Here is a 144,179-nt window from a genome sequence, read left to right on the forward strand (position 1 = left end):
CTGAAAGTTGATAAGAACATAGGACTTTCCATACCAGCGCAGGCTTCAGAGGAAAGTGCAAGAAACCGGGAAATGAAATAACTTGCCCATAAGGTACACTGCTTAACACCCCTCAAAGACTGGCTGATTGGATACTTAGGATCTGTCTGTCCTGCAATTAAAAACCCATGGCTGGCCCATGCCAGCTGACTCGGGTTCAGGGGGCTAAGGCCAAGGGGCTGTTTAAATGCGGTGTAGACATTTGGGCTTGGTCTGGAGCCCAGACTCTAGGACCCTGGGAGGTTATGGTCCCAAAACTCAGGCTGCAGCTCAAGCCTGACCATCTATACCACAATTAAACAGACTCTTAGCCCTAGCCCTGCGATCCCAAATCAGCTGGCACGGGCCAAGTGTAGGTTTTTAATTGTCCTTAGTGCCAGTCTATATAAGCAGTCTGTCCAGTAACATCTTCATGTATCTAATATTTCCTGTGACAGCTTTCAGGTACTGGTTGAGTTCAGTTCTCTGATCACTTGTGGCTTTTTGGTGGTATGTGTGGATGAGGTATTTCATTTCTGCCAGCAAGGCTGCTATGGAACCTTGGAAGGAATTTCAAGATGCCCTTCCATGCACAAGTCAGAGGTGATGCTGTGACCTGTCCCCTGGTGTGAATGTCTACTTGGGTGCAGCTACTTTCCTTGTATGAATTAAGCCAGATATCTTTATACGTATCCAACAATTAATTTGCCCAAGCAATTCTTTCTCTGCTGATAAAATCCTCTAAGCCTGTGAAACTAAACTGTCTAGGAGACAGTGTGAGAGAGAGAGTGAGAGGGGGTATGTGCGCGCGCACGCGCGCATTTGGCTTTTTTATTTCTCAGATTGGCATCTTCTCTCCAGTAAGTATGATGGGCTGGTGGCTCTGCTGACTGAAACAGGAGCTACAATTAACAATGGCCAGGAATCTCGGTCTCAGGTTCGCCTCCCTCTCCGTTCTATCACTGGGGGTTTGTGTTCCCAGATATGACTCAGACAGGATAAAGGTACAACCAGATTTATTAATGGGTTGGCAAGAACTCCTCGGGTAACAAGGTGAGATGGATAATAAAACAAGGCAGTCTGTATCAATAGGGATCTATATATGAGGATCAAAATGACAATGACAGTACCATCTCTGGCAGCTTGATTTGATGGTGTCTTCTCCTCTTCAGGATGGACGCAGTGTGACAGGACGGCCAGATTCCTCAGATGGAGACAGGACCTCCAGATGAACATCTTCTCGGGTAAGATGGAAGTATTCAGATAATTAAATCCGTCCCCCCTCCCTTTACTTGCATTGTCGTGCATGGGGCAAGTGATCACTATAGGAGATGGATTAGGTGCGTGAAGGTAAGTATATTCCCTACTTAAGATGACCCTTGTGGGGTGAATGGCCTACCCTATTAGCCCTCAGCCACTTGCTCTGTTTCAAACAGACAGCAACAAGAGTCTGTCACTCAGGCGGGCTGCCCCGACCTACCCTGAGCACCGCCCTTACGTAGACATAGGGTTGGTAGGCAGATTAGCCAATGACAGTAACCATCTCTTCCCACCTAAGCACATAAAGGCGCCAAATTCAGAGTGAGGAGGGGACAAGAAGGGCTTACAAAATGGATGCCTAGTTGTCCTTTGGCGAATCCAATGGTACGTCTATACTACCCGCAATAAATCGATCCCCGAATCGACGCCTGTACTCCACCTTGGCAGGAGGAGTAAGCGGAGTCGATGGGGGAGCCATGGCAGTCGACTCGCCGCCTTGAGGACGGCCAATAGGATAGCTGAAGTTGCGTATCTTAGTTTGAAATCTCCCCTTCCCCCAGTGTAGCCCAGGCCCAAGATGGCTTTAGGATTTTTACCTCTACAGCTCCTCTGTCTTTTATTTGTTTTCCTGTGAATTCAGTACTCATGAAATGTACTCAGTAGTCAGCCCTGGGGGAATACAAATATCCATGGTGATGTGTCAACACACCTCAACCCTAACTGGGAAGGACCACATAGAGAGCTGAGAAAATCCAATCAAAGTAAAAGATATTCTACCAAGTTCCACTCAAACTTCCCAAAAGTTTCACCCATTGTATTATTTTTTCTGCCCTTCCCCACTAACTTGTTTGCAGCTGCTATTACTATTAGAAGCACAATGTATTACCTTATGCTGCTCCATAGAAATTAGACCCAAAGAGTAAATGCTTTCAATAAGAGCTTAAAAATCTTAGTGTTTGAAAAAATACTAAAAATCGAATGTATAGGTCAACAAATTGGTTCCCCCACCATCATTATAGCAGAGTGCATGGAATTCTCATTATGAAACTTCTGTTACAAAGCTGCCATTGATTAAAAGTCTAGTTACTATATTTTTGTTCCCAGACAACTATCGGTTATGAAAACAGACTTAATACTATGCACTTTTTCATAACGCACACAGCCTTTAGTTTTTCAAAAACAGCTGTTTAATGAAGGGGTGATGAATGCTGGCTAACTTTTCCTTGTAAATTATTATTGGTTCTGCTATAAAGTGGCATTATGTATCATTAAATACGTATTATCCCCTAAAACAAGTCCCAGGAAAATACCATTTAACGCAGGCATTACTGGCCCAAGAGAAACACCAGCCACAAACGTGCTTTTCCTTCTTTGAGCTTGTTGGCCCAGTGCATCCAGACCCTGAGAAAAGTTGTACTGTTAAGAGTGCTAAGTTAGCTGCTCATTTTCTGCAGAACTCCAACATGGGGGTGCTAGGGGAAAATGTTGAGGCCAGTCCGAGCTGCTTCCTCAGGCATGACTTGCAATGAAGTCAATGGGAATCATGCTTGAGTTAGGAATTCAGAATGCGGCCTTCCTTCTTACCCTTATGGGGCAGGGAGCAAGTCCCAGGGAGCATATTACTTACACTGGTTTTGTATTAGCATAACTTCATTGACCTCACTGGAATGACTCCTGATTTATACCTGCTGTAAGTGAAATTGGAATCAGACCCTTTGGCCAACTAGCTCAAAAGTGTAACCTTTGATTTTGGGTGCATCTGTTTCTGAAGGCTTAAGCAGGAGATACCTGAGGATTGGTTTTTCCTCAGTTGAGCTGAGCACCCACATTCATTTGTAAATATTTGTCAGTGCCACTGGTCTCAAAGCCAAACCCACAAAGTGAGAGCCTCTCCTACTGCGTTCCCATGCTGCAAGACCAAACAGGGAAACTACAGCTGATAGCCAGCAAACAGGGCTACACCCTGTTTGACTTAGCAGGGTCAGCTGACTAGCAGGAGACTGCTGATTGGTCACCTCTTAGCATAAAGCTTCCTGTTCCCCCTGTGCCCCTTGCTTAGAAATTCATTAGTTGTTTAGACTCACTACTGACCAGATCTTGGAGATCAGGTGCCTACTGCCTTGCTCTAGTTCTGGTTATTGACTCCAGCTTGACCCTTGGTGTGACTGAGTCTGATTTGACTCTTGGGTTGGCTTCTGGCTATGCTGATCCCAGTGCTACTTTGGGCTCTAACTGTAAGGTCAGACTGCCTACATATGGGCTCTAACAATATTCATATATATTAGAAAGAATTAACACCCTTAGGCTTTTGATGGGAGGAATGAGTTGAAGAATAGGGGAGAGAGGCAGGCTACTATGCGTCAAGCCCAGGCTAAATAATATGGTACATAAATCTATGATGGCCATTTTGGTCTCTTAATGTTTGCATTTTGAGGTAAAAGATGCTTTCTTTGTGTTCCTCCTGACTTCCCCACTATTTCTACCCTCTTCTCCAATCTGTCCTTCCTTTCTTCACGTATATTGTTCTATAGTGGCAGAGATCCCACTAAAGTCAAGGGGAGTGGAGCATGATGATTGAGGATGCTTCATGCCCTTTAAATCTGGCAGTGATATTTAGCTGAATTGTTATTAAATCAGAAAATACAGAAATGTATGCCACATATGAGGACAAATCTGGTTACAGAATGTGAATTCTTGGAAATGTGTAAATAATTTATGGGGATAAATGACTAACAGTCTAAAATCTGTAATTAACAGAGTTTTATTACTTCATAACCCAGCTAAAATCACAGGAGTATTTGAGTTGGAAGGGACCCCTATTTAGTAATCTAATCCACCCTTGTATCAGAGAAAAAGCACTTTCATTATCCCTAAGTGATCCCAGATAAGTGTGTCAAGTCTAGCCTTGAGTATCACCCGTGAAAGTGACTATAAAACCACCCTTAGCAGTTTGTTCTATTACCTAACCGCTCCTCTTAAATGTTTCCTAATATTTAGCCTAAATTTTCCCTTCTGTAGTTTACACCCATTAGTACTTGCTCTGCCCATGTTAACTAAGGGGAATGTTTTGTCCCTGTCTTCTCTAGATCATCCTTTTTTGTATTTATAGACAGTTGTTCATAGAGACATACAAGTAGGATGACTGAATGTCCCAATTTTATAGGGACAGTCCCAATATTTGTGGCTTTGTCTGATATAGGTGCCTATATTACCCCCTCTCTCCCTACTTGTTATCTAGTCACCCTAAATACAAGTCTCCTTTGGAGTTTGAACTGCATCATAACCAAGTATGTGGGTCAATATCTGAATCTCTTCAATCTGAAAAATGGAGTCAGAAATCTTGGTTTTCTCAAAATGCTTCTGCTGCTTTCCTGGTCAGACCATAAATACTCCAAGAACAGCTTTTTTTCATGGTATCCAGGCACTTCTGGTCACAGCTTGAACCAGGGAGTATAAGGACCTGAAGCAATGAAATAAGCAAACTTTCTTGACCCTCAGAGTTCTAGTTCAAATTTGGTTTCAGTTTGATGGTTGGCAACAGTTATTCTGTCCAAACCTATTCACTATTGTGTCTACTTTAGACCTGGTGGCATTGAACTCATTTAACTCTGGTCTGAATTTGGCCCTGGGTCTCTTCTCAGTTGTCTTTTCTTTTCCTTTTAGAGTAAAAATGCCTCATAAGCCTAAACTGACACAAGAGCCTCCTTAGGTTTTCCTTCCAGATGGTGGGAGACCCTGGCCAAGCCAAGTTGTTTGCTCTGGGTGGTTCATGGACAGGCCTCAGTTTTACTTCTTGCAAAGGGGCCTTGTCCTTTGCAGGTCTTCTTAAGTCCCTTCTGCTGGGGGATCAAAAGGAAAGATAAATGCCCCAGCACACCCAAGAATAACTTCTTGCTGGGGTCCCTCAAAGGGGATAAAGGCCAACAGTACAGCATCTGTGCAGTGGTTTTTGAGATGTCTCTCTGGCTGGGCTGCTGAATCACACTCACTCTGTTAGGTTTACCCTGGGCGTTCACTGCACTCCCCGAATGGTCTGGGTGGAGATCTGATGGGCCTTTCTCCCTGTGGCGTCAGCAATTGCTTTAGCAGTTTCCTGCTTGGGGTGCTCTCTCCCCTGACTGCAGTTTCCTACTTTTCAAAGGCATCCTCCCTACCATACATGATTAACAGGGCCAGCAGGGTTGGGTCTAGCCCCACACACAGTGCTTCTCTGGCACCTTCCTTGTCAGCGTGGGGGCTCTACACAACCCCCTTAGCACTTTTGTTCTGTACAGTACTCTGAAATGCTCCAAACTTTTCTTTTTTTAAAAGGTGATAGCCAGAACAGCACCCTGAATTGCTATACCTGGCTTGTTGAGTTCAAGGTACATTAAACTAGTTGTCATCTAGCTCAGGTTTGGACCATTCATAGATTTTAAGACCAGAAGGGACCATTATAATCATCTAGTCTGACCTCCTTAAAATCTGTATAGCCAAGCCAAGCAGGCCCAACTGTAGGTACAACTAGTGCATTCTCTATACAGTCTTCCAAGTTAGTAATGAAATTTCCAAATGGTATTAGACACAGGGCAGACTGACAGCATCTCACTCAACACCTCTTCCCAACATAATGCTTAACCATTAATTACTCTACCTCCATTTTTTTAAAGCCCCAGTGCATCTAGTTTATAACAGTTCCAGCTCATTTTCATTTCTCTAATTTCCTCTTGGGAATGTCATATGGCATCATATTGACTACCATGCTAAAGTGAAATACTTTGTTCAGCCCACTTTTCTTATCCTCTAAGCTTGTCACCTATTGAAATCAGTTAGTTTGGCACAACCAGACTTTTTTGACAAACTTACGTTGTCTGTTCATGGTACTCAGAGATGGAAAAGATCTACCATCAACATTATCACTATTTATATTATAATATGGCCTAACGACTCCAACTGCGATCAGGGCCCCCTTGGGCAGTGTGGGAGGGGAAGATAGGCACAGAGAGGTGAAGTTGCCCAGGTCATGAAGTAGCTCAGTGACAGTTAGGATTTAAACCCAGGTTGCCTGATTGACTATTCAATGGACCATTCTGCCTCAGGAAAAGAACATCTCTTTATTTTCCCCAAGTGTCACCTATTTACTTATTGCATTTCTCTGAGCATGGACAATGAAGATAGACTGTTTTACTTCCTGATTCTCATGGATCAGCTATATGCTCCATAAACTGTTTTTCTTTTTATTTCATGACTTTAAAATAGTTTTCAAAGCCTAAATTTTGTCCTCAAACTGTCAGTGTCCCCCTTTAGTGAGACTTTGCAAAGCTGCTTTGAGTGTGTTTGACATTTTTAAACTCTGGAAATAACAATTTCCAACTTTAAAAAAAAAAAAATCAACATCACCATCCGCACTGGAGTTGAAATTGAGAGCCTTTGAGGCACTTATTCCTAGTACCTAAACTTAAAATTTAAAAAGTGCAATCATGCTTTACAAAAATAAACACTGGAAAATTAATACTTAACGCTGAACTAGAGTATAATAAAAGAGATGCCTAATCCTTACCAAAAATTCCTAAAATATTCCTGATCCTAAATTTTAGGTCCGGTAAGTAGTTGTGTTTTGGACTTTTACTATAGAAAATGTTGGGGGAGGGGGTTAATAAAAAAAGCTCACTTGCGTTCCTGTTTGTATTCTGCTAGACAGCAGAAATATATGTTGACTGACAGTGTGATCTTCTTACTCTGTATTAAGAATTTTGCTCACTTGAATATCCTTATGAGAGATTTTTGTGATGTCCAAGGGACACAGCAATCGTATAATCATTCTCAAAATACCTCAGTACAATTATATAAAGCAGGGCACTCGCTGCAAAACTGAGCAGTCACCGTTCTGTTCTCCTCCTATTGACAAGGCTTCTTAAGATAAGAGATCAAAAGTTTCGTAAATGCCAGTTAATGCTGGTGTGCCTATCCCAATGCCAGTCAAGCTACTCCAGATTTGTACTATGAATGACATACTGGCTAAGGACATGATCTGCCACAAAAACAACCACCGTCATTTTAGTGCAGTAGCTCTCAGAGGCAGGTCTCTGGACCTTTCTTTTTCTGCAAAAAGAACAGGAGTACTTGTGGCACCTTAGAGACTAACAAATTTATTTGAGCATAAGCTTTCGTGGGCTTCAGCCCACTTCTTCGGATGCTGTAGCCCACAAAAGCTTAGGCTCAAATAAATTTGTTAGTCTCTAAGATGCCACAAGTACTCCTGTTCTTTTTGCAGATACAGACGAACACGGCTGTCTTTTTCTGGTGGTTCACAAATCCCCCCAAAGAGAGTACAATACAGTACTGGTTAAGATAAGGAAAATAACTGAGAGTTTGAGCCGTGGTTCAGAATTTCTTTCCTGCGAAGTGATCTGCAGGGGACCACTCATTGAATGAATTATTAAAATAACTATTTTGCTGCCCTTGGGAAGCTCTCTTCTAGCTGGCTGTTCTGGAAAGAGCCACGTGCCCTTACTACAATGTACCCAGTTTAAACTCACTCACTCACTCACACACACACTCTCTCTCTCTCTGGGGGTGTGGGTCTGTCTGTGCACGTAGGTCTCATGCAACGTGCCCATCTCTCGAAGCGGGGAGTGCCCCCTCGCAGTGCAAGCTCCGCCGTGCCCCTGACACTGACCCCCCCCCCCAGCCCGCGGGGGAGGGGTGCGGGCCGCGCTGGCCCCGGGACCGGCCCCCCGCCCTGCCCCCAGCCAATGAGCGGGGCGGGAGCCGCCCGGCGGCGCTATAAGAGCCGGGGCCGCGGCTCCAGCCGGACTCGCCTCCCCGGGATCAGGGTTACGCTGCGCTGCGACCATGTGCGGTGAGTGACGGGCTCGCCTGCGCCCATCCCGCCCCTGGCCTGGCGTGGGGACCCCCCGAAGCGGAGTCTAGGGGGGCCGAGCCCCGAGGGAGCCCCCCCGCCTTTCTTCAGAAGCCGGAAAACAGGGGGGGGGGGGCGTCTCCTTCCATCCTGCCCGGGGTCCTGGCGTTTGCAGGCGCCCCCTCTCCTGGCCTCACGGCCCCCCAGAAGGTGGAAGCCCTTGAAACGGGGGAGGGGGCGGCTCCGTTCCAGCCCGCACCCCAGCAAGGAGACGAGCGGATGCTTTTCTCTGCCCCTGGCACCCGCCCCTTCGCCCCCCAGCTGAGCTGGGGCCAGAGGTGGCACCACTCCCAGGGGTTCGCCCCACGACCCCCAGAGCTTGCCGCTCTCCTGGAGGATGCGGGGGGAGGGAGGCTAGGTGGCTGTTCTTGCCCCCCTGCCGGGGGGAGAGGCCGGGGGGGCTACAAGGTCCTTGGTGGTCACCGCGAATGGGAGTGAGGACAAAGTTTATCTGTAATCCTGTTACAAACTCTCTGTGTGTGTGTATTGGGGGGGGGGGGGGTAATTACATCTTCTCCGCCTGGGAGACAGCCGGGGAGCAACTGCTGGGACAGGAGTGACTCTGTTGTTAATGTGCAGGGTTGTCGTGTTGGCCCCAGAGACCAGGTGGGTGAGGGAATATCTGTTATTGGACCAGCTCCTGGTGGTGGAAGAGACCAGCTTTGGAGCTCCGCAGACCCGAAGAAGAGCCCTGTGGAGCTCAACTGCTTGTCTCTTTCACCAACAGAAGCTGGTCCGATAACAGATATTTCCTCACCCACCTGGTCTCTCTTATTTTTAATAGCATTAAAATTAGCTAGAACCCCTGCTGCAGTGTGAACAGGAATTCTAGCTATTTAAAAATACAGAAAATCCAGGCTTGATCCACAACTGTTCTTTCTGGGCTTCTTTATTTTGCAGAATTCTGGTCTTGATGCATCTGTTTTGTGGGGATGGTAAACCATAGATCTGGGAGGGTTTTAAACCAGGGGCAGGCAAACTTTTTGGCCTGAGGGCCACATCGGGTTTTGGAAATTGTATGGCGGGCGGGTTGGGGGAGCCCAGACTCCTGCCCCATCCAACCCCCCTATTCCCTGATGGGGGGGGGGGGGCTGTGGACCCCTACCCCATCCACACACCCCCCCTCCCTGTCCCTGGACCCCCGCCATCCCATCCAACCCCTCCTCTCATTCCTGACTGCCCCCCCAGCACCCCTGCCCCATCCAACCACCCCTTCTCCTTGTCCCCTGACTGCCTCCCCGCCACCCCATCCAACCCCCCCCCTTCTTCCTGACTGCCCCTCCGGGACTCCTGCCCCCATTCAACCCCCTATTCTGCCCCAACCCCTATCCACACCCCATCCCCTGCTCATCACCCCGAACTCTCCTGCCCTCTATCCAACCCCCCCCCCCCGCTCCGTGCCCCCTTACGGTGCTGCCTGGAGCACTGGTGGCTGGCAGTGCTAAAGCTGCGCTGCTCGGCTGGAGCTGGGCCATGCCGCCACCACGCAGCACAGAGACCGGGTCAGGCCGGGCTCTGCAGCTGCGCCGCCCCAGGAGTTCACAGCCCTGCGGCCCAGAGCATTGTGCTGGTGGCGGAGCGAGCTGAGGCTGTGGAGGAGGGGGGGACAGCGGGGGAGGGGCCAGGGGTGCGCCCCCCGGGCCAGGAGCTTAGGGGCCAGGCAGAACGGTCCCGCGGGCCGGATGTGGCTCACGGGCTGTAATTTGCCCACCCCTGCTTTAAACCATTTGTGCTTGTCATAGGTAATGCCTCCCTCACCAGCTTCCCATCCTTAACTCCTTTTCTGACCCAATCAGATCTTTCTGTTTGTTTGTCCTCCCCCAGATTCCATCTTGTTGGCTTGCCTCCAAACATCTTTCATCACAACAGGCTTCAGGTGGTACACTTCCGTGGTTCTGTTTTTGGGTTACTGGGTGGCTCCACTATTAATCTTTGCTCTAGATCAGTGGTTTTCAGCCTTTGGCCCGCAAACTCTGGGGGTCTGCAGGCTATGTCTAAGATTTCTAAAGGGGTCTTAACCTCCATTTGAAATTTTTTAGGGGTCCACAAATGAACATTTGAAAACCACTGCTCTAGGGCCAAATGTCCACATTTTCAAATATATTGATTTCAATTACAACACAGACTACTAAGTGTACAGTGCTCACTTTATTTTTGATTACAAATATTTGCACTGTAAAAAAACGAAAGAAATAAAATTTTTCAATTCACCTAATACAAGTACTGCAATCTCTTTATCATGAAAGTTGAATTTAGAAATGTAGAATTATGTAAAAAAACAAACAAAAAAAACTCTGCATTCAAAAATAAAACAATGTAAAACTTTAGAGCTTACAAGACCACTCAGTTCTACTTAAGCCAATCGCTCAGACAAACAAGTTTGGTTACAATTTGCAGGAGATAATGCTGCCCACTTCTTGTTTACAATATCGCCTGAAAGTGAGAACAAGCATTCACGTGGCACTGTTGTAGCAGGCGTCGCAAGATATTTATGTGCCAGATGTGGTAAAGATCCACGTGTCCCTTCATGCTTCAACCATCATTCCAGAGGACATGTGTCCATACTGATGACTTCTGCTCGATAACATCCCAAAGCAATGTGGACCAACGCATGTTGATTTTCGTTATCGGAGTTGGATGCCACCAGCAGAAGCTTGTTTTTCTTTTTTGGTGGCTTGGGTTCTATAATTTGCACATTGTGGTGTTGCGCTTTTAAGACTTCTGAAAGCATGTTCCACACCTTGTCCCTCTTGGATTTGGATGGCACTTCAGATTCTTAAACCTTGGGTCGAGTGCTGTAGCTATTATTAAAAATCTCACATTGGTACCTTCTTTGCGTTTTGTCAAATCTATATGAAAGTGTTCTTAAAACGAACATGTGCTGGGTCATCATCCAAGACTGCTATAACGTGAAATGCAGGTAAAACAGAACATGAGACATACAATTCTCCCACAAGGAGTTCAGTCACAAATTTAATTAACACTTTTTTTTTTAACTGGCATCATCAGCATGGAAGCATGGCCTCTGAAATGGCGGCCAAAGCATGAAGGGGCATATGAATGTTTAGCATATCTGGCAAGTAAATACCTTGCAATGCTGCCTACAAAAGTGCCATGTGAACGCCTGTTCTCATTTTCAGGTGACATTGTAAATAAGAAGCAGGCAGCAGTATCTCCCATAAATGTAAACAAATTGTTTGTCTTAGTGATTGAACAAGAAGTAGGACTGAGTGGACTTGTAGGCTCGGCAGTATTACATTGTTTTCTTTTTGAGTGCAGTTATGTAACACAAAGGGAGGGTTTTTTTTTTAAGGTTACACTTTCACAATAAAGAGATTTCACTACAGTACGTGTAAGAGATGAATTAAAAATACTATTTATCATTTTTGCAGTGCAAATATTTGTAATAAAAAACAATATAAAGTGAGCAGTGTAAACTTTGTATTCTGTGTTGTAATAGAAATCAATATATTTGACAATGTAGAAAAAAATCCAAAAATATTTAATAAATTTAAATTGGTATTTTATATACAGTGTGATTAATCGCAATTAATTTTTTTAGTTAATCACGTGAATTAACTGTGATTAATCGACAGCCCTAGTTAAAATTCTAGTGATAAGGCAGTTTGTAGTAGTTTTCACGACTCAGTAGAGTTCTTCCATCAGCCTAGGTGCCACTTCTCAGAAAGGTGGATAACTACATCAACAGAAAAACCTCTTCCATCAATGTAAGAAGTGTCAACTCCACAGAGCTACTGGGCTGTTGTAGCCATTGAATTAGCCACGGCTATGTCTACATTACAAGTTAACACACCTTTGCTTTCCTACTGAAGGCAAGGCCTTTGTTGGGTTGGCTATCATCTTAGAGACCATTGATTAGACCGGCTTTGAATGTGACTAGATTCTATGATGCTTCAAACAGTGACAGCAGCCTGTCTACACTAGGGCTCTTAATGCTGCTAATGCAGTGCAGTTTAGCAACAGAGGGAATTTTGTTTTAACTTTTTTTATTTAGATTAGTGAGGCCCCTCAAAACTTGAGAGGAATTTGGTAAAGGTAAGGAGCCCCTTTGGGGGACAAGGAAGTGTGCGCTACTTACCTGTACTTGTTTGAAACTTTAAAAAGGTTCTTGGTGTGAGATTTGGGCTGAAGTTGAATTTTACTGAGTGTCCCTTACTTTTATGCTATGAATCAGAAATCAGTGCTTTGTATTTTTGAAATGTCCAAAGAGATGTTCAAGCATCTAATTTACTTTTTTAAGTTGCTTTCATCAAAACAAACTTAAAAGCTACCTTAACAAAAACAAAAAAATTAAGCAACCTAGGTGAGAGACAACCCTAGGTAAACAAACATGTCAGTTAGAAACATTCAGCTGAGAGACTGGAAATGACTTAATCCCAAGGTATGCAGGCTTTATTGACTGAGGAAATAAGGGAGTTAATCCTGGTAAAGCAGTTTAGTAAAACTTCTAATTTAGGGGTGGGGTAACTGACTCCGTATGAAATGGCAAGGGGAGTAACCAGTCATGTATAGTGAGAGTGATGTGATTTTAATTGCACTGAGCCTTCTGCTATCACCAGCATTTGGGGACCAGATGTCTTCAGTGACGTAAAAATTAAAAAATGTTATAATGGAACTTCAGTCCCAAAATGCCATTGGGGGTGGGGAAAGGACCGGGAATCCTTGTTCTGGATGTGAGACATCTGTAAAATGCCCAGGATAACATGTATGACCCCATTAACTATCACGTGTCCCTTAACACACACATGGCATGTTGAAGCTATTCTGTGAAACCTGGACACTTTCAACATTCTCTCTACAGTCAGCAGATATCTTAAAAGTATGAATAGTCCCTTTTTAAGGTTTATTCTCTCCTCCAGTGATTTAAATCTGGAAATGTTCACTGTGGTACCTTCTTGTCTAATCTCTGGGGTGGGTGGGTGTCAGACACATACAGGCCAAAGGTTTGCAATGGGGGTTCCTAAAATTTAAGTACCTAAATTGATCTACATAGAAACCTAAGCACCCTTTTCAGGTGACTAATTTGGAAAATTTTGGCCAGCGTTGGTGTTTGTGTAAATGGAAATGTTGTTGCATGAAAATAGTGTAGTAATAGTAGTAGTAGGCATCTGTCAGTCTCAAGAGACCATGGGTAGGTGCCCCTGAGAGGTAAAGAACTTACTCAGTTGGTTTTTATGGCAGCTGCGAACGTGGCTGAAGAGACCCACTTGAGAGAGAGAATCTCTGCCACATCGGTCACATTTAAAAGTGATGTTTCGACCCTATGAGGATGCAGTGTAAAAAGTGTTGACTCTATTTTAAGCAGATGATTTGGCTATTTAAATGTAAAATAATAAGCTCTCGTCTATTTAAAAGTGAACTTCACTTTCTTTTCTCAGAGCTAAGATTTTGGCACCAACAACACACTCGCTCCAACTATTGAATAGACTTTAGTCGCGGGAAGGGGAGAAGTGCCTTTACTTTTGGTCAAATTCAAAGCATAGGCTGCCCCCATCTTGGTGAAGTCTTGCAATTACATAGAAAACCCTCAGAATCCTTTTTCTAACACATGACATGCAGTCTGTCAGGGAAAGTCAGAATTGCAGACTCTTGATGGTGGTTTAAGGAGAGCAAGATTAACTCTGCTCTTACTTAAACTTCTGAGTGGTATTTTGGTGTTTTGTTTGTCTATTCCAGTGCAAAATGGCTTCTTTACAATCAGCTACAAGTAACTTGATCAAATCAGATAATTACAGTCATTACTACAGTTTATAACTGGCTTCATCTTCTTTGTGATGCAGTTACAACATGGTATTGAGGTTAAAGGAACAATACTCTAGCAAAAGACAAAAGAATGACTTTGAACATTAACAGTTGGCTATAATATATCCGACTCTATCTTGTACCTCATATTTATATTCAAGGACAACATTTCATTTTTTAAGTTGTGCTAGTGAGGTGAGACCATCACTTTCAATGGCTTTACTTGATTTTTTTTTTTTTTTTTTTTTTTTTGGGTATAATACTTAAACTAAAATGTTTTAGCTTTTTCATTACAAGTTCTGTTGGAAACTGCATCTATCTAACACTTTTTAATGGTATTCAGAGCTATCCGTTTCACAGGTCTCCTTCATATCGAGTAAAAATATTTGTCAAACCTGTAATTTGGTTCAGCTTCCAGTGGCTGCTAGCTATTCAGAAAACACTATACTAAAATGCTGGTTATTTCTAATTGCATGTTGCTCAATTCCTCTTTAAATCCAGCCAAAAGGATGATCTGTTCAGGGAAGAAAGTACACAAGGATTGAATAAATTGTGAAACACAAGGAAATACTGTAGAGGTTTGGTTTTGAGAATGAATTATTTCCCTGTACCCAAAGAATTTGTAATATATTCCTTGGCAATCCAGGTGCAGCTATCCCTTTCAGTGTAATGGCCTCTAGTGGCTTCTGAACCTCTTAGTTGACATATGTAGAAATATAGCTATGAGTTCCCTAGAAACAAGGAGCCTTTAACAATTACAGCACACTGGTAGCATTGTAAAGGCAGTCCCAAAGGAAGCTTTTCCTGGAGCTCTGCATAGTCACAAAGACGCCACACTGAACATACAAGCCTGAGGTGTCTTTAAATACGTTGCGAAATCTGGCATAGAAAGCAGGGTTGGATCTGAAAAGGGAAGCATGTAGCAATGTTTTGGAATGATATTAAGAAATTTGTATTTAAGAATTCTGCTCTTGAGGCTGATGGCATGCACCAAACAACTGGAAATGGGTGTCTGAAAAAGCTGTCCAAAAATCCTCCGTTTAAGGAGGCTTTGTATGTAATAAACTGTAGACATTACTTCCAAGAAATCCATTTAAGAATAACACTTGCGATGTGTTTAGATGCCTTTTTAAAATTTTTTAACTGTGTCAATGTTCTCTGCACATACTGCCACCTGGATATTAATAGGATGGGCATATTGGAAATGCCCAGGCTAAATAGATGTATGCAGTGCTGTTGTTGCTGTGTTGGTCCCAGGATATTAGAGAGAAGATGGGTGAGGTAATATCTTTTATTGGACCAACTTATGTTGGTGAGAGAGACTAAATAGGGATTTCTCTTCTGTAGCACAGAACTGTTCTTCTGAGGATATGCTATTCTGGATCAGTCTAATGAGCGCAATAGTTTATATGAGACTAAAAAGCTATCAGGCTAATTATAATATCTGTGGTAGAAACTCTTTGAAGTTACTGGATTTACACTAACAATGAATTTGTCCCTAGACGTTCAACTATAATATCTTCACTACAACTTCCTTGCTTTTGGAGGACCACTGGGATATGTAAATTATGTTGTTGAGTTCTTAATACCTTTAATTGATGGAGTGAAGGTATTGAATCTTTAACAAATGCTTCTTGTATTCAAAATGTTAATTAATCATTGCAGCTCTGTATTTGTTAATAAAAAACAATACTTTCAAGTTTAACGGTCTCTTAATAGCTCAACTTTCACTCCTTTAGCTCTGTGGTGTCAGTTTCACTAGTTCTGTAGCCTGGATATGGTTTTCTGGAGTAGTCCGGAGCTAATTTATGATGTTAGTTAAGGCATTTTTTTAACATCAAAACCTTCCAGGCTACCATTATAACAAAAATAGTCACGAGAATACTTGTGTCTTGCAGGTCACCTTAAAAATAACAAAACCAAAAAAAAACCAACCCCAAAACCACCACACACCAAAACCTGAATATAGTTGCATCCCCTAAAGTGATCAGCAGTTACCTTTCAGTCTCATTAGGAACATTATGCTATTGCTCTGCTGCACTTACTCTTCTACACCCCAGCCTTCAGAAAATGACCCGACGCATCAAGAATTCCTTACTGTCTTAGTGGTGTCCCATTCCCCTGATCTTCTTTCCCTTCCATTCAAGAAAAGAGATTCCCGCTTGTGCACTCTCTTCTCATTCGGTCTTTCTGTTTATGGAGCAGAGAGTTCAGTTCTTTTCTACAGCAGATTGCTCTCTGCACAAGATGACCTCATAGACTTTAAGGTCAGAAAGGACCATCATGATCATCTAGTCTGACTTCCTGCACATCGCAGGCCACAGCACCTCACCCATCCACTCCTGTAATAGACCCCTAACCTCTGGCTGAGTTACTGATGTCCTCCAATCGTGATTTAAAGACTTCAAGTTACAGAAAATCCACCATTGACTCTAGTTTAAAGCAGCAAGTGACCCATGCTGTAGAGGAAGGTGAAAATTCCCCAGGGTCTCTGCCAATCTGACCTGGGGGGAAATTTCTTCCTGACACCAAATATGGTGATCAGTTAGACCCTGAGCATATCCTCAAGACCTACCAGCCAGACACCTAGGAAAGAATTCACTGTAGTAACTCAACACCCTGAAGCATGTGGGATGACAAATGGGTCTATTGACTCTTTGTAGAGTCGGGGTTGGCAAGCAGGTTATGTTGAGGTAGCACAGAAGGAGAACTTCGGGGGTGTCTCCTTTGTCCCCTCACTTTTTTTGTCCTTCCTTTTTAATGTCTTTTCTTTCCTTTTGTATTTGCTTCCCTAGTTTTCTCTCTCCCTGCTAAAATGACTGTTGCATACCATATAAAGTAGGAACTTTTCCAAAATAGATGACTGCTCAAAATACCTATCCTATTTAATAAGCATTTTGGGCCCTGACTTTGATTATCAATGTCACCTTTCGTTGTACCCTAGTATTCAGATGTCTTAGTTTTAGATATGAAGTTGATCACAATACTCTCATTTTCAGCTGTAATCATCAAAAAGTGTTGGGAAGACACTCTTTTCAGCTCGATGTTCACTGCTGCTCCTAATTGGATATGCCTGTGAGGAGAATGAAAGGCTAAACATTGCTTAGAACTGGTGCACTTGCTTAATGAATGTGAACACTGTATTTGGTTTGCAGCATTTAAAATGGTTGGATAAATTTCTCTTCCCATTTTAAAGCCCATTGGGAATGACTGTACCAAATATAGGAGACTTTATTGGGAAATGTGGGGTTTTTTTTGGTAATATTAATATTTTTGAATTCCATAAAGGATTTTAAATCAGTTTGTGAAGGGATCCAAACTAAATATTTGATCTTTCTGTTCTGTCTCCCTTCCTCTCTCCTTGCTTTACAGGAATCTTTGCTTATCTGAACTACAGAGTACCTCGGACCCGGAAGGAGATATTTGAGACTCTGATAAAAGGGCTACAGAGATTAGAATACAGAGGCTATGACTCTGCAGGTATCTAAACTTGCTGCTTGTACAAATGAGCAGTTGTAAACAGGATTATGCTAACTGCTTATCTTTAAATTTAAGATAATATGGCTAATGCTTCTAATCAAAATTTAGCATCTTGATTTGCACAGTATTCTCTCAACCTGGTTTTATACCATTGCCAGGAGAGGATCAAAATTTATCTTGACTATTAATCTGATCTTCGACTTTCCTTCAAGGGCTGAAAACTTGATTTAATCAGGTGTTCATCTATAATTGAGGTGTAGATCATGTAATCAAAGCAAACAGGATAAGGGAGCATTGTCTACACACTATATATAGGGTTGGGTTTTGGAGTTTTTTGGGTGGGGATGGTATGTATCTTGTTGAAGTGGCAGAGGGGGGAAATCAAGGAGGCTTATTTATGTCATTTTAATTTTAACTTGTTAATGTCACTAGGCAAAATCTAGCTGCGGGTCCTTACTTAGGCAAAACTCCTGTTGACGTCAGTGGGAATTTTGTCTGAATTGGGGATACAGGATTTGCCCTAATCTACAGGAGTCCAGTACTAGACTTCATGAGTTTCTCTTCGGAGGCTAATTTTGAAGTAGAGCCATGCCTTTGCATGTGCTTGTCAGTCTCATCTCAGGTTGGACATTTCTTCTAGACTCTTAGACTTTAAGGCTAGAAGGGAACATCATGATCATCTAGTTAAATGCATTCTTAAGTAGCTGACACGTATGTCTTCTGAATTCTAGGTGTTGCCATTGATGGAAATAATAATGAAGATAAAGAAAGGTACATCAGACTAATCAAGAAAAGAGGAAAAGTGAAGGCACTAGATGAGGAGTTACACAGTAAGTTTAAGAATCCTTATGTTGGCTTTGTATGTATTGCTGGTATGATATCACCTTAGACATCACAGAACACTATTGCTGATTGCTGCGTTGTATAACAGGCATTAGATTGGAGTGAGTGGTCTGTGAGCAACGACACTTGCTGTCACAAAGTAAATCAATCTTCATGCTCCAAGGGTAAAGCCGCAGTCTTCTTGTTAAAGTAAAGCTGCTGGAGACCTCAATCCACTCTCCATTTTCGGGTGGCTAACATGCTTCTTGAAATATGAGCTTCCTCTTGCAAGCAGTCATACACTTAATGTACATTCTGCAGCAGGCATGGCAGAGCTCTTATTGTTGTACAATGGAAGCTCTTATTAGCACTAAAGCAACTGGTTGTCTTCACAGCATCAGTTTATATAACACTTCTGTAACCCACACGCCTCCTGGGTGTGGTGTTCTGTCCCATCCAGAGGCATTGAGACCACTTAGAGAGAAGAGATCAAATGAGTCTGCCTGGCTTTTAGCTCCTGTGGTAGAGGGTCATGCACTAAGCTCCAGGGGTCCCGACTCAATCCTGCCCGGTGACGACCAGGTTCTGTCAGTGTTCCACTTCCATCTATGAAAAGCAGAAGTTGCATTTCAATATGTCTGAATTGTATCTTCTAGTAATGTGAACTTTTTGGCTTAGTTCATAACTGGTAGGATTAGTTGAAAATGGTTCAACATTAGCAAATGAAGGTTTTAATCACAATAACTTGAACCATCCAAAGTTGAGTGTCATGAAAGTAAATATTTATGTTTTTTTTTTTTTTGCCATCTTCCAACTGCTTTTTAATCTACTGAAATCTAATAGAATTTGGTCCCTCAACATTTTTAATCTTGCATTTGTGTGATTAAGATTCAATTTAAAGCTGATCACTTTAATTTGATTAATTTAATTTAAACTGATTTCCCTCTCTATAGAACAAGATGGTATGGACTTAAAGGCAGATTTTGAAACACATTTTGGAATTGCTCACACTCGCTGGGCAACCCATGGCGTGCCCAATGCAGTGAATAGTCACCCTCAGAGGTCGGATAAAAGGAATGGTAGGTATTCTCTGTACCAGTGTGGAATCCTATTTGAATTTGAAATGTCACCAAAGGCTTCAGAATACAGTAACTCCTCACTTCACGTTGTCCTGGTTAAGGTTGTTTCGTTGTTACCTTGCAGACCTATTAGGGAACAAGCTCCTTTAAAGTTGCGCACTGCTCCCTTATAACGTCATTTGGCAGCTGCCTGCTTTGTCCACTGTTTGCAGGATTCTCTGGAAGAGCAGCCCCTCCTTGTGGGGATTAGAACCGTGGGGGCCAGCAGCCCTCCCGCCCCCCCTCCCCCCATCAGCTCACCTTACAGGGAATTTAGGGATGTGACTCAGCAGCTGCCCAGCAGCAGTTCAGGTGTCCCTCCCCCCACTGCTGTGCTGTTCCTGACCTGCCCTCTGCCTTGGAGCTGCTCCCCGGTGCTTTCTGGGGGAGGGAGGGTGCAGATATCAGGATGTCTCCCTGCTCCTGCATGGCCCCCCCTTTTCCCCCCGCACCTCCGCTCCACAAAGCGGAGGAGGGGACAGGGCTGAGGCAGGGCTGAGGCAGGGCTGTCCCTAGCTATTCTGGGGCCCTACGCAGCCCCTGCCCATGGGGGATGTGTGTGGGGCCCCAGGCCTCGGTGGGAGGGGGGAGAAGGCTGGCTTGGGGGGTGGGGAAGAGCCGTAGCAGGGTCTGGAGCAGCATGCAAGGGCTGGAGCAGCACGCAGCTGCACAGGACACCAGGGAATTTGGTGCCCCAAATGGATAAGGCTGGCCCTGGGCTCAGGGACAGAAAGGAGGGAGCTTGCAGGAAACAGTTGCTTCCTGTCAGAACTGGCTGATCTGCTTAAAAGGGCAATGTACTTGAAGTGGGATCAGCGTACTTAAAGGGGCAATGCATGTCTCTCACTCATCCACGCACCCCGCAGCACTTTGGAAAGTCAGCAGCTGTACGTGTCCTGTCAGGAGGAGGGAGTGGTGCACTCCAGCTGGATAGTGTGGGCTCATCATCATGTTCAGTTTTTGCAGGGAAGTGTTTGCAGCTACTGCCCTGCATCTATTGTTTCCTCCCTCCTGCCTCCGTCCATGCTGTCTGTAGAGTGTGAGGCTATATTAACCCTTGAGGGCTCAGCTGAGTGCTAGTTCACCATTTAGCAGCAAGGCATTCCCTGGGAAATATCCACCTCTTACTCCACCACCTCAACCAAGCTTCACAGTCATTCATTGCTGTGTACAGTATTAAACTGTTTGTTTACAATTTATACTGTATATGTATACAATTCTTTTTGTCTGGCAAAAAATTTTCCCTGGAACCTAACCCCCCTCCCCCCCCATTTCCATTAATTCTTATGGGGAAATTGGATTCACTTAACATCGTTTCGCATAAAGTCGCATTTTTCAGGAACATAACTACAATGTTAAGTGAGGAGTTACTGTACAGTGGATTACTATAAAACTGACTTGTGTGTAAATTTCAAATAGTCTGAACTCCATTACCTTCTCAAACAGAAATTTCAACCAACAATTTTGTGGATTTTTCTGAACTTGGCAAAGCAGTAATTGCTTAAATAAAACATCCCTGCATCTAAGAGTCTCAGTCATGACACAAATTTCACTTAAACACAAGTGCAATAGAATCACTAATGATAAATATTTGCGTGTATCAAAATTTCAATACTACTAGGCATCTACTCAGACCTAATAATATAGAAATACATCTTATTGGGTCAGTCATCCTCGGTGTAACTACATTTCAAAGGGATTAGATTGAGGATGAATTTAGCCTGTTGGGGACTGTAAAATGCTTAAACTTTCGTAAAGAAGTTTGAGCAATCTATTAGTTTGTCTGAATTCTGATTGGCTAGAAAAATTCTAAGGGCAGATCTACACTTAAAACACTCCACCAGCACAGCTGCACTTCAGTGGAGATGCTACTACACCAGCAGGAGAGCATCTTCCCTTCGCATAGTTAGTCCACCTTTGCAAGGTGGTAGCTGTGTTGATGGGAGAAGTCCTCCCATCCACATAGTGCTGTCTACACCATCAGTATAACTGTCGTTCAGTGAAAAATCCACACCCCTGAGCAATGCAGTGATGCCAATCTAAGTTTGTAGTAAAAATAAATGTGTTAGTCTCTAAGGTGCCACAAGTACTCCTGTTCTTTTTACAGATACAGACTAACACGGCTGCTACTCTGAAACCTGTCACTAAGTTTATAGTGTAGACCCGGCCTAAGTAACTTACATTAGAAGCAGCTAGTACTCCAGGAAAAAAATCATCTCTTTGCTGATATGAGAATACTAGAATAGTTTAGCTGCTACTAAACAGATTCTTGTGTGGTGCCAAAAATTTTGATCAGCTCAAACTGAATATTCTCCTGACTATTGTTGTACATGAGTCTGCAGAGAGAGAGGTGGAAATTGTCCCTGTCTTGGCCTACTGGATTTAAAAATAGCCTACTGGATTTTTCTGGACTTGGGGTCAGATTTTCAAAAGAGCTCAGCACCCATTTAGGCACCTAAAAATGGGAGGAGAATTGTTTGAAGTGGGTGCGGTAGACATCTTAAGTACACCTCATAGGTGTAGCAATTTAAATTATACCAGGAGCACCTACATGGTGTGGCCTGACATCCTAACAATTCTAAACAAATAAGGACCAAATAATCAAAAGTACACAGCCCCCAGCATACTAACCTCTGTTTAAAAATCTTGCTACTTATTATGGTGCCTAAATGGGAACTGAATTCTTTTGAAAATCTGGTGCGTAACGGTTTTTATTTTTAAAGAAGTTACTTTATTTTTAAATCTTCCCTTACTGTAAATGGAGTTATCCTATTTGAAAGCTTCTGTCCAAACAATAAAACACCCAAGTTTCAAGTGCCCAGCTGCATTAACACATTCTTTGGTTGAGACTACAGTATACGAATGGCCTATTGTCTCTTACAAATGTAATGATTTTTGGATGGTGAATTTTTAATTGGTGTCCAAGGGGTTTAATCATTGCTCAGTCTGGCTAAATTGCATATATTCTATTTAATATAATTAACAAATATCTAACAAAACACTGTCCTTAATGAACTAGTTAATAAAGATTACTGTTAATATTAATATCTAGTTGCAATATTTAAGTGTGAACTCTTTAGAAAGGGCAACAGACTTTTTTTTTTTTTTTTTGGAAAGAGACCACTCTCTTCTCTCCCACCCCCCATAAGCCAATCAAGGTATTTCTCCCACTGGCTGGCTGGAAAGAGGAGAAAAGAGATTTAATAATATATGGTGATATACCTCTCTCATAGAGCTGAAAGGTCATTGAGTGTAGCCCCCTGCCTTCACTAGCAGGCCCAAGTACTGATTTTGCCCCAGATCCCTAAGTGGCCCCCTCAAGGATTGAACTTACAACCCTGGGTTTAGCAGGCTAATGCTCAAACCACTGACCTATCCCTCCTCCCCAATTTACAGTTTCTATTTTGGGAAGTGCTCCAATACTACTCTGGTGACGGCTGTATAACTATCTCAATACTTTAAGTCCTATAAGGTTGTATTTTAAAAAACAAAACTCCTAGGATTTTGTAGTTCACTCTGGGGGTGCCGTGATAAATCTTGATCTTAAAGCTCTGGAAGTAACTAATGTATTTTGTGGCTTTAAGCTTCTCACTTTTTAATTTTGTGTGTGTGGGTTTTTAATTATTTTAATCTTCCCTTTAGAGTTTGTAGTTATCCATAATGGAATCATCACAAACTATAAGGACCTGAGGAAATTTCTGGTAAGTTTATGGCAGCTTGAATAATTCCAAAACTAGGAAATACAAGCAAACATGTACAGATTTCTCTTGGCATTTGCATAGTGTGAATTAAAATGTGCAGCATTTCATTTAAAAACTGTATTGTAATGGAAGCTGCCTAATAAGGATAATACCCAGGAACTGATACAACGCACTGCATTTCTAGCCCTTTACATGGGATGACTGGTGTTCTCTGCAAACCTCTTTGCACATTGTTGCTCATGTTCTATCTTGCTTTGTTATAGTTAAAGTCTCTTATCTAAATATTCCTTTGAAAATAATGCTATTATGTTTTGTTACATCTTTACACTTTGTTCAGTGATTAAAAAATATATACCAGCCAAATATGATCCTCTGTTTGAGATATGTATCTTTCTGATGAGACACCAGTTAAAGGCACTTGTTGAGTTCCTGCCTGAGGAAGAAAACACTTATCTTGCCTTCAATCTATAACATTGCAGGAAACCAAAGGCTATGAATTTGAATCTGAAACTGACACTGAAACCATCCCAAAGCTGGTCAAATACATGTATGATAACAGAGAGACTGAAGATATCAGCTTTTCAGCCTTGGTAGAGAGAGTTATTCAACAACTGGTAAGTGTGGGAATTCCATCTTTCTGTGCGAAGGGGGACTGTTCATGGTGCTATTCGAATATCTTCATGAATTTATTGAATCCACCACAGAATTAACTAAAAGATGCTGCAAATAACTTGTTTTAGTGGGTTTTTATAGAGCAAGAAATTGGATTAAAACATTGGAAGCTTGAAAAACTCGGTAAATCTCAAACTTCGTTAGTATTTTAAAGCAGCAAGGGGGATGTTGCTGCTTTTTGCTAGACTGCTTTATTTTTAAAACGCTTTTGCTTAATGTAACATTCTGCAGGTGTCAGATAGTAACCATCCTTTTTAACGGGCCTCTTTTGCAGAGAGCAGTGATCTCAAGTGCTACTGTGATTAATTTAAATACAGGTAGACTTGAATCACAGCAATGCTGAGTAACTTAGTCTAGTAAAAAACCTTGGTTCCTTATTTGGAGTTCAGTCTTATGTATGTATGTATGTATGTATGCTTTAACTGTTGGTTTAGAAATGGGAGCCTATTACTGTGTTTTGGTGAGCTAAATATTCTACTATAGACCTAGGAATTGCGAACTTGCACCATAAATACTGAAATTGACTGTGCCCCACCCCCCTCACCATTGAGTCCCCCTTTCTCCTCCTTGCAGCAACTCCCTAAGATTTTCTGCAACACTAGGGCAGCAATAAACAGGAGAGAAGGATAGGATCCACAGAGAGCTAGTTAGGGGACTGGTGAATCCATCTGCATAGACTGCCTACCCCCTTCTGTAGCTCTGTGGATTTTGCTTTTGAGCAGTTCCACACCCTGCCTATTTCATATTGTTCCTGAATGTGAGAGTCAGGAGATGGTCTTAATCTTGGTATCATGGGGCAGGAGTTTGCTCTTGCACAGTATGGTACTTTTCAACTTCAAAGCTAACAAATATTTTTATACAAGGCTGCTTCTGAGTGTGGTGTCTTAAAAAACAAAAATAAAAAAATGGAGCCCCATACTTGCACTTGATAGTAAGCAAACTAAGAAGTAGTAGGACCAGAACTTTGGCCTACAAATCTGGAAGTCATTCCATGTATATCCTGTAATGCATAACAAATTTGTATTACATTTCTAAATGTTACTGAAAATCTGTAGCTGTCAGTTTTTATTGACTCTTAAAGTTGTTCATGATGAGAATTGACAGCCTTTTGTGTGTATGGGGCGGAGGGAGAGGGGGAGTTCTCGTCCTCTAATCTTTCTGGCTGTTTGTAGAGTGCATGTTTGTCTGCCTTGCATTTATTCCACTACTTCCTGGCTGACCCCTTAAAGTGGGCAATTTGACTTCAGGAAAAGACTCCAGATAACCTTAAGAGCTAGACCCAAGAGGCTCCTCAGGAAGAGGAGGGCCCAGATTAATGCAGGATGTGACTCATTCATGTAACTTATTTGGGATTTTCCCTTCTTAATCATTTGTATGGTTTCCAGGAAGGTGCTTTCGCATTGGTTTTCAAGAGCATCCATTACCCAGGTGAAGCTGTTGCCACCAGGTTAGTGAAAATCCATTTAAAAAAAACACATTTTCTTCATTCGTGGTGGTCTATAATATAAAGTCTCTGATCAGTAAAATATGGGAAAAATCACTTCAGTATTTGACCATTTTATTTTCTAAGTAACTATCAAGATTCAATCAAATACAATTTGAAAACTGTTAGAAAAAAATGAAATATAAGGAGATTTGACTAATATGATGATGAAAATACTGCACCTGTGCATAACATCCTGTATGGTTCTTGAGCTGAGGTAGATAATGGTTGCAAACTGCAACTCCATTCCCTCTGAACGCTTCTTTAATTGAAGAACAGGAGTACTTGTGGCACCTTAGAGACTAACAAATTTATTAGAGCATAAGCTTTCGTGGACTCCAGCCCACTTCTTCGGATGCACATATGTTATGCATCCGAAGAAGTGGGCTGTAGTCCACGAAAGCTTATGCTCTAATAAATTTGTTAGTCTCTAAGGTGCCACAAGTACTCCTGTTCTTCTTTTTGCGGATACAGACTAACACGGCTGCTACTCTGAAACCTTCTTTAATTGAGATCATTAACTAATCTTACTTTCTAAAACTACAGAATTCTAAAGGATTAAATTGTTTCACGAGTTTCGTTTTGAAAGTCTGTTATAAATGCAGCCTCGGTTGTTGAGGTAATAATTTTGTAAAACATGAATTAGCATTTTATAAACACAACTGAAAAGCCGTCAGAACTTGACAAACAAGACTTATTCTTGATGCATGTAACTCAGTTATTTTAGAAGGAATTGCTATATATTGTATCAAGAGTCAGACACACCACATAGGACGGGCTATAGGTGTGGAATTTCCTAGATATGCTGTAGAACATGTATGTTGACTCTTTTTAATTGAGGTTACAAAAAATGGACTGGTTTAAAGTGTAATCTAGTGACTTAATGTGGGGTATGATCCATCTGGGTCAGAAAAGTGATAGAATTCTGCCTTGCCTCCTAATCTCACACAAGTCCATAGGCACAGTAATTAGGGTCCTGAGTTTGAGAGGAAGAAAGGCAAAACAAATCCCTAATTATACAATGATTATTGGGCTTACTGCTGTCTCATTTCAGAGGCAGAGAAAAATATGTATCTGTAGAAAAGAGCAGCTTCTTGAGTATGCAGTATAAAGGGATCCAACTACTGCTTTACAGATTTGCTCATATATATTTCCATATGTGCTATGGAGGAGAGCAGCCTAGATGATACAGTGAGGGCGATCTCCCTGCGGCACTTGGACCTCAGCAGCTGCAGGAAGGAGGCGGGGATGGGACCTCTAGGGCAGGAGAAGCCCTAGGCACCAGATACTGAACCAGCAGCAGCCATAGCTGCTGCACTGGCAGCCTGGGGATGTAACCATCTAAGATCATGGCATGCCTTCCCATAAGAGGGGTGGTTGTAGGTGGGGAAACTGAGTTACAGTTGCATCATTCCCAATATATCATGCCACAAGGGTGTGGTTGGAGCATCTGCCTCCCTATGGAATAGGAAGGGGTGTGGCCTTTCAACTCTGCAGATGTCTAGTTAATCAGAGAACCTACCCTGTATAAAGGACTTTCTAGCTAACTTGCTCATCATTGCATTCACAGACGAGGGAGTCCTCTACTGATTGGAGTTCGCAGCAAATACAAGCTTTCCACTGAACAGATTCCTATCTTGTATAGGACATGTAAGTTATAACTAGCTTATCTGTTGGTTTTTCAAGATACATAACAAATACAGAGCAGGATTTTCTTTTAAACATCAATTAATTTCAAGTCACATTAAGTCCTTTAGAAGAGAAGAGGTTAACTTCTGTACCTTAAAACCATCAACAGATGCTCAAAGTGAGTTATTATCTGAAAATATCCAATTTTGTATTTGTTATTTAATGCCCATTTGAGAGGGGTTACTTAAATGCAGTGTCTCTCCTTGCTACCAGATAGACTGGACAAAATACACGGTCCTACATTACACAGAGTATTCAACTCAAAATTCTAAGAAATGCAGGTTTCCTCTTAGAAATGGTGATCATCACTTTTTTTGTGATATCTTGAGCTGTGTAGTTCACAACCTATTTCAAACCACTTGGGTTCTGCATTTCAGATTGGTCTATATATTGGACTTGTCTCATTTTATTTAATCACTAGGCAACATTGAGAATGTGAAGAACATATGCAAGACCCGAATGAAAAGACTGGATAGTTCTACCTGCCTTCATGCTATTGGAGATAAAGCAGTAGAATTTTTCTTTGCTTCTGATGCAAGGTAACAAGCACTTGTATTTTTTGGTTTGCCCTGTAGCAGTGATAAAGTCAGTTTTTGACACCTTATCTGTTGGTTCTCTTCTGTTCTTTTGTGAATTGGAGGTAGGCTGTTTTATCATGGAGATTTAGGAAGCCCAACTGGTAATTAGTCTACTTATTTGATAAGGATGGGAAAACTTATACCAGAGGTGGGAAAGAGCTTTTAATAGAACACCACCAGTTTTTGAGCTGTATTCTAGTGATACTTGCCAATCTCTAGCCTTTCTGCCTCTGATGTAAAATATATCTAATGCAAGTAGTCAAAGCAAGTTAAAGTAGCAACTACCAGCAAAGTATGTGTTGCTGGAATGGAGGGTAGCTTTGTTTTTTTTAATTCTACTTCTGCTTCCCACTGAAACATTGTTCCAAATATAAATGTCTCCTCCTCTATTTCTGTCTTTCTGTAGTGCTATCATTGAACACACCAACAGAGTAATTTTCCTAGAAGATGATGACATTGCAGCAGTGGCTGATGGGAAACTTTCTATCCATCGGCTAAAACGTTCAGCTAGTGATGACCCCTCTCGAGCCATCCAGACCTTGCAGATGGAATTGCAGCAAATCATGAAAGGTAAGTTGGAACATCTACAAATATAGTCTATTCAAAGGTGGACAATCTTCCTGATATTGGAGTGTGGGGGATTTATACCCCAAGAAAACTACCATCTGATCATGTCATGATTTGCACCTGTTTCTAGCACTTGAAAGTCCTTCCTGGAAGCTGGCAATCCCAGGACATCTGACCAAAGGGAGGATAGGGAGTGCATTGTACTACCTGCCCCTGTAGATGACAACATCAGATTTGTGCCCTAGGTAGTTTTTAGTTTTTAATGTGTTCAGTACTCGTAAGCCTGGACTGATCTGACAAAGCTATAACACAACACCTCAGAACTTTGATTACAAAGAAACTACTTATTTCTGTTCAACTTCCTCCAAAACACATTTATTAGATTGTCCTTTTTAGTGAAAACTAATCCTGTTAAGTGGAGCAAATGGCCTACTCTTCTTCCTTCCCCTATCCCTAAACATCCATCCAGGCACAACTGAGATGAGATGTTACATTAACGCTTTGTCTAAACCAGCATGCTTCTACAGGTCATTCTGAAAGTTGACTCTGTAATTGAAATAACAAAAACAACTGAAACCTTCGTGTTTGTCTAAACAGGTAACTTCAGTGCATTCATGCAGAAGGAAATCTTTGAACAACCAGAATCTGTTGTCAATACCATGAGAGGCAGGATGAATTTTGAGACCAAAACAGGTAGCTTGGAATATTTAATTATTGAAGTTTTGTTGGTTTATAACAAACATTTTACACATTGGCTTAATAATAAAATCCCTGGCTGAAGTATACTTTTTTTTTTACTACAGTTCTGTTGGGTGGTCTGAAGGACCACTTGAAAGAAATCAGAAGATGCCGACGACTGATCATTATTGGCTGTGGGACCAGCTATCATGCTGCAATAGCTGTACGTTCAACCTGCACTAAAATATATGGATTACTTAGCTTTGTGATTTAGAGAACAGCTTTCTTAAGCCCTTGGTAGGAGTCTGAAAGTAGATGTATCTTTCTTTCCCCTTTCCTCTGCATCTGACACATAGTGTTAAACACTTTTTTTGTTTTAATGCAGATTTACTATGATCTACCATGCCAGAAATTAAACTTCTGCTCCTTGATGTTACTTACTAAAACTGATCAGTAATTACAGTTGCCCAATCTTCTATAACAGGAATAAATAAAATCTTTCTTACTAAGTTTTGTAAATATACTCATCCTTGTTTTTTCTCTCTCTCCTGCCCCACCCCCCCAAAACACAAAACTATAAAGTATTGATATGGATGGCAGTATTAACAAGTGTCTTGTGCTTATTGAATATAGACCCGACAGATGTTGGAAGAGTTGACAGAGTTGCCTGTGATGGTGGAACTTGCTAGTGACTTTCTGGATAGAAACACTCCTGTATTCAGGGATGATGTGTGCTTTTTTATAAGTCAGTCAGGTGAGTTGCCTTGACTGCTCATCCCTGTCTGAATAGAGGCATGTAGCAAAGTGGTTTTTTTTTTTTTTTTTTTTAATCCAATAAATAAAACTTATTTCTGTCTGAATGTCTTAATTTGAAGTAAAACAAGGGAGGATAATGATTAAAAGTACCAGCGCTCTATATTGGATGCAAATCTTGCTTTTCAAATCAGTGGCATGAATCAAAAGTAGAAACAGCTTGTGAATAATGCTTAAATGAGGCTTCAGTGTAAATGTTTTCACTCATGATTACAAACTTTTGTTGTTGTTGTGCATAACTGGATTCAATTGGTTAGAGCCTGAAGTAAGCTTGAATATGACAGATTTAAAGTTTCCCAGTGCTCTTGCTGTTCTGTGTTTAAATTTAAATGTCAAACTGCTTGTTCTGTAGGAGAAACTGCAGATACGCTTATGGCCTTGCGGTATTGTAAGGATCGTGGGGCTCTGACGGTTGGCATTACAAACACCGTGGGAAGCTCAATATCCAGGGAGACTGACTGTGGTGTGCATATCAATGCAGGCCCTGAAATAGGAGTGGCAAGCACAAAGGTAACTCTGTTCACTGTGGCTTTTTATACCTTTCCTCTGTGAAAGCCAATCAAAATGTTAATATATTGGTAGTTAAGATTTAGGTTGCATTAAGCAGTCAAGTCCGTAAGAGTTAACGTTCTGTTTTTGTCGGCAGGCTTACACCAGCCAGTTCATCTCTCTTGTAATGTTTGGCCTCATGATGTCTGAAGACAGAATTTCTTTGCAGACTAGGAGACAGGAGATCATCAGTGGGCTGCAAACGTTACCTGGTATATTTGAAGTTCATACTTTTTTACTATTCCACGTATTGGTGCATTAGAGCTCATTAGTGCACTGAGATTTTTCCCTCATTCTGGAATATAATCCTTCGAAGTAAAGTGATGATATTAACTTGATTTCAAGTAGTACATCTGTCTCTGTATAATCCTTTCTCCTGCTACCTGACCTTTAAAATCCCATTCCAACTTAGTTTCTCTTTTCCTATGGCTTCACGAAAGGTATGGATAATAAAGAAAACTGATGGTTGTGAAGTTGACGTATACTCAGAGCTGCCATATAAATGGACCCCAAGTAAAGAAATTGGAAAACCAAGAAATGTCTTACTCTAAAATTAAATTGTAGTGAATAACTTTTTTCGGATACAGGTTCCTTTTAAAGTAACTTTTAGAGTATTTACTATTTTGTTTAAATCAAGCCTATACAAAACAGGTTCCAGAAAGAATTATAAAAGTATATTTAAAAATACTAAATGGATCCTGTGGAAACTAGATCAAATAAGACATTTTAGAATCCAGTCGTCTGTCTAGCCTTCATAACTTCGCAGTTTTGTAAATAAGTTTAAATTCATACAATTGAGTCCATCTGTTACTGCTTCATTGAAACAGATTGAAATACTGTCAAGCTAGTAAACATGGAATAATGGCATTTATGCTACATTCTTTTTTATTATATGATCTGATAGAGATGATTAAAGAAGTCTTGTCCTTGGATGAGAAGATACATGACTTGGCCCTTGAACTGTACAAACAGAGGTCGCTCTTGGTTATGGGGCGTGGCTATAACTATGCCACTTGCCTGGAAGGAGCATTGGTGGGTATGCTTTTGAAAACTTAAGGATTCCTATTTACCTGTTTTGGTGACTTATATTTAAAAAAAAAAAAAAAGCAGCTTGCTTCTTTTTCCTGTAATTACATTTTTGAATTAGACAAAATAACTGGTGCAGTTAATTCTATCAACTTTTAATTCTTTCACTCCCCTTCCCATTGCTTTTTGTTCCATCTGCAAATGTAACTGTATACAGGCAAACATCATTTATAGCTATTTAAACTCCCAAAACATGTAGATGACTAAGGAAAAAATGTGTGAACCTTTTATGCTGCACCATCTTTGCAGTAAACCTCTCGCACTAGGACTATCAGATGATGCAGTATGTCTGGTCAGAAACTATCACCATTCGCCAAAGATTTGATTCTAAAATATAAACCTGAGAACTGTCTCTGACTCTGGCCACTTTTAACACATCTTAATCTGTGTTGCAAATTTCTTTGACTAACCCTAGTCACTCCTACCCCATCTGGCTATTTTTTTTTTGCCCCAGTCAAAGATTCCCATTGACTTCTGTCAGACATAACTCATGAAACGACTACACCACTTTTATAGAAGTGGAAATTAAGGTAACTTTGCCAAAAATAAGTTTGGGAATTGGTTTGTCTTAAGAGGAAATAAATCAATTTCTGAAAAGAGCACATTAAAATTAACCTGTTACCTTATTTCCATGTTTAAACAGCTGACATTCAGGTTTGTATCTGTTTTTGCCCTCTGAGGTTCTTACCTGTTTTGCCCTTAATGCTCTGGCATTTGCTTTCTAGAAAATCAAGGAGATCACGTACATGCACTCCGAAGGTATCCTGGCTGGTGAATTAAAGCATGGACCACTGGCCCTTGTAGATAAACATATGCCTGTTATCATGGTAATTATGAAGGATCCCTGCTTCACCAAGTGCCAGAATGCACTGCAACAGGTCATTGCTCGACAGGTAAGCCGTCTAGTGAGCACTGTATCATATGGAGAGATGTTCTGCATGTTGAAATATGACACTACTGATCACACTTCAGAAACAGAATGTGATGGTGATTTTGTCTAATCATCAAATCAGATGCATTTGCCATCTGATTATAATATAACATTAAAAGTTGACACCAGTGGTGAAGAGTGACTTGTAAAAATGTAGTTGGAATAATAATAAAGCTGTATATGGTGCTAAAGTCAAAATCTCGATTTAAATTACAAATACCATCATGTAAACAAGCACCTAGTTTCCTATAAAATAAACCTGCATTGACATTTTTCTTTCTATATGTTTGAGTAATGCTTTCAAAATATACTATAGGTATTTCAGAAACCAGCAACATACACCCCCCAAAAAGTTGTATGTCACCACTCTTCATTATTACATTTTTATTTATAGGGTCGCCCAATTATTCTGTCTTCTAGAGAAGATACTGAAAGTTCAAAATTTGCATACAAAACTATTGAGCTGCCACACACAGTTGACTGTCTCCAAGGCGTCTTGAGTGTTATTCCCCTACAGCTGCTTTCATTCCACCTGGCTGTTCTTAGAGGATATGATGTAAGTGTCTTCCGTATTTTGGTACTGCAGTTAGAGAAACATGCTTGTGAACTTCCTCCTACCAGCCTAAAGAGAGGGGAATAGTTAATGTATGTTAACAAGGGAATAGCTGTGCTCTAGTTAGTCAAGATAGAATTTCAGTACAAATCCCCTAACTTAAAAGCAGCTTAACTGGAGTATAAAAATTCCATTTTCAAGAGTGAAATTGAGCAAATGATCAGTCATTAGAGTGCAGACTTCTCTGTCTATTTTCAGGAAATATTTCCAGGGTAAGTGAAATTTATTCAAGGAGCATGTGCTATACCTTTTTCATAAAAATTACTAAGAACATTGACCTTGGAATGGTGCCATTCTTGGAGAGTCTGTTCCAATGCCTGTCTTAAATTTTATCATATGATAGGGTGTTTTATCATAGTAATGTATATATTCAAGGAGGGATGGATTGTAAGGCAGCTTTTGACTTCTTTGTGGATTTAAAATCTCAAACTTTTTTGAATCCATATTCTTGGGCATTCACTGGTGTTGGGACAGATGGGCAGCAGAATTCATTGATACATGCATGTGTGCACGCAAATTGAATTGAATTCAACAAATGTAGAAGATTGCTTTAACTACCATATTCTGAAAATCTGTTCATTCCAGGTGGACTTTCCAAGAAATCTGGCCAAATCTGTGACTGTGGAATAAACAACCCACAATGTGATATATGTATTTTTCCCCCCACCAAAGTTCTAAGTTTTACTCCTGTTTTTAATTGATGGTTACATGACGTTAAGTGGAATGATACCATTAACTGGAAAGTTTTGGGGACCGTTTTTAACTTGTTTTAAAAGCTTTTGATGTGCCTTGTACCCAAGTGCTTTTGCTTATGGCAAATGTTGTTCCGCTAAATCCTAAAAATTGCCAAAGAAGAGAAATCATTGTTTACACAGGTATAATGAATGAACTTTTTTTACTACTGTGCAATATATATAATATATACAGCTCTGGTCAGAGTAACTGTGAACGTTTTTGGCCAACACTACTTAACTAGTTTTAAAGACAAAGTATTTATAAGTACAATTGTATAGCTTTTTAAATTATTTGTTTTTAGTATGTTGCTTATCTGTAGCATTGGTAATGCCCAGAATATAAATTCTGAGCATGTAACATTTATTTGTGTACAGAGTCACTTTTTAAAATTTTTATCTTTGAACTGGAAATCTGTGGCCTTTGAGGGTTTCCCTTCCTCACCCTTTTTTCTCCTAGCTTTTCTGGATGCTTTCCACTGCACCTAATATTTTTGTTAATCATCTTTTTCCCCACCCCTCTTCTGTGGCTGAAAATTCCCAAAGACTCCTTCAGATTTATTTAACTAAAAGTTTACCTAAATCAGATCAACGGTTTGATTCATGTGCAGTTCCACCTTCATATGCATGGAATGTACTGTGCAACAAAATAAGGGAACTGGATATTTTCAAGTGGGTTACAGTGCTTCTGTTAAAAGATTGTACAATCAAATTCCTATGCAATTAAAGAAAATAGAGAATGTAAACTCTTCTTGTGTGTGTGTGAAGTCTTTTTACCTGATTCTTTCCCCTTCCAAACTGGTGATGAAAGAAACAAATGAATATACAGTAACTACTCTTCAGTACAATATCTGCTTTTCCAGCTTTAAGAAAATTTTATCTGCAATCTTTGAACAATCAGAATATTAAAACAATCACTACTTTTTTTGCAAGAATGAAAAATGAATAAAGTGTTGTCCAAGGCTTCATTTTTAGAGAATAGTCTTGTGCTTAAGACCATGGACAGGATTTCAAAATCTAGGTTAAACTACACTCCAGGCTTTGTGTGGCATGGGACAAGTCACCTAATCTCTCTCTGCTTCAGTGCCTTGTTAGGAAAAATTATGCCTATTTTACCCTTTGTGTGTCTTGCCTAGTTAGACTGCAGACTCTTACTGTATGTATGTACAATACTTAGCACAATAGAGGCTTCAGTCCAAGTTGAATTATTTCCTTGGATGTACATACGCTTACTTTAGCTGTGTAACTATTTGCAGTAATTAACTTGTACAAAAATACGGTCCAGCTCAGTGTCCTCTGATAAGTAAAGTAGGAGTAAAGAGGTTATTTTTACCTCTATTTGGCACTGGCTCAAATGATCCAATGGCTCAAAGTTGAAGCTACACAAATTCAGACTGGAAATACTGGCATATGTTTTTGACAGTGAAGGTAATTAATCATTGGAACAATTTACCATGGGTCATGGTGGATTCTCCGTTGCTGACAATGTTAGAAAAACATCCAATCTTGATCTTAAAGAGAAGCTCCAGGAATTATGTGAGGGACATTCTATGGCCCATGTTATACAGGCCAGACTAGATCATCACAATGGTCTCTTCTGGTCTTGGAATCTATGAGCTTTTCTAAAGTGCTTATCAATCTTTGGGTGCAGATATGTTGTAGCCCTCAAAGGAGACTAAATATTATATTCTCATTTGAACTACCAGCTGTTTGTATTGTCCTTCTTTGATATGGCTGAGTTAGACATTTCCCACAATTTTAAACAGGAAGCCATTTTTACTATTTATGGTCATAAAATTTATGCCTTTCATGTGAAGAAAAAGATCTCACTTGCATTTGTAGCTTAAAACCTTTCAAAAATTTCCAGTGCCAGCAAACGGTTATGTACATCTTTAAGCTAGGATCAACCAAACCTTGGTGTAAGAGTTGGTTTCCAGCTTTCCCTATTGGCAAGAATCTTGGAATACTTTTTTGAGCAGGCATCACAGATCCTAAAAACTACACAGGGTGCAAGAAAATCCTCCTTGATGTTTGGGTATCATATCACACAGGAACACTGTTCTGTTTTGGTACAGAAATTCTCAGTGTCCCCTCAAATGTCCTGTTATCAAATACTCCCCTTTGTTCTGTACAGTTGGATAACTGCAATACTGTATCATGGGAACTCAAGCCCAGCTGCTGATCAGCTTCTACACTGAAGCATGTTAATATCTACGACAAATCCTATCCCATGTAGTCTCATTGATAGAATCCAGAAGTCCAGCTTTGAAGGATGACCTGATCTTCTGATATTGTGAAATATCTCTTTAAAATAGGCAGTGTACAGTAGAATCCATTTATAGTGCACTACATCTGTAGTTAAACTTTCTTATAGCAAATATGACAAATTGAGATTTTTTATTGGTAATATAGAAAGTTGTACCTAATATTTTAATCATTTCTAATCTTAAAGCAGAGTGGATAAAAATCTATGAATTAAAAAAAAAAAATTTTTTTTTCTCAAAGCATTTTATTTAAAAAAAAAAAAAAAAAAAAAAGCTAAGATACATTATAGCTCAAAGATATCTCATCATGGAATAGGGATTATTAATTCTACAGTATGAGACAATATAGTCATGTAATGTTTAAGAAAAGCTTTGTAAATGATTTCCAATAGATCATGGATTAGGGACCCAATTTTATGGGGTTCCACAGGCTTCTGTATAGATTATTTAGGTTAATCTTTCTATCTACCCAATGGGACTCAGTGCTCAGTATAGAAGATACCATCAGAGATGCTTAATTTTGCAGTTCTCAAACTGGTTTTGTGTCTCCAGAGGTAACAGGTTTTAAAAAAAAAAAATTATAGAGATGAGAAATAACAGCCCTCAACTCTATTGTCCCTCTGCAAATTTGTGTACAGAAAGTCAATCCCTTAACTCTCTAAAACTGCAAAGTTTCAAAAAGTTCAATGAATAGAAGATTGTTGGGGGCGGAATAGATTTGGATAAGGAGAAGTCTGGAGATAAATGAGAAGCGAGGGACATATGCTTGTTTTATTAAACTAGTATATGTTTGCTGTTGGGGGGGAAAGGGGGGGGGGAATCCAGAATACTTAACATTATTGTTTTAGTTAAACAATTTAAATGTCTGTTGATGTTTGCCTCCTAATACAGCAAGAAACTCCTCCAACTATTGATGATTAACCTTTTGAATTAGAGAGAGTTCACCTCCCAATGACTTCATAAATATCTACTTCAATTACCTTTTGGTAATTGAAATAACCAAACAATCATTCATTTTCTGATATAGCTGTAAAACTAATCTGAAAAGTTTTCAAAATAAATCAGTTTAAAATGTATAGTGTGTACCTTCTAAAAATGAGACCTACATCTGAGTTGCGAAAAATATGTATTAAGGTTATAACAACCAACAAGAATGCACTTTTATGTAGAAAACCATGATTAAATCAAGTCTTCCTGACTAGTGATTTAAATCGAATCCACCCTGTCTTAAACTATACATATTTGCAAAAAATTTTGCATTTCACCTTTAACATTATGTAAACATAGTTGTGGAGTAGCGCTATTGAGCTATTATAAATCTCAAGGGAATGTGGTAATTGTAAGAGTGAAGTACTCTATCAAATGGGTTGTCATATCAGAACATTCAAGAATTACCTAAATTCAAATTTTTGATTGGGATTTTAATGGCTCATGTACATTCTTGTCAAAAAAATATTTTTGTATATCATACAAGACATCTCCCTGTAGGGTTGCTTTTAAATAGAGATGTTTTAATACTTACACATTTTAATGGCTTGATAGTGGTACAATAGCTTGTTGTAGTCTGACATCTGATGAAGTGGGTATTTACCCATGAAAGCTTATGCTCCAATAGGTCTGTTAGTCTATAAGGTGCCACAGGACTGTTTGTCACTTTTTACAGACCCAGACTTAAAAGCGACAAACACGGCTACCCCTCTACTTCTTGTAGTAGTTTCTGATAAATTGTTCTTAAGCAGGGTTTGTTTTACTTTTCAAAACTCTTTGACTTTCACTGTACTTTTTTTTTTTATTTTTTTAAAGGCATGGATGCCAATGGCATCTGTTGAGAACAGAATTTTTTTGGCAGGTGGTGGAAAGGACCTCTTATGTTTATTGAGCAGCTAGCTTTCTTATATTGCAAAAAGGTGCAGTATTAAGGCAAGTTGACAACTAGTCACATTAATTCAGGTGTTTAAAATGGTTTTTCAGATTACAGTGAGGGGAGACTAGGCAGAGGTGGAAATGATCACTAAGGAGACACCACCCATTAAGCGTAGATTGTGTCAAGAATTTTTTTCCTTTTGGTCAGTAGCTGTTCTAAAAAGCAAGCAATCTTAAAGGTGAGGTGGGGAGGGAAGAAATGCAGAAGAGCAGGCTTGTAATGTAGATTTTTGTTGGGGGGGAGGGAAGAGAGGCCTAAATATTCCCCTCACTTACTTTGCTTTCAATGCTCAGTCATTGCTTACAATAAATACATAATGTGGCATTCTACACCAATGATACAACTTACAACATCTATTCATAATTCTTTTAATAGGGGCAGGGCTGACCCGGGGCTGACCTCCTCCCCTTTTTCTGTGGTAACTAAATATGGCTGCCATGTGTTACAAACAGGGCCAGCTCCAGTTTTTTTGCTGCCCCAAGTGATGAAGCAATAAAAAAAATAAAGCCGATTGGCAGCACTTCGGCGGTAACTTAATCATGCCGCTTCATTCTTCTTCTCTTCGGCGTGTCCTTCGCCCCCCTCTCTTCCTTTTCGTTGGCACTTTGGTGGCAGCTCAAAGAGGAAGAGAGGTACTGAGGGACCCGTTGCCGAATACCTGGACGTGCTGCCCCTTTCCATTGGCTGCCCCAAGCACCTGCCTCCTTCGCTGGTGCCTGGAGCCGGCCCTGGTTACCGAATTAACGGGAGAGGTTCTACAGTGGCAGAGTGATCACATCCCACCACTATCTCCTAAAAACATGGATGGAAAGTGACCACGGCATGTTGTGATGCAATGAGCACCAAGTGACATCCTGACAGGGGGGGATGGCATCATCGTGTGGGAATAGAAGGGTCTGCCATGACTTCATGTCATGGCACCGTGGCAGTTTGTGGCAAAGGGTTGACATCACTGCCCTGACAATGGTGCTTTACCCTGAAGTGAGGGGGTCCAGCCTCTCATGATGGCAGTGTGGGGTGAGGTGGTATCACACTGATTACATCACAATGAGGATGACAGTATAACGTGGATTGATGACATCAGCACGGGGCGGCAGCGAGGTAACTGAGACTAACCAACCCCACAACCTCCCCGCCTCTACTGCAGCAGCCCCCTGCGCCTCTTCTTCCTTATGTAGTGGCTAGCGGGTCCCGCCTCCACAGGCTGATTGGCGGTGGCCGGCAGGCACTGAGCGCGGATTGGGCAGTGTGGCTGCTCGTCAGCGGGTCCGGACCTGGCGCGGCCCGTGAGGGGGCCGCGACGAGAGGCCATTGTGGCGAGGGAGGCCTTGGGAGGTGGAGGAGTGAAGCCGCTACCGCGGGACCCAAGCGCCGAGCCGCAGGAGCAGACGGTGAGGGAGGGAAGGGAGGAGGAGAGGGCAGCGGGAGGCGGGAAAAGGGGAAACTGCGGCCGGGCGGTTTCTGTAGCCGGGCGGAAGGGGGGGAGGGGCGAGTCTCCAGGCCCGGGGGCCAGTGGTGGGGGGACTTGAGCCCGCCCCCCCGTGCGGGTCCGGCTGGCCGAGCCCGCTCCCCGGAGCGCGAAGCTGTCGCCGGAAACTTTCCCGGGTGTCCCTCCTGCCCCGCTTTGCCCGGCGGGCTGTCGCTGGGGCTCGGCCCGAGGCGGTGCCCCTGGAGCTGCCCCGCACAGGGCCGGGGCTGTGTTTTCGCCAATCCCCCCCCGGTGCCGCAGTCTGTCAGAGCCCAGCCCCGCCGGCCGCGAGCTCCTGCCCTCGGTTCGCATCCTCCGTCCTGCTGCAGCAGAAACCGTCTCAGGTGAATGCCCGCCCGCCCGCCTCGGGGGCGCTCAGCCTCGTGCCGCCGGGGGGGCGTTAGTAGCTGGACTGCAGCGGGCGGGGAAGGAATTGCCACCCCCCCACCCCCACGGGTGTGATAAACTCTGTGGGAAACTCATTGTCAATAGGCTTCCCCGGAGAACCCGAGCAGCGCTTATTGCTCAGTGACAGGTCGGGCACTTAAGGACTGTTCCCGGCACTGAGATGTTGGTCTCGTTGTCTTGCTTATGTGCATGGGCCCCCCCTGTTTTAAAAAGAGCCCGTCTTCTCGGGGCAACTGGTATGCTAGTGTCCGGGCGCCAGTCTGCGTTTCTGGGACATTAAATCGGTATAAAAGCCCCTTGATGAGCAGCATATATTGAGTATGACTGATCTGGAAAAAGGTGCCATCCCACATCAATGGGCAGTGTTGCTCAAAGTGTAAAAATGTGATTAAAAATTGACCTAGCAACATGACTTTAGCTTTCTGTTTGCTGAACCAGAATAATTTCGCAACCTAAAAAGATGGGTTTTTTGGTTTTTTTTTTGAAGATACTCTCTTTAAATCTGTTAAATCACTATGTGGCAGCATAATCTGTGGTATGGAAAAACAGCCCTGGGAAGCTTGTCACTGGTTGTACTGCTAAAATGTGCTTTAGAGGTAGCTGTTGCCTTTTGCTTGGAGAATGAGTACAATCACGGCAGCAGTCTAGAACAGAGGTGGGCAAACTATGGCCCACGGTCCACATCTGGCCCGCGGGACCTTTCTTTCTGGCCCCTGAGCTCCTGCCCCAGGAGGCTAGCCCCCAGCCCCTCTCCCACTCTTCCGCCTCCCCCACAGCCTCAGCTCACTCCACTGCCGGCGCAATGCTCTGTACGGCGGGGCTGCGAGCTCCTGGGACAGCACAGCTGCAGCCTGACCTGGTGCTATGAGCTGCACAGTGGTGTGGCTGGCTCCTGCCGGGCAGTGCAGCTGCCTATCCTGGCGCTCTGGGTGGCGCAGCTGTAGCACCGCCAGCCACCGGTGCTCCAGGCAGCGCAGTAATGGGGCAGGGAGCAGGGGGGGTTGGATAGAGGGCAGAGGAGTTCAGGGTGGTGCTCGGGGCGGGGGTGTGGATAGGGGTTGGGGTGGTCAGAGGGTGGGGAACGGGGGTTGAATGGGGCAGGAGTCCCCTGGGGGCAGTCAGGAATGAGAGAAGGGGTTAGATGGGGTTTCTGGGGCTGTCAAGGGACAGGGAACAGGGGGGAGGTGGATGGGGCAGGAGTCCCGGGCGGGCCGTCAGGGGGCGAGAAGCAGGAAGGAGCGGATATGGGGCGGAGGCAGGCCATTCCTGACTGTTTGGGGAGGCACAGCCTCTGCTAACTGGCCCTCCATGCAGTTTTGGAAACCCAATGTGGCCCTCAGGCCAAAAAGTTTGCCGACCCCGGTCTAGAAGCTTTAGTTGCCAAACGTCTAATCTGAAGATACTTTGAATCTCTAGGAGTGTATACCATTTCATTCTAACTGCTTGACAATTATTGGTTTCTTGTATTTTATGTACATTACGTCTGTTTTGTTAGTAACTGTCTTAACTACTACATTTCAATAGTAGTTCAGCTGAATAGATTTCAACACTAGAAGGGATCATTATAATCATCTAGTCTGGTCTGATCTATTGCTATACAATATATACCAGCTGTGACAGAACTTTACCTTCAGAACTAAGATGCTGTCTCAACTTACTGCTTTTCAAGATCTAAATTCACTATCAAGGTTATTAGGTTAAAAACTGATTATCCTAAAAAGTCTAACATTCCAGAGTGTTCAGAGTCATGATTGGGGCCAGGAGCAGGTCTGCAGCCAGTCTGGGAGCGGGCCTGCGGCTGGTGTGCCACAAGCGGAACTGCGGCTATGAGTGGGGCTGGAACTGCGGCCAGGAGCAGGGTGGGAGAGGGGCTGCGGGGGAGCGGGGGCTGAAGCTGGGGCAGCAGCCGGGAGCAGAGCCACGGGCAGGGCTGGAACTGGGGGGGCTGCGGTTGGGAATGGAGCCGGAGCCATGGCCGGGAGCTGGTATCTGGGCCTGGGCTGGAGTAGAGCTAGGGGCAGAGCAGGTTGGGGACCACTGACCTACCAGTAAGGTACACGCTAGGTTTAAGTGCATTTATGGTACAAAAAATGATAGTTAAAAACAAAAAAGTGACACTGAAACTTTCCATATCTTGTTTCTGTGACTTCATCTTTTCATTTTATAAACTTACAAATTTTATCCTAACTACCAGTATTAGAATCTCAACCTGGGATTTAAAAATCAAGTTATGCTCCTTGAGATTCTTTGCCCTTCATTGCCAGCAATAAAGATTCTTCTAAAAAATTGATGTTTATATTTTTGTTGAAGTGCCTTTCTCCAGACCTGTATTTAGAGTGAAATACTAACAGTAGTAACTTGGTATGTCTCTGAAATAAGCAGATGTGACTTGAAGATATACAGAGAATGGGTCTGTTTAGTAAGAACATGCCACTTTTGAATAGTTACTCTCCTGACTGTAATTACACTTTAAATAGTGCATGTAAGCTAAAATGTATTCACAAGTTTACTGCATCTGACATGCAATATTAGCCTTGTGGATCTGGAACTTTTCTCGTGGTTGCAACTAGTTGGAAAACAAAATAACTTTCAGATTGGACCACCCAGTGTATGTAAGCTGCTTTTTTATGCACCATGTGCATATTTCTCACTTTTGTATAATCCTTTTAAATTAGTAGTACATAATATTGATTCAAGAGATGTCAGTTTATGAAGATGTTGGTGAGATTATCATCACTGTCCATCTTTCATAGTATGAATACCTTAGTTTTCTGTTTCTATATTGATCATAATGGTTTCACTAAATAAAATGAGGACACCAGTAACTGAAAACTTCTGGTTTTGAAATTGAATGTGATGCTAAATTCCAGTGGAGTCCTTTACTTTCCATACCAGTGTTGGGCCTACTGATACTGGTCTACAGTCAGGATGTACGGAATGTGCTTTGTATACCCATGACGTATATGATAGGTCAAATAAACTATTGTCAGTTAAGAGACTGGTACCTGAGAGTCAAGAAATCGAGTTGACTGACAAAGTTGGTGGTCTTGAACCCTAATCAAACCAGTTTCCAACAGTCTGGAGTTCAGAGAACGTTTATCCTGGCTTCTAAATCAGCTTAATTTTAGGATAGTTTTATACAGTCAAATTCTGTCAAAATGCTTTTTGAGCGTGTAGCTTCCTCCTTCCTTTAATGCTTCATCTTTAATGCTATCAGAAAAAAGTGTTCTTAACTCAAGTTAGCTAGCTCAAGGTAAAACCCTGGTAAAGACAAGGCAATTTGTATTCTTCACATGAGTTAGCACGTTGAGTTGAAGCCTGTGGGCAAGCCTAGTCTCTAACTTCACCTACTGATTTGTATGAAAACTACAAACTGCCTTTTCTCTACTAGAAATTTACCTCTAGTTATCAATACACCTTTTACTCCTGGGGGAATTCTGTGCCACTGTGGAATGCAGAATTTTGCAGAAATTAACATGTGTGCAGAATTTCCTTCTCCCCACAGAAATGGGCTGCAGTGCTGCTAGCTGCCACTAGGGGCCACTGGACCCAGCAGAGCTCAACTCCACATAGAAGTCACTTCTGGGGGGGAGGGAGAGGGAGTTAGAGGGTTCCTGGCAGCTGCAGTTCCCAGCATGCCCTTAGGGAAGGAGAGGGTGGTGCATCAGGCTGTTTCTCTTTCTGGATCCCTGGGCTCTTGGGGAAGGGGAAGGCAGGTGTCTGGGCTGCGGGGGGCCATGGCTGGGCTCTGGGGGGGAGAGGGTGCGGTTATCTGAGCCGGGGAGCCCCGCGGCTGGGATCTGTGGGGGAGGGTGTGCAGATATCTGGGCTGGAGGGGCCCTGTGGCTGGGCTCTGGGGGGGAGGGGATGCGGGTATCTGGGCAAGGGGGACCCTGTGGCTGGGCTTTGGGGGGGAGGGGATTTGGGTGTATTGGCTGGGGGGGCCATGGCTGGGCTCTGAGGGGTAGGAGTTGTGGGTGTCTGGCCACCTGGCTGGGCTCGGGGGGAGTGGGGGCAGAGAAACAGGAACTGGGTTGTCATAGGGGTTTCTTTAACTCTCTACTCCTGGGGGAATTTTTTGTGTGTATCTGTATAGTTACAGACAAACTTGTTGCCAGGTATTTTGAAATAAATTTGCAGAATTTTAAAATATTGTGTGCAGAATTTTTAACTTTTTGGTGCAGAATGCCCCCAGGAGTAAGGACCTTTTTTTTTTTTTCCTAGTGAAGATAAGGCCTAAGGAGAGTCTGGCTCCTAATAGCTGCAAACTGTGGACCCTTTCCCCCTGTCATAGCCTTCTTATAGTGTGCTGGGAAATGGTCCCATCTCAGTTACCCAGACAGTTGCTGCAATTAGGACAAGTAGCTGTGATCTTTACTTTACTTTGGGGTTTAACCTTCTCCTTGTCCAGTGATCACTTTGCTCACCTCAGTTCTACTCAGTTGCTGACCACAGTTCTGCCACCCATTAAGCTCAAATGCTGAAGATCGGGGATGGGGTGGGTGATGTTTAAAACCTTGCCTTTCCTCTGGTCTGCAGGACTTGTCTATGCAGAGATTTAGGGCATGGCAAAATGGAGTGTACATCTACAGCAAACCTGCTTGCTGCACACTAACTACCCATGTGGCGACCCTTGCTCAGAGAGAATAAGAAAGAGAGGGGACTCCTCAAGGGGATGGGGGGCTGAGGACATAATAGGGGAAGGAATGATGGAGAGAACAGCAATAAACTGCTTAATGTTAGGGCAGCAATTATGTTATATGCTTGGATACTATGGTGATGATATTTTAAAGTTTTGACTACTAATCTAATGCTCCCCATTATGTAGTTTAAAAAAATTCCCACTTCATAGTTTGTATTCTTTCAGCTATGCCTCCTCAATTTGAAAGTGTGACGAAGATTGTCTTAATCCTATCCCATAAAACAAAATATAAAACGAATGCTCTGAAAATTAAAATATAGGAAAAATTGGAACTCTGCTTTATAGAGTTCTCAGAACTCACTGGGGTGACTCGGATGTCTGAAAGAGCTTTGGAAGAGGGAGGATTGTTCAAAAATTCTGAATTTATCAACAATTCTCTTTATGGCTCATTATGAGTCTCTCTTTATAACTTTTTTGTAAAGTTAGGCCATTTCTCCTCTTTATTTAAATAAAGTTTAGTATTCTTGCAGTACCTGGATGTAATCAGGTACTCTCTTGAACAACTCTTTAAATCCTATTAGGCCTGTTCTACAGGGTCACGCACTTTGTTGCTTTGGTGGGCTAAGCTCACTGACACACTAGGGGTTCTTTGCATCACTCCATTCCCTACACAAGCTCTTTGTGTGTCCCCGTCCTGTCCCCCTCTATTTCAGGGACTCCCTGCACCCCTTCTATCCTCTTCCTCATTTCAGGGACATTTTGCCCCCCCCTTACCGCTCCCCCCTACACCAGGGGCTATTGTGCCCAATATTCCTCCTACTCCCATACTTGGGTCTGCCTACCAAGACCTCAGCGTGCCTCCCTTCTTCCCTCCCCCTCCCTTGCCAGTACTCTGTATGATCCCTGTGTCCCTGCCCATTGTCTCCCATTTCCCTCTCCACCATATGCCAGGGGCTTTGTGTGCCCTCTATTTCCCCCTTCCCCTCCATGCCAGGTCCTTCATTCTCCTCTTCCATGTAAGGAGCTCTGTGTGCTCACCCTGTTTGCATCTTCTCCACCACCAGTATTGTTTCTTTCCATCTGGGGGATAAGTCATTCAGGCGGCCAACATTTTAAAATCTATTGGGACAGAGCTAAAATGAATGATGTTATGCTGGAAGATTTTTATGGCTGTCATCAGCTGGGTTCTTTAATCTGTAGACAGTAGCTGAAGCTAATTGGTCTCAGTGTATCCTCTAGTGGAATTGATCAGATGCTGCGTTCAAAAGTTATCACATCACAGACAGACAAATGAAAATATCAAAACCAGCAAAAATTATATACCCTGGGTTTCAATGTATTTATCACATTTCTTAGAAAAACAATAGTCAAACCCAACTGGTAATTCTTTAACTATACACCTGTGCCACTGAACAGAATTTCTTAAAATGTCCAAAAGAAAATAGCCTTCTGAATGTATCACATCAATCTTTAACTCATCAGTTTAGTAAATGAAACAGCCGAGACAATAGGTAACAACATGCGAGTTTAGAGAACGTTTTTTGACAAACTACAGTTATCTTTAGAATGTTGTTAGTTAGCAAGCACAGAAAGCAGTCCTTGGGACTGCTACTTTGAAGTAGTCAACATTGCACAGGCCTGTCCTATTCTTAAAAGTTGGGTCAACATAACTACATTGGTCAGGAGTGTGTGTTTTCACATGCCTGACTGACATACCTATGCTGACGCTAACTTCCAGTGTAGATGCAGGTAGGGTTGATGGAAGAATGCTTCTGTCAACACAGCTGCCATTGCTCAGGGAGGTGGTGTTCCTACACTGTGTAGGGTGCATCTACATATACCATTATGCTATGTCAATGTAGCTATGCCAGCATAGTCTACATAGTGTAGAAATAGTCTGTATTGTGTATTTACATCTTATTATAGACTCTCATGGATGCTGTATGAACCAAATTTGAAATGGCTGGTGAGGTACTGTCTAGTAAATTTTTTTTTATTGTTTAGAGACTATTTTTGTGAAAATCTTCTCTTTATTTTTAAAGTGGTATGTTTTGGCTGTCTTCCCTTGTAACTTGATTAATTTAGTATTGGTACTTGAAATTTGTTGTATTTCACATGTGGGGCTTCTTTCCATGATTTATATGGTTATAGATTTATTTCTAGTTTAGCTCTTGGAATTTCTCAATATTTTATTCTCAACTGAACATGCATGGAATTTCTCTTTTGTAGAAAGATGGGTGAAAGGAGTAGGAGATCTTAATCTTTTTTGAAGGAAACTCCAGGATTTGTAGATCTACATAATGTGACTTTTTAATAGCTCATTGACCATGGTAAAGTTTTTATTAGAACATTAAGTATCTGCAGTCTTGAATCTTGCAAAAAGTAGGGCCTTGTGGTATTGATCACAGTCAAAGAACCCACCCTATAGCAGCTCCATCTAGGTTGTATTTTCCTAGTTTGCTCATGAGAAGGTCATGCGAGACAGTATCAAAAACTTTACTAAAGTTAAGATATACATCTACCATTATTGCTCTGACTATCTCATCCCTTCTCTTGAGTCCCTTTATTGGCTCTGTGTGTCTTTCTGCATAAATTTCAAACTCCTTGAACACACTTTTATGTCTTTTTGCAATTCTGTTTCTGCCTGTTATAATGGCTTTTCCCATTGCTTGCCAGGCCACTCACTGTGCTCTGCCCTTTTGTGCTACTGACGTCCATACCTGTTATCTGCTCTTGAAATGCACAAAGAAATGTTGAATATTGCCATGAGATTGCAGTCACATACAATAGTAATAGCATAACAACTCCAGATATAGGTTTTACATTCTCCCCCTTAAAGGTTGCTGGTTAAATCACAGTCCCATGGAATGTTAAATTCTGCCGTTTGAATCAGTAAAAGAAAGTTGCTTCTTGGGGTTATGAAGGAAACAGTTGCTCTATTTAGCAGTGATTTCATCCATAAAGATTTCTCTGTATCTTATTTTACAAGAACTGGTAACTGGATGAAGAATGCCTAATTTGTTTAAATCTGTGAAGAGTCCATTTATTTTTGCCATCTTGCATATGTGTACATTATGTATTAATAATAAACCAAAGCACTAATAATAATTCCTGATGAAAAAAATCATTTAATAAATGGTATATGTATTGAAAAATTGTTATACAGAAAATATTGAAAAGATTTTAATGAATTTTCCTGTTTAGAATAAACAATTGTTCAATATCTCTTTTTGTGTTTAAAGATCTTGAAAACTGCCAGGTCCTTGGGGGAAAAAACTACATGACACTGCAACATGAGTGACAGTAAATGTGATAGTCAGTTTTACAGTGTTCAAGTCGCAGATTCCACATTCACTGTACTAAAACGGTACCAACAATTGAAGCCCATAGGATCTGGGGCTCAGGGCATTGTTTGGTGAGTAATGCAAACTTTATTTAAACACAAACAATTTTAAATACAAAGCAAACTGTGAACATACTCTTGGTATAATGAAAAGGTGAACTCTACATGTGCCAGAATATAAAATGTTGATTATAATTAATACATTTATCTCTTGCTACAGGGTTATGAACTAAGCAGGTTCTACAATACCTGCTTGCTGTAGTTTCTAGTATTGAATTTTTGTTTTAGGAAACAAAATTTAAATTCTTAGATATCTGCATAAGTTGTTAAAATGGGTAGCAAATTTCCTTCTCATTAACCATTTTATTTTTATTTCTAGTTCTTACATTCCCCATGTAGTTATGATATTACAGTGTACATACAGTGTAAGGTATGACAATGAGATGGTGAGAGATTCTGGGTTTTACTCGTTTCTTCATCCTGGCCCCCTTTTTCCCCCCCCTTTTATTCCCAATCACTCCTATCCATTTCTAGGAGCCATCAATGCAGTGCCTTGCCATTAACTGGCAGGATGAGGCAAATCAATGTCATTGTCACTCCATGGATTAACCAGAAAGGGATGCTGTGTGAGGGGTTGGGCTGGCCGTCTCTTCCTTCCTCAACTATGTGTCCAGCCTCCACTGCCCCAGGATGTGCGAATCGTTAGTCTGATCCTGAACCTTAGTCTCTTGTATGGCACCACAGCACTGGGCCAGCTTAAAGGTAAAACTTTTCAAATGTTTTTTAGACTGCAGCTATCAGCTCTACCCAGATTACCTGTCAGGCCCATATTTTATTGGGCAAAACTTACTTGGTACTAGCAGGAATGTGTAGGTAACTGTAAAAGGATATTAGTGGTCAAGGGGGCAGAAAGGCATCACCAAGAATACCCTGGTATTGAGTTAGAATAACAGCCTGTTACACTTTAAACGTACACATTTTTTTTTATATTTTTCTACCGTTATATATGTATGTGAAACAAATTTATTTAATCTCTCCCATTTTCAATTGTTGTGGATGTATCTGAAATGCCATTGTTATGCTATTAGGCAAGAAGTTTAAAAAAAAAAATTAAAATGGAAACTTTTATTCTTCTTTGAAATTTGTGTGTTTGAGTGAGGCATGTGTAGTCACTATATGTTAGATATTAGTGATTATGTTTGTTTATTTGGTGTATGCAATCCTGTCGAGCCAAGCCAAGTTCTTATCAATGATGTTTAAGGCATGAAGATCTTCAGGAAATTGTCATTTAGCAATCCTCAACAATGTGTCATAGTTTGTGGCTGCCCACATTGACATAATGGACTGTCTCTAAAACAGTGATTAGGTAAACTTCAGTATAACATTTAAATTTTTTCAGATTAATGTATCTTTTTGTTAACTTTAATTTCTTTATATTAGTACCAGATGGCATGAGGAATTTAAGATGGAAATGACCACCCTTTTTTTTTTTTTCTAAATATGGTGCATTTCTGATCTGTCCCACTTCCCTGCTGCTACAAACCAGAGTGCTCCCTCAAGGTGAAGTCCATTGCTGAGGTCGGGCTGTAGGGTGGGAGGAGGGATGATCTGATTTAATGGTTTGGTTTGAGAATTCTAGATTGAAGAGGAAGGGGAGGAATACAAATCAGAGGTACAGAATTTCTCATTTTCTTCTGAAAACTGTCTTCAAATTAAAGAAGCAGCCCCTAAAACTACATCTTGTAAAATATGTATGGAAACTTGCCAAAAATCAGCATTAATAATCCAGTGCTTTCAGTACAAAGACTATGCTCCCCTAACTGTTGTACTTCCAGTTTGCTAGCTGGAAAGTTGTAGCTTCCAGGAAGTAGAGTTTTTTTGCTTTTTAAAAAAGGGTTTTTTAGTTAATCATAAGGTTAATTTTAAAAAGACTTATTAGTCTGTCAAAATCCAGTTGAGCTCTGAATCATTGGTGGGGGGGATCCCCATTACTCAGTTCATCATTTTAACTACAGGAGATTTGGAGTTAGTTATTTCCTTAACAATATGAGAATAGGAGCAATGAGAGTTGCCCAGGTTTTACTAAGAACCAGTGCTAATACTGTTCCACTTTTCCTTTTGGTTGATATTAATATGTGCATAAGAACATAAGAATGGCTGTACTGGGTCAGACCAAAGGTCCATCTAGCCCAATATCCTGTCTATCGACAGTGGCCAATGCCAGGTGCCCTAGAGGGAGTGAACCTAACAGGTAACGATCAAGTGATCTCTCTCCTGCCACATTAAATTTCATTTGCCATTTTGTTGCCCAATCACTTAGTTTTGTGAGATCTTTTTGAAGTTCTTCATAGTCTGCTTTGGTCTTAACTATCTTGAGCAGTTTAGTATCATCTGCAAACTTTGCGACCTTACTTTTTACCACTTTCTCCAGATCATTTATGAATAAGTTGAATAGGATTGGTCCTAGGACTGACCCTTGGGGAACACCACTAGTTACCCCTCTCCATTCTGAGAATTTACCATTAATTCCTACCCTTTGTTCCCTGTCTTTTAACCAGTTCTTAGTCCATGAAAGGACCTTCCCTTTTATCCCATGACAACTTAATTTACATAAGAGCCTTTGGAGAGGGACCTTGTCAAAGGCTTTCTGGAAATCTAAGTACACCATGTCCACTTGATCCCCCATGTCCACATGTTTGTTGACCCCTTCAAAGAACTCTAATAGATTAGTAAGACATGATTTCCCTTTAGAGAAACCATGTTGACTTTTTGCCCAACAATTTATGTTCTTCTATGTGTCTGACAATTTTATTCTTTACTATTGTTTCAACTAATTTGCCCGGTACCGACGTTAGACTTACCAGTCTGTAATTGCCGGGATCACCTCTAGAGCCCTTTTAAAATATTGGTGTTACATTTAGCTATCTTCCAGTTGTTGGGTATAGAAGCCGATTTAAAGGACAAGTTACAAACCCTAGTTAATAGTTCGGCAATTTCACATTTGAGTTCTTTCAGAACTCTTGGGTGAATGCCATCTGGTCCCAGTGACTTGTTTAATGTTAAGTTTATCAATTAATTCCAAAACCTCCTCTTGTGACACTTCAATCTGTGACAGTTCCTCAGATTTGTCACCTACAAAAGCTGGCTCAGGTTTGGGAATCTCCCTAACATCCTCAGCCATGAAGACTGAAGCAAAGAATTCGTTTAGTTTCTCCGCAATGACTTTATCATCTTTAAGCACTCCTTTTGTATCTCTATCATCAAGGGGCCCTACTGGTTGTTTAGCAGGCTTCCTGCTTCTGATGTACTTAAAAAACATTTTGTTATTACCTTTTTGAGTTTTTGGCTAGCCGTTCTTCAAACTCCTCTTTGGCTTTTCTTATTACATTTTTACACTTAATTTGGCAGTTTTTATGCTCCTTTCTATTTACCTCGCTAGGATTTGACTTCCACTTTTTTTAAAGGAAGTCTTTTTATCTCTTACTGCTTCTTTTACATGGTGGTTAAGCCACGGTGGCTCTTTTTTAGTTTTTTTACCGTTTTTCTTAATTTGGGGTATGCATTTAAGTTGGGCCTCTATTATGGTGTTTTTAAAAAGCGCCCATGCAGCTTGCAGGGATTTCACTTTAGTCACTGTACCTTTTAATTTCTGTTTAACTAACCCCCTCATTTTTGCATAGTTCCCCTTTTTGAAATTAAATGCCACAGTCTTGGGCTGTTGAGATGTTCTTCCCATGACAGGGATTTTAAATGTTGTTATATTATGGTCACTATTTCCAAGCGGTCCTGTTATTATTACCTCTTGGACCAGCTCCTGCGCTCCACTCGGGACTAAATCTAGAGTTGCCTCTCCTCTTGTGGGTTCCTGTACCAGCTGCTCCAAGAAGCAGTCATTTAAAGTATCGAGAAATTTTGTCTCTGCATTTCGTCCTGAGGTGACATGTTCCCAGTCAATATGGGGATAATTGAAATCCCCCACTATGATTGAGTTCTTAATTTTGATAGCCTCTCTAATTTCCCTTAGCATTTCATAGTCACTATCACTGTCCTGGTCAGGTGGTCGATAATAGATCCCTAATGGTATATTCTTATTAGAGCATGAAATTACTATCCATAGAGATTCTATGGAACATGTGGATTCACTTAAGATTTTTACTTGATTTGATTCTACATTTTCTTTCACATATAGTGCCACTCCCCCTCCCCTGCACGACCTGTTCTGTCCTTCCGATATATTTTGTACCCCGGAATGATTGTGTCCCATTGATTGTCCTCAGTCCACCAGGTTTCTGTGATGCCTATTATATCAATGTCCTCCTTTTATCACGAGGCACTCTAGTTCACCCATCTTATTATTTAGACTTCTACCATTTGTGTATAAGCACTTTAAAAACTTGTCACTGTTTATTTGTCTGCCCTTTTCTGATGTGTCAGATTCTTTATGTGAATGTTTCTCGTCTGATCTGGCCCTTACATTATCCTCTTCCATCCTCTGTTCCTGACTATAACCTAGAGAATCTCTATCAATAGACTCTCCTCTAAGAGAAGTCTCTGTCCAATCCACATGTTCCTCCGCAGCAGTTGGCTTTCCCCTATCTCCTAGTTTAAAAACTGCTCTACAACCTTTTTAATGTTTAGTGCCAGCAGTCTGGTTCCACTTTGGTTTAGGTGGAGCCCATCTCTCCTGTATAGGCTCCCCCCATCCCAAAAGTTTCCCCAGTTCCTAATGAATCTAAACCCCTCCTCTCTACACCATCGTCTCATCCATGCATTGAGACTCTGAAGCTCTGCCTGCCTACCTGGCCCTGCATGTGGAACTGGAAGCATTTCTGAGAATGCCACCATAGGGAAGAGACTGAAATCCAGGACCTCTAGCAGCCTAAACTTGGTCTCCAGGACGTCTCTCCTACCCTTCCCTATGTCCTTGATACCTACATGTACCACGACCACCGGCTCCTCGCCAGCACTACACACAAGTCTCTCTAGATGCCTCGAGAGATCCATGACCTTCGCACCAGGCAGGCAAGTCACCATACGGTTCTCCCGGTTATCACAAACCCAGCTATCTATGTTTCTAATGATCGAATCTCCCATTAACTAACACCTGCCTTTTCCTAGTAACTGGAGTTCCCTCCCCCGGAGAGGTAACCTCAGTGCAAGAGGATACCCCAACACCATCTGGAAGGAGGGTCCCAACTATGGGAAGGTTTCCCTCTGCTCCCGTAGACTGCTTTGCTTCCTTGGGCCTTTCATCCTCGTCAACAGCGCAGGGGCTTGTTTGACCTGAGGTGAGACAATTCTACAGTGTCCCGGAAAGCCTCATCAACATACCTCTCTGCCTCCCTTAGCTCCTCCAGTTCCGTCACCCTGGCCTCCAAAGCCCGTACTCTGAGGGCCAGGAGCAACTTGCACCGCTTGCACGCATACGCCACCCGCCCACGGGGCAGGTAATCATACATGCTACACTCGGTGCAATAAACTGGATAGCCCCTACTCTGCTGCTGGGCTTCTGCCTGCATTGTCTCCCAGTTAATGAAGAGGTTGTTTAAAGCAAGAAGTTTTGACTGTAGTTTAGTTTATAGGTTTTAAAGCAAAAACTTCCCGCTCCCCTTCCAAATTCCCTTGTGAAACTCCCTGTTAGCAGCCCCTGTTTGCAAAGCTTCCTGGTCGCTTGCGCACTGCTTTATAAAGCCCTGGCCTGCTTGATAGCCCCGCCCACTGACTAAGGCTCAGCCAGTTAACAGAGGCTTCTAGCTTTCAAACCTTCCTTTGAAGCTCACAGCTTCCAACTGCCAGCCATAGCACATGGTCCTTCAAACAAACAACCAGACAGACAGACAAACACATGGCACAGAAGTAACAAATTTGTTCTAATCTCTAATGTTGGTGTTTGCTGGTAGAGGGAGTCTTTTTTTTTTTTTTTTTTTTAACCTCAAATAAAAAATAAAGATTTTTGGAAGGCACCCAAAGAACTTGGTTCCTTCAGAGAGTGTTTTAACTCTCCTCCCTTCCTGTTTAAGGGGGCTAATCACATATCACCGTTTTATATTATAGACAAAGTATAAAACTCAGGGTTTTCCACCAAGATTTTGTTTCTTTCTTAGTTTGTGACTATTAATGTATTTGAGCTTTTATGGCAAGTCTAAATCTACCAAAGTTTTACACACCTTTCAACACACGTTTTTCCCCCCTTCATATTCTCCTCTTTCCTCTTCAAATGGCTCTTTCCTATCGGAGGAGGGTTTGATGTAAATCACTAGTCAGGAAGACTCTATTTAATCCTGGATTTCTACATAAAAGTGCATTCTTGTTGGTTTGTTTTAACCTTGATACATATTCTTCACAACTCAGTTAGATGTAGGTTTCATTTTTAGAAGGTACACACTATATATTTTTTAAAGTGATTTATTTTGAAAATTTTTCAGATTAGTTTTACAGCTATATCAAAAAATGAATGATTGTTTGGTTATTTCATTTATCAAAGATAATTGAAACAGATATTATGAAGTCATTGGCAGGTGAACTATCTCCAGTTCAACATGTTAATCGTAAATATTTGGAGGATTTTCTTGCCATGCTGTATTAGGAGGAGAACATCACCAGACAGACATTTAAATTGTTTTATTTAACTAAATCAACAACGTGATGTATTCTGGATTTTTTTCTTCAACAGCAAACATAATATTTTAACAAAACAAGCATATGAATTTTTGAATTTAGTTAAGCATTCAAGTTTTTTAAAATCAGGATTGTTTTTGTTAATTGTTTTTAACTAAGATAGTTAAATGATTTAAAAAAACAAAAAAAACCCCAAAAGTTAAATTGACTGTCAGCCAGGTCAACATGAAAAACTTAAAATAACTCAGTCGTCTTCACCTTCATTTTCCTGTTTGTTCATAATCTGGAAAAGAAAAACAAGCTTTCCTGCTTTTTCGGGTCACAAACGATTTCTCAGTTTGGAATGAATTAGTCCAAAGGAAGAAAATATTCTTTCTACACCGGCAGAAGAAGCTACTGCTGTTAAGTGATTATCACTCAGGGCCGGCTCTAGCTTTTTTGCTGCCCCAAGCAGCAAAAAAAAGCGCTGCCCCCCACCGAGCGCCGGGCTGCGCCGCCCCCCCCCCCAGCCGAGCGCCACGCAGGCCCCCCGCCGAGCGCCGCCGGACACCCCCCCCAGAGCGCTGCCCCTCCGCCGCGTGCCGGAGCCCCCCCCCGCGCCGAGCGCCGCCGGAACCCTCCCCCCCGAGCGCCAAGCCCCGCAACGCCCCCCGCCGCCGGAGCCCGCCCCTGCCAAGTGCCGCCGGAACCCCCCTCCAGCACCGTGCCCGCCCCGCACCCCTCCCCGAGCGCCAAGCCCCGCGCTGCCCCCCCAGCGCCGAGCCCCGCGCTGCTGGAGGCCGCCGCCGAGCACCACTGGAACCCCCTTCCAGCGCCACGCCCGCGCCGCCCCCCTTGCTGAGCCCTGCGCAACCGGAGCCCGCCGCCGGAGCGCCCCCTCCCCCCGCAGAATGCTGCGCCGCGCTCCCCCTGCCACCCCTTACCAGGTGCCGCCCCAAGCATGTGCTTGGATGCCTGGTGCCTAGAGTCGGCCCTCTTATCACTTCAACAGTCTCTGAATCAAAGTGCTTAAGTGACTTCCACCAGTTCACTGGTGTGACTTTTCCTTTAAAAAATCATCATCAAAGATATATTTCTTGAATGGTTCACCCTTAGCTCTGAAGTTTATTATAGTTGGCATTATGGAGGGATGATTGCTGGATGTCCATGTCATAGCCAGCTCCTCTTCTTCAGCAGTTAAGGTTTGACCCTGGGTACTGAGAATTGAGAATATTTGCAAGAAAATCAGCTGGAGATAGTGCTTGTCCCATTTTTTTTTTTTTTTTAATGCTTGTAATTTAACTCTCTCATTGTATATTTATCTTTTTATGCTCTCACTCAGTTCCTTCCAAATTTCAACGGCGTTAGCAATAAAACAGCTCTTTTCCTGCATTTTGTTCAAGGCTACAGAAATAGGCTTCACGGTACTCAGCATGTGTTCAACATTTCTCGTAAGCCCAGTGTTGAGAACTTTGGCTGTGACAGTGCCATTTATTTTTTTTTTCAGTTTTGTTCACAAACAGTCATCAGATTAGGCCCGTTCTTGATATAGTGCTCAAAACAGTCCACTAATGAGTTCCATCGCAGAGAGAGTTAGCTTGGTTCCTCCCACTTTTTTCAGAGCAGCTTCTGCAAAGTGGTTGTTATGGAAGTATTTTGCAATTACAGCAACATTAGCTTTTATTTCTGGAAGACTGAAGTCTTTTTGGCTGAGGTGCATCAAATGAGCACTGCAACCGTATGTTGTTAGCTTGGGATTCTCTTCGCTCTCTTCTAAAATTTCTTCTAATCTTGGATACATTGTCTGTGACCAAGTTGCATACTAAACTCTTGAAATCTCTCTCTCTCCCCCCCCCCCCCCCCCCCAGTTTGTTATAGCTTGTAGAGGAGTGGACCCACCCCTGCGGCCACCTCCTGCTGGTGACTTCTGGGAATTAGCTCGTTCCAGCTCCGGAGCGCCCTCTGCAGGCCGGTGATCCGCCTGTCCTCTGGCCCCCATGTCCCTCCCGGACCTTGTGCCCTTGTACCTGGGGTGTTGCTCCCTAGCAGTAACCCCTCAGTCTTAGGGTCTCCCCTTCGTGGGGAACCCCCACCCACTATTCCCACCTTGCCTCAGTATAAGCCTACTACCAGTCATCGTCTAGCCCCACGCCCTGGGGCAGACTGCAGTATCAGCCTACTCATCACTGGCAAGGCTGTTTGGACCTGCTGCCTTTGCCTAACCCTGGGCTGCCCTCTGCAACCCCCAGTACCTTTTAGCCCAATGCTAGGCCGTAGCCTGGGGCTTTCCAGGCTGGAGCTCCCCAGCTCCTCTGCCTTTCCCCAGCCCTGCTCCACTCATGTACCCAGTTTCTAGCTTCCTGCAACCAGGCCCTTCTCTCTCTGAGCGCAGAGAGAGACTGTGTCCTTGCTCCTGGGTGCCAGCCTTTATCGGGCCAGCTGGGCCCTGATTAGGGCGTGGCCCAGCTGCGGCTGCTTCCTCCCAATCAGCCCAGGCGTCTTGCCCTTCCACAGCCCTCCTCTAGGGCTGTTTTAAACCCCTCAGGGCAGGAGCGGGTAACCACCCCGCTACACAGCTTTTACTCCTACTTCTTGTAAGTATTCTGCTGTGTGCGCATTTCCTGGTGTATCAATTGTTTCTATAAGGAAGACATTCCCTTCTTCTGTTGTCATACAAGCACATACAACAGGATCATTGTGGACATTGCTCCACCCATCAAGACTCAGGTTAACAATTTCACCCTCTAGACCTTTTACATACTGCTCAATTTCTCTTTCATACACTTTATCCAGCAATTTGCCTGCGACGTCTGCTCTGTTGGGTGGACTGTATCCTGGTCTTAATGACTGAGCCATGTTAATGAAGTGTGGGTTCTCAATCATACGAAAAGGAGAGTTTGTTGCATTAACAAACCAAGCAATTTTTCATCAATTATCTCTTTTTGTAATCTGCTGGTTCTTATCGCAAACTTTTCTATGGTTGTTTCTGGATGATGGAGATTTTCTGTTTTTTTTTCTTTTTGCTACAGGTGATATACTGTGGCTATGTGACATACATGATGTGACTGAAACACTATCATTGGCAGATAACTCTGAAACTATAGAAAATGATGGTGATCTTGAAGGTGGATAGTCTTCAGAATCCTGAATGTTGAGGATGGATTCTCCTAACAAAATAAGTCAATGCAGTTATTTAATTATTATCATCATACTGCTCATTTAGTATTACTCATTGCATTCACTGACACTCAGTACTTCTTTAAAGGTGAAATTGTAAAAGGAGAATCTGCCCATTTCAGCTATTTATTTTTTATAACAACTGCATCTAAAATAATAGTACCATAGAGTAACAACTATATTTTTTGCTCAAACAAGAGAATTCAAGAATAGTCCAGAAGGAAGACAGGCAGTCCTTAAGAAAGAAGTATGAAATAAAAAAGTTTACCAACCTGAAGATCCTGCATGTTCAGACATGTTCCTTTCATCATCTTCAACGCAGCTTCCTCCTAAGAAGGAACACTTCTCATGATGTTGTTTCATTTGGGCAACCAGGCCTTGCATTTCTTTGTTGCATTGTTTGCATTTTGCATGCATGGCTGTCTTACCCCCAGATAGAGGAACTTCATTAAAATATTCCCAAACTGGGTCTCTTTTATGGCCTGCTGCCATTATAGGTTTTCCCTTCTAGTGAGAGAATTGTATGGTAGATCTCAAATCAATTAAGGCTACACTCTGAAAGACCTGAAGACTTCTAGAATATGCTGCTCAAACAGTTTCACTTTTGTTTCTAGTGTATATCCCTCCCTTCTCACATTTATCTCAAGATTTCTTCTTGTCCATATCTATTCTGCCCCCAACAATCTTCTATTCATTGAACTTTTTGAAACTTTGCACTTTTAGAGAGAAGTAAGGGATTGACCCTGTGTACACAATTTTGCAGAGGGACAGTAGGGTTGAGGTCTGTTATTTCTCACCTCCATATATTAATTATTTATTTAAAAACCTTTTTGCTGTTAACAAGCATGTTACCTCTGGAGACACAAATCCACAGTTTGAGAACTGCAAAACTAAGCATCTTTGATGGTATCTTCTAGATTGAGCACTGAGTCCCATTGGGTAGATAGAAAGATTAATTTAAATCTATACACAAGCCTGTGGAACCCCATAAGATTGGGTCCCTAATCCATGAATTGTTGGAACTCATTTACAAAACTTTTCTTAAACATTACATGAATATATTGTCTTGTACTATAAAATTAGAATTTATAATCCCTATTCCATGATGAGATATGAGCTATAATGTATCTTAATTAAAACTATCTTTAGATAGGTTTTTTCCTCAAAAAGCATTTTATCAAAAAAATCTAATTTAAACGAAAAATCTGTTGTTTTTTTTAATTTAATTTTTTTTAATTGATTTTTATCCACCCTGTTTCCTATAGACTTTGATTTCTTTCCTGGCTCTCTTCTGTCTTCAAGCTCCCACCTCCCCCATGGACTCCCTAATTTTCCCTGTTTAGTTTCTTCCCTATTCCAAAAATATTCCTATATCAGGCTCCTTCAAGCAGCCAAGCCATGATCTTGAGGATCCTGCTTTTTTTCATTTCTGAGATGTAGGCTGTGCCAATGTCTGTACTAGAGGAAACATTTCAAAATGACACATTGAATGTTTTGAAACAGTATTACAAAAAGAGATGGCATAGATTAAACTGACTATGGGAGCCAAGTGATTTATTCTTTGAAGAGATGCTTTACTGAGAGTAATCTCAAGGAATGTAATGCAATAACTTACTGTATATAGTTTTTGTTTCCAGTACCCTTCACAGACTAGTTGAGAGCAAAGGCACAGTGCCTAATTAATGGTGAAGATGAAAAGTCTATATTTGTAAAGGACAGATAGTTGACAAGAACTATTCTTGCCCAGTAATAATCAGAGCAACACAATAACAAATAGCACTTGACTTAAGGGTTTGTGTTGCTGCTTGTAAACTTTTTTGGAAAGGAGAGAAAAGAGTCAAAGTGGTGAAATTGGCAGTGTACGAATTACTTATAGGCCACTGTAGTTCAAATAGATATACTCTGTCTACTAAAAACGAAATAACTTGGTTACCACAGCAATGAGCATTGTATAAATGCCTAGACAGAGAGAGAGGTAAGAGTAGGGAGGAAGTTAAATCCTTGGCTCTTTCAGATATGTATGTATTTTATATAAGGGCAGAAACTGGTATTTTGAATTTCTTGTGTACAGGGATGTAAATTAATAAAAGTCAGGGTACATTTTGTTCAATCTGCCAAATGTCACTTCTTAAAATTATTGTATTTCCTGATGCAACTCTGATCATAATTATTAGTGATGTATTGTCTGTCACATGGTATTGTAAGTGCATTCTTAGTCTACGTTATGGTTTACTGTTCAAGCAGAATGCTATAGAAAACCACTACTGCTAGTGGTGAATGCCCTAAACGATCTTTCATCTGAATTAGAATTGTGAAGAATTCACACAGGTGGATGTTTTTAATCTCAAACATCTGTAAGAGAATCAGTGTGTGATATAGGATGTTGAAAGAGTATCTCGTTCAGATGGAAGGAAACTTATTTAATAGACTTCCCATTTTTAGCCTAGGTGATAAGGAAAATTAAGCAGATTTTGGCAAAATAAACCAACTTCTATAAAATGTTGTACCTGTAGCAGTTTTCATCTAGATGTCTGTCTTTTTTCCTTCCAATGACTCCTTCTAAAACTAGGTGTTTGAATTTAGAATGATAGGGAAATAAAGAGACTTCTTGCTCAATGGTCTGAAAGGTTATATGATGCTTCTCACCATAAACAAATAATGAATTATGGAGCATTTGAAAATGAGTACTTGATTATGGTATAGGCCTTTTGGCTTTTTTTAAAAGTGTCCTTTTGTAATACTACTAAGTATTAGAGTTCTTGGTTTCCCTTACCATATTGCAGTTTCAAACTTGCTTTCATACTGGTTAAACAATCATAAAACCTTTTAATTCATTTCTTTCTGTTTGTAGCAGCCGACCAGGTTTCTTTCCTTAGCCTGTATGTACAGCATACACAACTTAATTTGAAATGTTGTCAAGGCCCCTCCTGTAGATCAGCGAACATGGAATGGGTGAAAGTTGTGGCTACTGACTTGCTTGTATCCCTACGGAGAGAGTTTGTCAGATTTGTCACCTGATCTCTGACTTCTGGAATAAAAATGAGGACTTTATTCCCCTTAAAATCATGCATGTATGCATTGCTGTTGGGGCAGTATATCTACTTGTGACTGAACTTGATACTCCTGGGGGAATTCGGTGCCAAAAAACGAAAAATCTGCAAAATTCTGTGTATTTTGTCAAAATAACACACTATAATCATGCCAGTTTCAATTATTTTGGTAGTTTATTTAAAAATACCTGTCAGCAGCTATATCTGTAACAATACAGACAACAAAAATTTCCACCCGGAGTAAAGTTAAAGAAACCCCTACAATAACCCAGTTCCTGTTTGTCTGCCCTACCCACACTCCTTGCCCCGTGGAACCCTGCTGTGGGGCGGCCCCCAGACCAGACACCTGCATCCCCTCCAACTCAGAGCCCAGGAATCCAGAGGGAGAAACTGTCTGTTGTTGGGTCCTGGGCTTGTACGGAGTTTCCTGCACACCGCCTCTTTTCTGCAAGGTTGGCCGGGAACCACAGCTGTCTGGAACTCTCCAGTTCCCCCTCCTCCCTCCGCAGCTTCTTCTAATTGCAAGCTGGGAAGCTGCACTCCGCTGGGTCCAGTGGCCTCTAGCAGTGGCCAGCAGCTCTGCAGTGCAAATTCTGCAGTGAAAAAGGAAATTCTGTGCAGATCGTTAATTCTTAAATTCTGCATTGCACAGTGGTGCAGAATTCCCCCAAGAGTAATTTGAGAATCATCAACCACTGTTTCATCCAAGCACACTTGTTTATTAAGTATCAGAGGGGTAACCATGTTAATCTGTATCCACAAAAACAATGAGAAGTACAGTGGCACCTTAAAGACTAACAGATTTATTTGGGCATAAGGTTTTGTGGATAAAAAACCCACTTCTTCAGATAAATGGAGTGAAAATTACAGATACAGGCATAACTATACTGGCACATGAAGAGAGTTACCTTACAAGTGGAGAACCAGTGTTGACAAGGCCAATTCAGTCAGGGTGGATGTGGTCCACTCCCAGTAACGCAAAACCTACTGACCGCTATACTTACCTACATGCCTCCAGCTTCCATCCAGGATACATCAGGGATCCACTATCTACAGCCAAGCCCTTAGATACAATTGCATTTGCTCCAATCCCTCAGACAGAGACAAATACCTACAAGATCTTTATCAAGCATTCTTAAAACTACAATACCCACCTTGGGAAGTGAGGAAACAGATTGACAAAGCGAGACAGGTCCTAGAAGTCACCTACTACAGGACTGGCCCAACAAGGAAAATAACACCACTGGCCATCCTGTACAGCCCCCACCTAAAACCTCTCTAGCACATCATCAACGATCTACAGCTTATCCTGGAAAACAATCCCTCACTCTCACAGACTTTGGGAGGCAGGCCAGTCCTCACTTACAGACAGCCCCCCAAACCTGAAGCAAATACACCTCTACCCCGATATAACGTGAATTCGGATATAACACGGTAAAGCAGCGGGGAGCCCTGGGCCCTTTAAAGCATCATCCGAGCCCTGCTGCTTTACCGCGTTATATCCAAATTCATGTGGAGCCCCAGGCTGGAGCCTTTGGCCCTTTAAATCACTGCCCGAGCCCAGCTGCCGGAAATTTAAAGGGCCTGGTGCTCCTCGTAAGTCATGTGCCCCAGCCCCCTAATCATTTTCATTGTCCTCTGCTGGACTCTCTCCAATTTGTCCATATACCTTCTGTAGTTGGGGGGCCAAAACTGGACGCAATACTCCAGGTGTGGCCTCACCAGTGGATTCTGCTGCCGGAGGCGATTTAAAGGGCCTGGGGCTCCCCGCAGTGGCTGGAGCACCAGGCCCTTTAAATCACTGCCGGGGAAGCCGATCCAGTCCAGCACGGCCGGTATGCCGTACTGGATCATACCCAATATAACGTGGTCTCCTCATCTATAAGGTGGTGAGATTTTTTTTGGCTCCTGAGGACCGCATTATATCTGGGTAGAGGTGTACTCAACAGCAACTATACACTACACCACACCACAGAAACACTAACCCAGGAACCAATCCCCGTAACAGACCCCATTGCCTACTCTGTCCCCATATCTACTCTAGCGACATCATCATAGGACCCAACCACATTAGCCATACCATCAGGGGTTCCTTCACCTGCACGTCTAATAATGTGATATATGCCATCATGTGCCAGCAATGCCCCTCTGCCATGGACATTTGCCAGACCGGACAGTCTCTATGTAAAAGAATAAATGGACACAAATCAGACATCAGGAATGGTAACATACAAAAGCCAGTAGGAGAACACTTCAAGCTCCCTGGACATTCAATTTTAAAGTAGCCATCATTCAACCAAAAAAAAGTCAAAAACAGACTTCAAAGAGAAACCGCAGAGCTACAATTCATTTTCAAACTTAGCACCATTAACTTGGGCTTGAATAGGGACTGGGAGTGGCTGGCTCACTTCAAAAGCAATTTTCCCTCTCTTGGTATTGACATCTCCTCATCAGTTATTGGGAGTGGACCACATCCACCCTGACTGAATTGGCCTTGTCAACACTGGTTCTCCACTTGTAAGGTAACTCCCTTCTTTTCATGTGCCACTATATTTATGCCTGTATCTGTAATTTTCATTTTATGCATCTGAAGAAGTGGATTTTTTTACCCACGAAAGCTTATGCCCAAATAAATCTGTTAGTGCCACCGGACTCCTACTTGTTTACTAAGAGAATTTGATATTTTGTACTGATTCACAGAGTTAATATGTATAGCACTTTCTACATACTAATACAGTGTTATCTTGATTGGGTAAATATTGAAAAATGTCCACTTATTCATGCTGGCTGGGCGAAAAATACTATTTTAAAAACATCTGTTCAGTTGCCTTCCTCCCCTTATGTATTCTATTTTACATATTCAAGCTTTGGCTTAGTGAACAATTGAAAATTACCTGATAATGGTGACTTCTTTAAACAAAGCAGTTATGTAAAATAGGTAACTGCTAATAGACTCTAAGTTTAGGTTAGAAATGTGTGTTAATTAGAATCTGGGCACATAATCATGTCACCTCTACTCTTGAACAGTACTGCTTTCCCTGTAGGAGAAGCAGTGACTTAATGTTGACAGAGTATGTTCTATTTTATTTCAATATTGAAGCTACCAAAGGGAAGACTATTGTGCAGGAGTACAGTGATATTCTGGTGTCCTTCAGTCTACTGCTATGTGTGCCCTAAAGAGGAAGAAGTAAAGAGAAGCTGCTCACAAATAACTTCAAAAATATTTGAAAAATATGTGGCAGGGCAGAACATCCATTGGCACTAACTGAGCAGCCAAAATAGAGCTTGGATCATATATGCTCAGAATTAGATACTTGTGGCTATTGAAAACAAATTTGAAACTCCCCTGCAAAACTTGTTCATATAAATGGAGGCAGAAGGTCACTAAGAAAAATTAAAGCTCTTGAGATAAAAGCAAATCTAGTTGCCTATCTTTTAACTGGAAACCTTTCTTCCTAAAATCGGTGAATCCTGTTATTCGGTCTGTGGATTGGAGTGCCCTTCTCCCAATAAATCATAAAACTAGAGAATACTGAAGGACTCAATTAGTAACATTAACTGATTAATTTGTCATATTTGAAGCTTGCAAAATATGTCTTAAACTGCATACCTGTAAGGTTCTCTGTGTCCAGAGCCCTGGTGTTAGCTTGGGAAGTGATGCACTAGGGTATTTGGATTTAAAGTGAAGACTTTAGTAATGCATAGTTAATATTTGGAACAGAAGTGCATCTACCCGAAAAGTAGTGCCAGCAGCACTGTGTGAAAAACTCATTTAACCCAAATTAACCATCAGAGAAACGTTTTATTTCAAGTATGGTTAATACAACTTAAAGTTGCATTTTGCCCAAAACGCTGGTATTAGTGCCCCCTATCTTGGAGAAGGTACTATTGAAATTTTCAGTAAAAATGCAGAGGGCTTCTGTTTTATACTTCAGTCATCACTGGTAAAGGATCTGCAGGTTCCGTTTTGTTTGTGTGTGAACAGAGCCGAGAAGAAATTAATATGACCAGGTTTGTGGATATGCATGGTTTCAAGCCTTGATTTCTTCTTGTTCTCCCAAAAGATTTGCACTTACGATGTTTCTTTCAAAATTTCAGTGCTGCATTTGATACAGTCCTTGGGATAAATGTTGCGGTAAAGAAGCTGAGTCGTCCTTTTCAGAACCAAACTCATGCAAAAAGAGCTTACAGGGAGCTTGTTCTTTTAAAATGTGTCAATCACAAAAACGTAAGTGTATTTTTCTTAAGAATTTAATTTATTTTCAAATAGTGCTCCTACTAATAGTAAACAAGAGTGCATAAAAGTAAGCCTTAATTATGGAAAGGTCAAAACTGGTTAAGTGTGGGTCAGAATTGGTAAATTATTGTAGATAGCAAAGGCTATTATGAAAGTTTTGACTCTTCTCAAGTATTTGAAATGTAAAACAATGAAAGAGTGCTGGAACTTTGGTAACATATATTAATGTGTCTAATATTAAACAAGAAAAATTTTTAGTTAGACCCAATCTATATTTGGGTTTATGGGTGGAGCGGGTGCTTTGTTTCCTTTGAGGTGGGGAGGGGAATGAGGTTTTTGAATCAATGCAGCTGCATTAGTAGAACCTCCCAGTGTAGGTACTGCACCAGTGTAAAACTGGGTTGCTGCAATGCAGTTTATCCCAGTAAGTCATACTAGCACCAACGCTATCTTACAGTGTTTCGGTGTGGGTTTACACATCAGTGTAGTACACCATTGTAAGTTTCCCTGGTGTAAGCAAGAAGGCTTTTACTGGCCCCCATCTTTCAGTCTGTTTGTTCAAAAAAACAAACAAACAGAAAAACAAACCTAAACAAAAAAACAACCTGTGCTCAAGGGTAAACTTTGAGACAGAATCATAGTTTGACAGTACTTGCCTATTAGCAATAGTGAGATGGTATGCTGCTGCTGCTGCTAGCTTATCTGAATAATATGGAAGATATGTTACGTTTTACTTGATTGAACTTGACAATGCTTTGAAAACATAAAGCATCATACTGGTGCAAGTACTAAGTATCCTAATTACAAGAATACCAGGATATGAATACCAGGATCATGAAACTTTTAAAGGATTTTGAGAACTATTTCCAGAAACATAAGGCATGTCTACACAGCAACTAGACACATGTGGTTGGTCCATGCCAGCTGACTTAGGCTCATGGAGCTCCTGATGCAGGGCTGTTTAATTGCTGTGTAGACTTCTGAGTTTAGGCTGCAGCCCAAGCTCTGGGACCCTTGCAGGGACTACACAGCAATGAAACATCTCTGCACCCCAAGCCCTGAAAGTCCAAGTCAGCTGGCATGGGCCAGCTCTGGGTTTTTCTTTGCTGTGTAGATATATCCATAGAGCAAACAGGTTGATGGGGCATCTCTGTCTGTGTACTATTTGGAAGCCATTTTTCTAAGGATAGAAAATACTTGCTCACCACTTTTTCTCTCAAATATCAGAATTTTTGAGTGATCACCAAGCTATTATTCTAGGCACAACATTTTAGGTTTTATTTGGTGTGTGGGTGGGAGGGGAAGTGGTTTCATGTAACTTAAATGTGACCTTTTAAAAAAATGTACAGGATCTCTGGTGATATACTTCAACACAGATGCTGCAGTATTGTACTTGTCCATGTGAAATATGTTAGTAACAAACCAGTCTAGTTTCACTGTCGAAGTTGAGTGGCAAAGTAAATCAGCAGTGTAAAGAGAGAGACTGAGTTTTTGTATTTGTTTTAATAACCACATTGTCTTGCTCTTCATTTAGTGTGTAAAAATTCATATATTTAAGGTTTCTTCATGTTTTATTTTTCTTTATAGATAATTAGTTTGTTAAATGTATTCACACCACGGAAGTCACTGGAAGAATTTCAAGATGTGTAAGTACTGTAGTTCTTAAATGTTTCTTGGTAAACATTGTCCTGAATTTAGAGGCATATTCTATGCTTTCTTACAACTTTTCTGGCCATGAAAAAAATATGGTACTGAGGATAGAATCTCTGGCCTGTAATTATTCTTTAAATGTTACAGTGAGCTCCTTGAGAAAATCTATAACTAAAGTTGTTGTGGTATGTGTGTAGTAATAGAAAATAATGGGAAAAGGTAAATATTCCTTTTACTTTTCATCAGCCCTCTGCTACCTTTACTGACTACACATGGATCTGTAATTATCACAGCTGTTTTCCTTTAGATAGAATGACAGTCAAATAAGTCAATTCAAGACAATAACTCAATGTGGATAACCTGACATGCTTTTCTGAGATCGAGCCCATCAGAATCACAATACCTCCATCCTTAATTACAAGCTGACTATATTTCTTAACCTAGATCTTGTATGTGGTGGTAAGAGATCTGTCGAAGTATTCACGAGGCTCCAATCACTGTGTTATGTAGGTGCTAATGTGTGTGTTGTTGCAGCTTTGGAATGGATTTATTTGATGAATGGCATAAAAAAGGGGTCGCACATTAACTTGGAAATTAATCACTGCTCTTTATTTCACAAAACGCTTTCCCTAATTTTGTTGATGTTAAGTCAGTACACAGTGAAAGGAAATCTCAATGTGACGTTTATTTCTTCATCCTATCTGTAACTTCTGTGTAAATTTCATCTGTACCTAGGTTACATTAAGAGACACAACATCAACTACCAGTCCTGCCCTTAAATTTTGTTTAGTAGAATTGATGGTTTTAATGGATTTCCACTCTCTTGTGAGAGTATATGTTCATTTTTATTCAAACTTTTACTGTTTTTAGATCATTGTTTTAAATAAGTTAAATTATGACATTCAATATTTTTGTCTTTTACTGACATTCCAACACTCATTTTTCAGGGACTTGCATGGGATCCTATTTAAAAATATGTTCTGATGTTAGTTATAAAATACCTGAGATGAAAAAAAATGTTGTTTGTTTGTTTTTATTCCTTATACTGTAGGTATTTGGTTATGGAACTGATGGATGCTAACTTGTGCCAGGTTATTCATATGGAGTTGGATCATGAAAGAATGTCCTACCTTCTCTACCAGATGTTGTGTGGTATCAAACATCTCCATTCAGCTGGTATTATCCACAGAGTAGGTAGTGTTTTGATAGTGACATTGACAACAAGCATCTTTAAGGTGGCATTTATATGAAATTTGTTTTTGCTGGTTATCTTGTAAATCAGTATTCCATTTCATATTCATATTGTTAATAGTAATGTGAAAACCATATCTGGTTCACGGACAGACAGACAGATATAAGTGATAAATGAAACTCCAAAAACCAAACTAGTTCTGCAGATGGTAAAAGGGCATTTTCTGCAGTTTTTTGTGTTAAATGAGACTAAATATAAACACAAATTAGGGAAAAATATAAAATAAAAGATATTAGTATTAATAGGTGATGGAATGTGAGTAAGGATGCTCCAAGAACTTTATGGTTAAAGCAAGGGAATAATTTGTATTAAAATGAAGTCTTTTAAACAGTTATGTACGACAATAATATTAATACTCAAGGTAAAATCGTTAAGTGGTTGCTCAAAATTTCAAAGCCCTGCACAGCTGACATCCTGCAGCTCTGTTGGGCCTATTTGCTGTCCCAATCTGCATGACTGATCCTGCTCCTTTGTGGGTTCCAGTTCCTTTTATTCTTGCCTTTTAATTTCTTCCATGCAATCATGTGCCTGGAACTTCTTGCCTTCACCCTTTCCTCCTTCAAGTCCCTTGTTAAAACACAATAAAGAAAGTTTATAAACTCTAGAATGGAACACAAAATTCCCTAATCTCACTGTTTCTCTGCTGTCAACAAATATCTGTGAAACCCACTAGCAAAGTGTCCCATCCCTCTCTCGTGCTGGTCCACATAGAGAATGACAACTTACTGGTGGTATTGATTACTCCATTGCACCCATTGGTAGAGGTCTCAGCAGTAGAGATCTAAAGGCTCCAACCCTGCTGATGACCCATGTGGGTGACAGTATGATATCACATGCTGGACTTTCTGTCTTTTCAATTTGACTTAAAAACCTAAGAAATTATACACACGCTAGAATGTTTTTTAGCATAGTTTAAGTTTACAAAGTCAAGCACTCAGATGTTAGGAAATGGTTGAACTAAGATTGCCCGTGCAACCTTAATTTGGCTACACAATCCTGATTCATCCTCAGAGTAGGTCCATTCCGTGCACTGAATGAGGCAGGTCCTGGGGAAAATATAGTATGTGATCATGTAATTAAAGAATGATTCAAAGTGCATATACACAAGAGGTCCTAATTAAGGTTGTGTGGGCAACCTTAATTATGTCATTTCCTGACTTTTGAGTGCTTGACTTTGCAGTCTTAATACTCTTTCAAAGTATTTTTGTGTGCACGTAATTTGTACACAACTTAACTAAAAGAATGCACGCAAGAAATGTATATTAAGCTGCCAATGTTCAATACAGTGTGGTAGCTTATATTGATTTTATGGAAGTTTATATGGTATCTTTCAGTATGTTGAGCCTTTCTGTTAACTGAAATAATTTTTCTTTAGGATTTGAAACCCAGCAATATAGTAGTAAAATCAGATTGTACACTCAAAATCCTTGATTTTGGACTGGCAAGAACAGCATGTACTAATTTTATGATGACGCCGTACGTAGTAACACGGTATTACAGAGCACCGGAGGTTATCCTAGGCATGGGATACAAAGAGAATGGTAAGTTGCAGCAATGAAGTATTAAACCTTTTCTCTAAAGTGCAATTCTCTCAGAAGAATCTCACTGGCAGGACACCTTTTGAGTTTTCTATCTCTAGTGCTAATGTAATTTATAACATGGTGTTGGGAATACTGAGATTTACAGAGTTAAACATTTGAGGAATAGCTGTTGTCCTGTTTCTTGTGCCTTTCTCTCTACCACTGCTCTCTTTATCCTCCTTCCCTGCCATTCTCACTTGCTTCACTCCATAGTTCTTCATTCCTATTACCGTTGTTCCATCCTCAAAAAAGAATGCATTGTTTATAAGACAATTATACTTATAGATTTTAAAAATCTAGCAGAACCACTATAGGAAATAATTAACTTGTTGTAAGGTGTCTTCTCTTTCCCCCTGTTTACCACGCCCACATTTGTTGCTTCATTTTCGTCATGTCTATTTAAGCTCTCTGGGCCAGGGAGTGTCTTTATACAATCCTAGGTCTATGTAGCATCTAAGACACTTTGGACACTGTATTTTTAATAATAATACATCTTAAATATCTTAAACAAAGCTTTCAGCAAGGATAATGTCCTTGAATTTCATTCCCTCGTCAAAAAAAGTTTTCAGATGATTGCTTGTGAGGCAGATGATACCCTGCATTCTACTCTAGACCTTCAGCTCAGTGCATCCCTTCACTTCATATTCCTTAGCCTGGATTAGCATTATATGGCCTGGGAGCATACTTTTTTTTTGAGGTGTAAAGCTTCATTGTGGCTTTCTAACCTGAGAGTTCCACAGAATTTTCCTGAGTCAGCTGTTATGATGGTTCTGTCTGATACACAGGGCCCTTGACAATACATTAATTGGTGTGGATCAAAAATGTTTAATATGCGTGTAGTAGCATGTGTCCTGAATTGGACAAGAATATTCTAAATAACATGAAGAATAATAAACTAATCTGTAAAACTGTAAATATGCAGTTTAAATTTACAAATAAAAAAACTGTTTGTCGTAATTTAAAAAAATTCTTTAATCTTTTGTCCTTGTTGCACCTAACATATGATAGTGGATATCTGGTCTGTTGGGTGCATAATGGCAGAAATGGTCCTCCATAAGGTCCTGTTCCCAGGAAGAGATTGTATCCTTCTTCACAGTGGTTTCAGGGATTGTAAAGTATGATTAAAAATTTAAAAGTAATTGAAGGATTTAAGAACTGATCAGAAAAGCATTTTATAGAGTTAAAAAAAAAAAAAAAAACGCGCAAGGCCTACCTCACAAAAACTGAATTACTGTCTTATAGCAAAACTTAGGAAAAAGCGAAGTCAGTGTTCTGTACTGTTGAGAAACTCATCTGTTAGCAGTTTGGTTTTCTGCATTCTTGTGGTTTTTATTGTAGATAGTAGGTTTATTTGTTTAGATTTTTTTAAGTTTTCCACTTTTGTTCATGACACTTCATAATTTGATCATTTCATTTTTACTTTCAGTTGATATCTGGTCAGTTGGGTGCATCATGGGAGAATTGGTGAAAGGTTGTGTGATATTCCAAGGCACTGATCGTATCCTTCCCTAGTCATCCTTGAATCCTTTTTCACATCCACCAAAGATGCACAATTATTTTTATCTATTTATGTATATAAAAGCATAAAAAAGAAAACAAAATATTTCACTACTATATTTTAATGGATCTATTGTAATGTTTGAAATTAGTGTCATTAACCAAATAGCTGAACTTCATTTTTTTTCTCCTACTTACTTGACAACATTTAACATAGTTCTTACTGCTTGAACGCTTATTATTCATATTAACAACTTCACATTTTGCAGCTTTAAAAGGATATTGCTAGGTTAAAAAGCAAATTTCCTTGGCAGTGTTTCTAGTAATTAAATCATTAAAACTGAAATCTTGACAAATTTACTTTTCACAATTTATGCTGTTTGCTTCTAGCATTTCTGTATTTGCACAATGAAAATAATCCTACTCTCAATAGTTTGTTTTTAGTTTTTAGGGGGTTTTTTAAATTTTTTTTTGTATTTGTATAATAGCACACAGCAGTGCTGCAGTCTCTCAGTTGGAAATGCTGCAGAAGGGGAATGTACATTTAAAAGTAAAGACCTTTTCTTTTAGATTTTTTTTTTTTTTAATTTTATGGAAACATTTCTGTTGGTCTTGGATTTTTCTAAGTTTGTTTTTACAAACTTGACATTTTGGTCTCTTAACTCATTAAATACATCTGGTTAAGATGGCTTAAACTATCTTTGCCAATAGATATATTGTACAAAAAATTATTAATTTAGTATATTTCAAAGCCTTTTCCTACAGGCAAAGTATAAAACATAGTTTAATTACTTGTTTCGAGTTTATAATATAAAAATTGGAAAGGATACTACATTTCTCTCCATTTTAATTATTCTGAAAATGAAACACTGAAAAGTGAAAGGTTTTGTGGAACATCTAGTTCTGCATCAATAAATAAAATGTTATTTTCCCAGCTTTTTTATCTATATAAAGTAGATTCTGTGAAGGTATAACCTCTATAAAAAACATAAACATGTAACAATAAAGGAATTTAAATCTGAATGCTAAATTCATGACACTAATCTTCAGCAGTTGATTAACATGCATTAATTTAACAGCACAAAATAATTAATACACAATTTTTTTCACCTTCTTCCCTTTATATATTTATTGTTTTATCCTTCAAAGCCTTCAGACCAACCTAACACAATTCTTCATGTATGTTGTATATCTTCTCACTTGCATGTTAACGTTGGTTATCCTGATTGCTGTCTTGATTTATTCATAAATTTATTCATAAATAAATCAAGGGAATTTTTTCATACTTGTCAAATATGTATATAATGAATCAGTTTCCCTTCTGGAAGGTAAATAAAGCTCCACCAATCTAGATTTAATGTAGCATATACTGTATAATGTAGCATATCTATAGCTCAGTGGTTTGAGCATTGGCCTGCTAAACCCAGGGTTGTGAGTTCAATTTTAGGAGAGGGATAGCTCAGTGGTTTGAGCATTGGCCTGTTAAACCCAGGGTTGTGAGCTCAATCCTTGAGGGGGGTCACTTAGGGATCTGGGGCAAAATCAGTACTTGGTCCTACTAGTGAAGGCAGGGGGCTGGACTCGATGACCTTTCAAGGTCCCTTCCAGTTCTAGGAGATAGGATATCCCCATTTATTATAGGTGTTGCTGGCAGCTATGCTGATAGTTAATGTTGCCTAACATTTTCCATTCTAAGACTCTGTTTCTAGTTGCTTATAACTTTGTCAAACTTTAACCATTTGGGCTGAAATTTTCTATTTCAGGCGTCTGCCTCAGGTATATTTTTAAGTTTCAGCTAAAATGGTTCAGCAGTTTCATAGAATGAGGTTGGAGAAAAATACACTGTTTTTGCTCATATTAGATTCTTACAGCTGTTTCACTGAGAATCCCTAGCACCTCCATCCTTTGGTGCAGGCACTTGAACTCTGGCAGAGAGGGTTACTCTGCCAGGGATATGCCTTTGATTGTCTGCGTAAAAATCACCCACATTTGGCCTCAGAAAATCATGGTTAACATATGCACAGTAGGCGTTTGTTAGAGGCTGGTGGCATTATTCTCCAAAGATTCTGCTTGTGCTGAGCATGCGCTACCTCTACATAGCTAGGTGCTGGCCAGACAGCATGCTCTATTCTAGCATTGCAGAGGTTGAGCAGGACTTTCCTTGCAGTTGCTCTTCCTAGTTGTTATGGTGCCAGGTACCAAAAAGGTACCCCCCCCCTTCTTCTTCTTCTTCTTCTCTCTCTCTCTCTCTCTCTCTCTCTCTCTCTCTCTCCTATGCTGTCAATGCTCCCAGTTCCCAGGTAATGAGGCGGGGGGAGGAGGAAGCAACTTAATTCAAACACAGAATAGCGGGGAGCAGAGGAGGAAAGCGGGGAGCAGAGTCCACCCAATATCTTCCTGGAAGTAATTATGACTTTGGAGGACTGGAATATTTCTCTAGATGTTAGGACTTAGGAAAACTCAATTCTCTGTTTATCTTCCTCCAGAGCTTATAGATCCACTATAGCTAGGTAAACTCACCATGTGTTAGAATCTGCTAGGAGTGAAGTCTCATATCAGTAAGATAAGGACCGCCTCTGCTCCAGAGGCTGCCATCTGCTTCTGTGGATGAAATCTGCCAGGCTGCTACATACCATCCTGTACACACCTTACGTTACAAATCAAGTTTCCGCCTAGTCTGTGTTTCAAATGCTACAAGGCATAACTTCTTAAACCCAGGTTTGAAGTGGCCCCTGTCCTAGAGCATAGCAAATGTTTGTTTCTACTTTCAACATTGGTGTGGTCCTTTGGAGAAATCCAATTAAACACTCATTGGTCCTGTTCAGTTCTTTGTTAGATTACTGTTGGTCATTACATTTTCCTAAGACTGTTATTGACTAAAGAAAGAGAAGTAGGGATTATGAAAGATGGGGCTGAGTGTGAAGTTTTATTCAGTTAACTGATTAACCCTAAGGGTATGTCTTCACTAGCAACGTTAAAGTGCTGCCGTGACAGCGCTTTAATGTGGCTGTGTAGTCGCGGCACCAGCGCTAGGAGAGAGCTCTCCCAGCTCTATAAAAAATCATCTCCATGAGGGGACTAGCTACCAGCGCTGGGAGCACGGTTCCTAACACTGGTGCTCTGTCTACACTGGTACTTTACAGCGCTGAAACTTGCAGCGTTCGGGGTGTGTTTTTTCACACCCCTGAGCGAGAAAGTTGCAGCTCTGTAAAGTGCCAGTGTAGACAAGCCCTAACTGGTGATACTTTTGAGGAGAAACAACCCTTTGAATGTAGTTTGGTGGAGCCCCTACCAGAAATCCGTCTTCCAGATGGGAATAATATTTTTTGTGTGTTCAACTTTTTGTGTATGCACATTGTTTTAGCATGAGAGTTAACTTTTGTAATTTTTTATTTACCATGCTTTTGATGTCAGTTTTCCATTTGAATGCATGGAACAAACAAATACATTATATTAGAATAATCTTTGCACTAGATGTCTATATTTTTAATATGCATCAGTGCATATCACAGGTATGAAAAGTTCTCAGTAGTGGCTGTATTTTTGGCAGACCAACTGAAATTTAAGCACTTCCAACAAAAATTTCTAAATAGAATTTTTTTTTATGCAAAGGCATGCCATTTTGTTATACTCTCCCACTACATAAATAGGTATTCTAGAAAACTTTAGATGTGACATAACTAAATGTCTAACTTGTGAATGTTGACAGAGTTGGTGTTCAGCAATATGTAGTACTGCATTAGAATTCCAAATTCCTCTGATTCAGAAAATGATTAGGGATTCTGTCAATAAGAAGGTCTCCTCCAATGTCAGATCTTTGAGATAAACTGCCTTGCATAAATTAATTTACTTGCTGTCCAAGCATCTTCAGCCATATGTACCTTTTTAATAGATTGGACTGAATTCTCAAGAACTGCTTCACAGTCAGTGATGATAGAATTAATACAAGAATAATTTATCTGTACAGTTCTCTTCAGACATTGCTATGCTTTCTATTACATAGCATGTAATAAAACACTTAATAGAGCCACATTGCCGAATATTATCTGACCCCCAGACTGTATGGAGAAGACTAGATGCTTCAGTTCCTCTCCTCCTCTACTTTTTTCAATGTAAATAAGTAGAAAAATCATGGAATTTCTAGCGTAATCCCAATAAAACACAGTAATTGTGTGTTGTTTTCCTAACTACTCCCTAAGCATCCTCTTTATACAGTGACAAATTGAGATTCACATTCTTAACCAAAATGCTAGCTTGCAGACGAGGTGCACACTTGTCATTTAGATAGTAAGGAGGGCAGGGGGAGAGTTGGGAAGATGCATCTTCCTAAGTGTGTGACCTCCTGTGAAGTTACATTTGAACTCTTAATAAGCTATGGTTATACTATAGCTTACGTTGACATAAGTTATGTCACCCAGGGGTGTAAATTAGCCACCCCCCTGAGGGACATAACTTATGCTGACTTAAGCACTGGTGTGAACAGCACTGTGTCTGCAGGAGAGCTTCTCCTGCCGACATAGCTGCGGCCACTTGTTGGGGGTGGATTAATTAAATTGATGAGAGAGATCTCTCCTGCTGGCTTAGAGTGGCTACAAGCTGCGCCGCTGTAAACTCTCTGGTGTAGCCATAGCTTATGATTTAAGAACAACAGAGGGTCCTGTGGCACCTTTGAGACTAACAGAAGTATTGGGAGCATAAGCTTTCGTGGGTAAGAACCTCACTTCTTCAGATGCAAGACTGATTGAAGAACAGTCACTGTTTCCGTTAGGTATTACCATAATTGATAGTTAAAAACAAAACACCTACATAGAAAATTCAGATTTGCCATTTTAGAAGCCATTATGATTCATTAGAGTTGGATTTTCATTCCATCTTCTCAGGAAACAGTTTTTAGATGAAAAATCACTATGATGCAGACTTTCTTAAGTAGAAAAGTGGTACAAAATTCTTCAGTCTGAATGTGATGCAGTTATTATTTGGTCAGGTTTGTCCTGATCTTTTTCCTGCCCTTTATTAACTTTATTTGTGAGGTGTTTTGTACATCTTAGGTCCAGAAGATTCAACACCAGTCTTTCCTTTCTCTCGTCCCCGTCTCCATGAACAAAGTGCTTCATTATGGACACCAATCTCCAATCCTTTTGGATCCTGTCAATGCCACTTTTGAAAATGGCCAGTAGATTCTGTTCAAAAAGAGATTTACACTTTATACATTGTGTAGTACTTTTAGTCCTTCCTACTATTGGGATTGGAAGTCTGATTTTTGGAAATTAAATTTGTTCTTTGCATGACCACTCAGAATGCTGTGCTGCTAGAACAATGTTACAATCCAGATTTGGCTCTTACAGTCCAGGTTTTCATTACTTTCAGTGCACACAAATGCTTTGTGGCACATTTCTATAAGCAGTATCTTACACTATGCAGATTTGAAATTTTTCAGCTACTTTTCCTAAAGATAGCATCCAGATATTGATCAATGGAATAAAGTTATTGAACAGTTAGGAACACCATCAGCAGATTTTATGAAGAAACTACAGCCTACTGTGAGGAATTATGTAGAAAACAGACCGAAATATCCGGGTATCAAATTTGAAGAGCTCTTCCCAGACTGGATATTTCCATCGGAATCTGACCGTGACAAATTAAAAAGTAAGATATTTAGATATAAGAGGGGTCTTTCTAAATTGCTTCAGTTGAAGTTTATACAGTATGCGCAGACAATGCAAACATGACACTATGCTGGTGTGATACAGTCTGATATCATCACACTACATTGCATTAGGAAGCAGGAGATTGAAAGCAGCAGCCTGGCTTTTTCCTGCATTGGTAGCACACCATGAAATGTCCTACTGCTGCCATTAAAATAGTTTGATTTAAATATATACTTTCTATTCTCAAAATTCCAGCCTATTAAGATCCAGTCGATGGCTTGAATGTTTACTAAAAAAAACATTTTTATGAAAGCCATTTTATAATGAAAATTTGATCTTTCTTTCTCTAGTTGATATTGATATGCATGTGTAGTTCTCATGCTCATTTTAACTGCGTATTGATTAAATAGATTATTTTTTCTTAATTACTGGCATATTAGATATGCCTGTTGAATCTACCTCTTGGCCACGTGCAACCGTAATTATATTTAAAAAGCCACAGCAGCAGGCAGCTTAAATTCGTTATAACAATGTGATACCACATTGATATTGGTATGGGGCTCAATCCCGCAAATACCTATTATTAACTTCACTTGTGTGAGTAGTCTCGCTAAACCACCAAAAGAGAAATATATAAAATGCACCATAAGCAATAACTCTATCAAAAGGAATTGGTGACTTCATAAGTCACAAGAGCTAAAGCTTTCTTTTTACTATATTAATACCTATTTTTAAAATGTCAGGTTATGCTGTTCTACTTGAAATATTATTTTAGTGCCATACAAACCATGGCCTTGTACCGCAGTGAGACTGGGTGCACAAGCAAAGTTACTTGGGTGTATTTGCAAGAGTGGGACCATGACTTGGATGGTATTAAATAATGTTTAATTTCAAACAATCTAACCTTAATTTTAAATATATGTAGCAATATAATAAAAAGAAACTGTCTCATTTGGCTTTTGAAGATACTAGTTTTTCTCAGTAGAGTTAATACTTTCATACATACAGTCAGATGTGTAGTTGTACTAGACACTTATTTCATCTTGGTGCATAATGTTCAAAGACTCTCACACAAGTTTTATAAGAGACCTGTTTAATCTTGGTGCATTGAGAGACAAGGTTGAAGGCCAAGAGTCTACAGGTAACTAATAGAAGTACTTGAATTATTAACTTGCTTAGGAATTTTTGTTGTGTATCTTTTTTGTTATGATATATTCTACCATATGTTATTTTGTTACATTTTAGCATTTTAGCTTCTGAAACTTTGTTTGTTCTTTCCCACCCTCTTCTAGCAAGTCAAGCTAGAGATTTATTATCAAAAATGCTGGTAGTAGACCCAGACAAACGAATTTCTGTAGATGAAGCCTTACGACATCCATATATCACGGTCTGGTATGATCCAGCTGAAGCGGAAGCAGTAAGTGTACATAAAAAATTCTACTCAAAGTATCACTTTAATCTTCATATTTGAGACAGTAGTTTGTGGCTTGTGTCAGGTCAAGAGTAGATGTTGAATTCTCACTTTTCAGGCTAGCAAAGATTACATATGTAATCTTGAGAGTATAATAGCTTGAAGTGATTGAAGTACCACCTCCAAAACAGCCCAAGAAGTGGCATTACGGTTGGTTTGAAAACATCCCCTATAGCTGATTTCCTCTCCATAGATATATAGTTGCCAGTGCTACAGTAATTCAGGCAGGTGTTTAATCCTACCAGCTTTAGGATAAAACCATTTAATTTCGCTGAGAATCCTTCAGGCCTCATGATTTCTTTAAACCTAATATCCAGTTTTCAGCTGACAAATCTAATCTTGGTACATCATTCCAGTAGCTTGATTAGTTTTGCAATTGAGACCATATAATTCTGAGGCACTTCTATAAAACAGATAAGATGGAGATATTGGCAAGGGACCCAGCCAGAGATTAGCAACTAAAAATAACATTTCACCTAGCTCTTTTTTGTTGTTGTTGTTGACACCATGGTTAATTATACTAATGAAATGCTGCAGTTATATTTCAGATTTTATTTTCTTTGTAGCCTCCTCCTAAAATCTATGATGCACAGCTGGAAGAAAGAGAACATGCCATTGAAGAATGGAAAGGTAATAGCCAAAAATGACTGATTCCAGTGATGGTGGTAATTTATCAACCATCACTACTAAAGTAGTGTAACTCCTACACTGCATGGCTGATCAGAACACACCAGATTCATTATACAATACTGCATGCAACAGTGTGAAGATTAAAGACCCAACAAATCATAAAATGTCATATTATGAAGTTAATTATAGATTAGTATACAATACATTTGTAAAGTGAAGAAAGTAGTATATTTTGCTAAATGCAAGTTTTATTTGCATTTCTGGTATTTTGTTAGCTCTCTTTGTGGGTGGTTTGGTTTTTTGTTTGTTTTATGAAACCAGCCTTCTAAGGTAAGTGTTTGTTTATAATGGATCTCTAATACATTTTTCTTAATCAAGAGTTCTTCAAAACAGATACACCATCCACCCTCCAAACCACAATACTTAGTCTCAGATCTGTTCTAGTACAGGAGTCCTGCCTAGCAGAGTTGTGTATTTATAGTAAGACACCATTTTCTTTATTGAGTAGCTTCTATGTTGGTAATTTGCTTAAAAGAGTAAAGGCATTGTGTGTTCTGGTAACAATTATGCCTTATTTATGGCGTTGTGTACATCACCGTGTGGTGAAACCAAGATATGAGGTAGCCCTTACTCATTCAAGTAGTCTCGATCACATTAGCAGAATTAGTTTTACAAGTTAGGGCTACAGGATCAGGCCCATAATATTACCTTTAGAGAGAAGACCTTATAGATAAGTAATTTCCATCATGGTTATGAATGAAAATATTCCGATTGGTAAGAAAAAAGTGCTAAAGTTTTTCCAATACAGGTGGTCTGACTATTATGTTTTTAGCTGACATACTTTTTTCTGACCTTTGTAAAAGTTTAATTTCAATGTAGTTCAGCCATACAGTAAGTTATTACAATGGGTTAACTATTACATTTCCTTTAATGAGTTTAGAGTATGTCTGTTAACTTTTTGGTAAATATTGAAACTGTTTTTAACTCTTCAAGTAAATTTGCAAAGTCCATTTGTCATAACTGTTGTTTGTTCCATTGGGAAAGTGTACCTCTAAACAGTCTACAGCTACACCTTTAAAAGTGTAAAAGGAAATGGCTGAAAGCACTGTTTTTTTTTTTTTTTGTAATATTATCTTTCCCTACCAACCCTTTTTCTTTTACTTAAGAATTAATATACAAAGAAGTAATGGATTGGGAAGAAAGAAGCAAGAATGGTGTGGTAAAAGATCAGCCCTCAGGTTAGTCATTGGTTTTAATAGTTTAATTTTTTCTGTAGCTCTGATACATGTTTGGTGAGATGCTCATATTACATGAATCAGAATCAACAATCCAGTTATGCCAGAAAGTTTTGGTGATCTTGATCCTGATCAGTCTCCCAGATTCATAGTCAATTTGCCTTGCTATGAAGTGAGCTGCGGAAGCATGTGCTGCTCTTCTTCCTCCCTGACTGGAAGAGAGAAAAAAAAATTGTTTTGGGTTTAATTGTTTATAAACCACTTCTTTCTAAGACATTCTCCTGTCCTGTAGGTATAACCTATGTCCTTGGTGCCCAGATGACGGAACAAGGAGCAATGGTCTCAAGTTGCAGTGGGGGAGGTCTAGGTTGGATATTAGGAAACACTATTTCACTAGGAGGGTGGTGAAGCATTGGAATGCGTTCCCTAGGGAGGTGGTGGAATCTCCTTCCTTAGAGGTTTTTAAGGCCCAGCTTGACAAAGCCCTGGCTGGGATGATTTAGTTGGGAATTGGTCCTGCTTTGAGCAGAGGGTTGGACTAGATGACCTCCTGAGGTCCCTTCCAACCCTGATATTCTATGATTCTATGATTCTGTGAGATGTATATTACCTTGCATTGGCTGTATTAAAAACGTTTAAAAGTGAAAATCCAGGGTGCTCATGGCCTCTCCTAAACTGATAGCCGTATTATAGAACACAGTTTAGCGCATCTGTACTTCTCAAAGGTTTTAGTACAGTGGCTAGCATCTGCAATGGTTTTGTAATGAAAAAATGTCTAATGCACTGAAGAAACTTGCAGCAGTGTTTCAGTCCCTTTATTCGGATGTTTGGAGGGTGGGGGGGAAGAGGGTGGTTCTTGTCTTGGCCTTGTAACTTAGGTGGGTAGTAGTGATTTTGTTAGCAGAGTATAAAAATTGCAGAAGAACCTTTGCCGTTTCCTTTCTATATCCGTTTTTTCTCACTGTTATCCTTGTATTGGTCTGAGGAACTAATTTGTTTAATTGGGGTAATGATTTGTCAGATCCTGAATCCCAAGCCAAAGCAAGTGCAGGTAAATCCTTTTTATGTAGTTTCCCATATTTATAAATATTAAAATAGTAATTTATTGTCCTTACCCCTTGCCTTAATAATTGAGACTAGAAACAGCATATGTGAAAAGCAGGTAGACTTCAAATTTGACTGTATTCTTGATGTAAACCCATTGTGTCGTCGCTGTGTTTTTGCTGGGAAACAGCTTACTTTGCTCTTCCATTCTGGGTTAGAAAGAGTTTGCTTTATCTTACCCCTGTTTCTCAGCTGGATACATTATATAGATTTAAATTTACATGTAAATTCAGAAGCTAGTATTATGGCCTGCTCAAAAGGCTAAAATAGTCATATTCTGCACAGAGAACTCCAGTGAGGTACCTTACATGTTACAGTAAATATGTTCAGGGGAATGCCCCTGTTATCTTCTGCAAAGACCCACATTATTGGTGGTTTTATATTTAAGGAGTTCCAAAGGTATGAACCAGTTTTTATCTCATCTAGTACCTGAAAGAAACTACCAGACCAAGTGAAAAATGTGCTGTGAACTGAAAAGTGAAATAAAGTATGTTGTAGAAGACAACTCTGCAGGCTCTACAAAATGTTATTCTTTAGAAACTTGCAAACTGTTTTGCAGGGATCCAGTACTCTTCAGCTGACGGCACTGTAACTCAAGATGTCCTGCTGCAATGTTTAGATTTAATTTGTCTTTAGTTTTATAGTTTGTCACAACTTCTTTATTTGTAGTACTAGTTGTCTCGTAATTCAATGACATTGGGATTATTCTTCTCTGTGTGTAACATTTTAATAACTGTATAATACAAGTACAGCAGTTATGTAATTGTTTGTAGAACTCTGATAGAATGAACATTGGGGAAAGGAATATTGTAGGTTCAAAATACTGACAAAATTACAGAAACTGGTACCTTAAAGTATAAAAGTGTAATTTAGTATAAATAAGAATACAGATATTTAGTAATCTTGTCTTCAGGTACTTACTCATACAGTTTTCTGGAGGATGCTAAGAGAAACCTCTCCACATCAACATATCTTTTACCATACAATGTAAATACAGTGATATTTTTAGAATTTCCATGGTCAGACAGAGTAACATTAAGAAAAACTTGAAGCTAAAATCTCCAGGTAATTTAACAATAATCTTTTGTCAAGAATAAAGTTAGGTTACCCTTAATGTTAATTCTAACACATTCAGGAAACAGAACAGGCTGTACAACTATCCCTCCTGGAGAGTTAGAGCCAGTATCCCCTGAAATACCCAAACCTTACTCCAGCATGCATATTGGATACTGAATACCTAGAATTAAAAAATGAAAAACCAAAGTCACTTTTGAGGCAAAATTCTAGTAACACTTTATCTAAGTATTTCTATACTCTGAGTTGTTTTTTCATCCAAAACAAAATTTAGTTCACACAGATTTTAGTTCACACATTTGTGTGCTTGCTTACCTTGAATACTACCTTATTCCACATATAAGCCTATGGAAATAGTATATCTTCTGTAGCTTCTATTTTGGCTGACATAAAACTTTAACTTCTTCCTGTGTCTCAAAAATTATCATAACCAACATAATCCTAGCAAGTTAAATATTTACTATTTCCCAAAACCGAGTCTTACATTTGAATTAAAATTAGTGTAATCTGGAAAGAGTTCAGTCTATTAAATTCAAGCTTGTATCTGATGTGCTGCTCCTAAAATTTAATTCCTCGTAGCTATTGTCATACTTGTCACCAGTTCTGTTTTGGAATTTGAGGAGGATGCACCTTTCTTTGTGGGTTTTTGGTTAGCATTTGATATGCCTTTATGAAGTGCCATGCTCTGAGAATGTGTCAACCATATTGAAAGTAACCTCTCCCCTCCCCCCACAACTTTTAGTGTTCGCTGGTATTCCAGTGATTCTTACTTTTCTTTTTTCCAGCCCAATTTTTAGATGAGTCCAACCTGATTCAGTATAACATTTCTTTACTGTAAAACTCTCAGACATAATCATGAGGAGCTGTATAGGTTACAAGCCCTGAAATAGACTTTAACTTCTTGACTATTTTTGTCTAGTTTTTTTATCTGTCATCAGTTTAAGTATATCATTGTGACGGGTTGGATCACAGAACCCCCCTTGGGAACTGCCAACTGATGTGCCAAGACTACTTCTGCCCCTGCTTTCCCTGCCAGCTTGGGACTCCAACACCCTGTCTTGTTGAGCCAGACACGCCAGTCTGCTCCAACACAGACCCAGGGTCTGAACCACGTGTCCCAAAGCTGTAGACGTAACAGAAAGCAATTTAAGAAGTGTTCCTGTCTTTAACACTCAGATGCCCAATGGGGTCCAAACCCCAAATAAATCCGTTTTACCCTGTATAAAGCTTATACATAAATTGTTTGCTCTCTATAACGCTGATAGAGAGATATCCACAGCTGTTTGCCCCCCCCCCCCCGATATTAATACATACTCTGGGTTAATTAATAAGTAAAAAGTGATTTTATTAAATACAGAAAGTAGGATTTAATGGTTCCGAGTAATAGCATACAGAACAAAGTGAATTACCAAGAAAAATAAAATAAAACACACAAGTCTAAGCCTAATACAGTAATAAAACTGAATACAGATAAAATCTCACCCTCAGAGATGTTTCAGTGTTTCTTTCGCAGACTGGATGCCTTCCTAGTCTGGGCACAATCCTTGTTCCAGCTCAGATGGTAGCTAGGGGATTTCTCATGACTGCAGCCCCCTTTGTTCTGTTCCACCACTTGTATATCTTTTGCATAAGGCAGGAATCCTTTGTCCTCCTCTGGGTTCCCACCCCTCCTTTTCAATGGAAAAGCACCAGGTTAAAGATGGATTCCAGTTCAGGTGACATGATCACATGTCACTGAAAGACTTCATTACCCACTTGCCAGCACACACGTATACAGGAAGACTTACAAGTAAAACAGAGCCATCTACAGTCAATTGTCCTGGTTAATGGGAGCCATCAAGATTCCAAACCACCATTAATGGCCCTCACTTTGCATAATTACAATAGGCCCTCAGAGTTATATTTCCTATTTCTAGTTTCAGATACAAGAATGATACATTCATACAAATAGGATGAACACATTCAGTAGAGTATAAGCTTTGTAATGATACCTTGCAAGCGACCTTTTGCATGAAGCATATTCCAGTTACATTATATTCACGCTCATTAGCATATTTTCATAAATTCATATAGAGTGCAACGTCACAATCATATTTTAGGCATCTTATGCACATTTTTACTGCAGTTTAGAAATCTCAGACAGTGGCTTCTAATGTAGTCCCTTCCAACAAGAGATATCCGCTTTCCTTCCTCTAAGGAGTGGGGAGTGTGTACAGGATCTCAGGTGCTCTCTCTATGGACCTCACAGTCCTAAGTCTGGCTCTATTGCTGGAGCCTCCCAGTGCCTCCTGCTCCCTACAGGTTACTGTTGGCCATTTTCTTGGATGCCTCCTAACTAACTCTGGAGTCTCCCCTGATACTTTACCACACAAGGCTCTCTACTCTGAGCGCATGCTGCTTCTTATATAGTCCTGGCATAGCCACATGACATCCCCCCTTTCTGCCTGCAAGCCCCATCCGTCTCTCTTGAGTACTAAATATCGCAGAATGCATTCTCTTTAAACTACCAAGCCTTAGTAACCAGCATAGCAGCACTTCCCCTTAAAGAGGTTGCCATGTTTTCTGTTATGTGGCTGTAAAAATTAGTAATCCAATCTATTCTGGGAGGTGTTGGATACCTGTTGTATGCTTTGACTGTTCTGACTAGTGTTAAATTTTCTGATGTGAATAGGTAATGCAAAAAGCTTTACTGTTAAGAGTGAAATGGAGATCTTCCCATCTTCTCAAGGAATAAAGTTACAAATTATTCAAACATAAAAACGACAAAATGAGATGTCAGAAGGGCATGGAACAATGTTTCCTGCTTTTTACAACACTAATGTGGAAATGTAAAACTGAAATCTGCTTATCAGACTTGTTTGCTCTTCTAATTTTGTTCAGTGATGATGAGCTGCTCGTATCTTTCTTTTCTTTTTAAAACAGGTACAGTATTCTTTTTGGAGGAAAAAGGCACAGAGTGTTGCATGTATTTTGCATAGATACGTGAGCTCAAATTTTAAGTTAACTTTGATAGTCCCTTAATAAATACAATAGTAAAGCATTGTGTACTCTGGAAAAGGAGATACTAAGAATCCTAAAGCATTATTATCTATATTTGCAATAATGTCTTGCCTCAGATTTTATTATGCTTGGTTTACTTAGCACAGATGCAGCAGTGAATAGCAACACCAGTCCTTCCCAGTCATCATCGATCAATGACATTTCATCCATGTCAACTGAGCAAACATTGGCTTCAGATACAGACAGCAGCCTTGATGCCTTGACAGGACCCCTTGAAGGATGCCGATGATCAGCCAGGATTGCAGACTTCACATTGGGAAAAAAACTCGTTTCCATTGGCCTGAATTGCTTGTAAGTTAATGGAACCAAGTAGAGAAACTCCATGTTCTGCATGTTCTTCTAAAGTAATGCCTGTGTTTTTACTCAGTTGTAATAAGACTCCCTGCTTAATGTTATAGAATGAAAGCAAATCAATGTCTAAAGAAGAAAAAATTTCAGTTTAGACATTACTATGGGCTTTTTTTGTTTCAGCCTATTTCAGGTGAGCAGTTACAGTAGATGTGTACCAGATAACTCCTCCTGAGTGAGTTTATGGATCTTCTGTCTCATTCAGTAGACTTCTGTAACACACACATGGTCATTACATTTTTGCATAGAATTACCCTGTAGTGGGTGTTTTGAATGTATAGCATCCGTATAATTTGCTTAAATATGACTACAGAAGTTTCCGCTATTTAACTCCAATATGTTGTATGTGAGTGTTACCTTACATATTGGAAATTATCAGTACTGTATTCAAGGGGCAATTGTTCTTCCACATAGCACTTTTTTTTTTCTATTGAGCCCTTTCTTTCCTCACCTCCCAATAATTTTGTATATCTTCTTGTAGAAGAAACAAACTTGTGAACTTCATATAGCATAGCCATCATTTCATATTTTACCCAGGAATGCGACTATGCTTCTCTGAATGTCTTCTTTCAGTTGTTTTAGTGGGAGGTAGAATGGGTTAGCTTGGTGAAGCAACATGTCTCTTTAAACGAGGTGAAGTGCTAAATTATTTCCTTATTTTCTGGTTTATACATTGTTTTGGTCCTTTTTTTATCAATAAAAACTTTTAGAAACGACCCTTTCCCTACTTTTTCTTTCAAGAACAAAAATTAGTCCTGTGGAGCTTCTCCCTTCATCACTTCTTGTGTCTCAATGCAAAAATCTGATAAAGGGCAGAGGCGATTGGGAGACTTGAAAGCTAAGTGACCCCTGGAATAGTTGCACAATTTTTTTTCTAGTCTTGTTTATGGAACCATTCTACAATGTGAACACTTCTAAATTTTGATAGGCCTTTTGACTGATTTGACAAATTATATTCTTAAGTATTTCTTATATCCATAGAGCTCAGCTCTACATCCAAATTAGACAAAACTCTTTCTTTATTAAAAAAGTGATCTGTCTACGTTTTTTAACAAGGTACCACAGGAGAGGGAGGCTGTTTGCAGTGAAGCTCTTCTTCAGTTTTAATAGAAGCTTATCAATGCAGTTTTCAGATTTAAATAATACAGACATTGCCTCTTACATTGCACAGTATTTTGAATTATTAGAAAATGTGTGTGCAGTAGAATAGTGCTTAAGTTATCAAATATTATACAGTTGTGCATTTGCAAACAGAAAAGCATGTTTGCTTTGGAACGCACAAGTGTAAGAAATGCTTTGCTAAAAGATCTTCTTGTGTGCACGTGTGTATGGTTAAACTATATAACTAAAATAGTAATGAAAAATGTCAAAGATGAGGCAAAACATTTTGCTTTCATAGTGGCACTATATTTAGCTGTTGATTTAGATACTGAAGTCTTGAACATTTAAAGAGAACTTGTACAACTTTCTCACTGAACCAGCAATTATGTTACTGACCTGAATTGTTCAGTATGCTGTTTGGGAAAGGAAAAATAATTGCCCATGATTTTGCATGCTCTTGGTTATGACCTGAAAGGTAGAAGTTTTTCTGTTAATGCAGTGTGTACCCATAAATGTTTTAAAATAGGTTAATTTGCTGTAGCTTTGAATTTATAAGAACAGAAAAATTTGACAAGAAAATTGGACAGAAGTATCTTACCTGATATAAGCTGTAGGAAGTAAATCTTTAGAGTTCACATCTAGCATCTTCGTTTTGATATATTTTTTTTAACACGAGTACTGTTTTTGAGTTTTGCCTTTTTGTTTTTTTAATTCAAAAATACAGATATATTATTTATCATGTGTTTCTGGTGATATGTGCAAAATTTGTCTGGCTTATTTTGTCGTCAGAGCAAACCTTTGATAAAAATGCTTTTTGTGTTCTTACACAATAGAATTGTGCATACTCTTTATCTCTGGGTGTTTGGAGGTGTTAATGTTGAGACACACCTAGCATATAGAATAAGCTCCGGTGATCTTAAACTATCTTGTGATTAGCTTCCGCCCTATTCACTTCAGGAGGGGAAAAAATTGAAATCAATCTCTCTCTCTCTCTCTCTCTCTCTCTCTCTTCTGGTGTGTTGATCCAAAAACTGCCTAGAGATAGCTTCACTTAACTAAGCCTATATGCAATCACTGATGTAGGCCAAGACTTTCGAAAGTGACTAGTGATTTTTGGGTGTCTAACATGAGGTACCTTTTAAGGAGCCTTATTTTCAAAGGATGGGGGCTCAGGACTTTGAGAATCAGGCCACTTTAAGGTATCTCAAGTTAAATACCCAGAATCACTAGTTATTTTTGAAAATCTTGGCTTTAATGTTTTCAAAGAACTTTGAAATAATAGGATGAAATGTGCAAAATGATGCAACCTACCATTAAGGTTCCCTAAGAGTTTCCCACTGTACCTGAGGCATAAAGGGCTGAAATCTCTATAGCAATTTATTGCATGTCACAATACTGCTGCAGAGCAAATACAGTTAAGCTATCTTTAGTAATAAAATAAATGATTTATTAATAAGATTTTGTCTGCCAGTCTTGGTCTGATCCTGTTCGTAAAAGTTCTTGCTGGATATTTCGAGATCCATGATTAACTTCTGGGAATGACCTCCTGGACTTGTCATTTTTCAAGATTATACAAAATCTTTGTTTAGCTTTAAGTAAATAAGCTAAAGTCTTCTCTGTTGTAACTGTTGTCATTCAGGAGCAACTTACCCCACTAGGTTTAGTCTGTTTGGCATGCCTCAACTGCATGTGTATGGTGGTCATCCTGTATTCTACTCATAATTGTCATAATTTTTTACATTATTCTAAAAAGAATCATTTGAACTAGTAAGGGAAGTTTTTCTAATTTATAGCCTAGTCTTAAAAATGTTATAAAAATGGAATAAAAAGCAGTTGAGTTTTTTAAGTGACCATGTTTTCCCATAATCTTTATTATAGTAAAAGATTGATCGGATTTTTAACGTTTGTTTTTAACAGAAGCAGCTTCTTGAAACTTCAGTTGTGACTGCAGAACTATAACTTTCTTGTTAACGTGCATGAAAAATATAAAGTCTGCATATTATAAGTTGGATTTCAGTATGAAAAGAAACAGTTGTCTCGACTTTCAAGAAGTTGGATGTGCAGCTGTGTTCGCAAAAATGGATGCAGAACAGTATGCCTACTTCTATGTATACTTGCACACACAAATTGGATATTTACATGTAGAAAATAGGCATGCACTTCATGCAGATTTTGAGCATACAGTTGCAGTCCTGACTATTTGCAAATTAAGCTGTGTCCAGTTTACAAAATTGATTTTGCTGACACACAAGAACCCCATCTCTGATGTGAAAACTGACACTCACATGTGTAATCTTGACAATAGTTTAAAAGTTTAGAAATGAACTATTCAGTCATTGCAATAGGATAATCTTTCTTTCAGGTGTAGATCACCTTTGGCACGTGGCCCATTAGGGAAATGCACTGGCGGGCCAGGATGGTTTGTTTACCTGCAGGGTCTGCAGGCCGTGGTCTGCCGTTCCAGGCCAATGGGGGCTGAGGGAAGCGGCCTGGAATGGCGAACCGCGGCCAGTGGGAGCTGCGATCAGCTGAACTTGTGGATACTGCATGTAAACAAACCGTCCTAGCCCGCCAGCAGATTTCCCTGACGGGCCGCGTGCCAAAGGTTGCCGATTCCTGATTTATATGAAGTGATACAGTTGACCAGTTTTCTGCACTTCGTGTTTAGCATTTATAAATATTTGTTTTTTAAGTGTGTGTGTGTGTGTGTGTGTGTGTGTGTGTGTGTGTGTGTGTGTGTGTATGTAAAAACAACCCAACTGATTCTATAAACATGAATGTTGACTTTTTGTATGACAAACTCTACATAGGTTAACACTGCTTCACGCACACAGACTTACAAAATGTTTAAAAATAAGTGATTAAACTTAGTTACAGTTCTTATACTTAACTGCTCACTTGAAAGGAGAAGGGGATAATGGTTAATATTCAGATAATTATATTTAAACATCACTTTAATTATGTAAACACTGAGTAACTGAATGGCATTGCAGAAATGGAGTGTGTTTTAAAAAGTTGATTTAATTTTATTTGTGCTCATATCACTTTTCCTCAAAAACATGACTAAACGAAGAAATCAACCATTTTGAAAGCTGAGTGAGAAGCCTATACAATGTGCTTTGAGGAAATACTTTGATATGAAAGATTTTCATTTTGTTAGGCTTAAAAAAAACCACTATGTCAAAATAAGGTTTGTCTGCACAAATCACATAAAATATACCAGTCTAACCACTGGAAATGCAAGCCTTTGAAGTTTGTTGTATCTTATTTCTGGTAAGGATTTAAACTTCTTTATCAAAGAGTACAAGCAAGATAAGCTCAGACTCAACTAGAAATTGTTGACTAGTTGGTTGTGAAGATATGAAAACCTGTTAGGGACCAGATTGCTTTTGGGGGTGCAGGGGTGTTTTAAATCGTAAGAGTATGTGGGTGGGTATTCAAAATTATGTAGAAAATATGATTCCTCCTTCAATTTATTAATATTTTCTGAAGGAAAGCTTTTAGATGGACCTCTACCTAATACTAAGTCAGTTTCCTTTTTGGATCTGGTTTTACTTGACTCTTGTCATAAACTTATGATTTTAGAAATAGGATGGGGTTTAGAACTTCAAAATACAACTTATATGTCCATTGTCCAAGAGTGGAGTGAGTGACCCATTTCAATACGGCAGAAGTGCACTGTACTGATTTGGCATGCATTGTAAATTCCTGGAAAATTCCTCAGGTGCTCAAGTGCAGACAAATCTTTACTGAACTTAATACCCAAGTTGGCAGATAGGTTCAGTCTCTCAGCAATATAGTTTGTATGGGGTGTTTCATTTGAATTGTGAAACTTAGAGTGGAAGTACTTTTAAGTGAAGAAACACTGAGCAGCCTTTGTTTGTAAATGCTACTTATATATAAAATTGATTCTATCAGGGCTTGATGCTAAACTTAGTGATACTGGGTACTTGGATCCAGATTCCTTCCTGGGATATGCACTGTGTGGCTCCCATTTTAAGTTAATGTGTTGTGTGCACTTGCATCCAAATGCAGAATTTGGACTTAAATTATGTTCCTATGGCTGATTCCCTGATGTTGGTTAGTTTCATTACTTCTCCATGAATGTCCTTGAGTTCATTTGATATTGGGGGTATGGCAGAAGTAAATATATTCTGGTTCATTATCTTATATATATTATTTTAAATTGTCCATCATGTAAGTTATAGTGATGTTCTAAATATGCAATATTACACAAATCTATCAAATCAAACTTATTCTTATGCCCACTTATGCATGCTGCAAACCTCTTGAGCTAAATTATGTTAATGTTTTAAGTAAGCAATCTTTTCTCTTAATATTTGTATTAGAGGTAAGTGGAGAGGCAGGCAACTAACCTTGGTATTTGTGTTCTCTAAAATGACAATATTTATTTTTGTAACTATAATTCTGCTTGTGGATTTCAATCCCACAAACTTGCTGTGTTGATGTATAATCAGAACAAATATATTGAAAAAAGTCAAATACAAAATCAAAACAGAAGATTCTCTTTTGGGCTCTGTTACTGAATATATGGTAAATTAGTTTGGTCCCAAAATTAAAAAGCAGAATATTGAAGATGTATTTAATATTTAAGTTTTTACTTTGTTGTGCTGCTGCTTAATTTTTGAAAAGGTGCTTGCAGTTTTGCACAACAAAAAACTGTTTTGATTGCAGTGTTGAAGCACTTTAGGATTCTTCTAAACACCATCTTCACCTGTTTTTATATTGTTTTGCATGTTAAAACTGTTTGTGTTGCAAATCTTGATGTGCCTCTTTGTGATCCTGTAGTTAAGGTTGAATCAGCATCATACTTTAAACATAAACCTATTTTCAGAGATTTAAAAATTTGGGTTTACTTTTTTTTTAATAGGCTAAAACTTAATGCACTCTAAAATGTCAGTTAGAAGCATCATTTCCCCATATCTAAAATGGTTTGATTAGCAGCATGGTTGCCTGGCCACTAGTTATATAGATATTCTAGTTTCTTGGTTATAATAGCAGGATCAGCTAAGAACATTAGGTCCTTTATTGAAACCAGAGTCTATTAATGCATGCTATGCTTCAGAGGAGAGCTGTTGTTTTATGGTAATGTTCATACACCCTAATCAGGATTGAGGCTTTATTGCACTAGGTGCTGCACAAACACACACGCAGGCATAGTCCCTGCTCCAAAGAAATTATTCGGTGGCACTGATCCTTCCAGTGGGGAACAGGGCTTAGAGTATCATCAGCCAGGAACAGTAATCAGCTAGAGCCTTATGTTTTGTTCTCAAGTGCCCTGCTAAAGGCATAATAGCTGAAACATTGATGGTAATATTTATCGCTCTCCATGTTTATGAAAATGAAGCTAAAATTTTAGAGCTTTATAATAGCACACTGCATGTGCTCACTGCTATCTTCTAAGGAAAAAATTGGTAACTTAAAGGTCAAATGTGTGCAATATTTTTGTAAATGTCAGATGTTTGATGGGTGCTAATTTTTTCAATGAAATTGGCAGATTAGCAATGTTGTTGTCACTTTTGATTATATATATTTTTTCAACCGGCTGGCAGCTTAAACTTTAAACTGACTAATGTGCATGTTCAGCTTTTTGAAATAAAATTCAGAAAAATTCTTACAGTAGTTTACATTTCCATTATAGGTTAATGCCTCTTAGGAGCCATTGGTTTATTGTATGAATAAAAAACTTCTAAAAACAAAACTATCAATACATAACTCTTTTTCAAAAGGCCAAAATTATATTACATATTGATAGAGCCAAAAGTGCTGTTCTAGTCTTTCATGTAAGAGATGTGTTTAAATAGAGACAAATAAATGCAAGGTTACTATAATATGATTTGTCCAGTACAATGATGCCTTTCTGGTCTCTAGATTAAATTACAAGGATTTTACTAGTTTCCGTCTGAAATTTTGAGCAAAAAAAAGATGTATATCAAATGCAAATACATTACGGTGATTTAACAGTTTTTAATACAAACTGTCAAGTCCAGGAAATTCAGTCAAAAGTGTGACTGAATGAGTTGAAGATGAAATATCAGCCTAAACAGAATTTCCTGGATTTTCCTGATTTCAGTCACAAGCATAATGTGTTTATATTTATGAAATGGTTTGTGGTTGCTTAGTTTTAGCAGGTGTAATTTTATGAGAATGTTCTGTATAAGGTATCTATGATATGGATGTTTAACATTTGCCTAATCACATTTTGAAACGTCTGTTCTCTAAGAATTTTTTCAAAAGTCTTCATTTGTGTTTACTCCCACCAAAATGTGTATGTTATAGGTTTTTTCTATGGGTTAACCAATTATCACAAAAAATAGCATCAAGCCCTAATACATATCTTGTTCAGAGTTTATGGCCTTTATTTTAGTTACAGTATGGTATGTGATTTCAGAAGAGATGTGCTTTTAAGTCTAACTGTATAGATATATAAAGTGGCCTATTCTGCCTAATAAACTTGGCTTTGATTGCCATATTTCATTCTTGATGCTTGTGCAATAGGGAAATGTTCTGTGTAATGGCAGTGGCTATTTTGTCTCATGCTGGATTTTGATTTCAAGAAGATTAAAAGATTTTTTACGGACAGCAGTCATTCCTTGTTTTCAGACTGATTTCAAGGAAGCTAGAATTTTCATAAGGAATGTTGTCAATAGCTAACTCTGACGTGCTAGCTATAGCCTCATCTAAAATTTAGTTTCCTGAGTTGTTTTTCTCCAAAAGTCTTATTTTAGAACATCAATATTAAAACCACTGTAAAATTTCAAATAAATATGTGAACTTAAAGTCTGTGAGAAGCCTGTTTCATTTACTGCAGCAGCGTTATCTTTTTGTCTTCAGTTTTCTTGCTTTGAAGTTATACATTTACTCTAGGATGTTGCACTAGAAAAATATACACTTCCAGTCATTTTGTAAGATAAAAATTCAGTTATTGTAAATTTCAGTTAACCAGTGGTTCTTAAAATGCAAAAATTAATAGTGTGAAACTCCAGTGCATGAGATTTTTTTAAAGAACTGCTTATAACTGTTTTCTCATGATTCGCTAGAACAGCCTGACCTAGTAAGAGCAATTGAATATTATTACCAGATGGAAAATATACAGTGAAAGACAGATTGTAGTTACTCCTGGGGAAATTCTGCACCAAAAAAAATGCAAAATTCTGTGTCAAAAAATGCAAAATTCTGCACATTTTATTTGTCAGAAGAATGCAATATAATTTTGGTAATTTATTTAATCTATCATACAGGGGAAAAAAATCACAAGAATTGTTCAGCATTTCCTAAACACATTAAAGTTAAGTTACCAATACCCTGAATTCCAGTTACAATCCTGGATTTTCATTTAAATTACATTACTTTTATTTTGGTGTTTGGTGTTCTGTAAAGTTGAATGTTGTTTTAAATTGCTCAGACTTTCACACATGAAAGTCAGAAAGTTTTGCTAATCATTGTCCTGCATTTTTTTTTTAATGGATAAGTAAAATAGATCCTGAGCTGTAATCTAACCCCATTGTGCCTCTCTGGCTTAGGAAAAAAGGCGAGAAAGCACATAGCCCTTCCTAGCTGAGGATTCTGTTACTGTCATTTACAATAAGGCTCCTTTGCACCACTCTGGCAAGGTAAAGGAGCCTTAATTGACTAAGAATGGGAACAATTAACTAACAATGCATTAGCAGCCTGCCAGCTTTGTTGTTAGATTTCTGCTCTGCCTCAGGGACAGAGCCCGTTTTACACAACCTTACGCCTCCAAGCCCAGGAGTCATGTCTCTCACTTGCTCATACACAGTCATGTGCCCAGCCCCACCCCTTTAACATCTCTCCAGGGATGCATACACGCCCGCCCCCCCCTCCCCAGATGATCTACTCTCTGCCGCCGGCTGCTCCGAGCAGACATTCTCCGGCTGCGGGGGAAGGGGTGTATGTTCCAAACAGATTTCTTGGCTTCCCCATTTTTTTATTTTTTTTTTTTGTGGGGGAGCCAAGAAATCTGCGGAAGGTATGGATTCTGCGCCCCCGCAGAATTCCTCCAGGAGTATTATTGTGCTGAGTAATCGGGTACTATTGACAGCATTGTCTGCACAGTCCTGTACTTAGAAAACTCCAAACCTTGGTACTATTCTGTTTAACTCCCCTCACAGTTTATAGATTTAAAAAAATGTTGCTTACTTACAGAAAATTTCAGATGATTCTCTTTTGACCATCTGACTAAAAAGTGAGCTCCTGTTTTGGTCTGTTTAATTTCATGAGAGAGCCATACAACTGCTTTCAAACACTTTACTCAACCACAATTATCTGCGCATGTCATTGTTCGTTTTGCACTGTCAACCTTGTAAAAGGTAGGGGAAAAGATTTTGTGCATGACCTGGTAAGTTTTTGTGATCATTTTGCAAAGCTGTTATACACTGCAGTATAAGAAGGAAGGTTAAAATCCAGAATTGCTGCTACTTTCATGCTACTGAAGGTCTTGCTACTTTTTCTTGAGTTTCCTGATATTAAATGAAGGATTAACGTAGCCACTTCTCTGGATGGATGGTTGTAGTTGGTTGTCTTGTACGAACTAGAGTTTGAGTTTTATATAAAGAACTGAAATGCCTTACCAGATTGTGTGTCAAACTCTCTTGATTGGAAAAAAAATTAGTTTTTTCTCCTCTCTACAGGGTACTGCTTGCAACTATCTGGCTGAAGAGTTGGGAGAGCCAGATCCTTAGACCACCTGATATTTGATGGCAGGATATTTTTCAGGTTGCTTGTTCAGCTGCAGAAAGACATCTTGTTGCATGAACCAGAACAGAATAGAAGAAGATAGAGCAGCCTGGCTGTGTTTGCATGGGGGCATTTTACAAAGTATACTGAAATACGTTCCTTGTCTTACGTCTTGCCTTGTCTGTTCCCCTCAAGTTCTTTGGAGACAGCGGTTCAGGTATAGAAGAGCGTGGCGAGAGGTGAAAACAAGATAGGAAGGATTCTTGAGGAAAGTGGGACTTCAGGAGGTAATGAGGCATTTGTTACACAAATGATCCAACCAAAGGAGCTGCATGTTGGAAGGTGCAAAACTGAGGGTGGGAGGAGAAGAAGAGTGAATTGGTTGGAGTAGAGCCCAGTTCAAAAATTCAGCCAGTTGTGCTATTCTATAAAGCCTTGAAATGAGTGTGAAATTACTTAATTTGTGATGGTAAAAGACTAGAAACCATGTATTTAAGAAGGATATTGGGTGATGTGGTTGGAGAGACTAGAGAGTGTGTGGAGTGGACTGGATCGCATACACCTTACTCACAAGTAAGGGTCTGTAAAACCTTGCTTCAATGATTTAACAGTTTTGAGCACTGAGTGAAACAGCCTGCTTCACTTGGTGTACATATCAATGGATCATATAGAATGAGGCAGTGTTACAATCCGATGATGTGCATTGGCACCTCATTCCTGATCTCAAACTTGTTCTTTCCTTTTCAGAGAACTAAGGTTTATTTACAGGACTGAGGCTTCATGAACTGGCCCAGGTTCAAAGACTGCCCAGACGATAGCTCATGCTCCCTGTCTCCAATGAAAAATGTTCCACAACCTTTCTTTTATTAAGAATATTTTTACTGGCACAGTCTCTCCCTTATGCCTTTATGAAGCGTGATGACAACACAGACTTCCTTATTCATTGCACATATTATCAAATCATATAACATGAGGCAGCACTTCTATGGAGTGCTGACTCATTCCATCTGCGCCTTCACAAATCATCCGGCATGTGCACCTATACATTAAAATAAAATGTGATCCAATGTACACATACACAAAGTAAGGCTCCGAGATTTGTTTGTTTTTTGCCCTTATGACATGGTCAAGTCAAACCTGATTTTTTTTTCTCCACTGTACCACCAATATACACACATGGGGCTAATGTCCCTGTCAGATCTCAAGCTTCTACTGCCTCTAGATGAAGTACAAGAGAAGCTTTTAACTAAGGCCTGGTCTACACTTGAGGGCTAAGTTGCCCTAAGTTACACAATTCCAGCTACGTCACTAGCTTAGGTCGACTTATTGCAGTGTCTACACCATGCTGGGTCGACGGGAGAAACTCCCATTGACTTACCTTACGCTTCTCTTTCCGGTGGAAATGATCTGCGGTCGATTTAGCGGGTCTTCACTAGACCCGCTAAATCTACCCCCAGTGGATCAATCACTGCAGCATCTATCCCCAGTAAGTGTAGAGATATACCCCTAAGTCACACTTCTGTTTTTCTTCCTCTTCACATGGGAGAAATGTACCTTTTCACTCCCAAACTGATGCACTGTATATGCTCAGGCTTTCAGAAATATGTGCCCTTGGACTGAACACAGAAAATTTCAGCTTGAGAAGTAAGTTTTTGAGAAAGTTAGAAACTAAGACACTATATAATGGAAATTCTTGTGGCCTTTAACTACAGACATCACCATTCCCAATTCAGCAAAGCAGGTAGGTACATGCTGTAAATTTAGCACATGAATAATCCTAATTCTATTCACTGAAGTGTGATTAAAATTAAGTGCTTTGTTGAATACAGACCATAATGAGCAATTGGGGATTTGGTCATCTTAAAATACTTATTTGTCCATCAAAAATCTTTTTCCCATTGATTTGATCTGAACATGGCATATATCACTTGAGAACTCATTATCTGAAAAATATCAAAGTAGCCTTAGTTTCTTTCCAAATAGGGTAGCTAGGGACTAAATAGATTTTTTTTTTTTTTAATCAGGGAAGTTTATTTTACATAATTCATATGGGTAAGTTTCCTTTAAAAATATTGTCAGTGGTAAGTGATGTTCAAAAAGGGGAATTTTCTTTCTGTATACTCCTTTTTTTTTTTTTTTTTTTTTTTTTTTTTTTTGGCAAAAACCAGCTGGAATTTTACTTTCTTTCATTCTGAACAGAGAAAAACAATTGTCATACTGGTACTGAGGAGGAGGAGGAAAAATGCAACTAGCCGTAGGCACTGAAATGTGACTTGGAGATATGTCCCCCGGGTTTTATAAAAAAATGTCACTCAATTTTGTATTCTTCATGCCTTTTATTATGAACTGGCAAACAGTGACCATAATTACATAATTTATTGATTGTATCCAATCATAACACAGGCCATCAGTTATCCCAGTGTTCAGCATATAAATTATGTTTATTGTTCTGGTTTTGCTTGAGGAAAATGCAAGTTTTTAAACTCTCCTGTGACATGCATTTGAATTGACCTTGGTTGCTCATTAATTGGTGTTGATTCTAGTGACTGGAGAAACTATATTGGTAATTTAGAAGTACAACTGTAATAAGGCTATTTGGTTAGTTACTTTGTGGATGGGGAAATGGACAGAATGAAATATAATCATTTCTGCTTCGCACAAGTTCAAATAAAGATTTTTTTTTTCTTCCACTGAGTGCTGAGGTGACTTTTATTAGTGTACTGTTCTCATTGCAGTTTTTGGATTGTCTTGAACAAATACAAGATTTTTATGTGAGCAGGCAAAAAAATGATATTGTTTAACATATAACTTTCAAAATGTGACTTACATTGTTGAAAATGAATAGTAGGCATTGCTAACTTGGTTTATTAAATACTGCAGTTTTATTCCCTATTTGTATTAAAAGTTTAACAAAGATTAGTTTGTACTATTAAGCTTCTTTTGCGGTTAGGAATCTAATTTCTGCATTGAAATGACAGTAACCATTTAATCAAATAACTCTTTTTTGCAAACTGGTCTAGTTAATTGATTTAAAAACTTTGAACAGTTTTCGCTCTGTCTTCTTCACATCATTTGTTAATTCCCCAAAGGTATCAAAAAACTCTTCCATTTCCCTCTGGAGCATTTCATTTCTTCTTTCTGCATCTTCCCGGGCCCTCTCTGCATTTCGCATTTTAATCTCCACCAGACTGTACCACTTCCGTTGCTGACCCAGTTTTGAATGCAGATCCTTAATCTCTGATTGCAGCTCTTTGTTCCGCTGCTCCAGGCTGTTTGAAAGATAGACGTTACAATTTATAGGGCTCTTTTTTTCCTGTCTCTGTTTCATGAGAAACCTAGATTTTTAAAAACCATTTGGTTTTAAAGCATGTGATACTATAAATAGAAGTGTGTAGAGAGGCACTTTTTATCCCCAAAGCAAACTATGTTAGGTCCCCCTTCAACATGTTGCTGATGCATTTCTCTCCCATCATCTTCATTATTTGTCCAGTTTCTGCAGCTCAGTGAGTTAATGTACCAAACCTGCTTACAAAATTGTCTTTCCTTTTCAAAGGTAAAGGCAATTCTCCATTTTATACTCATGCTGGTATACCTTGTATTGCAGTGTAAAAAGAAATTTTGTACATTTCCTGCACAAATACCCAAAAGCTTTGACTTAGGTTGTGTGCAATTCCTCTAATATTAAGAGTTATGGAAGAGGAGGGCTATAAGTCAGTGTATAGTCTTCTCTTAGAACCTATATGCGGACCCAGTCCCACAAACAAACAGTTGGATTTTACATCAGATTTCGGTGGAATCTCACATGTGTTCAGGATCTTTGCACACCCTCTGTATCTAATGCTGAAAACATGAACAGCTATCAAAATCATTAACCCCTTTGAAAGTGGGACTATCCTATGAAACTCAGAAACTTCCAACAAATCTTCAATATCAGGCAGGTTGCACTTCCTCTCCTTTATTTTGAGGGCAAATTTAAATATCCCCATTTAAAAGTCACTAAAATAATTATTTCAAGGTATATCATCGTTTAACTAAATATTCCATTTGGATAATTTATCTGAAATTGTTATAGCTAACTAATTAGTGATTGCATCTGTTTAGAAGATCTGGGTATTTTTTGTATAATAAACAGGTGGCATTGTTCAGCTGACTGCACACAGACTTAGGAGCTGCTGCATTCTTGTTCTAGGTCTACCTTTGACTCACTAAGTGGCCTAAGATAGGTTACTTTCCCTATTCAATTTCCTGATACAAAAAATGAGGATCGTACTTGCCAACCTCCCCACTGAGCTGTTGCAAAGAATTTTCCTTTAAACTTTGTAAACCGCTGTGTCAGTGCTTAGTATTATGATTGTTCATATTCTGGTTTATTTCCCCCCAACCCCAAACCGACCCCCCAAAGTACTGCTCTTCATGCTGACTGAAAGCGTGTGTGGGGGGAGAGTGGGGGTGGGGGAGGAAATTCCACAGACTACAGATTGTTATTTATTTATTTTTTAAATCTTCGTTCTCCCAAGAAATTGTAAATGCTTTGACATTTTCCAGCCAGCTCAAATGATACTGGCTTCTATTAATTTTAAATAAATGACATTAGCCTAAACCCTGTAACATGAGTCAAAACTGGTCTCTTGTAAATACTGGACAGTGAGAAACATTCACTTTGAAATGTGAAAAAACATTATTGCAATAGTGTCCAAGGACCCCAGTTGGGGACCTCTGCCTCTTGGCAGTAAGCACAGTACACACAAACATCACAAAGTCCCTGCCCCAGAAAGCTCATAGTCTAAGATTCCTTACCTTGTAATTTTAGCTTCATACTCTGCCTTCTGCCTGGACGTCTGCTTCTTTAGGCTGACAAGATGGTGTTGCACTGAAGTTGAATTTGCTGAGAAGTCATTGGCAGTAGGAGATGCTTCACTGCTGTTGCCTCCTGGGCCACATCCCAAGTTTTCCTGTAGCCCCAAAACATTGGAAGTGACTGTGTTAGTTTCTTGGGACTCTTCTGGGCAGGTAGACCTGGTTAAATAGCTTGAAGTCGGGTTTTCTTCAAACATAATTTCACATAGGGAGCCAGTCCTGGATCCCTGACCAGTATTGCTCGTTCCCTGCTGGCTTTGCAAAAGTATCTGTTCCGTTTTGTTATAGAAGAGCTTGTTTTCATGCATTTGCCTCACCCTGAACTGTGAAACTTTTCTTCCTCGCCACAGCTGTTTGAAGCTTTTCAAATACTTGGAAATTGTCCATTTTGTTGGAGCCTGGATCTTGTTTCAGATTTTGTTTTTGATACGGAATGGGTGACGCCTCAAGTTGGTGTGCCAGTCCACTGTGCGCATGGCCTCATTGCGCTGGCTTGTTCTTATCCCCAGGAGACACCGCCTCTTTTGTGTACCCGCCATCTTTTCTGTGTAGTTTGAATGACATCTGTGGGTGGCACATTTCATAGCTGTCTGAATTACTAGTTGCATTCTTCTCTGATAAATTTTCTGCTGTGGTAATCTTGGCTGTCAGTAACCTGGGGCGGAAGGGGATATCTGCTCAGTAGTCTACAAATACAAGGCTCCCTATGTTCCATGTTTCACAGATTATGGAAGAGGCATGTTAAATCTGTTTTGGGTGCACTGTGTCTAGCCAGCCTGGCGTGAGAAAAATTGCATGAATGGAAAACAGCTTGCTGTGTTTTATCACTGACATCAACTGTTGCACATTTTAAAGGAAGCAGAGAGTAATGGTTAAAGTAAAGCTATTCAGTCTCTCTTCAGCGCTGTTGTATCAAGGACAAGAACTCTGAGGTCAAGGAAGCTTAGGGCTCTTACACTTCAGCTCCAGTTGGAAAACTAACATGAATACATTTTAAATAGACATTTATTTTTTTAACTGCCTCTTTTCAGAGGATACTCAAGTAAGTAAAGTACAGCTTCAGTTTACGGATAACCAGAAATAACTCAAGTACAGGAAACTAAATAGGAAAAAAAAGCTCTTAATTACAATTAAAATACACTTAACTTTAAAACTAAAGCAATTTAATAATAATTTGGAGAGCCTTTCCCTCAGCCATTTGGTGCAAGGAACAAGGTGAGGTTTGAATAGAGGGCAAAATTAGCAATGTAAATACCCATACAAATAAACTATAAGAAATTGGCAGAAAATTTAGCTGGCCCAACTACCATATTATTTATTTTTTGTATGTTTTCTTCCAGGGTTATCACATATCCATGCTGAGTCCCTCTTTCTGATGTACTTACTATCTTTTCTGTTAACCTGACTCAGAGTTTGTATTTAAAATAACCAAACAAAAAATCCTCTGCGGAGCGTTCAGGGGAGGGGGCAGAGTTGGGGTGGGGACTTTGGGGAAGGGGCGGAGTTGGGGCGGGGCCGGGGCCCTGTGGAGTGTCCTCCTTTTTTTCCAATTAAATAGAGGTAATCCTATTCATGAGCCTCTTTCTAAGAGTAGTAGGCTGCTATATTATCTGTTCTATTTTAAAAGGCTGTGTTATGAATTTGCTATATCCTAGATTTGCATGTGTTGGATTAAAAATGGTGGATTAGTGCCACAGGAAGATACAAAATTGAAAGTTTGGTCCCTTTTGCTAGAGAAAAACTGGTCGTCACCTTTCCATTAGACTCCCTAGTCTACTGGGAAACTTTGATAGCTTGAGTGAAACTGCCAAATGTTTATAACCCTTTGTAGGGGAGCTCAGCATCCTTCATGGAATTTTTCTTTCCTCAGACCTGTAAAGCCTGCTGGACAAGGCGCATACAGCTTTTAGTCAGCTGGGATTACTGTTTTGATTGATTTGGGCTGGCTTAGTGGAATTGGACTACAATTCCCAACCGCCACCAAGGCAGACTTCAGCATCCACTAGCTATGCTTTTACGTGAGTTTTAAGATATCTCCCTCCTCTCACATGAATAACATGCTCTTATTCATCCCACTGTGCCCAGAGCTCTGCTAGGTGCCTTGCAGATCATAGAAAGGAAATGGGACTTGTGAAATTTTTACTCCTCAGTAGAAAACAGTCCTTAAACTTGAACAAGCAGATTGAATATTCTGTAAATCTGAAGATTTGAGATTATTGTCATAAGAAGAATCAAGAGAGATAAGAACTACATACATACTGAGGGCAAGAAAACTGCTGACTGAAGGAGTGGGATCCACAGATTCTGTTTTGCAGAAGTAAAGGAGTAAGTAGATTAAAAAAAATCAAGAACGGCAATTGCTACCAGGGCGGCTGAGAGCGGGTTCGGGCCCTGGTGAAAAAATTTTTCGGGCCCCCCAGCAAGGGCGGACCAGCTAAACAGGGCCGACGAGAGTGGGGGGAACGCCGGGGACAAAATTTTTTCAGGCCCCCCAGCAAGGATGGACCAGCTAAACTGGGCCAACGAGGGGGGGGTGGAAAGACGGGCCCCAGGCCCCCTTCCGGACCACTGGGCCCCAGTAATTTGTACCGGTTCTCCCCCCCCCCCCCCCTCGTCGGCCCTGATTGCTACCGAACAAAAAGCCTTTAATACTCCAGAGACAGTTTTTTCTTGGAATAATGTCATTGCTTTACACCAATTTCATGTTTCATAAATAACAGATGGCTGAAGTCTCGGAAGAATTAGATTCTCTATCTTTTACGATAAATTACTTTCTGACAAAAAAGCAGGGGTGTGTGGGAGAGAGGCAGACAACTGTGAAGAGCACCAGCTGCTAGTTACACAAATGTGAAAGACCTTCCTCTTTTCATTCAAATGTAGAATTTCTTGTCAGACATTCTTTTAACAGGAGCCTTGGTAAAACTGTAACTTCTCCATATCTATGAGGAAATGGTTCCAGAATGGGCTGTCAATTGAGACTGAAGTGTGAATGCCTCCTCCAATCTCTTGTGTCTTGAGTAAATTGTGAGTGGAAGAGTTGCAGAGATGATGCTTCTATGCTGAAGTGTGGTGGATGTAATGGGAAGTGAACAACTTAAGCTCCTTGGGAACTGAGCTCTGAATAGCATTATAGTGAAGTTGTTACTAATGTATTAAGGGGTTTGACGGCATGGAAACTAGAAGGTTATTTTACTAGTGTACCACCTGCTTTGTCAAATATGGTTCAAGTAGAGTGGTTCTCTAGGGTTACCATACGTCCGGTTTTTCCCGGATATGTCTGGCTTTTTGGTAATCAAACCCCCGGCCGGCGGAAATTGCCAAAAAGCCGAACGTGGCCGGGGAAAAATACCAGCCGGGCACTTCCCCTCCCGGGCTCTATTTAAGAGCCGAGCTGCCAGAGCGCTCCGGCTTTGGGCAGCCCCCTTGCCTCCGGACCCCAAGCCACCGGCCGGGCACTTCCCCTCCCGGGCTCCAGCTGCTATTCTCTGGCGGCGCAGGGGCCGGAGGCAAGGTGGCTGCCCAAAGCCGGAGCGCTCGGGCAGCTTGGCTCTTAAACCGAGCCGAAGAGTCAGGGGAGGAGCACAGCAGCCGGAGCCCAGGAGGGGAAGTGCCTGGCCGGGGGTGCAGGGTCCGGAGGCATGGGGGCTGTCCGAAGCCCGAGCACTACCGGCTTCACGGTTTGCCGGGCAGCCTCCAGACCCTGCGCCCCTGGCTGGGCGCTTCCCCTCCCAGGCGTTTTCCCTCCCGGGCTCCAGCTGCGCTGAGGAAGGTGTAAAACAACCATAGTTGTTAATTATGTGATAATATGACTATCATGGAAGTATCTTCCTAACCTCAAGCATTTAGTGATCTGTCTGCTTGCCCAGAAGCATCAGAGTGGACATCCACATATACTTCGACCAGTGTCATTGTTGAGGATATTCTTATTTATCACCTAGATATTCAATCCTTCTGTTGAATCCTGCTAAATTGTTTGCCTCTGTCTTGGGGCAGTGAGTTCCATATGCTAATTGTATCCTGTGAAAAAAGGATTTATACAAATGAGCCCCCTTTCTCCTCTCTCACACGTGCACACACTCACTCCTAATCCCAATGCTTTAAGAAAAGTAATATCAAGAGCTTCAAATTCTCAGCGTTAGAATACAGATGTGCTCACCTTTATGTTATCTATGCCTCTATACTTTTGCAGAAAGATAGAACTAAAAGCCACTAACAAATCAGTTTGATAGGGCCACTTGTGTGACACATGTTTAGTGATCCTGAATATTATTTGAGTGCTGACATTCTGTTCAGTGTGCTAGAAAACAGGAGCAGGATGCAGTCTTTGCCCCAGCAAGCTTACCATCTAAATTATATAGAGAGAGCTTGAGCATTCTTGTATGTACACTGCATACATACATATATTAGGCTAACGGATGGGTTTCATGTGGTCAGTGGATTTTTTTTTTATTTAATGTAAGGTTGTAAATTCTAGCTGATGGGGTTTTGGTAAAGCATATACAATGACTGACCATTTGAGTTCCTCAGACCCAGTGTCGCCCTCATAAAAATCACCACTGTAAGTGGCACTAATTGGTGCCTTTGGCACTCTGCAAAGCAGCCAAGGATTGAATGGGCATTGAGAGTTAATTACCCCTTTTTCACCTTGAGAGGCAGCCCACCTGGCTCAGGGTTGGTGGGGAAGTTTGTTGTGCTGGACCTACGCTGTGGATGAAGAGAGGGTGTCAGAGCTGTCTCCTTGTGTCAGTGTTAAATTCATCCCTAATATTAACAACTTTTTGATCTAATTCTGACAATCTAACTCTGGTTGATGGAAATTAGTCGTCATGAGGATCTCAATATTGCCAGGTCCATGGGGTTAAAAAATCATGTCAGAACCCAAAAGCTCATGAGACTGGACTAAAAATCATAAGTGTGGTTGTTTTTTTAAGCAAAGAAAATATCACATTTTTGGTCAATCTTCTGGTGTTTGAATCTCCTTGGCCAACCCCCAGTGTGTGTGTGATAACCACAGGATGAAAATTCAACCTCAAAAACATATGCAAACATGCAGGCCCTGTGTCCCTGGTGCACCTGTTCCCCCAGATCCCCAGCCCCTGCCCCCATCTTCAACCTTCAGAGGAGGGAGGATTCCCTCAGGGTGTCCTGTTAACGCCCCCATCCTGCAGTGTGTTGGGGGAATGAAGTTGCTGCTGTTGAGTTTGAAAGGGATGGGGAGCAGCTGTGCTGTCCTGCTCCATCTCTGGAGCTGTGACCCATTCAGGGCACACAGAATGCCCTGTATTGCAGGCAGTGGCTACAGCTATGGGTTGCCCTGGGGAGGAGGCTGGCAGCAAAGGGGAGCAGGGAGAGGTAAGAGAAGAGACCCTTCCCTCCAGCCCAACTATGGCTCTCCCTTCCTTCCTTCAGTGCTGCTGGGCTCCTCATAATGGGCGAAGGAGAGTGGGCCAGGCAGTATCCCAAGAGAGGAGGAAGGGAACTGGGCAGGGGGTCAGTAGCCTGATGGGGAGGGAGCTGCTAGAAGGCATTATTTGGAGGGCAAGAGAGCAGGGCAGGAGCCTTGCCTGGAGGAAAAAGCTGCGGCAAGTCCCCATGCTAGGAGTAGGGGACCACGTCCTGAGTAGGGGAAAAAGTCCTTCCAATCAGTCAGTAGAAAAAGGGAAATGTTCTCTTCTCCCCCTCTCACCAGTGTGTGTAGACTTTGTTCATTTCAGATTAAGTGCCCTGAAATGCATGTGCAGGGTTACTATCCATTCGGGTTTCCCTGGACATGTTCGGCTTTTTCAGATTTAAACGGCCGTCCGGGGGGGATTTCTAATAAAGTAGAAATGTCCGGGATTTCCCCCTTCCCCTCATGCAGAGTGCGGCGCAGCTGATTGGACGGCTGGGCCTGATTGAAAGCCACTCTCAGCCACTGGGGCCTCTAGCAGCCAGAGTCCCTCCCCCTCCCCCGCAGAGCAGTGTCACAGTGTTTGGCTGCACGTGGAGCTCGCAGCTCTCCCTTGGCCTGGGGTTAGATTGGTCAGGGGTTCTGGGGGGGCTGTCGGGAGAAGGGGGTGTAGAGAGCGGTTGGGGCAGGTAAGGGACAGGGAATGGGGGGGTTAGATTGGTTGGAGGTTCTGGGGGGGCTGTCAGGAGAAGGGGGTGTAGAAAGCGGTTGGGGCAGTCAGGGGACGGAGCAGGGAGACTTAGATGGGGGTGGAGTCTGGGGGGAAGTTAGGTTAGGGGGGGTCTCAGGAGAGGGCAGGCAGGGGACAGGTAGGGGGATTGTGGGAGGGGGTGGGGCTAGGGCGGCACCCCGTGTCCTCTTTTTTGATTGATGAAATCTGGTAACCCTATGCATGTGTGAAGGTGCATGGATACACACACACAAGCCATTCTCCTTGAGAGCTCAGAAATCAGACCCCAAAATAGGATTCACTACCGAGAATAAAATCTTGGGATTTCTGAGCCAATTTCATGATGTTTCAGGGCTTGTCTCAAGATTTTTGAACATGGAGGTTTGGCAGCACTGCACTCGTGATAACATTTTAAACGTTGGCAATACTGAGGCCTTGAGGAATGCGATAGGAGCTGGAAAAGTACATCTAGGAGACGGAGCACAAACTCTCCATGCTGTCTAAAGAAAGAGATGGATCATTTACGGTAGTACCCAGTGTTGTTGTTGCCCCTATCCTCAGGTTTAAACACCCAGTCTAGAGGAACACTGCAATACAAACCCCCAAAATGGCCTTCCTGAGAGAGTAAATGGAATAGGTTGTTTGCACTAGTTTCCTTCCAAATGAAAGGTCGATGACAGAAATACAAGTTGTATTTTTGGTTTGTTTGTTTGTTTGTTTGTACCCTGAGGCAGAGGAAGAACTTGGATCCAAACCTTCAGCTTGCATAGGCCTGGGATGTTTTGAAAAAATGTGTTTCTTTTGGACTAATTGTAGATCCATTGGATGGAACGCAGGATTCCTTGTCCGAATGACCTCTTCCTGGAATTTAGAGATGCTGCCATGTGTGGTTAAAATGAAACATGCTTGAAATAGTTTTTGTAGGAAAGTTATGGGATTTTCTCCCAATTCTGGTCTGATGCCAGTTTCTTGCTCTTGTGTATCTCTTCTGATCTCTAAAAAAGTAGAGAGAGAGAACAATATAGTCCATTCACATTTTATCAGACATGAATTATACTGTGGGCTGACTGAAGTATGAACTTCCCTGAAAGGTCATCAGCAGGCTAACTGTGGCTTGCTGGGATGGAAGTCAGGAGTGGGCAGTAATTTTCACAGGGTGGGGCACTCCACGAATTTTGGTAAGTTGTCATGGGGCCGCACATTAACGGAGGAGGTGCGGGGTCTGGGAGGGAGTTTGGGAGCAGGAGGGAGCTCTGGGCTGGTCCAGAGTGTTGGAGTGCAGGTGAGGGTGTGGGCTCTGGGAGGGAGTTTGGTGCAGGAGTGGGTTCTGACCTGGGGCAGGGGGTTGGGATGTAGGAGGGGGTGTGAGGTGCAGGCTCTGGCCGGGAAGCACTTACCACTTTCTGTTGGTGAAAGAGACAAGCTTTCAAGCTACACAGAGCTCCACTTCAGGACTGGAAAGAAACCTGACATTTTTTCCCCCCTGACTAGCAGAGCACAGGTGTGTTTAACCTAATGACCACTAGATGTCACAGTTGCTTTTTAAATTTTAAGTTGCTATAGATGAAAATGCATAGAGTGGAAATTTTCAGTGAGAAAAAATTGGGGCATTTCTCCAAGTTCAGTAGTCATTTTTGACAAGCCTTTTGTAAAGCAAAGTTGGGGGATATATTGCCACTCAACCTGTACAGGAACTGAAGGTGGACATGGTGTATGTGTGTGTTTGTGTGGAATCTTTATTAAAAAGACCTACAGACTCCTTGCAAGAGAGGGCCCTGTGTGCTTCACTCAACAGAAAAGATGGACTTAGATGTGAGACTGTTTCAAACAGGTGGCTTTGCAGAGCTATGAAAGGGACACTTGTGTACAAGTGCCATACTAAATAAAAACTAGCTAGGAGTAAGGGCTTGGGTGTAGATATAAAAGGAGTCTCCAGGAAGTGCTGTTATCCCCTCTCTCTCTCTCTCTCTGTTATTTCATCCAGCCTAACAATGCATGCTACGCAATTAAAGGACGTTCACAATATAGAGATTCTGGTGAGCAATGAGCCCAAACAAATGGGTTTGTTGCTCGGTAGTTGCCCATTTACCTGCTGGCCTTTCATGACTCCTATTTAATTCTAAAACATTTAAAACAAATTTAAGGGGCAGCGTGGTAGTTGTCCAAGTCACCTCCATCAGATGATCAGATGTAGAAGAAAGTGAAGCAAATATTTGCATCACTTGCAGATTTACTCAGGCGAATAATTGCAGGAACGTTTCTTTACAATGTAGTTGGATAATGTCCAAAATTTCTGCTGGCATCTACTTCTCTGTGTAGCCCCCCAATAATTAAAAAGGAGTCCCAAGATCTATAAATCTGACTCTTTCTACCTTTATTTTGCTTCCAGATTGTCATCTTTATTTGCTCCTTAGCTCACTTTCCTCTTTTGCTGCAATCTGTCTATGTCAAACAGGTGTATCATCTTTCAATAGCTCTGCAACTCAGGGCATAGCTGAGGTGGGACTGTACCTGCCCTTATCCAACCCACAGGTACCCCGTCTCTAGAATATCTTTTCCATGATGAGCAGGGCTGGCTCCAGGTTTTCTGCTGCCCCAAGCGGCGAAGGGGCGGGGGGGGGGAGGAAGGGGAGAAGCCCATTGGCAGCACTTCGGCGGCAGCTCAATCACACCGATCCATTCTTTGGCGGCAGTTCAGTGGTGGGTCCTTCATTCCCTCTCTTCCTCTTTGGCGGCAGCTCAAAGAGATGGGCTGAGGGACCCGCCACCGAATTCCTGACGAAGACCAGGACGGGCTGCCCCAACAGCGGACGGAGTGCCACCCCTTTGTATTGGCCACCCCAAGCACCTGCTTCCTTATCTGGTGCCTGTTTCCGGCCCTGATGATGAGACATAGTGTTTCTTCTGGGCAGGTTGGGTGTGAGGCTATTAAGTTCACTATATTAGTGTTCCAAAATCTGGTTTTAAGATGGAAAAAGAGATATGAAGGTATAATGGGTAATTCTTCAAGCTTATAATGAAGTATTTATTTATACCAGGCCTCCAGTATTCTAGGGCAGTGGTTTGCAACCAGGGTTATGCAGAGGTCTTCCAGGGGGTACATCAACTCATCTAGGTATTTGCCTAGTTTTACAACAGGCTACATAAAAAGCACTAGCGAAGTCGGTACAAATTAAAATTTCATACAAGCAATGACTTGTTTATACTGTTCTGTATACTATACACTGAAATGTAAGTACAATATTTATATTCCAATTGATTTATTTTATAATTATATGGTAAAAATGAGAAAGCAAGCACTTTTTCAGTAATAGTGTGCTGTGACACTTTGGTATATTTCTGATTTTGTAGTTTAGAAGTGAGGTGAAACTTGGGGTACACAAGACAAATCAGACTTCTGAAAGGGGTATACTAGTCTGGAAAGGTTGAGAGCTACTGGTCTACCGTCCTCTGCAATAAATATGCAGCCACAAATTCATAACCAAAAGTCAACCCAAATTGCAGCAGGTACAATCCAAGACATAGGTAAATGTCTCATTTCCCATCACAGCCAAGGGTGCTGGAACAGTTTGTATCGTAGGGGTGCTGAGAGACATTGAACCAAACTTTAAACCCTGGATATCATGGAAACCACTTCAAGCCAGGGGGTGCGGCAGTACTCCTACTTCCAGCACCTCTGATCAGAGCCCACTCACCAGATCAAGAGCGTAGCATTCCCTACATCTAGTTCCTGTTGTGGCTTCTGCTTTTATTGTTAAATGTGCAGTTTCCCCAAATTTATTTACTCTCCTACACTTAGGCTCCTGCAATTACTAGTTTATCACTCTCCTAGTGCCTAAGCACCTTCTTCAAAACATCACCTAGGTCTGCTCCTGCCCCCCGCTGAATCCTCGTCATTGGATGCAAGAGGAGGAGGATTTGGGTCTTAAACCTCTGTGAAACCTAAATCTACCATTAAAACAATAGAAAACCTTTTTCCCTCTCCTGATTTTACAGACATCAAAATGGCAGAACTCTGTTCTTTTTGTTCAGGATGCCTTTTGGGGGCGGAGGGGGTGTGTATCTCAGGGATCTGCATGGTAGCCATTTCATTTCTGTACCTAGCCAACCATGATCACTGCAGCTAAACTACAGCGAAATGGGTACCCAGACACTCATCCTTGCTCTGCAGAGCTATTGGCATTTGCTGCAGTACCAAGCTATTGAGCTGTTGTATAAGAGAGTGCCTATATCTGCAAGACAATAAATGTCTCAATGTAATTTTCCAGCTCCAATTTTGCATGAGAGGGAGAGAAGGACGTTGTCGGTTTCAATGTCTGAGCTGTCAATGGATGATTCATAAATTAGACGCGTTCTATAAACTGCAACGTCTGGTGTTGGTGTGTGTTTGTTGGCGAATGGAAAGCCATCTTGGTCCCATCCAGCTAACAGGTGAGAGAGACAGAGTGGCAACACATGCAGCTTGCACATTTTAATGCTTTAACAAAAGGATCCTTACAAAATTTACAGAAATATGGCTTGGTGTTAGCCTCTGTTCTTCCCTTCACTGCTTTTGACTTAAACAGTGGTTACTTGATTGCTTTAAAGGAGGTTCAAGTTCTGGGTTTGCAACTTTTTGGGACCCACCGTCTTTTAAATGTGTAACTGGCATAAAATTGTGTCTTATTCTTAGTTGAGTCATTTATAAAATAACTCCTACTGCATTAGAACTGGGGAGCACAACCCAGAAATGCAAAATTGCCTCTCCTGTGTTTATTTTATTGGAAACAGTTTTACTATCACTGCCATTTAATTTTTGTATTAATGATGCAAACATTGAAGGTGAGAAGTCAAAGTCAATGTGGAGAGTTAAGCCAATGCTAAGTACTTCTGAAAATCCCACCCTGTCTGCTTCAAAAGGCCACTCTTTTTACTCAGGTTTGGCATTCCTGTTGATGGGAGCTACTGAATGAAAAGAAACGATGAAAAGAATCTTAGTGCCAGTTTAAAAAAAATCAGACTCCTGTCACTTGAGTGATGATGCCAGCTTTAAATAAAATCTAGACATCTGAAGTAGTCATCAGAATGATGTGACATTATTTCTGCATTTCCAGCTAGCAGTTTAAGTCCATTTTTATTTAGATCTCGCTTTTCCCAGTATGTATAACCTTGAAGTGTTCTGTTCATATTTTTTCCCTCCTGCATCTGATTCTGCAAAACTGTAATCTAGAGAAAGGAGAAGCCTTTTCTCTTGTCCCTTTTTTGCTGATTTCAGTTGTTTCCTTTCTCTGACCATTTTCCACTTTTCTGTGCTGTGGGTGACCTCTTGTGTGAAGAACAATGAAAAGCACATTTAAAAAGATCCTATGTTAATGCCGTTAATCTTATTACTATTTCCTAAAACCTGCTATCAGGTGTTTGCTGGTGCAGAGGATAGTGGCTAATGTGCTGCCTGACAGATAGTATTTTGCCTCCAAAGTGCTATCAATCATAAGCAGAGCTGGTTGGAAAAGCAGGAGATTTGTTTGTGAATTTTTTTGGCAGAAAATGTAGTTCCTTTCTGTTTTGTCGTTTATCTTGAAATATTTTGACCACCTCTATAGCTGTGGTGGGGAAAAGGGTGGTTTTTTTGCAAACAATGTACAGTATCATGTTAATGTCGAAAAATCACAATTTGGATTATTTCAACCAGCTCTCGTCAGTCAAGAACAAAGAATTTTGTTACATGAGATCAGGCCCATCTAGTCCAGTATCCTGTTTGTGATAGAGGTCAGCACCAGATGCTTCAGAGGAAGATCCAGGAATCCCTGGAATAGAATAATTTGCCCATAGAGGAATTGTCTTCCAAATCTCTGTCAGCTGGTGATCACCCAGGCCCTACTGCATGAGGGTTGATACCCACCTCTTTTTCATCCTAATGTAATTTTGAATATTCTCTTTATCCAAATAAACACTCAATTCTCTTAAAAATCCTACTAAGCTCCTGGCCTCAGAATGAGTTCCACCACCAATTATTTCTGCATTGTGTAAAAATGACAGGCTCGCAGAGCTTGGATGGGCACTGAGAAGCGCTTGTTACTTGTTAGGCACAGCTGGTTGGAATCAGACACTGAATAAAGCAGAGCTCCTGCAACTACCTTACACCATATGTGATCGCTGAACACCACAAGAGTTCTGTAAGTCAGACACGTACAGATGCTAACTGATACTGTGAGTGTGGCGGAAGTTGCCCACAGCCAGGGTGTAAAGTGATGAGTAAAGAGCCAAAGACAGAGCCCTGCGGTACCCCCATGTACATCAGGAGAGGAGAGAAACATTCATGCAAAGAGCTGCTGAAGGAGCAGCTGGAGAGAGAAGAAGCAAACCAGGAGAGGGCTGTTTTGAAAGCCTAGTGGGCCTGTAATTAACATAAATTGTTAAAAACGGATGACTGGTGTGGCAGAACTACGGTCACTCTGTTCAGTCTAAGAGCACAGATTAATTTGAGGACAGCATAATAAATGACACGAAGGAATGTTATGGGGGGCCATTAGAGCCGGGCCAGATTCATTTAGCAGATTGGCTAACTTTATGGTGCCCCCTGGATGTAGACCATTAGGTACTGAGTGCTGTATTTCTCTGCAGTGCTTAGTGTAGAGGGAAGTATGTTTTATTTCTATCCAGGGCAGAGGTGTGCGGGGGAGAGGCTCTTCTCTAGTTTGTTATTCATGTAAAATAGTCTAGATAATTTTTTGTATTACTTGCAGCAGCTACAGGCTCCAACCACAATCAGGACCTCATTGTGCTAGGTGCTACACAAACACATCATGAGAGACAGTCCCTCCCCACAAGAACTTGCAATCTAAATAGGCAACACAAACGAATGGGATGGGAGAGGAAACCGAGGCAAAGAGATACAGTGATTGGCCTAAAGTCAGGGCCAATGGGAGAGCAAGGAACAGAACTCAAGTTTCCCGAGTCCCCTTTCTGTATCCTGTCCACTGGACCCTGCTGTCAAGTTTGGAGTTGAAGACTACTAAGGGAATGTATTCCTGTAGAAGAAAAGAGTGGAAACAAAGGTGGAGATTTTTTTCAGTGGTCCTGAGCAAAGATTTTCCTGAGTCTTCTAAGTCATGACCTAATGCTCACCTTTAATTTATCTAAGTAAGACTCGTGAACAGAGAAGTTAGTTACTGTAAGAAATTTGGCCAAGGTTTTTTTCTAGTCCTGGGTTATACCTTTGGCAGAAGTTAAAGGAAAATCTACTTCCTCTCTCACTAAATGTTCTGGAAATGAAGTACTGGTGCAGCTCAAACATATTGTTCTGCAAGCAGCTCAGAAACATGAGATTTTTTCCGACCAGCTCAGCTAAATCTGATTTAAACATTTTTCTGTTTGGATTTGGCTGATTTGCTGAAATCGAAACATTTTGTGGAATTCAAAGAACTCCCAGAGGAGCCCTATGTTTCCTGGCAAATCACTCATCTGCTTCCTCCAGAATGAAATATTGCAGGAATTCAGTACCACACAAATATTTGAATTTTTAGCTTTTTGCCCTGATGATTTTTTTTCTGCAAAAACTCCCATTTTCATGGAACTGAAATGCAGTTTCCCAACCAGCTCTTAGATTGAGGCAACTACTAGTGTGAGACAGATTTGCATCTCCTTGATATTGTCCAGAGACACAGGGCATGTCTTCACTGCAATAAAAGACCCACAGCATGGCTGTGGCTGGCTGGGAGCTGCGGGGCTATAAAATTGCAACACAGACTTTGGGGTTGGGCTGGAGCCTGGGCTCGGAGACCACTTGAGGGGGGTGGATCTGAAAGCCTGGGCTCCAGCCTGACCCCGAACTGTTCCACTGCTGTTCTTAGCTCCACAGACTGAGCCCTGCAAGCCCAAGTCAGCGGACCTGGGCTCTGAGACTTGGTGCTGCAGGTTTTTTTATTGCACTGTGGACATACCCAAAGGGTCTACTCCAACTCCTCCCATTGAAGTCAATGGAAAAAAGGAAGCCGTCAATAATTCTGACATGCAGTGGTGAACTTGCAAATTGGTAAATAGCCACTAACTTAATAAAAGACAGGTAAAATCCTGTTCAGTGGTAAAATCAGACCATGGCACTGTGCACGGTTCCACATCATGAACTTGTTCACGAGCCAGCAGTGAGATCTATTCCAAAGTTCCTTTCCTCTGCACAAAGCTAGAGGACTCTGAATTATAGACTGTAATTGCTACTCAGGGTGTAACTCTTGTTGATGTAATGCATTAATGCACTCTAGAAATATAAACAGTACTCGCTGTTCTGTATGGTCAGCTCGTGCGTAACTTGATAGTAAACACAAGAAAAAATAATACCACTGGCTGTGAGGATTTATTTTAAAGAGAAGGCTTTTCTTTAAGACAAATGTCACTAAAACTTTCCCTCAAGCTGACCTGATCGTTTGAGCAATTCTTCAGGGGAAAATGAAACGATGCTCCAAACTTCAGTAATAAAATGCCAAGATGTTACAAAAACTGGCAAAAGAAAAAAATTATCCCTGGCATCCAGCAAGTGATTTTGCTTGCTACGATTTGCAAGACTAGGGATCAAAGAGGCGACATCTACAACTGTACCTCATAAATAAAATAAATCTTTTTAAGATGGTAAACTATCCATGAGACCTGCTGAGTTGGGCTGGGTCTGCTGTCCCTGGAAGACAGACTGCATCTGAACCAAAGATTATTTGGAAGAGCACAAGGGACAAGCTATCTCTGTATTGCTGGGTTGTGGTGTTTTATTTCCTTGTGCCACCAAAATGCCATGGGAAAGGCTGTTCTCATAGAATCTGATGGTCCAACCAGAAGCAGAAAATACCAGGAATCTCCAGAGAGAGCCTGTACTTTCATTTTCCAATCCAATTGTGCAGACCCAAGAAGTGTGGATAGTTGTGATGAACGTTGGGTAAGTATCTAGACTTGTAGGTGCTTCTCCCAGACAAGGTCCAATGCTGAACATTTTGAATAGGGCTGTGCAAAACTTCTGCACCATAACCAGGCAAAACGTATTTGGTTCTTTGGTTTTGGCCCTGCTAGCAAAACCACAATGGAGGCTCACGTTAATCTGTCATTGTCTTTTTTTATTTCCTGCCCCTACAATCCATAAACAGCAATCAGAAGGGATACGTTGAAAGCCTTGACTAAAACTAGTGTTGTTGTTTTTTTTAAATCAGCCAGATCCACCAGTCCCGTAACGAAAATGTTGAAATAGTGTTTTGTAGTTTATTTATCAACTCTTGATTGACTTTGTCTGAACTCTGCATTAAATTGCTGGTTGTGTCCAGTTACAATGCCCCCTTTTGTTTTGAGTTTCAGGATGATACATGTGCACCAAACTTCAGTCCCCAAGACTCAGTGTGAACTGAAACTGATGGGCTTCACACAGCTCTGCTTTTGAATGTCACTCCTAATTAATTTTGATAACACTATGTAGATATATCCTCCATGCATGGTCAACTGTTAACTGATTTCTTAAAGCAAATGTTCCATATGTGTATCTCCCTCCCATCTATTAATATGTTTTCTATGCTAGTAGCAGATTGCACTTGATCACTGATGCTGTGTAATTAGTTATTTCCTCTGGCCAAGATCAGATTCATATTGATATAATTAGTGGAAGTCATAAACACATGCTCTTTCAAGCAGGTTGGGAAACCATGCACATTTTTGAAAATGTATAGGGGGAAAAATTACACTTTGCACATTTTTTTGACCTGCTCTATTTTTATCCATGATCACAATTGCAGTAACAGAAATCTAGCGTTACTGATTACTGACTAAAGCTACACCTGTGCTTTGGTAGAGTGGGGCCTTAGCTAGCAAGAAAGTATCACCTCTGAGAAACTCACTTTTATATTCACTATAGTGCCCTGACTACCCCAGGACTGGTTGCACGCGGAAAAGGATAGGGTACAATGTGATGCGTGTTTGAAATGATCAGAATTTTATTCTGCCGCATGTCAGTCATATTAACAAAGTTACCACTGAGCCGATTGTGAAATAGGGTAATCTTGCTGGCATTTTGCCACGTGATAAAACTGCAGTTCTAAAGAAAAGTCTTTTTTTTTTTTTTAACCACCTCTGCTGCTTAAAAATAATAAGAGACACTGATAAGTCCCAATCACTTGATTAAATTGCCTTTTGCTAAAAGTCACTTGAACGGAGCAGTCATAATACTGAGTCATTACCATCCATTTGCATGTACGTAGTGGCAGTGAAAAAGAGAAAAATCAGTAGCGAAATCAGTAGTGTTCATAGCTTCAGGTCTTCTGCTCAGAGTTTCAGTAGCAGGCAGCTAAAGGAGTAGAGCACAATTAATGAGAGGACACATCTGCTTTTCAGGGGAAATGATTGGCAGTTGGAGAGCGCCCCAGACTTTCTTGTTAACTGCGTGAGTTGACAGAGGCAAAGAATCTTTCATATCCCATTTATTTTATTTTTGTTCCCTGGACTCATGCAATGTCTTCAGTGAAACAGCCTGAGATTTGTGCTTTGAAGGAAGAGAGAGGTTCCCTTCTAATCTGAAATTCTTCAGAAGAACTAATTTGCAAAATGCTGGGGCTAGTAATAAAACAGGATCTAGAAGAGGAGTTAAAAGGTGGGGAAGGGGGGACATAGGAATTGCCAGATCACCACATCTACTGTGGTGTCCTGCCTCCAGCAATACCCGTAGCCGGCACATCAAAATGGAGTATAGTGGGCGTAAACATTCTGAACAAGATATAGTAGATGTCCAGAATGCTCTTGACTTTTATCCTCTAGGGATAAGAAAAGGAAAACAAATGGCCGTCACAGTCTCAAATGCAACAGAAGCTGGCTCTGACAAACATGAAATAGCTTCCCAGAGTCCTCCAAAAGGTGGGACTCAGTCTACTTCCTTTTGGCTGGAGTCTGACTCAGATGAGGTGATTGCCCAGGAGGAGACTATGGGTTACCCAGACCTTTGGTCCAGGCACATGGGAGTAAATAGGGCTACTTGCCTGCTTAATTCCTCCCTGGAGCAGGTGGGCAAGGAGGGGCTGCAGTTTGGCTCCAACCACTCACCCCTTTAGCTGCTGACCAGAATAGCTGAGCCGGTTGGGGGTTAGCAATTTGCTGCTAATGTCAGCCAGGAATAAGTCTCTAACCTGCAAGGAGGAACAGAATAGTGTATGAGAGTCACAATGCCTCCCCGCTGCTTGCTTAGTTTTGTGCTAACATCCCAATCCAGCTCTCTGTGCTGGCTTAGTCATCAGTGAATTCTCCCAGGGGGTCACCCTCTCACGGGAATCTTTCCCAGCTTGTTTTCCTAGCAGCTAGCCTTTTAAATTTGGGAGGGACAAGTATCTGCTGCTGCCCTCATGTGGTCCTTTATCAGCTGATAAAGCAATACCTCCATCCTGCATTGTTTCCTTCTTCTTTTTCCCCTTCCCTAAGAGATGGTACATCCTTGCACCCCCTGCTCCATGCAGATGCACAGCGCTGCAATGGTATTGCCCAAAGAGGAGAAATTCCCTTCCTGCCCACCTCAAACAATTTGCTGAGGGCCTGAACGGGTGATTGGATTCCCATTGCCTTCCTGGGCAATTCTTGCAGGCTTACTAATGGCTGGTAAAACTATCCAGCCCTCTTAAAACTCAGCCATAGCATCTGTCCCCCTGAACTCCAGGCGGGGGAGTTCCATATGTGGATTCCATGCTGTGTAAAGAGCTTTCCTTTTATTATTATTGTTTCTTTATTTGTCTTTCGGTAGCGTCAAGACCAGGGCCCCGAGGTGCTAAGCACTGTAAACCTATCCAGTAAATGCCATATAAATGAAGAAGACAGACAAAGGGTGGGAGAGAGGAAAGCTTCTTATCACCAATTTACACATCATCTAAGTTCCTAAATGACTTAGGCACTTTTGAAAGTGTAACCCCTGCTCACTGGCTGGGATAGCAGCGGGAGTCTGGGGCAGAGCTGGGAACTGAATGCAGTTCTGTTGGGTGCCAGGCTAGAGCCTTAACCGCAAGGGACCATCCTTCCGCATGGTAAACGTGTCTGTAATTTACTGCTTTGAAGTGCCCCTTTGTCCTCACGTTAGGTAACAGGGTAAAAAGGGTGCCCAATCGTTTGCCATTGCCCTTCGATACTTTGTTTCTCATTAAACCTCCCCATACTCTTCTCCTGCCCAGGTTATTCCACGTTTATGGAGCCGCTCAGAATAAGTGACGCCCTCCTGCCCCTTTCGTCTGGTTGGTTTCCCTTCTCTGGTCTCGTGCTTGTGCATTAAATGAAGCTGTTTAGCACAAGAAGTAAAGGTCACTAAGGCAGGTGCCTGCGGCCATGTCTGTAGAGGGAAATTTCACGGATAGGTTAGTGCTTTTCAAAGCCCTGCCTTTTATCTCAGCACGAAGGCTCCCCAGGCCATCTCAGGTCCCGCAGCAAGAGAGGGAAGGGGAACAGTTAACTCAAATCTGCGCGGCCTGTTGTGTTAGCAAATCCTCTTCCTCCTTGGCATGCTGGGTTAAGCATATCTAGAGCCACCTGCAGCCCTATATGTAGAGGGGCCCCAGTCGGGATTGTTAATTCACCCCCCCTCCCAGGGTTATGACTAACACTGCAGGAGTAGGTGGGGGCGGGGAGCAGATGAAGCCCCTTGCCAGGGGTGGGAGGAACTGCCCCTTAAGACGCTTCAGATGAAGCTCCGGCCCCCTAGAAACCGGCAACAAGAGCAGCTGAGGAGGCAGGCCTTGGACAAAGGTCCCAGCAGCAAGGAGGTAAAAACAGGGACATGGGGAGAACAGGATTCTAAACCTCCCCAGCACATACACTCCTGTACCCCAAGGCCAGCTCTCTCTTTCCCCTCACCACTTCCGCCGACAACGTCCCCCCAGGGGGGTTCTCAGGTCAGGCAGTTCCAACAGCTTGGCCTTTGACTCCTCCGGCACCAGGCTCATCTCAGGGTGTTTTCAGGAGCAGTGAGCATGAGGCACTGAGCTCTCTGCATCCTGGTGGGGACCCGCTGCAGTCCATCATACCAGGGGGAGGGGTTGGGCTGGCCTGTTGCTGAAAAAGGCTCTCAGCTACCGTGGTAATGGGTGGAAAGACTTTTAGCATTACCGATAATAGGCACTTGGCTCTCTTGCTTCCAATTTAAAACATGAGCTGCCCTTGGGATTCGCTGCTCTTAGCGGGTTGTGCACCTTTTTGGAAGACCCGGGGCCTGATCCAAAGCCCAGTGACGTCAAGGGAAAGTGAAATCCACTGATTTCAATGGACTTTTAATCTGGGTCCATGAGTGGAGTATTGATATAAATGTAATTGAACATGGGACTGTCCTTCAACGTGTCCGTGCTCTTGGCCTATAAACTGCAGGGACAGCATGTATCGGCTCACCCCTCTCAATCTTGTTCCAATCATCGCTTTGCTTGTGGTTGTGGTTGCTTCTGAGAACATTCTAGTGAATGTGCTCCACTAGCATGATGTCTGGAAAACGAATATTTCCTGAAAGCCAGCTTCTAACCTCACAACTAGCCAACACCGCAGACTGCAGAGCTGACACTCAGCAAGGTTCTCCCAAATTTGTGATGCTGGTCGATAACCTGCACAAATCCATTAGTCAGAAGCCAGGCCAAGCAACTTGCACTGGCTAGTTACACAGCCCCAAGTGCAAATTTGAAGTAGCTGCAACAATCTGCAGGTGAATATTTTTCTGACCAGGAATTGCACACCTAATTTAAAAGAATGAATCCATTTCCAACTGGTGTGAACAAAAAGGGAGGCAAAAATTCATTGACTATCTTATAAATTATTTGCCCAACTCTCCTCACAAGCTAGTGAAGGACATGTGGTTAGGAGAAAAGCTCTGGTTGCCTAATGTTTGTCCCACAATGCTCTAGTCAGGCACTAAGCCCCCAAATTGCATTCAGTACTATGTGGATTGCAAGCTCTTTGGGGCAGGAACTCTCTTTGTTCTGTTTGGAGCACAGAATGGTCTATGACACATTCACGGATGGGCTGCTGCACTTATGCACTATCAATTGCAGGATCAAGGCCTTAAAGGGTTTTTTATTTATTTATTTTTTTAAGCATCTTTTTTAGTTGCAATCTCTTAAAAAATGTAACCTACTGTATATTTTGCTGCCTCTGCTGGCTAGGCTATTAAGCTGATTTCCTGACTGTATGTTTCTTATTTTCAGCTAATGCATGTTTATTTTAATTAATAAACATTAATTGAAATAACATTCGAGTTACGCAGTTTTCCCTGTGAATCATGATATAGTTGATAACAGGCAATATTTTGTTGTTACAAAGGTTGGGATGTTTTTACTCTCTCAGTAGTCAAAACCTAAAATAGTTCACAGACCCAAAGGAGAGTACAATACACCATCTCTTTAAAAAAAAATGCAATTATTCTTAGTAAAATATTCTAAATAATGCAGCACTTAATTGGCTACTGCATGCTGTTAAATGCCTTTTAGCTGTTTGTTTTGTAAATTCTTCTGAGAGCATCTGGTTCCAAGCCAAGTTTAGTTTAATGATACTGGATATGCTACACAAACTCAAAAATTGCCAAGAAAGTTGCTACTGAAAATGACTTTGAGGCATCAGGAAGCTTTTGAAACATGCAGGACTCTCGGGTGTGTGTAAGATATTTAGGCAGAGCCTTTGAGGATGTGGACCAAAGTCCTTACACTAGGGAAGGGTGATTAGTGCTTATAACACCCTGTACCCCATGTTCACCACTCTTATATGGTTCTGATATATTTTGTACAAAGTATGCATTGTGAGGCATCATTTGAAAACTCATAATCTGCTGAATATTAACAAGGAGTCTGGTGGCACCTTAAAGACTAACAGATTTATTAGGGCATAAGCTTTCGTGAGTAAAAACCTCACTTCTTCGGATGCATAGAGTGAAAGTTACAGATGCAGGCATTATATACTGACACATGGAGAGCAGGGAGTTACTTCACAAGTGGAGAACCAGTGTTGACAGGGCCAATTCAATCAGGGTGGATGTAGTCCACTCCCAATAATAGATGAGGAGGTGTCAATTCCAGGAGAGGAAAAGCTGCTTCTGTAGTGAGCCAGCCAGTCCCTATTCAAGCCCAGATTAATGGTGTTGAATTTGCAAATGAATTTTAGTTCTGCTGTTTCTATTTGAAGTCTGTTTCTGAAGTTTTTTTGTAGATACAGACTAACACGGCTACCCCCTGATACTTGACACCATGCAAGGCACCTGCATCTGTAACTTTCACTCTATGCATCTGAAGAAGTGAGGTTTTTACTCACGAAAGCTTATGCCCTAATAAATCTGTTAGTCTTTAAGGTGCCACCAGACTCCTTGTTGTTTTTGTAGATACAGACTAACACGGCTACCCCCTGCTGAATATTATTATCCTGTTGAAATGTGTGTAATATCACTTTATGTAAAGTTATTAGATTTTGCTATGTGATTGTTACTGAAATATGTTGTAGTTCTGAGTAACACCCACAAACAAGTTTTCAGAGACAAAGACACACAAACAATTCCAGACAGGGATCAACAAGTCAAGGGGGCTATCACTTACTTAAGCAACCATTCTTCAGCAACAGGAAGTGTAAACAAGAAATGTACATTTCATCCCAGCTACGGTTCAAATCGCACATACACGGGACTGTTGTCTATATCCCTGTGGGGGTTTATCTTCAAAGAGAAGAGGAGGATATAAAAATAAGATACAATGACCTTCACAGGACCCCTCTCTTCTCCTCCCATCTCTCTGCTCACGACACCAACGACTACCTGAAGAACATTGAATCCAGCCTGTGAATTGATACAGCTTATGATGAGAGAGACTTTGCTTTTTAGTTCATTTAGGTATTGGCTTGCGGTTTTATCCTTTTATTTCTTTTGTAACTAATTCTGACTTTTATGCCTTATTACTTGTAATCACTTAAAGCCTATCTTTCTCTAGTTAATAAACTTGTTTTATTGTTTTATCTAAAGCAGTGACTCCAACTTTCCAGTGACTTTCCAGACTATTTACCATGTCTGCACGTTTCCAGAAGTAAGGAGCCCAATCCTACAAACATTTCTGAACAAAGGTTCAGAAAAGGGGAACAAAAATTATTAGGGGTATAGAACCGTTTCCATATGAGGAGAGATTAATAAGACTGGGACTTTTCAACTTGGAAAAGAGGCGACTAAGGGGGGATATGATAGAGGTCTATAAAATCATGAGTGGTATAGAGAAAGTAAATAAGGAAGTGTTATTTACTCCTCATAATACAAGAACAAGGGGCCACCAAATGAAATTAATAGGTAGCAGGTTTAAAACAAACACAAGAAAGTATTTTTTCACGCAACGCACTGTCAACCTGTGGAACTCCTTGACAGAGGGTATTGTGAAGGCCAATACTATAACGGGGTTCAAAAGGGAGCTAGATAGATTCATGGAAGATAGGTCCATCAATGGCTATTAGCCAGGATGGGCAGGAATGGTGTCCCTAGTCTCTGGGCCAAGTTTTGGAATTTGTAGTAAACCCAGGACAGAACCTGGCCTTGGTACGGGGTTTATTATGAAAGTTGCGCACATCTTTAACTGTGATGTGACCTTACTATAAATATTCCATCAACGGCTATTAGCCAGGATGGGCAGGAATGGTGCCTCTGTTTGCCGGAGGCTGGGATTGGGTGACAGGGCTTGTATCACTTGATGATCACCTGTCTGTTCATTGCCTTTGGGGCATCTGCCATTGGCCACTGTCAGAGGACAGGATACTGGGCTTGATGGACCTTTGGTCTGACCCAGTATGGCCGTTCTTATGTTCCTATTTGAGCATCCGAGTGACTTAACTCTTGTGAGTAGTTGCAGTGACTCCGTGAGTGTTTGCAGGTTTGTGTCTTAAGAACTCAGAGTTCAGTTTGGTTGTATGTGCTTTTATGTTTGCATTTTTGCGTCCATAAGCAATGACTCTTCATAGAAGGGGTGTATGATATTGTGTTGCTTAAGTATAGCTGTATTTTATTTAAACCGTCTAATTAGCTGTCAGATTAATGACCCTGGAGTGCTTTCCCATTCCTGTCAATGTTCTGCAGAACCTAGCTGGGAAAGTATCACCGTCTATATTTGCAATAGTGAAATGCCACATCATTGTAATATTCACGGGACAGTAGCCACCGAAACTTAAGAGCATGGTGGAAGTTACCTTTGAATATACAATCAACAGAGCAATCAATGGAAACATAGCAATGTCTCCGTTAAACTTGCTTCTCCATCAGCCTATTTTTACTTCTGCGGGCTGAAATAAATCATGGCCATCAGCGTGCTGCGCTAAATGTTCTGTGACAGATTCTCCATCTTTGCTGCGTGAAGTTGTTACTTCATCGTTTCCCTGCTCACCTCAGTTGTATGTTTGTTTCTACTCGGTTTTGTTCTCGACGGGGACTGCCTTTGCCAGAAGTGGTTAAACCCTGGAGTCATTCAGATCTTTGATTTCTTTATAACAGCTCACTGGGCTGGATTCTGGGCTGCACTCTTTAGGAGCAGTGCAGAAGGGGCAGTCAATGGTCAGTCTTGGAGCTAGTGCAGCCTCCAGCATATGTTAGAGCAGCCCCTACGGCTGCTCTACGCTCCCACCAGTGGGACCATGCCTCCTCCTGCCCTCAGCCACTTCCCTGGCGTGTTCCTGCTGGGCCTGTGCAAGGGGGGTAAGGAGGCAGTGCAGAGGCACCGAAATCAGGCATCTGCTATTCTCCGGGAGCTGCCTAAGTTGGCTTCATGGTCCCTTTGTCCCTCCAGCTGCAGAGCTCAGAACCAAGCCAAAGGTGGGGAACGGAATAGATCTTGTTAAGCAAAAAACGAAACTGGGGCTCACATTAGCGTGATAAACGGCCTGACTGTATTGTTTTATTAAGAGTTAAGAACTGTTTCAGAGCATGGAAACTGCCAGACCCTTAGGAGGACTCTGCATAACTGAACGTAAACTCCTCTGTAGTCAGCATTAATCAAGTGCTGCTTCTCAGCAAAGCCAAGGGAAGCTGCTAGGTTTTGTTGTGCAATGAAACAATTTTGTTCAAACTATTTCCACCAAATATTGTGAGAATTTTGCAAATGGGGAACACAGAGGTGTAATTTCTCCTGCTCTCACGCATTTCCCATTGTGTTTTGGAGTGGAGCTGCAACTCAGCAGGGTTTTACAATTCCACCTCTGTAGAAAAGAACCTTCTGTTCTGTGGGGTGTAAGTAGCTGAGGCTAAGAGTTATTTGCAGTGGTCATGCGGGTGGCGTAGAGGTGAGGTCATGACTCCAGTCCGATGCACCACTGTAGACGATCCATTCCAGTATTTGAGCAGCACCAGCAACCCTGATCAGGAGCGCCGCCAGCTTTTTTGCCGCCCTAGGCAGCGGAAGGTCCCGCCCCCGAAATACCACTGACAATCGGGGCAGCTGAAGATGCGGTCGCTGCCCCCCAAATGTTAGTGCCCTAGGCAACCGCCTAGGTTGCCTAATGGGTTGTGCCGGCCCTGACCCTGATACAGCCCGAGTTTGCAGAACCTAGTGTGTTGGAAGCAGTTGTCTCTGCGGGTTCTTCTTGATACAAGTAAATGCTGAAGCATTAAACACTTTCACTGCTGTCATATTTTCATCACAGCCAAAAGCCCCATTTTCCCTTCTCTTCATTAATATGGCTCCGTTCTCACCACTGCTCTCTTCCTCATTCTCTTGCTTACGCCTTTGCAAATTCTCCCTCCTGCCGACTCCTTCCACGTGCACAGATCTGTCTCGCACACTCTCCCTGGGTCCTGGTACCAGTTCACTGCCCCCTCTTCTCCCAACCATCTCCCCTTCCTCGGACGAGCTGTTTCAGGGTTCAGTTTCCTCTGAGCTGGGTTCAGTGAACCTTGAATCTCACGTGCCTGACACTCAATGCAGTCTGGATCACATGCCAACTGAGAAACCCTAGAATGCTCCACCACTGGCAAGATTTAACAGCCACCACGCCTGGGGCCCAGCACAGGGGACAGCTAGTCTTCTAAGAAGGTGGTGAATGCAAGTGGCTGGCCCCTCTGTGAATTAATTTACCGAGACTCGGCATTAAAGGAACCAACTATTCAAGTGCGAGGATACCGCTAAAGGCCAACTCCCAAAAGCTGCAGATGACTCACAACTCATTCATGTCAACAAGGGTTGCAAGTTTCCATTAGCTCTTTGGATTTGCCAGTGTAAAACCTGCAATGGATTCCTTGGGTTAGTCTTTTCTTAAGCTTTTCTATAATCTCGTGTAGGGATCTGGAGGGATCTTCTCAGTTTAGAGGTGGGGAGAACTATTTCCTGCCCACCTCCAGACATTTCTTTAACATGCTGAGACACTAGGGGACAATCCCAATCTCTCGCTCGCCAGTGGGTTTTTTTCTTTGCGGTTGATATTGTTTTCTTAAGTCTTGTGGGACCCATCGCATTTTTGAACTCCAACCACTGCTAAAACAATATAATTAAAATGCTGAAAACCTCTTCGGCTAAATGTAAATCTATTGTGCTGAATTGTTAGCCTGTGGAAGGTGCATGATTTTTCAAAATTAAAACATTCTATTTTAAAGCCCTTTCTTAGTGACTCGAGCTTATTAGCATGTATTAGCATCTTTTTGCATAGCAGATTCAAGAAATCTGGGTAAAATAGTAATAGAGCCGAGGTTCATATTTAAAGGGCATTTTGTACATCAAATATCAAGGTTGTTTCAGTTAACGATTAAGAGCTTGATTAGTTTTTGCAGTTTTTAGGAGCACATATGTTTCAAAGGAAGCGGCTAGTAAATCAGTTAATGACGTGTGAGGATCATTCCCTATTAAAATATTAACCTTTGGAGGGCTTTAGCAGTCTTGTATACTGTTCATTTCATTATTTTACATCTATAACCCCATACAGTATAGTATCAGCAAGGGGTATCCCAATTACAAAATGTCTTGCTTACTCTGCTCCCATTGGAGTCAATGGGACTTTCACCATTGTACGTACTAATTAATCCTATGAAGACTTGTCACCGTATGTATTCATTTAGCTGGCATATAAACACAGCACGGCTGCGACTTTCAAAGCCACCAAGGTGAGTGGGATACCCAATTCCCATTCATGTTGTTATTGTATAACAACCCTCTTCAATCTGCTGTCGTGTGCCATGGGAGGGCACTAGTTTAGTGTTTTGTGAAGCTCGCTTACAAGAACCATTGAAATGGTTACAAAAATCTCTTCCTGGTCTCTGCAAGCCAGATCCTGAGTTGGTGGGGAACAGTGGAGCTCCACTGAACTCAGCAGAGCTATGCCAGTAATACACGAGTTGTGGATCTGGCCCTATGTTCTTATACTGAAAAAAAATCCTCTTGCTTCTACTTGCCTCTCCCACTACTGCCTTATCCAAGACCTCCTTTCCCTCCAAGACACTGACGAACCTTCCTGGGTCCAATTCATGGTTGGTCTGTGACCTTTTGGAGCTGACGCAAGTGGCACCACAGAGCAGCCGTCAACATTTTCTTTATTTTTTAAAAATTAAAAACACCTGTTAAAAAAGGCTCCGAATCGAGATGAAATGTTTTGCGCTGGGCCAAACTGAAATGATTTTTTAAAAAATGTTTTCAAAAATTTCAGTTTCCGTTCAACCCATAATGAATTTAAAAAAATTTTTTTTGGAAGAGCCAGCAAACCGATAAATGCGTTATTCTCCCAGTGCTGCCTCTTTTTTTGAGGGACTCCAAGTGTTTCATAAAAAAACAACCCTCATTATATCCCTTTGAGGTAGGTAAAAGTGATTATAGTCATTTTACAGCTGGCTAAATGGCAGAGAGTGGGAAAATGACTTACCCCAGGTGCGAGTCAGTGATGGAGTTGGGAACAGAACTTTAGAATCCCAACTCTTCGCAACCTGTCCTAATGGCTAGCCCACATGCCTGGGAGCAGAATTTGATGGCCTGGCATGGAATTTAAATGCTCCTCCATTTATATGTGGTTAGTGCCTTCATGTAAACTGCTTTTGGAACAAATCCTTCCTATCATTGTCTAGAAGGACATTTTCATTTAAAATTGTACTCTGCAAAAACGGGGCTCTTGGAAATGGGGAGCTAAGCTGCTCTTGAATGACAGCTGGGTGGGTAATGGTAAGGCTGTAGGATTCATTTAATTTATTAAATCTTTGAAGAGTATACACTGAAGACTGTAAAGAGACTTTTGAGGTTGGTGCCGCATGCAGCGGTGAGTGATAGAATGATTTATGTGCCAGTGATCCATTTGAAATGTTCCCCCACCCCCATTTGAATTAATAACTTAAAAAACCCACAAGTGCAGCTGTAGAGTTAATTATTTTCCTTTTTTTTTTTTTTTGCTCTTAAAATACAAAATAATTGATGCCTTAGCCTCTAAAATGCTTCATTTAGCCACTTCCACCCTGACAGGAGAGCGGCTTTGAAAGTCTTGCCAATCACTGCTTCCCTGTAAATCACCTCATTGTGATCAGGGAGCAGGATTTTGCTTTTAGAAGGACCCAAGCTTTATCTGGAAGGCGCTTCAATGCTTGGGCAACATAAATTGTGCCTGAATTGCACTCTAACCAGGGTATTTAAAGATGTGTGGCTCATATCTCAGCACCACAATAGAAATAAGTATCCAGGGCAGCTACATAAATCAAGTGTGTGGGCCAGAAATATTGAAGCCTGACCTTATCTTTAAAATATGTGTGCTTACCATGGCCAGGGTTTTTAGAGGGCCTTTTAACATTGCTACAGTTATGAATATTTCAGGATTTCTATTCTAATAATCTATTGGCGGGGGGAGGAGGGGAATAATTTGGCAGCTATAAAAATTCACTCCAGGCTGAAATCTAATGAGGTCCCAGCTTACGATCAAAGTAGTTTGTATATAGAAAGAGTATATACACCCTTTTTTTTTGTTTTGAAGTTACAAAACTAAAAGTGAGGGATTTGAAGGTGTTTTTCATATTTCTGTATCTTGTTTTTAAATGTTTAAAGAGAAATTCAGCAGCCCATGTGATTGCTCCTCAGTGTTGACTAATGAGCAAGTTACTCTACAAACAAAGTGGTTCTACAACTCTGAAGATTGAAATGGACCAACAACTCAAAGGACTGCTAAGCCCAAGCTGTTGAGTTTTGTTAGTTTTCACACTGAACCCAGGTACAGCCACTGCAGCTGGCACAACTCAGATTATACATTCTGCCCCTGGCACGCATGGCAAGTGAAGGCTCCCACCTAAAACACGGACTGGGTTTACTGATCTTTGGGCAAAACTGGGCCAAGTTTTGGAATTTGTAGTAAACTCAAGACAGAACCTGGCCTTGGTACGGGGTTTATTATGAAAGTTGTGCACATCTTTAGCTGTGGTGTGACCTTACTATAAATATTCCATCAATGGCTATTAGCCAGGATGGGCAGGAATGGTGTCCCTAGCCTCTGTTTGCCAGAAGCTGGGATTGGGTGACAGGGGATGGATCACGTGATGATAACCTGTCTGTTCATTCCCTTTGGGGCACCTGCCATTGGCCACTGTCACAGAACAGGATACTGGGCTTGATGGACCTTTGGTCTGACCCAATATGGCTGTTCTTATGTTCTTAAACATAATGGGCCAGATTCATCGATTTACCCCCTTTGACTTTCACAGAATTATGCCAGGGATGCATCAAAGCTCTCACTGGAATTTAACAAATTTCCAGGGCGTTGATCTTTTTTATTTATTTGATGCAGGAATAAAATGCTGAACCTTTTCCAGGCCCCTAGACAACAGGACGACAAATTGGCAGCTATTGCTCTAGGAGCTGTGTGACGCCAAAGAGATGGTTCCCATAAAAACAATAATTCATTGTCTTTCTTTCAAAACCACTCAGTGAGCCAAAGCAGAAATGAACTGAATTATGAAATAACAAGTAACTGGCTAAGTGATATTAATCATGCTCATGGCTAAGGGCAATTTGAGCCGTCCCCTTCTAAATTCTGTTTTAGTAAATACATCTGTAACTTCCCTAGTCCCTGTAAACTATGGATTTTAAATGCTCAGAGCAAGGCCGGACTTGGAGGGGCTTAGATACGCTATGGAGCTCTCAGTGATTGCCACTACACTGTACTGAGCCATCCCTGATGAGAGGGGATTTAGATTAAGAAAGTGCAAAACAAACAGAAGTAAAATCTCATCACTGATGGAAAAACACATTTCTATAAAAACATGAAATAATTTCTGGGTTCACTCGCTTTGAATTTTCTGCTAAAGAGGGATCCAGTCTGCAAAGTTCAGATTTGGGTCTGAACTTCTCTAGAGTACAGGGATGAGGAGGTGACCAGGGATAGTTAACTAACTGAAGGTAGTTTCCATAGCTAATTCCTGCCCTTTTGTAGCTGAAAAGCTGCTCCACACTGAGGGCAGGCCCAGGGACTGCTCCTTTATGCATTCACATAGGAGGAAAGGGATCCCTGAGAACACCACCTTGTGCAGGGAGCCTTCTCCCCAGCTGGATTATATCTGATGTAAGGGCTCTATGCTGCCTTTTCCCCAGACCCTATGGGGGCCATGAGAAGCAGAGCAAAGGTTATAGAGCAGCCATGAACTTGAGGCTGCTCTAACTTACCCTGAATGCTGGACAGACAAGGTAGGTTTGCAAAGCCCAAAGGGCTGTGGTAGGATTTATATAGCATGTGCATAGCTGAGGACAGAACTTGATCTGGGTGGAAAACAAGGGGAGATAGTGCTGAAGAAGTTATTTAATCAGGTTAAATACTCAAAGAAACAACAAATCAGAGTCAGCCTAAGAGAGAGAGCACACAGTGTGCTACTCTCTTTATAAAAGCATTTTTCACAGACTCCCAGTACTGCTGTCCACCCCCATCAGAAAGCCAGGGAGTCTCCTTTTCATTTTACTGTAAATGATCTATTCACTGCGCCATGGGTCTGCACGTGCAAAGGTGAAGAAAACTGCACAGTAAATAGCAATAGGGTAGAAAATCTGTGGCAACAGCGGTGGCAGGATATATAGTGCTATGCATCTTCCTTGTGTCATTTACTATACCGTCATTTGCCCTAGTGTGGACACAGTTAGACTGGTATAAAGATGTAGAAAAAATAGTTATATTCCAATAGAAGAATGCTTATATCAATATAAGCACATGTATACCAGTATAACTGTCTCCACTAGAGAGGTTGTACCACTGCAACTGCTATTATTATTTACTTATTATCTGTATTGTTCTAACACCTAGTCATGGACCAGAACTAGGTGCTGTACAACCATAGAACAAAAATATAGACCCTGCCCCAAGGAGCTTACAATTTAAGTATAGCTGAAGTGGTACAACTTTTGTGTGTAGACAAGGTCTTAAATTCGTCCCCAGTCATTGCTCCTCGAGGAAATGAATTGCACACACAGGGCTCGGTTCAGGCAAAAGTACATGCTGATGAATGGTATGGGTGCTAGCTACAGGAAATCAGCCAAAATATGGTAGCTGCTGGCTGATGAAGTGATTTATGGGATTACATACCAAACAAAGTGAGAGGGGGAAAAACCCAGCTCATAAAACACCCATTTCCAAGGTGTCACAAGCTTTGCATTTTCAGGTGAGCCATTTCATTAATTATTTAGAACCAGCTATGGCGCTGTTGCCAACACGCTGATTCACCCTGTTCCCTGTGAAACGCAACATTCTCTGCCAAAAGCACTGCACAGAATATCACTGCACGTGCCTATTTTTAGCTGGGAAAGCCAATATTAATTTTTTAAAAAATGCTTCCCTGGCAGATGGCCGTGCCCACTTGGGTGCCCTGCATAGTCATTGACAATCTACAACCCACTCCCTCTCTTTGACAGGTTGAACACAGGAATGACTAACAAAGCCATTCTGGTAGCTCTCAATTTATAGAAGTGGAGGTGGTTGGGGAAATAGTTATCTGCAAATAATATTTTTACTGCAGTTCCCCACTTTAAACCAATATTCACACCAGGACTTACCGTCACCTCCTGATCCCACAGTTTCATCAACAATTAAGTTTTGGAGAACCCCTTTCCTCCAATAACATTGTTTCTTCTACCCCTAATAATGCCCTGGGGTTGAGGTTATTTACTATACCCGTTCTATGTCATGATGTTAACTGTATAAAAAAGAATGATGTTTTCTGTTACTGGACTTAATAAAGGAGCTGTAACTAAAAATGTATTGACCATTGGTTTGAGGAGGCAGGGAGCACATTTTGGAGGCTGGGCATTGGGAGGGAGAAGGAAGCTGTCTCAGCTCTCTGCAGTAACAAGTTATGTTAGACTATCCAAGCTGAAAGTGTACTTCAAGCCTTCAAGAACCTTTCTCCATGACCTCTGAGAACTTTTGTTCTCTCATAAAGGGAACTTTGCCTGGGAGCTTTTCTCCCCTTTTAACTGGTGCATCTCCCTGCCACTCTCCCATCTTTTCCCTCCCCATACATAATACACATAGGAGAGCGCTCTCCACATTACAACTAATACGTCTCCATAACCCTCTTCTCTTTTATCCTCCTCTTCCTCCTCTTAGGGAGACACTCTCCAGTTCTGGTCTGGGTCTGCGTTCCTTCTTTCGGTGGAGCTGTGCTTTGTATGCTTCTGATGCAGGCAATCTGTCCTCTAAAGGAGGCTTCCACAGCACAAAGGGGCTGCAGGGTGCAGCTTCTGAGCAGGTTCCCCGGGGGTTGGGAGGGATGATGTATGTCCTTCCTGACCCCGCACCCACTGTGGAGCTCCACAGGGTCTAGAGTGAGTTGATACCATAGATCCAGGTGACTTCTACCCAATTCCAGCCATGGGGGGCGGTCTTCTGTGCACATGGACCTGGGGAAAACAATTTGTCCCTTTCATTCTTAAATATCTGGCAGCCTCTGAAAACACACACTCAAGATAGACATTGGCCAGAAAGAGTCAATTCTTGGTCATGTTGATGAGCCACATTTTTATTATGACTACGAGAGTGAAAAATTCCCATGTATCAGCATTTCTGCTTAGCCTCCAGTTAAGCCTTCTGACTTGTAGGCAGCCATTTACTCAATACGACAGCGGTGTCTGTGTAGGGAGCCATTTATAGCTGCCATCTGAAAAAGTGAGCACATTTGTTTAAATCAATAGTAATTAATGTTCTTCTCTTCTTCCTTTTGTCTATTAGATACAACTCAGCTGGAGTACAGCAAGAAAATGGATAAGGATTTTATTTTATTGAATGGCTCTGAATGCAACAGTTAATTGTAATACACCAGCTGTCACAAAAAGGGGAGCTGAATGACCTGTGTACACTAGGATTAACTTGGATTTTCTGACCAGGCAAATGAGGTTAGCTCTTTAGAGAGAGAGAGTGAGAGCAAAGTTAATGATAGGGGAGGGTTGGCTCTATTCAGGGATAAGTGTCAAGTTTGTGTCCTTTCTATGGCATCTTGTATTAGAGTCAGTGGGAGACTACAGAGCACAATGCGCAGGAAGGAAAAAAGTGGCACCATGCTCTGAGTGGTGTTTGCAGTTATTTTATGAAGAGTGGAACACACAGGGCAGTTTTTGGATTAAAACCACACAACCACATCCATGGAAAGGGCATGCTTGAACTCTCTTTCCAAAGAAACTTAATACTGACTCTTCACGAAATATAAGGGTCTGTCTTCACGGCAGAGTTAACCCGGGCTCTTCCATGGATATTGCTCCTCACCTGGCTACTGCCCACACACTCAAGTCTTTCACAAGAGTTTAGTGGTACTTTCAAGTCAGGCTAGCTGCCCAGCTGAGGGTATAGGCTAGAGCTCAGATGCTACTTTCACTTGGGCTGGTAACTCACTCACTTTGCAATGAGGATGCTGGCTAACGCCGAGTGCTGATAGCTCTCCAGTGCCTTCCTACAGTTCCCCTCATGTGTCCAGGAGAACAGACAAGTTCTGAGAAAGAATCGCAGAGCAGCTCAGCTTACTGTAGCACAGAGAACCATGAGATGTGCCCCCAGTAGTCCTAGCGACACAGGTGAGTGCCACATCAGTGAGGACACAGTAACTCAGGTAGGACTTTGGAGCCTGGCTACTCAGATCCAGGCTTGGCCAGCCTGAGTGCTGATTGTGTCTTCACTGCAGAGCTAACTCAGGCAATGGGTTTGACTCTGTGCTCAGTTACACTGGTGTAAATCAGGAATAACTCCCCACTGACGTCAACTGAGTGAAGCTGGAGTGAGAGCACATTCATGTGAACTAATTATACTGAACCTTTCCATTTTCTTTTTGTATGAAGAAAAGGCAGGAACTGATGACAATGTTGTTTTGGGGCCAGATTTTCAAAAGAGTCCGCTACATTGGCTCCTGGACTCCTCTGAAATGCTGTTCCTGGGAGTGACTTCGGGCCAAGCACTCCTTGACAATCTGGCTCTTTTATTTAAGTGGCTATATGGGCACCGTGGTCTTTTGAAAATCTAGCTCCGGCTCTGGTGCTAGGCACTTGGCAATCTGGCCCCGGATGTAGAACTGCCCTCCGTGATCACTCTGCTTAGATTAGTCAAGAGTGAGCATTTTCTTGGGATTGGAGCATGGAACTCAGAGTCAGAATTCCTGATTCTGTACTCAGTTCTGCCCCTATTTGCTGTGTTACCTTGGGGCAGATCACTCAGGGCTAAAAAATCATGGCTGGCCTTGTGCAGGTGCCCTACAGCGGAGAGTGTGTCCGAAGGTTCTTCCTCTCCAATGCCTCATAATTTGGTTTCTAGGGCTGGAGAGTGCCCGGGAGGCGCTTGACTGTAAGTGGGTAGTAGAGTGACTGGGTAATGACCTTAACTCAGTATGCAGCTGCAAGGACTGGCATGGGAGGGCATAGTGGGGAGCAGACGACCTTGGACTGCTGCTCTGTGCGCTCCCTAGGTACCTCCGGGAGCACAAATTATTCCATAGTCATGATGTTGCCCTCTATTACCACTAGGGCACAGGAAGTCCTCCCCCAAACATGGCATTCCCAGCCCCAGTGTAGCCCTTTGCCCCCCTGGCCTCACTGGAAGATTGGTGCAATACCTCCATCACAAGGGGCATTGTGAGGTTTATTAATCGGTCTGAATTCCCTTTCGCTATCCACCAGGCTAACCTGCTGCCTATTAAGTGAAGTCACCAACATCTCACTATTTTGCTAGCTATGAGTTTTGTTTCTTTGCACAGTTCTAACAAGCAGGCATAGGTATCTGTTTCTCTTGGAGCTGGATCCAGCGAGCATGGGAGCTGGCTGCTTCTCTGAAATACTGTGGTGCCAGGAAATAAAAGAGCCCATCCTCTGAAGTGGTACCATAATCCCCCCATTCCAACAAAGGCAGAGCCTTTAAAAAAGGTTAATCCACAACAGATGGTGTGAAGCAGCACAAAGTGCTGCTAATGACTATTGTGATGGGACTGGAGCGGTGAAGGTGGATGGTACCAAGAATCAGCCAGCTGAGTGTGGCCAATGTACTGGGATGGTGCCAAGAGGGATGTGCCAGGGATTTGAGACACAAATGCAGGGATCCCAGGGCACCCAGTGGTGCTCACCAAAACCAATTCTCTTTAAAGTTGTATTTTAGTTTTTGTCGTGGTTTGGCACACCAAGGCGTGGAAGCAGACAAATGAGCAGCTGCTTTCAATGGGCAAACCAGTGAAAGGAGAATGCTTCCAAAAATATTAAAAGAAAACTGCTATAGGTGATAGCACAAAATCCATCCCAACCTTGCCCTAGCTTTGGGTTCCCTGCTCAATAGCCAGGGAGAAGTTGGGTGAGGACTCACATAAGGGATCTTTAGTGATTGGCTTGGCCTTACCTAGATTAAATGAGAATTCGGTTTAGAGATGGGCCCTGAACCAGAACCTTGGATCTGAACAGCACTAAGTGTCCAAAGCTCGGATCGCAGCTTGGATCCAGCTCTAGTTAAAATGCGTTCTTCACTCTCCTGCTACTGCATTTGGAAGACGGGTCTTTGTCACAGTCTCCTCCCCACATGTGCAAAGGAGTGGAGACTCGGAAGGAGATTTCAGATATCCTAGGTTGAGAAGAGGGTAAAACCTAAGCACAGTGTGCAGTCAGACATAAATATACAGAGGCCACCTTTGAGCTTGTAACTCTTGAGATACATCCCATGTTCTCTCTATCCTATTGGTGGTGGTAATGATATATATATATATATAGACAAGCATTTCCTATTTCACATTGATTTGGAGTCCCTTTAACTCCTTGTTTTGTTTTGTACAAACTCTTCTCTTCCATCTCTCATAGTCTTGCTTGGTCGGCATTTATTGACCCACATGACTTTTTAGTTCTAATAAATTTAGGCCATGTGTAAGCTGGGGAATTAGCCTCAATTTATGACCCGGGCGGCCATAGGTACAGCTGCATTGGTATAACCTCCAGTGCAGTCAGGGCAAAAGCACCATAAGCCATGATTTGCACCAGTGCAGCTTGTTTCCATCAATGCAAATAGTGTAGATGAGCAAACCTGCTATCCGTTTGCACTGGCGTTGCTGGCTGTAATCAGGGCAAATCCTCAGTGTCAAGAATTTGGTGCTGGTGTATGTGCTATGTTGGAGGAAGGCTGCTGTAGTGAACTCTGAGTTTCGCTTCAGGAATCCTGACGCACATTCTTTTATCATTCCACTGGCATTCTGGGGTTAATTAATTTGGTTACAGCTCATTGATCTCCTGATGATGTTGTTAGAGTGTCCTTCAGTGACACTGAAATGCAAGCTGATCCTCCTAGCACAAGCAAGTAGCTAGGAGTGAGGTTAATGAGTTAATTACTTTTATAGACTTACCAAACATGAAAATTGTTTTCATGTTCTTTGTAATTAGTGCTGTTCTTACTCCTTGGGCTGGTTGTTCCTTCATGCACACAGGTGCATTCTGAATAATTAGCTAGTCAGGCCAGGAATAGTGGCCTTTGGTTTGTGGTCTCTGAAACAGTACAAGTCCTTACCAGGAAGGTGCATGTGAGAAAAGCATGGATAATTTGTGAGCTGCCTGAGAAGAGGGTGATTGTGGTTAGCCACCCACTGGGACCGATCCTTCTCCTGTTGGACTTCCTTCTGATTTATTACCTCAGGGAAAATACTGGAGGAGACTTCCAAATTCCCAGAGCTGCAGATCAAGGTAAATAGCATTTAATGATATAGTTAACATATTATAATGCAATCACAGAAAATAGAGAGAGGGGGAAATACAGTCCCTGGAGCTGGTGAGTTACCGAATGTCTAGAACCAGGGAACTGATAATTCAGGTCTGGAATCTCCTTGGCTTCCCCCTATAAATAGTTCACTGAGGCAGAAAGAGAGTTTTGTATGGGGAAGTTCATGTGTTAAATTCCAAGTCAGAGAAGACTTTGCCAGCAGGCAGCAGAAATGTCAGTTTCCTTTTCACACTAAGATTGCAGTTGAATTTTGATTTATTAAAATGCTGCATGTTTTTGGAAACCAGAAACGGTTGATATGTAGCTGGTAAGGGGATCTGTGGGCTTGACTCTGAAACCATTTAAACTGGTTTTACCCCAGTGTAACCAGTGCATGTGTAATGCCCCCTCCTGTTCACCATCCCAGTCTGGAGCTGTCTGGGATCGGGTAAGTCTGCCTGGTGGCTTTTCCCACAGCTTTGGGGGACTAGTCCTGAGCTTCCTTAATGCACTCTGCATTGGGTGCTGTGTGTATTCACCTCAGACCAGGCCCACACAGAGAAACCACCAGGGACAAAGTTTTATTCTGTGAGGAAACATAGACCAGGATTGCAGTCCAGCAGCCTCCTTTCTGCTTGCCTCAGACTCCCAGATTCCATGCTAGAACTTCCTACTGGGGAGCAGTTCTCCCAACATGCAACGTGTTTGTAGTCCCCACCCTACAAGGTGTAGTTCCCACCATGGCTGCTGAAGCACACAGGGCCTTGGGCTACACCCAAATTACAGGGGGTCTTGGAGAGGGCAGGGCCCCTGACTACTTTTAAGAGCTACCTAACTTCTATCTGATGGACCCCTTATGTCCCACTACTTGTAAATTCAAGCAAGCCACTTGACATTCAGGGCCTCTCCTCTACTTTTTTCCCATCCTAATTTGAGCAGCGAGTGTAGCACCATTACACATCAGCTGGTGTAAACGGGCTTGGCTCTATTAAGCAGGAGAGTGGAACTTTGCCGATTTGAGGGTCTGGCCCAGAGATTTCAATTGGCACTGGTGAGCTGTTTTAAGCAGCATTCATGAGTGGCTATGAGGAAGTGTGGGACACAGAGACTTGAAGAAATGAAGTGGATATGCCCTGCCTATAAAATCCAAAAAAGAGTTTGGCATTAAATCCCAAATGAGGCAGGTCTTCCTGCTCCCCCAAAACTCCTAATTTCATTTTACAAACTGTTCCCTTGGCATGAAACTTCACCCCACACTGGTACGTCAGGGTCGCTGTGAAATCCATTCATATGTACGGCCATTCTGCCAAGATCCAGGGTAATCTCCTATTGTTAAGTGGGGATTTCACGTCGCTTTCGTTTTCACCAGAGCTCCTTCAGCCAACACAAATGAATGGTAATGCAATGGTTCAGATTGTATATGGTGCATTTGCTGTAAAGAGGTAGATTTTCAATATAGCAGACATACTGTAGGACAAAAGCAAGCATACTAAACGTTCAGCTTTTCATGTGTCTGGGGAACACACTGTGTTCTTTAGTTTCATCAAAAGTGAGGAACAGAGGCCTGGTTCTAATGATTTCTGCATTTATAAGTGTATACTCCTTTGCAGCTTGAGAGCAAGGGTCTTTTTGAATACTCTTATTCAAACGGAGCCAGATAGGGTGAACAAATGTCCCGATTTTATAGGGACAGTCCTGATATTCAGGGCTTTTTCTTATATAGGCTCCTATTACCTCCCACCCCTTGTCCCGATTTTTCATACTTGCTATCTGGTCACCCTGGAGCCAGATCTTATCTTATCTCAGTTACCAATGCAAAGCAACTCTGCTGAAGTCAGTGGAAATATTCTGAATTTATACTGGGGCAGTTGAGATCAGAATCTTTCCCAATGTGCTTTTGTCGGTACGTCTCTGATGGGTGGACAAGTACCTGTCAGGTGCAATAGAGTTCTCGATAATTGAATCACTCTTCAATTATTATTACTTATTGCAGAGGAGTGATGGGGCTTAATCCAAGATCAGGTCCCATTGTGCTTTGGGCTGAACAAATGCATAATAAAGAGAAGTCCTTGCCCCAGAGAATACATGTTAACTCATCTCATCACTAATCTATCGATGACCTGTAACACAGACTACCAGAGCCATTGGAACACAAGGGCTAATAACAGAGTAATTGCTAGTCTGATTAAATATGCATTAGATATTTCATTTCACGTTTACTTGATCTTAAAATAGCTTTCTGGTTATTGATCACTAGTTAATTACAGCAGCAGATGCACCACAGTTAATTAAAGCATGGCAAATCTATAGTATGAAATCGGGTGTTCTCCTTTGTTAAGTAAGGTGCAGGGAGTTTCTAGCATACGACTGAAAGGAACTGGGGCAAAAGATTGAGAATCTGCATGGAGTTAAGTTTGCTGTACTGCTCTCTTAGGCCTGGTCTACCCTGGGGGGGGAAGGGATCGATCTAAGATACGCAACTTCAGCTACGAGAATAGCGTAGCTGAAGTCGACGTATCTTAGATCGAATTAATATTACTTACTTCACGTCCTCGCGGAGCGGGATTGACGGCCACGGCTCCCCCGTCGACTTTGCTTCCGCCTCTCGCACTGCTGGAGTTCAGCAGTCGATGGGAGAGCGATCGGGGATCGATTTATTGCGTCTACACTACACGCGATAAATCGATCCACGATAGATCGATTGCTACCCGCCGATCCGGCAGGAAGTGTAGACATACCCTTAGGATTCTTGCACCCATTTGGTTGCCATTTCCCATTACATGGGGAAATTGTTTGGACTGCCAGGGCTGTCTTGATACAATAAAGAAATCGGGGCAAAAATATTCAGCACTGTGGCCCAAACTGTTCGTGATCCCTTTCAGAGAGTTCAGGGTGGCTCTTTGTGTCATTTGTCCCAATACCTTAAGGCTAAAATCTGACCCTGTGAAGGGTGCATCCTTCTGGTAGTGGTGAAGAGTTTGTGCCTTGCCAAAGCCTTATATGGGAGCAATTGCACTGGTAATGAATATAAACTGTTAGACCATTTCCTGGGCTTTGCTAAGGGTGCTCTGGGCCACTCCACCAGGGCAAAGCAGTCTTAACCCTGGCGTGAGGATTCCATTAGCAATGTAGTGGCTCCTACACCCCATCCCAGCTCCTTGTGGAGGGAGCAAGGCTGGAGGAAAGCAGACATGGTTGGGGCTACTCCCCAGTTGACAAAATGGCCCTTTGGGGCCCAGGCAGCCAGTGTAATCTAATAACTTCAATAAAACTATGCTGATTTACACTAGCTGAGGGTCTGGGACCAATGAATTTGAACTGGGTATTGGAGACTATTTTCTGAAAGCAAAGTCTAAACGCATAGACCACAAATTGTTTGTAGAAATTATTTAGTGAATCATTGTGAATAATGAAGACTTTTGAGGAAATCATAAGCTTTTATGATCACGAACAGAAAGAGGCAGCATTTCTCAAATTATTTGCTAGGAATTTTTCACCCAGCATTGCTTTAATTGCACTGATTCAAGTTAAAGTGGTGCTGATTTAATAGTTAATATGATATTAACACTCAGGAAGTTGCTAATGCCCAAAGGAATCTTGCTACCTTATTAATTGGGCTGGTGAAGATGAAAAATGATAGTGCCTTGAATAGCACAGCAGTTTGTAGCACATTTTTCAAAAAATGCTGATCAATAGATGGATCAAAATGTCACAGTCTAAACATACTAATCAATTCTGAAAACCAAGATTAATCCTCTGATTCATATGTAATCATTTGAAATAACCCCCTTAGTTCACATAACCATAGTAATTCCGTAGAGTTGTCTGTGAGGTATATTAGTGTATTAGAAAATGGGAGAAACACATACTTGGACTAATTTGATCGTTTCTCTTTCAATGCTTAGAACTAGGTAATTTAAAGAAATTTGAAACAGTAGAGGGAGCACATTTAAAAAACCCAATCATTGTTTGTTCAAAGCAATAATTGATTTAAACTTATTGAATGTATGAAAACAGCTTTTCTATTGTAGGATATCCTCTATTATAAACCACTTTATGCTTTACTTATAACAGAACTCATGTTGTTGTCCTGAGACAAGTTACGTCAAAATATGATTCTTGGATGGTTAAAAGTTTATGCTACAGTGTCAAGGAAACGTATTGGCACTAGGGCATATTAATCTGACTAGCTCTGGAGTAAGCAAGAAGCACTCTCTGTCTTCTGCAGCAATACACCAGCAAAAGGATGTCTGTCTGTCTGTCTGGCTTCTTCACCCAGAGAGCCTATTCAGGACCAGGCTGGGCAACCGTCCTCATTTAGGCCCAGATTTAGCAAAACACTTCGGCACATGCTTACGTGTCTTACTGAATTGGGGGCTTTGCTCTCTGTGTCGTCTTCAGAGAACACTATTGGGATATAAGCCCCAATTCAGCAGAGCACTTAAGTACATGCCTATGTCATATGTCCGTTGATGGATGTGGAGCACATGCTTCAGTGCTTTGCTGAATCAGGGCCAGAGAGAGCCGCAGGGAAGCTCAAAAGAGGGCCGTCTCCTTCAACTTCAGGAATCAATTGGTGAAATTCTATGGCCTGTATGTAGAAGGTCAGACTAGATTATCATAATGGAGCCTTCTGGCCTTGAGATCTATGAACTTCAAAAGGTTCAGAAATCCAGTTTAGTAAACTAAGGAAGGAAGAGAGAAATCTGCTGCTTATTTGAAACTCACCCAAACTATCTGACTCTCTTGGGGCTGCACAATTGGGCTGGTTTTTTTTTTTTGTTTTTTTTTTTGTTTTGTTTTTTTGAAAACTCGATGGGTCAAACTTTCATTTATGCTAGGGTGAATCCGGTAGCACTCCAGCAAAGTCGATATAGTTATTTTGGACTTACTCTGTTACGAATGAAAGCAGAATTCATTGCAGAATTTTCCAGTTCTCGCACTTTGTTCCAGCCAAAATCTGAAAGGTCTCATTAAAATCCTGCCATTAAAAAGTTAAGCAGCCTTATTTCAACTTCTGGCGAAAGCGTTGAATCTGTTTTTCGTTGTATCCAAACTGGGATTTACCCAACTCCAGCATATTTATCCCATAGGATGCACATTTGGTTCATTTACACCAAAAGTTATTTGCCACTTTTAAAGACACTTCCCCTCCCCCCCTCACCCCCAAAAAACAACCAAAACCCTATAGGATTCTTATTTTATGAAGACAGATCAGTTGAAGAATAACGATACAAGAATGGTCAAAATGAACTCATGGCATTTTGTTCTTCTTTGCAATTTTGGGAGTATACAAAGCCCTGTTTTTTGTCACTATTTCAGCATAGTAAAGGATTTATTTATTTAGTAAAGCATTAATCTTTCTTGTTGGTAATAATATGCAAATTAGACACCTGCTCTAGGAATCTGTGGACCTTTGTTCAGGTAGGTGGTATTGACGTGTCAAATATTTGGACTTTAATTCAGAAAAATGGTGCCCTTTTCATTTCTCTCCTCTAATGAAGAATGAAGGCGTGAACTGATACAGAGCTGTCTACAGCAGTGCAAATAAAAGTGAAAAACAATACATGGTCTAGCCTCTAAATTACATGCGACATCTCATTTAAAAATAAACAGCCTGTAGGCATATGTCCAAGTGGTATTCATGGTGGTTTTTAAATCTTCTTTCGAATTCTCATTTAACTAGCAATTTGGCATCTTGGTTTCAGTCTCGCAGCCAGCATCCACTATGTCTGCAAATGTAACCCCAGCAAACGTCAAGTGGGAGAAAGCGAGAACTAATGGGAGCTGAATGGAAACAATGGCCCATGTGCTCCCCTCCGCTCTGGTTCCGTGCCATGCCGTTCTCTGATCCCTTGGAAGTCCAGCTGCCTTCACTCTCTGGACTCCGCCCTTTGAGGGCAGAGCCAGAAGAACTGGTGCCTTTCCCCACATTCTATCTCCCACTAGACTTTCCTTTGCAGGAGATGGTGTCCATGTTTAGATACCAAAGAGACTTGTATAGAGCACCTATCTAAGCTGTCTAGTCAGCATTAACTGCTGGAAGTTCCCTCTCCATACTATGTATCCCCATTTGAGGGTAGATTTCAGAGCGGATGCGGGCAAGAGGGCCAGGGTGCTGAGGGAGGGGTGTGGGGGAAAGCAGCTGCAAAACCCTGGGGCACAAGATGTCTGCCCTGCCCAGCGAGTTTCCATGCGACTGGCCTAGTCTCTGCAGCTGTCCTAAGAACCATTGGATTCCACTGTGGCTATTGGGACATTCTCATGTTAACTGACTCTATCCCTCTGCATGCTCTATGGTGATGCAAGTCATGCCCCTCATCGCACAATCTGCAGGAGGCCACTGAGTTTCAGCTGGACCCTGTGTGAGAATTTCTTACGTGGAGAAATTTGGGCCATTGAGACTCCTTTCTAGTATGCCTGCATATTTTAGGATCAGATTGCGATACCCTTACTTACCTTGGGTAGCACTGTGTCTACAAGCAGCCCCATAGGGGGAAGGTAGTACACAATGTGGGTAAAGATAGTGCAGGCTGGCCTGTATTTTACTCTGAAAACGGCTATCTCTCAGTTGTATGGGAAGGATGCTCCAGTAGTTAGGGTACTAGCCTAGAAACTGAGAAAACCCATGTTCAATTCCCTGCTCTGCCCCAAACTTCTGGTATGAACTTGGTAAGTCCCTTAGCCTCGCTGTGCCTCAGTTCCTCCTCTGTGCAATGGGGACAAGAGCACTGTCCTGCCTCTGAGTGGTGTTGTGGAGGGGAGTACATTAAAGATTGGGATATACTAAGGTCACAGGGTGCCTTAGAAGTTCCACAGATAGATTGTACTGATTGCTTTCTGCCAGCTTGGCTGGGATACAATTTTTCCTTTGCAATGCTGATATCTCAGCTGACTGAGTTATGCCCCTTTTGTAATGCATAAACAGTTGTGCACAGAAACAGAGGCTTATAAATCCGCTCCAGAGATGAATTATGCAAATGCAATTATTTAATATATTCCTTGTGAAATGCTGGTGGCAGCTTGACAATTATCTTTTTTCCCTCCCTTACAAACAGGATTTTGCATTTTCCTTTAAGACTAAGGCAGGAAGGGTCTGTTTTTTGAACCGTTTCATGTCAGAGAGATCAAATGAATATTTGGATGCATGGCAAATTAATCAAACATTGTCATTTTCCCAGCGGTTCATGGTAATGAACTGTGTGTGGCTTCCTTTTCACTAGCAACAGGTGAAACAGACCCTGCCAACAGCCAGATTTCATCAATCTCCGAGAGTAGCCACATTTCCTATCCTTCCCTAGCCTGCTTTAAAGGCACAGGGCAGGGGCCCGAGAGAAAGCCCACTGAAAGTTTGTGGGAAACTCCCATTGGCTGGGGCTTCAAATCCTTTTGCCCCATGGGAAAACCTGTGGGAGGGGTCAGAAAACTCTGTGAGGGTCCCATTGTGGAGTTCCTACCAAATCATTCCCGTGGGGGACGGAGATGTGGTTTGCCCTTCTGAGGGTGAGCAGTGGATTTGGCCAGGAGGCCTTGTGCTTCCATGCCAGCTGTGGGTTCTTGTTGTCCTCCCTCCAGTCCAATGCCCAGCCCTTACAGCAGCAGCTTCTGGAAGTCCACTCTCCCCAGAAGGGGCCCTAAGGGAAGGTAACAGCACAGGGTGGAATTACCTTGGTGCCCTGATCTTCAGGGCACTAGTGCTTTCTTCCCCCAATGTGCCTACTCCACAGTCCTCCCTGCATGGCCATCGCCAGGCCCACCGAGTGCCCACCACTGGATCTGAGGGAAGGACAGAACACTGCAGCGAAGTTGGATGCTCATCCACCCCCACCACTTTCCATGCAGATGGAGGGGGGGTACAGTCTGACCGCCTGGATTCCACTCTTGGTTTCAAGGAGGAAATCCCTGCTCAAGTCATTTTGACCCATTATTTTAGCCCTTACAGAACAACAGTCAAATAAATGTCAGGTCTCCTGCCTTTGCTCCAATGAAATTCTTGCCAGATTGAGGACTGCGGGACTTAGCCCAAACAGTGTTCCTCATTGACCATTCACAGCACACGCTGCTGACTGCTCTTGCCTGCCTAAATCCCTTAGGCTCCTTTGACATCTCAGTCTATAATGGTGGTCAGTGTGGAAAAACTCTGTATAGAAAGTGAACTCCAGGCATAATTGGAATATTCCCCCCA

General features: G+C 41.3%; 3 protein-coding genes across 6 annotated transcripts; 2 read left to right on the top strand and 1 right to left on the bottom strand.

The window, feature by feature from the left end:
* Positions 1–8,038: 8,038 nt before the first annotated feature.
* On the top strand, positions 8,039–34,193 carry GFPT2 (glutamine-fructose-6-phosphate transaminase 2). The gene is made up of 19 exons (XM_054038543.1): positions 8,039–8,119; positions 17,315–17,422; positions 18,154–18,252; positions 19,198–19,323; positions 23,005–23,063; positions 23,543–23,677; positions 25,121–25,182; positions 26,789–26,868; positions 27,329–27,446; positions 27,892–28,055; positions 28,650–28,745; positions 28,856–28,953; positions 29,364–29,484; positions 29,896–30,053; positions 30,190–30,304; positions 30,997–31,124; positions 31,904–32,071; positions 32,504–32,665; positions 33,308–34,193. Exons 1-19 carry the CDS (start codon positions 8,113–8,115, stop codon positions 33,350–33,352), a joined length of 2,049 nt encoding a protein of 682 aa, XP_053894518.1. The 5' UTR covers positions 8,039–8,112; the 3' UTR covers positions 33,353–34,193.
* Positions 34,194–38,927: 4,734 nt separating this feature from the next.
* MAPK9 (mitogen-activated protein kinase 9) lies at positions 38,928–96,715 on the top strand. 4 transcript variants are annotated; one of them, XR_008445860.1, is made up of 13 exons: positions 38,928–39,032; positions 47,402–47,574; positions 64,425–64,554; positions 66,151–66,209; positions 67,265–67,403; positions 68,841–69,006; positions 70,472–70,543; positions 76,006–76,188; positions 77,483–77,607; positions 78,228–78,291; positions 79,458–79,529; positions 84,851–85,055; positions 94,886–96,715. XR_008445860.1 is itself a non-coding variant. In XM_054036537.1 (12 exons), the coding sequence occupies exons 2-12, from the start codon at positions 47,453–47,455 to the stop codon at positions 84,991–84,993; spliced, it is 1,275 nt and encodes a 424-aa protein (XP_053892512.1). In that variant the 5' UTR covers positions 38,928–39,032; positions 47,402–47,452; the 3' UTR covers positions 84,994–93,014. The 4 variants fall into 4 exon arrangements, 3 of the variants coding, with proteins under 3 accessions (XP_053892512.1, XP_053892511.1, XP_053892513.1); XM_054036537.1 differs by lacking the exons at positions 70,472–70,543; positions 94,886–96,715 and adding an exon at positions 70,054–70,125 and having other exon boundaries at positions 84,851–93,014; XM_054036536.1 differs by lacking the exon at positions 94,886–96,715 and having other exon boundaries at positions 84,851–93,014.
* A 220-nt stretch (positions 96,716–96,935) lies between these two features.
* Positions 96,936–100,246, bottom strand: LOC128841496 (rho GTPase-activating protein 24-like). Its single transcript, XM_054036540.1, has 2 exons — positions 99,729–100,246; positions 96,936–98,200 (listed from the first exon to the last, which is right to left on the bottom strand). Exons 1-2 carry the CDS (start codon positions 100,094–100,096, stop codon positions 97,948–97,950), a joined length of 621 nt encoding a protein of 206 aa, XP_053892515.1. The 5' UTR covers positions 100,097–100,246; the 3' UTR covers positions 96,936–97,947.
* Between the last annotated feature and the right edge of the window lie 43,933 nt (positions 100,247–144,179).

This window comes from Malaclemys terrapin, chromosome 8 (assembly GCF_027887155.1).
Source record: "Malaclemys terrapin pileata isolate rMalTer1 chromosome 8, rMalTer1.hap1, whole genome shotgun sequence".
Lineage (NCBI taxonomy): Eukaryota > Metazoa > Chordata > Testudines > Emydidae > Malaclemys > Malaclemys terrapin.

What these genes read in the sequence shown, in the direction of transcription:
- GFPT2 (XM_054038543.1), top strand. An exon ending in GAATTTTGAGACCAAAACAG is followed by an intron (nt 28,746 to 28,855) that starts GTAGCTTGGAAT and finishes TTTTTACTACAG; the next exon opens with TTCTGTTGGGTGGTCTGAAG. An exon ending in TAGGAGTGGCAAGCACAAAG is followed by an intron (nt 30,054 to 30,189) that starts GTAACTCTGTTC and finishes TTTTGTCGGCAG; the next exon opens with GCTTACACCAGCCAGTTCAT.
- MAPK9 (XM_054036537.1), top strand. Translation starts at nt 47,453, where the DNA reads ATGAGTGACAGTAAATGTGATAGTCAGTTTTACAGTGTTCAAGTCGCA. An exon ending in GGGGCTCAGGGCATTGTTTG is followed by an intron (nt 47,575 to 64,424) that starts GTGAGTAATGCA and finishes TCAAAATTTCAG; the next exon opens with TGCTGCATTTGATACAGTCC. An exon ending in TGCCATTGAAGAATGGAAAG is followed by an intron (nt 78,292 to 79,457) that starts GTAATAGCCAAA and finishes CTTTTACTTAAG; the next exon opens with AATTAATATACAAAGAAGTA.
- LOC128841496 (XM_054036540.1), bottom strand. Translation starts at nt 100,096, where the DNA reads ATGCATGAAAACAAGCTCTTCTATAACAAAACGGAACAGATACTTTTG. An exon ending in TATGAAGCTAAAATTACAAG is followed by an intron (nt 98,201 to 99,728) that starts GTAAGGAATCTT and finishes TCTTTCAAACAG; the next exon opens with CCTGGAGCAGCGGAACAAAG.